General features: G+C 43.8%; 3 protein-coding genes across 11 annotated transcripts; 2 read left to right on the forward strand and 1 right to left on the reverse strand.

Annotated features, from left to right (window-relative positions):
• The first annotated feature begins 3,311 nt into the window (after window positions 1–3,311).
• On the forward strand, window positions 3,312–13,078 carry znf207b (zinc finger protein 207, b). Of its 2 annotated transcripts, XM_018761863.2 has the most exons (12): window positions 3,312–3,470; window positions 4,094–4,220; window positions 4,321–4,459; window positions 4,625–4,810; window positions 4,938–5,013; window positions 5,114–5,184; window positions 5,378–5,538; window positions 5,978–6,070; window positions 6,560–6,799; window positions 7,029–7,185; window positions 7,769–7,953; window positions 8,164–13,078. In XM_018761863.2, exons 1-11 carry the CDS (start codon window positions 3,430–3,432, stop codon window positions 7,927–7,929), a joined length of 1,452 nt encoding a protein of 483 aa, XP_018617379.1. In that variant the 5' UTR covers window positions 3,312–3,429; the 3' UTR covers window positions 7,930–7,953; window positions 8,164–13,078. The 2 variants fall into 2 exon arrangements, with proteins under 2 accessions (XP_018617379.1, XP_018617380.1); XM_018761864.2 differs by lacking the exon at window positions 5,978–6,070.
• Window positions 9,713–20,541, forward strand: cd7al (cd7 antigen-like). 3 transcript variants are annotated; one of them, XM_018761865.1, is made up of 5 exons: window positions 9,713–9,766; window positions 13,977–14,079; window positions 16,208–16,561; window positions 18,818–18,921; window positions 19,182–20,541. In XM_018761865.1, the coding sequence occupies exons 2-5, from the start codon at window positions 14,016–14,018 to the stop codon at window positions 19,407–19,409; spliced, it is 750 nt and encodes a 249-aa protein (XP_018617381.1). In that variant the 5' UTR covers window positions 9,713–9,766; window positions 13,977–14,015; the 3' UTR covers window positions 19,410–20,541. The 3 variants fall into 3 exon arrangements, with proteins under 3 accessions (XP_018617381.1, XP_018617384.1, XP_018617383.1); XM_018761868.1 differs by lacking the exon at window positions 9,713–9,766 and adding an exon at window positions 15,090–15,273 and having other exon boundaries at window positions 14,004–14,079; XM_018761867.1 differs by lacking the exons at window positions 9,713–9,766; window positions 13,977–14,079 and adding an exon at window positions 14,984–15,273.
• A 6,893-nt stretch (window positions 20,542–27,434) lies between these two features.
• tnrc6c2 (trinucleotide repeat containing adaptor 6C2) lies at window positions 27,435–78,442 on the reverse strand. 6 transcript variants are annotated; one of them, XM_018762114.2, is made up of 23 exons: window positions 77,612–78,442; window positions 67,486–67,585; window positions 66,603–66,624; window positions 57,160–57,453; window positions 42,888–45,320; window positions 41,078–41,281; window positions 40,473–40,639; window positions 40,250–40,327; window positions 40,018–40,075; window positions 39,765–39,913; window positions 39,072–39,218; window positions 37,764–37,919; window positions 37,341–37,460; window positions 37,151–37,234; window positions 36,548–36,776; window positions 36,283–36,447; window positions 34,735–34,920; window positions 33,669–33,818; window positions 33,120–33,230; window positions 30,679–30,894; window positions 30,106–30,179; window positions 29,875–30,014; window positions 27,435–27,958 (listed from the first exon to the last, which is right to left on the reverse strand). In XM_018762114.2, exons 2-23 carry the CDS (start codon window positions 67,546–67,548, stop codon window positions 27,610–27,612), a joined length of 5,595 nt encoding a protein of 1,864 aa, XP_018617630.2. In that variant the 5' UTR covers window positions 67,549–67,585; window positions 77,612–78,442; the 3' UTR covers window positions 27,435–27,609. The 6 variants fall into 6 exon arrangements, with proteins under 6 accessions (XP_018617630.2, XP_018617634.2, XP_018617632.2 ...); XM_018762118.2 differs by lacking the exon at window positions 57,160–57,453; XM_018762116.2 differs by lacking the exon at window positions 39,072–39,218.
• Window positions 78,443–108,164: the final 29,722 nt, after the last annotated feature.

Genomic DNA, 108,164 nt, shown 5'->3' on the forward strand with positions numbered 1-108,164 from the left:
GTAGATGCTCAGATCCCATATTGTACGTATAATTTTAAGAATCAGATCTGCATTTGTTTTTTATGACAACAACCACAGTTGTGTTACACCCACATAAACATTCCATGGCAACACAATTTTTACACCCACTGCTGATGGATTTGTGTGGGATGGATCCCTGACGGACGATCCCTGGGCGCAGTCACTGTTTATTCTTTATTCAGCGTCACTTCTAACCTCCTGTCACATCCACCTGAACCAAGAGAGTGCATCAACAAGAAGACTGAAGGGCTCAGTGTCACTGATTTTTAAAAGGTGTGTGAAATGATTTTCATTATAGCGATGTTATAAAATTTCTTAGGAATTCTCCATGTTCAAGAAGCAGTTGCAGGTAGCAGTCAAAAAAACTCTCTCATCTCACTTTAAATGTATTCTTATTTCCTCTAACGTTTTATTTTGTTCGTCACAGTGGGAGGACCTACCTAATGCACACCGTGAATACGTCATTAAGACCTTTATTATGTGTTTTCAGAACTCAGCAGTACTGACAGAAGCCTGGTCTTGGAAATGTTGGATAATTATAGAATAAATGCACAATGTCTAAGAAAGAATAACAGGGATAACAGTTACATTGACTGATCGGGGTGTCAGAACAGTGATCAGACGCACTGGATGGATAGACAAGCTGTCAATTGAAGGGTTATAACTCACAATTTTCTGATATTGTTCATCTGAATCACAGCGTGCATTATAAAGCTGCATTAATACCATTATGTGGTTGGAGCGAAATACTTGAAAGAAATTTTTCCTAAATCTTAGTGAGCAATTAAATTATTTTAACTTGGATCACATTAAAGTAGCAAGCTATGTAATCTTCTTGACTAAGCTGTTGGTGTCCGTGTAAATTTTGCATTTGCAATACATTAGTCTATATGAAATGTGAGTATATAAACCCTAACTGGTCAGTTAAAAACAAAATCAACCTCAACATGCTTGCCAAATTTAAAACTAAAACTTGGTTGTAGGCAGAGGTTTGTAGTAACAAGTTGTGCTTACTTCATTACTTCTTTGTAAGAAATTTTTTGTAGAAGTGGTACTTTTCAAAATGTTCTTTTTACATTGACAATTTGACTTTTTCGAGTATATTTGTAAATAAAACAACTTTTACTCTGTTTGCTCCAATTGTGTCACCTCCTTTCATTTGCATTTGAATTTTTCAGATTTAATGTTATAACTTTCTCTCCTTAGAACTAATTAAGTCAGTATTACTGCAGTTCACCATGTCTTCTGTGGATTTCACAAGATATTGTGAGCACAACCATTTTTAACGTGAACTATTAAAAATGTCTCAGCACAGTCAACTGACTTATTTTGTTGATTTCACTGGGTTAAGTTCATTAGCAGCGAGACCAGTCATGGTTTATGGTTGAATTTCATCCTGCCTTCATTGACACTCTCATTCATTATCATCCAAGGAACTGAACTCATTAAAAAAACATAATTTTAAATATTTTTAATGCGTTAATATAATACGTAAGAATATGGTTTGTATTGTGAGAACTGAATTGTATGAAATTAACAGCTCTTCATTTTTTAAATAAGTTATTCAGTATTTTGTCGATGTATGGATTACTTGTGTTAATGCTGGTAAATATTAACCAACTAAGGACTGTAAAATATATATAGCTAAAAAATTAAATGATTAATTATTAATGTTACAGATAATAATCAGTGATTCATATTGACAATTTTGTTTTTAGTATTTTAGTTATAACAAGCGACAAGTGAACTGAACAAGTGTAATGAGTTAAATTACGCAAATGAATATCTAATGTTAGAACTATGCCCTACAGAGTTGGGAAATATTTGCTAATGTTAATTTTCATGTTCACTATTATGTTAATTACATGATCTTCCTAAAATACAGAATGCAGTTCACCTGCTATTTTTGGAGGTTAATTTTATCTCATTTTGATGAATTATTGGTCTCAATTTTCTAAAAAGGTAGCATCAAGGGTAATGTTATGCCAAAGGTTTGAGTCTGAGTGCTAATTCTGTGAATTTATTTGACATTTATGGTAATTTAGTGTTGAAAGTTTCTTTTGAATAGTCTGAACACATTTTCAGATTATTCACACACAGATTATGGTTAATAATGTCTATCAGATGGAGGTCTTTTATTTGATTTGTTTTTATTTATTTAATCTAATTGACAGTATATAATTTTATTTTTATGGGAATTACATTTATTCACTTAGCAGACACTTTTCTCCAAAGTGACTTACAATGGATACTATGTAGTGTTTTCAGCCCATACACTTTATTCACCCAGGTGACTTACACTGCTAGACACACTACTTATAATGGGTCACTCATCCATACATCAGTGGAACACACTCTCTCTGTCACTCACACACTATGGGGAAACCTGAACAGCATTTCTTTGGACTGTGGGAGGAAACCAGAGCACCTAAAGGAAACCCACACAGACACAGGGAGAACATACAAACTCCACACAGGCTGAGTAGGGAATTGAACCTATGTCCTCTCATATTGCTACTAGCTGTGCTACCATGCCACCCTTTTGTGCAAGTAAATTTTTAGGCTAGTACCTTTACGTTCGCTAACCACTTGTCCTGATAAGGGTCGCGGTGGTCCGGAGCCTATCCTGGAATCCCTAGGCCTAAAGCTCGGGGGTACAGTCTGGACAGGACGTGAGTCCATTGCAGACTGGTACTTTCACCCGAGCAATTATTTTAAGAAAGGAGCAATACTTTTACTCAAGCATCGTGTTTGGCTGCAGCAGGCACCTCTGGCTGTAACACACATCACTTCCGATCACAGGTCTCTGCCCTCTGACCCCAACAGTGAATCCCAGGCCTGTTCCCTGCTCGAACACCCACAGTTAAAATGTGAAGCAGTGTGGCAACATTGCCCCTCTGTGGTCTTTCTTCAGCGTACCGCTCAGCTAAACAGAATTTACAAGGCAGTAGGTATGTGTCATTGCATGCTTCAAAATAAACCAGAGTACTAAGTTTTTATTACGGAATGAATTCAGGTTAGTCACCGCAAGGGTACTACTAGTGATCTTTAAACTTGCAAGTGATGGTTCTAATCAAGTCACCTTGCTGTGCTTTTTGCAAAACCATCTATAATGTACAGCTAGCCAGGATGCCCTAGTGCCTAAACAGCTCCTTATTTTTAAAGGAATGCATGTCATTCACTCGGGCCGATTTTCTTTTCTTTTATACCGAACCGTAGCGCGACCGTTTAACACTTTTCCCTAGTGCGCATGCTCCAAGCGACACGTTGGCCGTGATGCATCATGGGTAGGCAGACTTCTGTACAGAAGCGCCATTTTCTGTTGTAGACGCCGTAACGGTTTTCTCAAGTCTTTTAGCTGTACGCTCTTTGAGGAGGATCCCGCGTTAATTGGTTTTTCCAGGAAAGATGGGACGTAAGAAGAAGAAGCAGATGAAGCCTTGGTGCTGGTATCCTTTGTCGTACAAATTGTCCTTTTTCATAGTTTGACACACTGTGACTGCCCGCTGAAAAAACAGTATGTTCCCGTCGGCTAGGCCGCGCGGCCTGTGCGTGCGTGCGCGCGCCGACGTCCTAAAACTAATAGTTTGAAACACCTACTTTCCATTCCTCTCTTAACCAAATATTCGAATATTTGGTTATCTCGATAATGTTCTGTTTTAACTACTGAACTGAAGCATATCATTTGGTGTTTGTGTTTTCCATTATTCAGTTGAGTTGTTATGCGCGCGGGTGTCTTAGCTACTAGGCTGATAACTGCACGCGGTAACGTGAACTTTGTTGTTCGGGATTTTTCCGTGACGGCCTGTTTTGGATACGGTTAAACGGCTATTAAAATGTGTGGTTTTCAGTGTCTGCCGATCTGTCAAATCCACTCCTGAAACTCAGCGACTGGTTCGTTACGAAACATCTGTGTGCGGTTACACATTAATTAAATTATCTGTTCTAGTCTGCATCGTAGAGGAAGTTGGACGGCGATACTTAGCTTCACTTTTAGTTTTGTTCAGTCAGTGTAGTTACTTGATCATGTCTGACTGAGTTTGGTTCCACTCCTTAACAGAAAACTCTTTAGGTACTGCAACAGGGACTTTGACGATGAAAAGATTCTCATCCAGCACCAGAAGGCAAAGCATTTCAAATGCCATATATGCCACAAGAAATTATATACGGGCCCAGGTTTAGCCATCCACTGTATGCAAGTAAGATTTTGCTAGAAAACAACTATTTATTGTTATTTTTTGCAGTCTACTTTTGGGTGTCCATTAATTTAGTAGTAATAAATGGTAATTTTTTTTACAGGTGCATAAAGAGACTATTGATGGGGTACCCAATGCTATACCTGGAAGAACAGACATAGAATTGGAAATCTATGGTATGGAGGGCATTCCTGAAAAAGATATGGAGGAGAGGAGGCGGGTCCTTGAACAAAAAACACAAGGTAGATAATTTAATACTTTCACAACTCAGGATGTACAGTAATTTTGTTGCTCTTTATTTACTTATTTGGTTATGGTAGCCTTATAGCCCATATATCTCAGCCTCTTGAGCCTCTGTCACAGAAGGGTCTTTACTGAAAAATCATTTGTTTTATTTGTTGCTGAAGCTGAGAGTCAGAAAAAGAAACAGAACAACCAGGATGATTCAGATGAGTATGAGGAGGATGAAGAGGCAGGTCCCTCATTTCAGCAGCCAGCTGTGCAGCCCCAGACCAGCTACATCACCCCCATGACCCAGCCAGGGATGCCACCTGTGCATGGGGCTCCAGCTGTGCCCCCAGGGAACTTTGCAGGTGTGGTACAATTAATAAAGACAACCTCTGGAATAATTAATGAAACTTTTGTTAATCCCAGAGGAAAATTCTGTGCGTAATACAGTTCCACTTTGAGAGGTGTGTGAAATTACTGTTCCCTACACAGGAATGCCTCCCATGATGCCTGGTGTTCCACACATGATGCCTGGGATGCCACCTGTAATGCCAGGGATGCCTCCAGGGTGGGCATTGACACCTCTGTGCAAAATGTTGTTCTAGAACATGGTAACCCACTCAGTGTTTTGCATATTGTGACCCATAAATTGTTTTTCTTCCTTGCAGAATGATGCCAATGGGTGGGATGATGCCTCCTGGTCCTGGAATGCCCCCAATGATGCCAGGCATGCCCCCAGGTCAGTTTTTTTTTTTTTCTTTTCTTTTCAGCAAGACTCTTTATGTTAAACTTGTACAAATGCATTTAATTTTTTTTTCAACACAGAAAACATTTCACCAACAGTCCAGTTAACTTTTATACTTAAGTTCATATTTATCTGAATGATGTTAAACTTCTGAAATTATGAATTTATTCTGAACTCTACCTGTTAGGCATGCCACCTCCGGTGGGGCATCGCCCTGGTATGTCTCACATGACCCAGGTGCCGCCTGTAACAACACCAGGTATACTCAGCCAGCCAGCCATGACTGCAGCCACGACCCCTGCTCCTCAGCCAGCTGTTACCAAACCTCTGTTTCCAAGTGCAGGACAGGTTAGTGCCCCTAGGATTGCACTGTACCTCATCTGTGCTCAGTTGTCCATCTGTCTCCATCAGGTACCACTTACAGCAGGAGAATGCTGACCCGTAATATGTGCACATAATTGATATGATGTAGAGGCTACACTTGATCACTTAATGTGCCGTCAGTTTCAGGTTGTTTCAGTGGCAACACTAACACACTTTACCACGCTTTCAGAATTAAAACAAGTACTGAAGATCAAATAATTATATATAGTTGCTAAAACTAATTGTATTTAATAACAAGAAATGGATTCAGAGGTGTGATTTTCTTCGCTCCTTGTTTCTCCTGCATATCGTACACAAAGGCAAAATTCTGACAAGAATCTCATACAGGTGCTAATAGCATCCCCCTCAGCACCACGCCAGTTTGAAAGGGGCTCTTACTCTGTGCTCTTTCTTTGCGCTGCAGATGGGGACTCGTGTTCCAACCACAAGTACAAGCTCTCCGAGTGTCGACACTCTGTCAGCATCTTCTAAACCACTGTTTCCTAGCACGGCACAAGTACGCGGGAGTTTGCGAAAACAGAACTTCATAAAAAGCACTATGTGGCATGTAGCAGTTAGACATTACGCTTCTGTGGAAATGAAGTGCCTTAAGTGTTTTGTATCTGTCATGGTTTTTTTGTTTTTTCTTTTTTAAATAAAAACCATTTTATTTTTTAGTGTTTTCACACTTTCCTTATAAGGACTCTGTAGCCGTTAGGTGATGCCCTCCATCTGGCTTGCTGCATGTTAGTGTTTGTGAGGTACCATAGGATAAGACTGAGTTCTGTGTCCTGTTTAGTTCTAGTTTGTGCCTGATATTACATCAGTTGTCAGTAGCGCAGTTATGCTCATTCTACATCTTTGAGCCTCGCCAGGCATGATCTTGGAGTTGGTTTGCTTTGTTTGCCCCTTAGTGCTATAGTGTAGCATTGACACTATTTACTGTGTGTGTTTGGTGCTGCAGGGGGTTTTCTCCATTGTCTCATTATGACTCCTCATTTCTCAGGCACAGCAGGCAGTGACAGGGCCAGTGGGTGCAGATTTCAAACCTCTAAACACGCCTGCCACCACCTCAGACCCTCCCAAGGCGACATTCCCAGCTTACACACAATCCACTGCCTCAACGACTAATCCCTCCAGTAGCACGGTGTCCAAACCCCCTGCTACTGTGACAAGTAAGCCAGCCACCCTTACCACAACGAGTGCAACCAGTAAGTTGATCCACCCTGATGAGGATATTTCTCTGGTGAGTTTTTTACGTTTTTAATTTTTGTCCTATTGACAGTAAGTAATGAATGTGATATAATTAGAGCCTGTAGCTTACTTTTTGTGTGAGTAACTTTAAATGTGCTTAAAATGTCTTATGTTTTTTTTTATTTTATTTTTTTAATTTTTTTAATGGTTTGGTCTGTGAATGAACTTATGGCAAGTCCTTAAACCATTGTTTTTGGTTTTTCCTTCTTTTGATATGATAGGAGGAAAGGCGGGCTCAACTCCCTAGATATCAGCGGAATATTCCGCGCCCGGGCCAAGCCCATATGGCTGTCCCGCCTGTCGGACCAATGGGCGGCATGATGCCCCCACAGCAGGCTATGCCTCCACAGCAACCAGGAATGAGGCATCCTATGCATGGTAGGCATACCCTGTGTGGCACTTTTTTCAACATTATGTACCCATTTAGTTGCTTAATGTAGTCTTCTAAGTGAGTTTGTAAACTCTGTATAACAAATGTTTATAACGTGATATTTTCTGTATATCAGAAGCTATTGATAAAATTATAAGGTGATTGATTGAAAAAGAATTGAACACATTCAAAAAATGTTATCCAGTATTGTCTGAATGTGTAGTGTGCTCCAAAGTGTAGAGTTACCCTTAATTTTTTTTCCAGAACTGTGAGTTACAAATTGGTTTAGATAACATGTTCATGTGATAATTGCAGAATAATACATTTTTCAAAGTGTTAAGTTCTATTTGAATCACCTTTTAGTTAAATAACAGTTTCTTCAATGACAGGTTGTAAGGCTTTAATGTTCTGTTGAAGGCACAAAAGAAGTGGGACATCCTGATTTAAGATGAAGAGAACATGGCATGGCATTTCACTGTGTGATCTGATTAGAAAAGTTTTTTTTGTTTGTGATGGGACTCACTTGAACTAGTTTCTTGGTGTGAAAGACAAACTCCTTCAGGATAAATGTGATTTTGTGTCATCTTCCAGGGCAATATGGTGCTCCTCCCCAGGGAATGCCTGGTTACATGCCAGGGGGAATGCCTCCCTATGGCCAGGCACCCCCTATGGTCCCCCCATTTCAAGGAGGACCACCAAGACCACCCATGGGGATGAGACCACCTGTAATGTCTCAGGGAGGTCGATATTGAAGCTGAACCACCGTCCCTCACTAGGTTTGGAGATTAAACCTTTTCTCACCTTGTGCTTGTAGCGAAGCCTGTAACAGTAAGTCCAGTGATGGGGATGGAGAAAATATATCTATATATAATTTAAAAGAAAAATGCATCGCATGGGACATTCAATTTTATGTAACATGTAAAGGAACAGAACTGTTTTTGCCATTGATACCTTGTGGCTTTTTTTTTTTCTCATGTTTCGTTTAGGTTTTTAGAAGGGAAGTTTAGTAAATGTGGTTCGTAATGTTTTGAAGGCGCTGGAGTAACATGAACATACCACCTTTAATCAAGGCAAGTTTCTGTACATGCGTTATTCTACTGAACAATGAGGCCTTCACAGCACCCTAGGTGCTGTTGGACATTATGTCCCCAACTTTGCTTGGTGAGGGCTTCAAGTAACTTTTTCTCATTTCTTGTGTGTTGTGTCCACGACACCTTCGATAGCTTTGCTCTTGTTGCAGGTTTAATCTTTAGGCCACAAGAATAACTTATGTGAATGGTTCATGTAATGTTGTGAAACATTTATTGTAATAATAAACTGTGATTAAAAACTTGAGGCTGTTTTTTCATGACCGAAGGAGGGATCACTTCAGGGAAGGTTTGTACATTTGTTCTGTCTCCAAATATAGATTAAACTGTTAAGGCTGAATGTAATGGACTTCACCTGAGTCCGGAGGTTTCTCTGTTATCGTTTGTTCTAGTGCCTGGAGGACAGGTGTGATAAGAAGCCTGCTCATTTTAAAGTATTCTTTTTGTACATCATTGCTACTAAGAATGCAAGTGTCCACTGTTAGCACTTGTTACATTTTAACATGGATTAAAAAGAGCATAGATAATGTAGAATAAAGTTGTTTTTGACATGGAATACTACACTGGTGGGTCTCAGATTACAGTAGCTGCACAGTGGGTCTTGTCCTTAGTCACCAAGTATTTGCCCATGCGCAGCTATACACCAAGTCCAGTGCTCCTTGGCCTTCAGGCACTCCCATAATGCGCTTCTGTACCATGTGGGATATAACGGGAAACCTCTTTAACAGAATACTTTTTGACATCTGAATGTATACTTGTTTTAGACCTGACAGTTGATCTTCTGTAAAAGCGTTGTTACATGTAAGCGGTTTCAGAATCACATTCCTTGTAATGTGTATGAAATTGCTTACATCTGTCTGAAGTATAAGCGGTGATGCAGACCAAAGTTGGTCATCCTCAGTGAGACCTAGTAACTCTGATTTTTATTGACAGTAGATTGCCAGTTCCTGGCAAGTGTGCATTATATTGAATGTTTCTCAATGTCAAAACTTCATAACTGCTGAAAATTAGTTGCTGCACATTAATAAGTCTCTAATTGAATGGTTTCATTGTATAAATTTCAACTTTATTGTAACATTTTAAGTAATCATTCAGCTATCTGAAATGCAACTCAAATTTATTTTCTTGGCATTGTGCTGTTTTATAAGAAATCCAAAAAAGCTTTTGCAGAACTAATTTCTGCTGCAAGCTAAAAAGAATAACATGAGTTTCTGTTCAATTATAAATGTTGTCAAATATGCCTTTTCTCCTGAACTCTTCTGCTTGTACTTCAACTTCTTAGAATGACCACCTACTTCTGGATTTGCACCATCACAGGTGGCCAGTGAAGTAGCTTTAAGGGCCACCATTGGGACATTGAATGCATGAGTAACATTTTTTTATTTTGTACCTTTGAAGATGGATTTGGCTGCTATGCTAAAATGAGGATTTCTCTTCTCCCTGTAGCCATGCGATGGGACTGGCTGAGGCAGTCTCTCAGTGTTGCCCTGTACAGTCTGAGGCAAGTCTGACCTTCCCTTTCTCATTGTATTCATGTCAAGGGCTTTCACAGCCTCCTGGCTGTTGGATTGCGGTGTCCCCAAACTTGTAGCAAGTTTGGTGAAGGCCCTTGTTTGTCTTGGGTTGTTTTTTGGTAGGGTCTCCCATAAGCTCCCAGGGTTTTACACAGGTTAAATACATTGGCCGCACTTCTTATCATGTGACTTGTAACTTCCGAAAGCCTACAACAAAATGTGGCCTGCCTGTAAAAGCAGTGTTTCTCTGCACTTGAGATATTACCCTGAAGAACTTCTCAGCACACATGCATGTGTATAAATAAGGGGACATGTTACAAGTAGAGCTTGAAACAGTTGTACTGAAGCGACTCTAAATCTGGATAATTACATGGTAAACAATGCCAGATGAGCAATGATCTCTTGGCAACTTTGACTGGTAACATTTCCTCAGTCACCATTACTTGATATTTAAGTTTTTAAAAGGAACAGTGTCCTCCACTGTGGCATTTATATGGTTCTTGTAAACAACGGAATGCTTTCAACTTTTTTGGTGTTTATTTGCTTTGAATCAACCTCATTAGTTAAATTTTCTGTTAACCTTTTAATTTTAAATCGGCATTATTATCGGCACATTTCTTGTGCAGTTGTGGAACAGGAAACCGATTGCAGGACTTGTTAGAAACGATTATTGGTTTTTTCTGTGGTAAGTGAATGTGCACTAAAAGTCCCACACAAGGATGGTTGAGGCAGGCTCTGTCCTTTGTTTGATGTAATTTGTCTGTCAACTATTGCAGCAACATTTCTTCAGTTTTATTTTCTTTTAACTGGTTTTGATGGGGGACAAACCCTGAAACCTGACGTGTAACAGGTTGGTGTGCGCTGTAAGTACCTGTTTCTTAGTATAGTGTTTCTGTGTTGCACAGAGTTTGTGATGTCAGCAGTTCATTCCTGTATGAAGCTGTTTCATTGCGCTTTTTAAATGGCAATAAAGTGCTATGCAGTCTTATGGGGAGAATTGCTTTTTTCCTGTTACATTTGGAAATTGACATAACTGATTTTTGCAGTGTAGCACCAATGTATGTTCAGAATACTCTGCATTCCGTTTCATAAATGCAGCGGCATTCAGGAGAATCAGAAGATGTGTGTATTTTACATTTTTCAATGTAGACGAAGTGCGTGCGAAGTTGCATCACTGTACGCAAGCTGTTTGTCCAGTTTTCAACAATACTACAATGATTTAGGAACAGGGTAAGTAGCTCACATTTGGGGTAAGTACTGTTTAATGTGATATGAAGGTATTGACAAAAATTTTTCAGGTCAATATCAGAAGTTCCCCTTTTTCCCTCATAGTCAGTGTTTTATAGCATTTTAAGGTGGGACATTGCAAGATTCTCCCTGCCATCTGAATTTGTTCCTGGAAATCCATAAGACATGAGTTATACTGATAAAGCTGTTCCCGTTATTGTTTCTGGGAAAAAATTTAATCCTTTCCCAGACTGACACAAGTTTACCCAAAAGATACACATCTATTAACATCTTCTAGCACTATAATTTTACATTCTATTTTAAAAAAGGTACTCCTAAGCAAGCTGGTTGGCCCTATTGCCATATCCTATAATGTGCTACTTGGTGTAGTTTAATGTGACTGAACTGCTTGTTACAGATTTTCTACCAGTAGTGTGCCTTTTTTGACAGTTGTCATTATATAATAATTGTAGTAAAAGATCAGATCTAACAAAATTTTAACACCTTGATTGTAGACAGTTTGAGGATTGTGCGCATGTAATATTCATTTCAGTGGAATGTGCACTTGGAAAATGGTAATGCAATCATGGATGTAGTTTAATGGCTGGAGTGAAGACATTTGAAACATGTTAGAAAATAAGTAGGAAAATGGGTTCTGCAGTACTTGGGTAGATTATGGTTTCTGATACAGTTTTGTCTCCATATGCTTCTATCCTGAAAAAAGAATGTGCTTAAGCTAGTATTATACACACTGAGAGGGTACCTCTTACCAGCATCCTCCATGCTACCCACAACTTTGTCTGTTTAATCTGAAGAGTATACATTTGTTTGTCTGGGACTACTTTCCAATTTGACAGTCTGAAATTGAAAAAAAAATCTGGCTAACTAGGGACAGAATCCTTGTCCTGGAGTGAGTGGTTCAAATTCTTGAAGTCCTGATAAGTATCAATGTAATGAGTGTCCATGTAAAGGATTTTGTCAAATCCTGGATTTGAATATCAGAAGTGGTAATCGTTAAACACTTGCTTTGATGTTTGTAAAGATTACAACACACCCGAGTCCACAATGCCACCATGGGCTTGTGGTCTTGTTTCATGAGATCTGAAGTTCATAAACCAGTAAAGGAGGTGCTACCTGTGTAATCTCACACAGATGTTATTAATGCACCAGGTCATGTTGCTGTTATATAATTAGATTATTTTTGCAGTTTAATTGGTTCCATCTGTTATCACTGCTTTCTTGTCCTAATGCAGGGTTAAAAGAGTAAGTAGGGCACTAAGCTTGACAGGATACACCCCAAACCAGAAACCAGTCCGTTGCAGAGCATTTGCCTATATTAACACTCTAAAGGCAGTTGTCACCAGTTCACCTGAAACATTCCTATGGCTTGTGGGAGGAAACCAGAGCGCCCAGAGGAAACCCATGCAAACACTAAAAACACTTGACTCCACCTAACCCACAGTGCGGGGACAGAAAAAGTTTTAAAAGAACACAGTAAGTTGAATGTGAGAAAAAGGAGCACACGTGTTTTGTATATGATTATGAACATGTCTGTCTTAAGCCTGGATTTAAAGATGTCCAAAGCAGTTCTGATATTTTAAACTTGGTTTTGAATGAGATTTGCTAACATATTTAACAATTTTTCATGTTTGGTATAAAAAAGTCAAAACATTTCTCACTCATGAGCTCATTTTACTCTTTTCATTGTAATTATTTTTTGAGAATTTGCCTTATTAGCAGATGTTTGGGGACAAATTGTTTTGTGAGGGGAAGTATGTTACTGTGGGTTAGCACTCTTCAGCATTAAACAGTTTATCTAAATAAAAGATAACATTTGTAGGTATATTGTTATCCAGTTGAAGATTCCTTGAAGATTAATTTTTCTTAACTTAGTTCTCAGCATTAAATGGGTGCAGTCTTAACATTTTGCTTTTCATTTAAATAAGTTCTTTAAACAAAGCTGACTTGTTAAAGTATGTGACCTGTATTTTACCAAGAACACTGCCGTTAACACTGTTACAGTGCACTTCAGATCTAGTGTATTCATGTGCTCAATACTAGAACTTCTGTAATGGTCAAGAGTATGAAGAGCATGATCTGTGAACCACGTGCACTTCTGCAAGTGGAATCATTGTCTTGTGATGTGTGTTGCCTAAATGTAAATAAAGTTATGGACGTTATTGCATTAATTTGGTTCACTGCCTTGTCTTATTTTGGTTTAGTGAGCAATTGTTAGACCAATGTTTAACTTTAATTCAGCTTTTTCCCACTGGTATTACATTTTTTATTTTATAAATCAGAATGTTAAAACAAATTGATTTCAAATAAAATACTACTTCGGTCCAAGTGGCCATGGTGAGCTAAAGCTTAAACTGAAATCTTTGGAAAGATGAGCAGTAACTTCCAAAAGCTTGTGGATCTTTCTCTTTCTGTAGATCCATCTAACATGTAAAGAATAACTTGGATATGATTTTGCCCAGAACACAGTATGGGGCCAATGAGATAAACCCGAAGTGTTTTTAAAAAAAAAAAAAAAAAAAAAAGTCTGACCTCATTTCTGCCCATGGCATCTAGAATGAGTACATATGATATGATATATAAATGGTAGCAAGAAGCAATATAGTTTATACCTTAAGTGTCTTGGGACAAAGACCTTTCCAATTGTCTTTAAATAAATTCTCTGGACAAGAGCCCGGTGTCCAAGTAACACGAATTAAACCTCTAGTCTGTCTGGAAACTTGTTCACGTCTTTTCGTTAGATTCGGTTACATTCTAGAAATAACAGTTCAAGTGTCTTTCGCAACTTCTGAGAGAGGACGAGTTTAACCCCTCCCTCCACATTTCAGTGTCATGAGGTGCGGTGGTGTCCTTAGTCACAGCCGGTGTTCTCATCGCTGAGCATCTCCAGGCTGCTCTTTCTCATCGGGCCATCTTCACCCTCCAAGCCTGGCGTCTTTCTGCTTTCTACAGATGGAAGTTCTCTTTGCTCGGTGAGGAGCATCGCAGCGCATGATGACGCTCATGATCACTCATTGTGGCCTCCGGCTCTTGCTCGTCACACCACTGCTCTTCGGTAAGTTTTCTTCGTTAACTTTTTCTTCAGTGCGCTGCTGCTTCTTCTTCTTCTGTTTCCCATTTCTGAGGGCATCAAGTCCCGTAAAAGCGTGGGCCGGGTGCAAGCGCTGCGCGTTTATTCCCACCGTGAAATGAAAGTGATACTTTTAGCGCTCAGAATTTCTGAAAGCAGGCAGAAAAGAATATATTTTATAAAATATCCACAGAAGGACATTCCAGCAAGGGCACATTGACGCAAACCTGAGACACAGATTCAGGAGCATCTTTTTTTCCTACTTTCGAACAGACATGAGAGGAAATCTGGGCAAGAAACACCTAGAAGTATATAGAGCTACTTCAAATGGAAAAAGTAAAATGTCACATTTCGTTCATGTGTCACAAAGGGAGAAGAGCGAAAGTACTTGTAACGGTATTGTGTAGTTATGCGCAAAAGGGGAGACATATCGGGGTTTTCTGAAAACACGTTTTGATCACATTTACACCTTCTCGTTTTTCGACCAGTGCAGAAATTAATCAGTTCATTAAATTCCTGATGTAAATATTTCGAGTGCTTTGTTGGAAAAAAAAGAAAAAAGTGCACATTTCGAGATCATGTCTTTACAACGCTGTCACTGGTTATTTTAAAAAAATAAATTTAGCCCCGGGCGGATTTTTGTAAAACTGACTCATTTTGAGGTGAAACGATTTTAAACGTTCGTAGATTTAAAAGTTGTAGTCTTATTCAGTCGGATGTTTCCCTTTTACATCGTTACTTTGTGAAAAAGCCAGCAGTAATAATTTTTTCTTATTATTGCAGTCCAGTGATATGCCGAATTACAGCAGCAGATGGCGTAGTGGTTAGAGCTGCTGCCCTTGGATCCGAAGGTTGCAGGTTCAAACCCCCCCCCTCAAAATTGCTCCAGTAAAAATGACCTAGCTGTGTTAATGGGGAAGTCGCTTCGGAGAAAAGTGTGAGCTACACGAAACCAAGAAACGTGTCATATTAGATTCGTTTCCCTCTCCTGTAAGGCTGGAAGCTGCAGCTCTCCGTTGCCCGGCGCTGCTTCCCCTGCGGTTCTGCGTCGGACTGCGTACGTGACGAAGCGGCACGAGCTGCACGTTCCCAGAGCGGCGCGGCGGGAACACGGGGGCGCGCACGTCGCGCCAAGACCCCTCATGTTGTGCTACTGTCTCTGCTCTATACGTAAATACGGTATACATTAAATTAATTAAAGTATTTCTTGTTTAACTTGTGCCAATTTTATAAGACCCACCTCATGTGTACCCAGTACTGTCATTTATGTACTTGCTTACTCCTTAAATGCTATTGTTCAACTCTTACCTGCAGCTCTTATGTGCATTTATACAACTGCACGTTTTTATCAGTAGTAAAGTGTGTTTCCAAGTGAAAAAAAAAAATTAAATTGTAAAATACTAAAGCGACGACATCGTTATTATTACGACAAACTAGACACAGAATCCCCAGAGAGAAACACTTCTCCTGGATCATTGGAGCACGTTACTAAGCAGCCCTGTCCAGTGTACGTGTACGGGTACGTGTACACACACACACACCATCATCTTCAGAGATGTTTTAAACCTACAACCTAAAACATAGAGCACTGCTTGAAGGCATGTGAACCCTATAGGGACGACCGTTATTTTTGTATTAAATATTAAAGCAAACTTGTAAAATCTAAATATTAAACTTGTAAAATGAATACAGTAAATGATTATGATTTACACACCTGATCCTACTTGTTTTTTAACCAGTGCAATCTGGTCTTCACCCCTTTTTACACCTGCACTGCTACACACGATTTCCTTAAACTAAAGCAACACGTGGAAAACGGTCATTATACACCTGTTATGTCACATGAGACAGACCGATCCTCACGAAACGAACATTTGTGGTAAAACCTAAAAGTCACAAGGGGTTCACGTCCTCTGAGGCAGCGCTGGGTTAACTGCGTTCATGGAAACCTGCTTTCATGTGACGGAAAACTTTTTAGAGTGGGACTCAATGCGAAAGTTTTTCTTCCTTTTTTGTAAATTTGTTTTTTTTTCTCTTTTTAAAAAAAGAGAGCGAACAGTTCGTGAAGGAAAAACTTTCTGTGGTGACGATTGTTGATTCCTCCGATCTCCAGCCTCTGCCCGTGTCGAGTACCTCAAGAGGTACAAGGGGGAAGCGGTGCATTTCTTTTGCGAATCTGAGCACAGAACCGAAGCTCCCATCGGCTTCTACCTGAAGCTCAAATCCCCCGAGCCGGAGAAGGAGCTCATGTTCGTGTCGCCGCTGAACCCCGCTGTGCACAACCCTGCGTTCGAGGGCCGAATCGAGACGCGCGGCGACTTGCGCGAGCAGCGGCTCAACGTGACCCTCAAGGCTCTGCGCGAGGACGACAGCGGCTTCTACGCATGCGAGTTCATATACGGCGCCAGTCCTCGAGACAGGAGCGTGGCGGGGCGGCCCACGTACTTCCTGTTCGTGGAAGGAACAGGTGAGCGATCTTTTACTTGCAGTTGTCTTCGCTGTGCGGGGTTCGCATCGGAATGGAATCCTTGATGAAAACGGACCGAGTGTATCCTGTTTTTAAATGTATATACATATTGTGGCGCGCAGCACCCTGGGTTCGGATGGGGCGAAGAAGGACGCACACAGGTCACAGGCAGATTTACTAGTTCATTTTGAACGTTTATTAGAACACGGGGCGGCACACAGGGAAATTAATATGCTCTCCCTCCGAGGACCCCGTTTCCTCATCCACCTGCGCCTCAAACCAGCTTTCCCAGCCTGCTTTGCGCCCCCCAAGTTCCCCCCCATTGGTTTCACACTTTAATTTTTTTTTTTTTTTTTAAATTTAAAACTATATTCAATACCACAAAACAACTTCCAACATCACAAATCACAAACATAAAACATCGTCACATTTCACACTTAATTACATTTTACCCACAATTAAACTAGTATGTACAATAGACCCGTTTTCCCGCCCAAACTCTCGGTAACGCGGGTCGTTACAATATATTAATTAAGATGGGTAGCTTTTAAATAAATGTGTAGCAATACATAAATAGCACAATGCGTTTGCTGACATGTATAAGTATGTTACTGATGTTTATCCCGAATTACATAATTTCTAAAGAAATTTCAGGGCATAAATTTCTTTCCAATGGCAATCAATGGGTGTAATTTTAATGTTAGAGTCTCCTGTCATTAGTTCCCGGGGACTCATTTACCTTGTTTACTACAATAGGGAAATGAGGCAGTGTTGGCAAACTGTTCAAAGTTTTGTACATTTTTTTTTAGTAAAAAGCAATGAGAATGGTCCCCATTTCTTCAGATCATATTAATAAAAATGACTATAAATATCCTACGATTATGCTTGTGAAGTGATAATGTTATGGTTCCTCATATAATAAAATTAGCTGGACAAAATGGGATGGGGAAAAAAATTCTGTAGGGTTTTCCAACAAATACGGGGTAAAACTATGGAAGTGAGAAAGATGCAGTAAAAAAGAGAATTACGCATGTTGTAGGAGTGTTTTTGAACGTGGCCACGTCCCTCGTACATGTGGATCGTCATTTACATGTAAATGTTTTTATCCCCCATTAATCGGTCCTAATTTATTCATGAAAACCAGTCGCATATGGAGAAACCTAACCTGAAATAACTCATTCACTTATTAAGTACAATTCATTGTAAACCCACCCCAAGGTCACCATAAAGTGACCATAAATGATGCCTGATCTACGGAAAGTTGTGTAACATACATTACATTTTGTAGGATAACAGTTAATAACTAAGCAACGTCAACAACCCCTTGTTCCCAGTGGGGGTCGCGGTGAGCCGGACCCTATCCTGGCAATGCAGGGCTGGAGGAGGGAACACTCCCAGGATGGGATGCCAGTCCACCACAAGGCACCCCAAGCAGGGCTCAAACCCCAGACCCGCCACACAGCGGGCACCGGCCAAACCCGCCGCACCACCACACCCCCTCACAGTTAATAACATTATATATAAATTTAAAAAACGGTTTAATTTAGTGACTTTATTATGATAGTGTTTGGATTGGGTTTAAAAAGGTGAGGACACTGGAGTTAGGGTTAGGAGTGGGAGGCTGGTGCTGGAAGAGACGATGGTGGAGAGCATGAGATTTTCACCTGTTTTTTTTTTTTTTTTATTTTAAATTTGATCTCTGAGAAACTAAATAGTTTTCACTGTGGTTTTAGAAAAACCTAATGCAAGAGAAATATCTTCCACTCCTTCACCACGCTTGAAATGAGCAGCACCGCACCTGACCCTCCTTAGCCTGGTGCACCGACGATGCCGGGGGTGGGGGTGGGGCTGGGAGTGGCCGAGTACCTGCGATGCCGGAGCACAACCGAGAGCATGGGTGCCCTTTTCCCACAATGCAATGGGCCCAACAGTCTCGGAAAGATACAGTACTTGGCACAACTTTCAAATGGGGTCTCGGTTTGTTGCGCCAGAACAAATGTCGTCCTGGACTGGATGTGGCAGAAAATCTTGACCGATTAATGTTAAGTGATGATGATGATGATGATAATAGCGCATGACCAGACATGCAAAAAAAAAAAAAAAAAAAAATGGTATGGGGGATACATGTATAAAAGTTGGAGGAAAAAAAAAATGTTGTGTTGGTTCAGTGACAGATTGTTGGGAAAAAAAACTTTTTAGCGCAACACTGTTGATCCCCGACAAACACAGCTGTTGGTGTATCTTGTCTCGCCACAGAAGTGAACTGCAACTGTTCCCGCTACTCTTTTCTGTTGTACGCCATATCTGCCGCCACAGGCCTCTTCTTCATCATCATCATCGGTTTGGGGTTTGCACTGTGTGTGAGTACAGCGCATTGTCCACGCCTCTGAAGACTAGTTTTAATTTTCTGTACAATTAAAATGTGACTCTTCTTGGTCAAGGAGCTTTACCTCAAAATACCACCAGTAAACACAGCACTCTTTAAATGATCAAGATAATTAAAAATGCCATTTTTGTTTTGTTTAAAAAAAAAAAAAAAAAAAAACATACTTTTTATTGTTTGGTATCTTTTAGAAATTCAGAGTTACCAGTATTTCCTCATTTCATTTCTTGTTTTCAGTGTAAGGCGTGTCATCATGAGCGACCGCAGAACCCACATCCTATATATGAAGAAATGTCAGGCCTGAAACCAAACAAGGAGAAGGGACCCCAGGGACACCTGGACCTCTTGCATCTGGAGGAAATGCACAGCTCTGTGATTGACAAGCCCCGCTGTCGGCTCTCGCAGGAAAACTACTACGTGAGCCCTAAGAGGGTAACCCACACCACTGAGGAGAGCTGTCCTTAAGGGCTAGTTGAGTGACTGTGTGAGCACATTGGTCACTGGACGTGTCCAGCTTTCTGTCACATTGGGCTCCATCCTTCTCAGCCTGGACTCATTCCAGATTGAATGGTTGGTTGTCTATGTTCAATAAGGTGCATTAAGGTTGGATGGTCAGCCTTCTAGATGTGGATGAATACTAAACCGAAGCTTTGGTCAAGATGTTCACCTTTTGTGAGCACAATAACCACCTTCTGTGTTCAGTCTCTTGCCTGTTATGTTCCTTGTTTTATTGGCACAAGCAGCTTGCAGGTACTTATGCAAGGCACCATGTCTTAGTAGTACCATGAAGCACTCAAGGATCAGCGTATCATCAGTTTCATAGAACTGGAGGGATTTGTATTCTTGCAGCTATGCCCAAAAAGCGCTTATATTCCACTTGTAAAAGGACACTGCTAACATACTCCTTGTTTTACTGGTAGTGCATAGCTGCGGTCACCTTTAACAAACTACTTTAAATAAAAGTCAAAACTTTTGATAGGTGGAGTTGATTCTTCAACAGCTCTTGGCAGCAATGGAAAAAGTTTCAAATATTATGGTGCCAGGTACTGTACTGAAAATGTAATTGTGTAAAAGTTGTGTAAACCACACCAGTTACTGCAGTAACTCAAAATTAAGCAATTTTTACCCAGACCAAAAATATTTTACAATACTTCCTTTAGACTTCACATTTAGTCAGCACCTTTTGAGGTGCTGCGATGCAGTCAACCAAGAGTTGGTAGCTAAAGTACATGCATGTAGCCAAACTGAATCCATACAATTTTTGATGACCTGGGTCAATCCCTGGGATTCATTAATTCTAAGTTCATGTATGTGTGCAATTTTTTTTCCCCTCTGTAGTTTTGAGGGGGGGGGGAGGTATGATTGAGACTTAATGCTGGAGAACAGTATTTTTCTTGCAGCTTGTTTTATGGATATGTCAGTGGGGATCTGCAACTTCCAATTATCTCAGCTGTTAAGCTATATCCTTTAATAATTTTCAGTAATTTACAGCAAGCAAAGACTCAGCTTTATGGTAAGGGGAAGGACAGCTATATGGACAGCTGGTAATGTAGTGGTTAAAGCTACTGCCTTTGGACCCAAAGGTTGCAGGTTCGATTGCCACCTCTGGCTGTAGTACTGTTGAGGAAGGTACTTACCCTGAATTGCTCCAGTAAAGTTACCCAGCTGTGTAAATGATTGTAAGCATGTAATAACATTGTAAGTTACTTGGGAGAAAAGCATCATGTAAATGCATCTACATTTTAGTAAAAGCTTGTGATTGCTGGATAGTTTGTGGTTGTTTAAATTTCTTTTTCTCTTTTTTTGTGATCTGTATGGGATTGCTTTCATATGGAAGTGACCACTTTCCTCACTAGGACCCATAACATTTAAATATGATGTGGTGCAAAACAAATCCCAAAGAGGACCGGGACCCTTGATCTATACATGGGTCTTGGTGAAACAAAAACAATTAGCTGAAAAAGGAAAAATGTCAAGAATCAAGAACTTCAGACTGGAACACAGAAATAACAATGTATCATTAACAGCCAAGAAAAGAACTGCAAATTTATTAATAGTTCAAAAGAAGCTCCATAGTTAATGATTTTTTTTTTTTTTCCCCCGGTGCATGTCATTAACAATCACATTCTATGAGGAGTAAGAGAAAGCCACCTTTTTTTTTTTTTTTTTTTTTTTTTAAATTTCAATACAGACTTACCTAAATATTTCAAAATAAAAGGCAAAAGCACAATTCTACCCTTCTTCCCACAAAAAATGAGCTAAGAAACCCTTGAAAATCGGGGCTGTCCTGAAAAGCCACAGTGCTTAGCAGAATGAGAGACTCATTGGTTTAGGAACACACAGCATGGCAACATAATGCAAGACTTTCTGGAAGCAGGGAAGAGAAAGGGGCCACAGTAAGGACAACGTAGCATCGAAGCACAACAGAAACACACCCCTACAACGAACCCCAGAGATAAGCCCCCCACCGCCCGCCCCCCCCACTTGTGCATAGATCATGATCCTTTCAAACCAGCTTCTCATCTAATTTGTCGCAGAAAAACCAACTATTCATAAAATCTTTTAATACCTGCCACAACAGAGAAAATGACAAAACAGGAGGAAAGAGTAATGCACAATGCTCCTGCAGTTTACAGGAAGGGACCTCATTAAGAAAATACAATAGTTAAAACATACAGGAACTGCATGTTATTCCACTGTCTAACAATCAAAAATCATTGATCATTTTGTTTAAAATGTAAAGCAATTTTCATATATAGATCTATATATAAAGCACTCCATTTTTAGAGTTCATTTTGAGTCCTTTATTTGGTAAATATGTAACTGCTACGGATTTAGAAACAAAGGTATATTTCTTCTTAAATCCATAACCTTCAGTGCTTGGAGTCTTTTTTACGTTACTATCCTTTTCTCATAAAAATGTACATTAAAATGGCGTGGAGTAGGTACTCTGGAACCTGGGCTTTCCTGAGACGTCCACTTTGTGTATATGTGTGCAAGATAGTGAAGAAATGTCTTCTTTTAATAACAAAGTAAAACAAAACACACAGGCTTACATAGTCCATAAGTCAACAATTATGAAAGGAAAAATAAAATGAAAAAACAAAAACACTGATCGATCCCAGAGTTCTGAAAGTAGCACAAGTCTTCATTCTGTAAAGTTTTTTTTTTTTTTTTTTTTTTTCCTTTGATGGAAGAGAATTAGTCCTTTGTTTTCTTCCCCCCCACATTCCCATAGTAAATTCCTTTTTTACTTGAACTTCAGAATAACAAAATGTTTGTAAACGACAAGTGGCCTTGCAACATGAAAAACAAAACAAAAACATGACAAACAAAAATGGTAGGCACCTCTGAAATTAGTCACAATAAATTCACCTCCCGACAGTTTTAGTTCAGTTGCTCTATGAGCAAATAGAGATTTTTAGTACTTCCACATCAACCTATGGCCACAATTGTGATTTTTTTTTTCCATTTTTAATTTTTTCATGCTTTTAACATTTGTTTATAATCTGAAAAAAAGGTGCAATACTCAGCTGTAATCCTTTGTTGGATTATTCCACAAAAAGACACTAGAAAGGTAGATAAATGTTTTACATATAAACAAAAGTTATTTTTCATCAAGTCCTTGAGTAAACATTTACACATGAACTGCCATTTACCCCCTCAGTACTTTGTGTCATTTTGTACGATTAGCTGATTGAGGGGGGGGTGGACACTCAGTGCAACGTTAGAAGCTAATGATATCCATCACGATATACTTGAAAAGCAAAAGAGGAAAGAAAAAAAAGCCATAATGAAGAGTACATAGAGATATGTGCCTGCTTTCCCACAAGCACACCACTGTCTAGTCACACACAAACCTGTGCAAACACATACATAACACATATCCTTTTGCGTTTTTCCCCATTTTCCATCAATCCTTTTGACTTTGAACTGGTATCATCAAAAGCTTGGAAGTGTGAGAGTCAAAATAACTACAAAATGTGTTCACATTACATTATTGGCGCTTATTCATTCAAGTATTTGTTTTTTCTATATTGTTTTGATATGTTTATGATCTTTTCTCCTCTGGGAAATGTATGTACTGTTTCTTTAAAGGGGTCTCTGACTTGGGCAGGGTTAAAACAAAAATATATATATATTTATAACTATACACAGACATTTATTACACGTATACAAACCAGCATATGCATATTCAACCTAGGCCCTTAAAAAGGTGAAGATTTTTCACTTGATCCATCAAGTTTGCACACATTCTCCATCCCATTCCGTCCAACCCAGCTAGTCATGATTGAGGGAAGTACACATTGCTAAACTCCAGCTGCATCAACATGTAGGACTTTAAAAAGGGAAACTTTCACGAGAGAAGCTGCAATCTGTGAGGTCGGCAAGGTGCCGTGGGCACCTGACAGTCCAGCACTGCAGCAGGGGGTCTCCCTCTGGGACAGGTGCTTGGGGGACCCCCCCCGAGCGCAGCATTAGCTTGGAACAAGGCAGTTGCAGGAAACCGGTCGTGGGGAAGGTCTGCTAGAGTCCCACAGCTGGCAAGACTCTGGACGTTTGCTTTCGTCTCTCAAACTTTTGTTCTTTAAAAAAGTGACCCTCACCTCCTCCTCTCCCAGCAGAGGAGGGCCCATCGATAGTGAGCCCACACTGACCTGGACCCCTGGAAATGTACAGTTCTAAGAAATGGTGCTTTGAGCAGGCAGGGGATTAATACGATCAATACAGCATCCCCAAAAGGCATGCAGGTCTGCGCTCTCCTACCTGGAGGAAACACACCAAGCCACTTTGGGATGAAAAGGCCTGCAGACCAGAAACATCTCAGTCTGGAGCAAAAACATTACCTTTATAGATTTTACTTTTCTGTAAAACCCCATAAAAATTACAATGTTTTTTTGGTATAAAAAATATGTACCCGGGATAACCCATCTACAGTGCACCTAAACGTACTGGAACATACACACATAGTGAATGCCTTCTCTCCACAGAGCCCCTTCTTGCCAAATGCGACAATAGCTCAGGCAATTATGAGGTGCTGCTGCCAGTCTGCCTCACGTCCTATGTTCTCCGAACCAACTGCCCACAGCGTCAAAGTGCGATAGAGTTGGAAAGCAGAAAGAAAAAAAAACTTGGGTACAGGCATTCCTGGCAACAGCCTCACTGAGCAAGTTAGTTTACGAAACAGGATGAGAGCCCTCTAAAGGGGAAGGGGGCTGATCATTTTATAGCATTGGCACATGGGATTTGATGGAATGAGAGGATGACCTTTGTGGACCCGCTCAGAAGCACAAAGCTCTACATGACCTTTCCTCCTCGTCGTGCAAAGAAACATTCTACCGAAAGACAATCAAGCATCTCTCTTCGAAGGTAGATTGAAAGGGCCCCACTGCTTTCACTTGATGGGATGCCCTAGTGGGGTGAGGGAGAGTGGTATTAGGACCCTAAAAGGTTGGCCTCCTGCCCCTATGGGACACCAGCTTTTGCCAAAGCCGCTGCATCGAAGGCTAAGTGTTCGTGTATATCAACGCTGGACTAGCATGCTCTGACATCAGACACACACAAGAGGAGATAAACAACCAAAACAGGAAGCTGCCATGACATAAAAATTAAATACACACGCACAAGACGGAAAGACTGTCTCCAACTGTGCCCTGAGATTAAGCTAAAGAGAATTTTGTTCCGACAAGCAAACAACAATGACCCTGCTTGCACAACACTGGGTTGTGGACGACGTGTTTGTGCGACAGTTTTGTGGTCAACTCCACCTTCAGACAGGGTGGGGGCGAGTGTGGCAGACGGTTACAGAGAGAGGAAGCAACCACCTTCGGTGAGACTGCTCTCGCTTGCATAGACACAGGATCTCTGTGTCGCGTCTCATGTGTGCACGTCGTCGTTTATGACAAAAGGTCGTTAGCCAGCTCTACCCTACTTCTGCGGCTCTTCCCATAGTGTTCTCAGAATCCGTGTCAAACACCAGTCACCCAGGGGGGTGAGGCGGGGAGGGCAGCAAGAGTTTCCAGGGGACAGGTGAGGTCTGAGGGGCAGGAGGCACAACCTATTAAGCAAGCAGAGCAGCTAGCAGGGAGGTCACACCTGCCGATCTGAGTCCCTACACCCCCCCCCCCCCCACCCACTTACATACTTCAAAATACCACCAGGATCTTTAAAAACACTGCTCAACACAAAGCAAAAACCATAAAAAGATCCCCAAAAAATAAAATTAAAAAAAGGACACCAAGTGATAAAAACGTAGTAATAACCCTTGTTCACACCAATCACGCAGACCACACTTACTGAGGTGCCCCTTACCAAAGTGTTTCTGCATACAAGCAGCGAAGGGCTGGTAAGAAGCTATCTTGAAGACCTTTGCATGGAAACAAAATGCCAAAAAACAAAAAGGACATCAACTCTAACAACAAGAATACCTACAAAGAAAAAGTAAAGGAAAAACACTGGTGATTCCAGAAAACTGACCATGTCAACTTCCAGCTAAAGTGATCTCTGCGAGAGGAAGGGGAGGAGAGAAGATGAGTCGAGGTTGAGTGCTGGCGCAGTAGTACTGGGCGGCCAGTTCCAGTCCATGGGCCGGCCAGGCGGCGCTGCTGCAGAATCGCACAAGGTGCCACAGACTCCACAGCAGATAGGCACTCAGTGGCCAAAACTAATCACACAAGTTTGGTAGGGCATCTACGCTGAGCGCCCCCCATTGGATCCATTGCATGTCTAGCATCTCCAGGCTAAAAGGCTAAACATTTTGTAACAGTGATATTTACTTTGACATACTCAAAAACTGATTTCAGCTAATAGCAGATTCAGTCTTTCCTGCCACCTTTTCATCCAGCTACCATTTTAAGTCCTTTCTGGTCCCTGGACCAAGAAGGGACAAAGCAAAACAAAAATGAACCACAAAAAAAAAAAAAAAAAAAAAAGTATTTTCAAATACAGTACAAAAAAAAGAGCAAGGAGATGCCATGAAAGAGTTCTGTTATCGTTGCTCCACTCCGATTTATTGGCCTTGCACTTTGACCTTCTTGCTCTTAAATGCTATGATATACTACCCCGTTCAAAGAAACTTGCTTCGTACGTTTGCACCAGACACCATGATCCCCCCTTTGTCTACTGCATTATAAGAAACACCTCTTCTTATTTGGTATGATGGCAGACCCCCCCGCTCCCCTCCAGTGAATGCTGCTCTGGGGCACAAAGGAGGAGCAGCACTCTAGTCATCACAAGGAGATGGGCTGGGGGTCCATGTGGCTCTGGACCGAAAGGGGGTGGGGGGCATCAGTGCCTCACTCCTCACAAGTGCGAGATTTAAGCGAAGGCCCTGGAGGGGCATGTGCAGCGAAGGCAGGGTTTTAGCAGTCCCAAAATCCTCTTGCTCTACCATGAGAGCAAAAGGAAAAAAAAAAAAAAAAAAAAAAAAAAAAGGGGAGAAGGGGAGAGAAAGGGGGAGAGGGAAAAAAAAAAAAAAAAAAAGAGAAAAATCTCAAAAGTAAAAACAAAAACTAACCAGTCTGTGGAGTGCACTGGCGGACGGAAGAGTCTGTGGCAGATATTGCACAACACATTGCTTGAAGGTAGGTGAAGGGACCAAATGAGTGAGGTCACCAATGGAATTGAGTTTATAATGATAAATGAAAGAAAAAAAACTAGCAAGTTATCCTTCAACTTGTGGCGGTACGGTTCAAGAAGTGTTTCTTACAGTTTTGTAGAGCAGTGGCTTGTCGATTCACAGACAAACAAGCACACAAATATGTTCACATCTACACACACTCGATCCCAGACACACTATCACATCTTCATACACACTCATACTTAGCCAGATCAAATTTTTGAATATTATTCTCTCAGCTTATGTTGCGTAGATACAAAACAGCCTGAATATACTTCAATTTTTTATATATCCAAACATATATATATTTTTTATATATATACATGTTTATATATATATATGCGTTGATATAAAACAGCAGTGTAAATCCCTTTAAGAGAATAATGTGAATGTGAAACAAAGGTATGATGTGGGCAGGGCCTGGGAACAGACCGACCGCTGTGGAAGGAGCGGCTCACAGCTTCCTCTGTTCCATCTGCTGGCTCAGAAACGGGACTGTGCAATTCTCAACTCATCTCTTCAGTGAGTAAAACGCAAGTGAAGGACCTCTTAAGGCTAACATTAGTGCCAAAAACAAACAAAATCTAAAGAAAAACCAGTAAAAGTTCTGTAACCATTCCATTGGCATGCTGCGAATGGTGTCTGCAAGGGTACATGCGTGTCTGTGTGTATTATTGTACGGAGGAGTTCTGGGTCATAGGATGGCAATGGCAGCTTTGAGACATTACTTCTAAAAAAACACCTCACGCAACGTCCTGGAAAAAAAATCCTTCTGTGTTTTCTTTTCTCCAGAACAGGCTTCAATACTTGAAAATGATTTTTCAGGAAAGCCAAAAAATAAATAAATAAAAAAGGATGCGCGCGCGCACACACACACACACACACACACACACACACACACACACACACAGAAAGGGTCAGCAGCCAGTAATGTTTTCCCAGGCTTCTGGTTCACAGCTCCATCAACTCTTGATTATCGCCACATGATTTGCTTGGTTTTTGCTCTAGTTTCAGTCTCTGGTTATCACCTCTGGGAAATTCATGATCCTACATGGACTCTCCACTCAACAGGTCCCCAGGAAGCAGTGTGTTGATTGGGGTGGGGCTCCCAATGACCCTGGCATCCTCTCCACTGGGGGGACCCCACAGACTAGAGTACTGCTGGACTCCACCCCACAGCAGGTCGCTGCTGGCCTTGGCTCCGCTTCCGAGGCCACCGCTGTTCCAGTGGCCTATGGCATGTGAGGTCCCTGCCCCCCCCAGCCGTGTTTGATTGGTGCCCTGGTTGGCCTGCCAGCTGGTGGTGGGCGTAAGGGACTGACCTTGTGCAAAGAAACGGTTCACATCCTCCTCCCCGGCAAACTCTGCCAGAATGGTGGTGTTTCCCAGCACACACCTGGAGAGATACATAAGAGCCAAAGCTGAGAAAAGTTGTCTTTACAATTTTCTCCATTTTCTGGGGGGTGGGTAATGAAATCACTCCATTATTTGTCATTTACAGTCCTGGAGAAGCTACTTCTCAGAGCAATCTTGGTACAAGTAGCTTTTTGTGACTAGATCTATGAATTTATAAATAAATAAACTTTTATCCCATTACACTTGCTACTTTCTTCTTGTTAGGTTTGACTTTTTGCATTCCGTTTTAACTTTAGCTCTTAGACACAATTTAGCAAAAGCTACTCATATATATATATATATATATATATATATATATATATATATATATATATATATATATGCGCACAATTTTAATGTAGTAATTGAACCCTAACAAGACAACCTTTCAGCACTTGCCACTGCTGTACTGCCTATGAACAAAGTTTATTCTGAGCAGCTCGAGAAAAATGTGGTATATGAAATGAACAGTTATAAATCGTTATTTCAGAATAAGTATTTCATGTGTAACCTAAATCAACTGCATTGTTTTTGGAAGATGCACATTTATTCTGAAACTGATGCCTGCAACACGTTCCAAAAAAGTTGGGACAATCGAGTTTACCACTGTGCAACACCACCATGTCTTCTAATAACACTTAAGGATCTGGGTACGGAAGACACCAGTTGGTTAAGTTTAGTGAGCGGAATTTTCCGCCATTCATCCATCGTACAGGTCTTCGGCTGCGCAACTGTACGGGGCCTTCGCTTCATAATGCGCCACACATTCTTAGTCGGAGACAGGTCAGGACTGTAGGCAGGCCAATCTAGCACCTGCACTCTCTGCTTACCAGAATCCTTGAATCTTTTCACTATATTGTGCACTGTAGAGGGTGAAATGCCCAAAATCCTACCGATTTGCTTTTGGGGAAAGTTGTACTCAAAGTGCTGGATTATTTGCTGATGCATCTGCTGGCAAATTGGCAAATCTCCAGCCATCCTTGCTCTTGAAGAACTAGGCCTTTCTTGAAGACTCCTTACATATACAGTAACATCACTTTGTTATTTCAACTTGTCACATTGTTATTACTCCTTAACTACCCCTGTTCAAACTTTTTTGGAACGTGTTACAAGCATCAATTTCAGAATAAACATATCTTAAAAAAACACAATGCAGCTGATTAGGGTAAACATAAAAAACTGTGTAAAGACAAGTATTTTGTTTGAATACATGTCAAAGTAAATGTACAAATCACTCCTTTTTGTTTTTATTAGCATTTTCCATACCATCCAAACTTTTTTGGAATTGGGGTTGTACAATCAGGACTCGATGTATACATATATATATACATACATACATACACACACACACACACACACACACACACACACTTTTCCCCATGAGTTAACAGTTTTAACACAGCTAGTATTGTAGCACATTAAAATGCCTAATTTGAATTAAAGCAACAATACTTCAGAAGATTTTAAGTTTTACTGAAGTCCATTTTTTGGATGGGTGCTTTTGAGTATATACATATAAATGTATAACATGTAAATACATACATTTTATATATACACATATTTTTTTTAAGGAACAGCACATTAAAGTGTTGTTTTTGACTACCCACCTCTACTCCACCCACAAATTCAAATAGCAGCATGTTGGTCTACAACTGCAAAGCTACTAGCTAGAAGTTGATTTTAAAGTTAGATTAACTGACTTACAAGCTGAAAAGTGTTTGCCCTTGTACTCCCATTTAAACACTCTGTCTACCCACAGAAAATGAAAGACAGCATTTGCGGCACAAAAAACTATTAATATGGTTCTGTGTAAGAAAATCTAGAAAGAGCAACAAGGCATAACGTGAGGTGTTTTGAAGCGTGAGGTGGGGAAACCAAATGCCCACCGATGACAAACATGACAGGACATCCACCTACATGTGCAGGGACTTCTGGGCTTTGGCGGCCTCCTCCTTGGAGCTGTAACGGACGACAGCATTGCCCTGCGTCAGATTGAGGTGGAATGTGATGAGTGGTCCGTGCTGCATGCACAGGGTCCGCAGAGTGGAGCCATCAATCTGTAGCAGAATTGGAACAGTCCCAAACCAAGATCATGCATGTAAGCAAGAACTGTCAGTGAGTGCATGGTGAAATGGTACATATAAATACCTGGGGGGTAAGATTTCGCAGAACCAGCCAGCTGCTAGTCCTGGTGGAGCTGTCAGTGCTCCAGGTGGTCCCCCCTGACATTAAAGACAAAGTGGGGGTGGGGAAAGAAGTCAGAAAGAGGAAGAGAGTCAGAAAGAAGATGACATACAAAACTGAAGAAGGAAAATTCTGAAGGCTGGAAAGAGAAGTGGGTGAAAAGTCACCCCAAGGCCACCATCCTGCTGCGGCAGCTGAGTTCTAGAGAGATTAACTGGAGAGTGTTGTGGCACACCACTACTCCACACTGCACTCTATTTTTTTGTTAAAAAGCAAAGTGTTCAGCAGCTTAGAGGCCCTTGTTAACAGAAACCTCAAAATTTCAGTTGGCGTAATAGGAGGCTGCCTCAACCACAGCTGGGAGTGCTCACCCACAGCTACAACTGTCAAGCATTACTGGGCCAGGCTATGGTATGACACCTGAACAAACGCTTGAGTCAGTAGTGCAGAAACATTATAACATCCCCACCCTCATCCCTGAGCTGTAAGATCCTACCCAGTCCTGCAGAAAGTTCAGCGCTAGTAAGGGGTGCTTACCTGAGGAGTAGGAGCTGCCCCAGCCTGGCGCCAGGCCCAGTGAGCTGCTGCCCCAGGTGGAGGAGGGCTTGGTGTTGGTCAGGCCTGGAGGGGGGCGGGAGGGAGCTGTGGTGCTGCGGGGACCTTGAGGTACCTTCCATAGATCGTGGGACAGGGAGGCCTGGGTGTGGGCATTAGGACCAGGGGACCAGGTGGACTTCCTGTCAGACAGTTTACCTGCAGAGCATGTGTGGGGGCACGTGCAAGAAAAAGAGAAGTGAAAAGCTGCTCATTTGTAGCTCTACACTGTTTCCTCAAATGTTCTTGCAGCAACAACTCATCTGCGAAATGTTAGGCTCATTAGTAGAAGCTTTTATTAGGAGCTTCATGACACTTAGGTAAGATATTCTGCAAAATGTTTGCCAGCCTGAAATGAGGACTACAGCTGGGAAAGACAAGTAAGACAGAGCAAATGACCATGACATCATTAAATCCATGTCAGACACCAGGTTCACTTTGCAGGACTTCACAAAGAATACCTTTTTTCTTTAGGTGGAAACAAACTACAGGAAAATCATTTCTGGCCTCCATATTATCCTAACATATAGATCATCAATATTTACATTATTTTGCAGATGCTTTTCCCCAAAGCAACTTCCAATGAACTCTATATAGTGTCATCAGCCCACACACCTTATTCACCAAAGTGACTTACACTGCTAGACACACTACTTACACTGGGTCACTCATCCATACATCAGTGGAACACACTGTCACTCACACACTATGGGCGAACCTGAACAGCATGTCGTACTGTGGGAGGAAACCGGAGCACCTGGAGGAAACCAATGCGGACACGGGGAGAACATGCAAACTCCACGCAGACTGAGCGGGGATTGAACCCACGTCCTTTTGCAGCACCCAGGCGCTGAGAGACGGCAGCGCTACTCGCTGTGCCACCATGCTGCCCCGATAGAAAAATATTGATCAAATAATATTCTGCTCTTTTCCTTGAACTCCATAATGTTGACTGCAGGAAATAAAACACTTTTCAATTCAAACTGCCCATTGTAACACAAATAGAGCAGTCAGTTTCTAAAGAATTTTCCCCTGAAACCAATACAAACTGGCACACAGTGAAAGCGCACAAATACAATCAACAGCTGAGGAACACTATAACATTCAAGGTGCAGAGTGAGTTTCATATCACTGGATTTATCAGCTACCTTACATACCATGAACTCTGTTAACCTGGTTTAAAAGTGTACTTTATTTCTCTTCATCTCAAGCACTGTCCACATAATGTAAAGTTTATGTACAAATACAACATGAGACAGAGAGGAAGACAGGCATACTACATGGTTCTGTACAAGGGTCTGAGGTCCTTGAAAAAGCACAAATCGCAGATCTTTGCACACAATCTGTAAATGTGTGCACCAAACCATTACTCTTATCAAGCTAGAATATAAGTGATCCCCTGCCAGATGTATACTCAATTTAAAGTTTTCTGTAGGCCAAGCAGATATGCGCCTGTGTTAACTTCACAGTATTTGATAACAGCCATCAACTATCTTTGAGATACTTAATCTGAATATTTAGTTTTGGCTGAGAAAAGGTGGAAAGCGGTTTTGTGAGAAAGGACGAAAACTTGCAATAGACAAGAAAAACATTTTCAAATGCCTGAGAATTGCTGAGGAGGAACTACAATGAGACATTGAAACAACTGATAAAGTCTCAATGGACAGAACAACATACAAAAAGGAAGTTCTCTATCTAAATTGCTGAGCAGTCTTCCAGACATGTGAGATATGCATAAACCAAAAGAATCAAATGCTTTGCATGGGAAAGGTGTTTTTTTTAAAATAAAAAAAAAAAAAAAACATAAATGGAAATGGACAAACAATGAAATGTATACAGGCAGCAAAGCTGATTTTAGCACATAGCACAGGAGTGTTATGACATCATAAAAAAGGTCACATCCCAAAGTTTCAGTGTAACCCTGTCGAAGAATCTAAAACAAACATTTAAAAGTTATAAACCTTTTACATTATCCAAAAGCGTAGCATACATTAAGGGTCAAATGGTGACGTTAAATGCGTTGCACATTTTACAGAAAGGGGCAAAAGTAAAGGACTCATCTACTGACACATGTGAACAGTGCAGTTTTAAAGTTAGACCTTTACACTAACAAGCAGAGAACATGAAGTGCAGGATGGCCCTGCTTAGCAACAGCACAGACACCACAATCAAGCTGTGTCTGGTGGTTACACAGAAATACACATCACTACAGAGGACATGTATATCAGAGAAAGTACACACGGTTAAAGTGGGATAACGCAATGTTCCTGCAGTTACATGTTGTACCCAGTATACGGGACAGAGCCGGGGGGGGGGGGGGGGGGGTGCTGAAGTAGTTGGGGCATGGGTCAGCGAATTGGGTGAAGGAGCCAAGGGAGCTGTACCTGCAGCTTCATCGTCCGGGGAGGACAAATTGAACGAACTACTGTAGACACTGACTGGCCAGTCACCGGTGGGAGGCGGAGCCTCGTTCTGAGATGACGTTGGGGAGGAGCCTATGGTGTTCCCAGAACAGAAGATGAGGGATTGGGGGAGAAAAGAAAAAAGAAAATAATAAAAGCGATTCTGTAATAAAGGGGCGGGGGGTTATGCTTCTGGTGCTGGGTATTGTCTAGTGAATTGACCTGAAAACTACCGGTGGGTTTTTGTTCAATAGCAGCCAAACTCTACGTCATGGGACAACTGGTGTGGTCATGTGGCGAAGAGCAGAAGCAACAGCAGTGTACTGAGGCCTGCAACCAAGCCCCATTTTAAGTACCATTATTCACTGTGAAAGTGAACGGACACCCCTTTCTTTGTTTCTGTTAATGTCAGTCACTTTGGTCTTCAGCACTGAAAGTGATATGGCATTCATCTGACATTACTTTGCAGCTGCTGATCCTGAATGCTCATCTTCAGCTTCTAAAGAAAGCTTTTCCTTCCACCATCCTTACCTCCATTTCGGTCTCTGAGCAAGAAACGGTTCACATCCTGGATATTTGTGTTTATGGTGGGACCACTGATAACGCTTCCTGGGGTCATGTTGGGGTCTGTCTCTGGGTCAATATTTTGTAACCCTTTCCAGGGCACTCCTGGGCAGAACTCTGTACACAGAGAATAGTTGTACTGTAAGTTTAATCAAGGCATTACAATCAACAACAAGAGTTCATTGAAAGAGTTTGTCCAAGAAAAGAAGGAAAAAAAAAAATTTACCATCTTCCATCTAGTTATTAGTCAGGATCAGAGTGATCCAGAGACATTTCCAAATTAATATTTAAGAAAAGGGGTACACCCTTATGTACACGTTTTCAAATTTGCTGGATTAATTCTGGTTAGATCACTTTTGAAAAGTTATATATATATATATATATATATATATATATATATATATATATATATATATATAAAAAAAAAAAAAAAACCCACCACAGTTCTTTAAGTACATTTTGAAGCAGAAACCTTTCACAGGTCCAGTCATAGCCACTTGGATATCTCACTAGAAACAGCTAGATATTCTGGTAGACATTTTACAAGTGGACTTGAGTCAAGTGGTCAGGGGTTTTCAATTTCAGTTATGAGATCTTGGTACATTAAATATAGCGGGCAAATTTAGACTGTATGAAAATGGGAAATGCTGCACTCGAGTGGGCAAAAAGAAAAAACCACACCTTAGAACAAACCCAAAGAGAATTACAAAGTTGGGGAAACATCAACCCTGAAGCCTTAATTTTATTCAAGACCAGTAATTCAAACAGACTACGGCCTGTTCAGAGGTTAATAGTGGATTTAGAATAGTGGTGGGGGTACAACAAAGGCCCTTTGATTAATTCATCATATAATTTCAGCAATACTAAATTAATAATTGAATAAGTACAAAAACAAATGAGGTGGACTGAAAATCTTCCACAAATTGATCATATTTCTAATGTATCACTCACTGTTCAATGGATACGTGAGTAAACAGTTTGGAATTGTAATTGAGATTGACATTCCCTATGGTGTGGTGTATTTTTCTCTTACCTGGTGGCCAGTTGATATTGGTGCCATTGGAGATCTTGTCACTGCTATTTTTTCCCTGCCCCCAACTGTCTGGGGGGACCAGAGGGCTGGCAGGTGATTCAGAGCTGGGCATCAAATTGTACGGGCTGTAGGCATCATCCATTGGAGGCTTCCCAGGGTGGCCCAGGTTGGGTCCAGGGATGGGTCCTGGGGGTAAGAAAAGAAGACGCAAGCTTTCGTGACTACAGCCCTACCAGTCGATGACGTGCAAATGCAAGCGGCAGTGAGAATGACTGGCTACAGCGGGAAAGGTTCTTGTGACCACAGGCTGTCACACTGCTCAAAAGCCTGAGAGCAGCAGAAGTGTAGGGACATTGTCTTAAAGCTTTGACTTCTTTGATATCATTGCATTTTTTTTTCAGTTCCAGTTTGGATACAAAATACAGTAATACCTTGCCCTACGTCATTAATTGGTTCCATAGGGCGCGACTTAAGTCGAAAAATGATGGAAAGTGAAATAACCCCTAAAAAAAATGATTTAGACCAAACCCCTAATAAGCATTCCCCTTAAGTGTATACACTTCAATTAATGTTAAAGTAAAGAGAAAACAAAAAAAAATTAAAAAAAAAAAGGCAGGTAAATTTAAGCTTTTAATTGATTTTACAGATTACAATATATTTTATAATGTTTATTTTTATTTGTTTTTACACTTTTTTTTTTTTTTTTAGTTTACGTGATTAAGTTAACAATTTTTAATATTTTCGGCTGACCGACAGTTGCGTCAGCCGACTGAAGACAAATTGTATTTTTCCCATATGTATTTACCAAAAAATAACGTAAAGTCAAAATCGACGCAACACGAAACAACGTAGGGCGAGGTATTACTGTAAATGTTTTTGCGTGTATACTTGGCAACCAAAACACAATGGGCATACAGTTCCGGTCAAAAGAAGAGTAAATCTGACAGCAGTATGAGGCCACTTACCTTAGGGGTCATTTCAAAAGAAAAGCCTCAGATTTGATCAACTTCAAATCAGCCCATTAATACTTCATACATTTTTAAAAGGTACTGTTTCAGAGTTGGCACTTTTAAAGAAATTGCAGCAATATTCTCACATTTGTGTGTATAGCATTTTAGAGATTGAGATATGAGATCAAGCTAATGATAAGAAAGAGGAAATACTAGTTTGAGGTATTATTTTTGACACAAAATATGCAGTGCTAAAGTTGTTGGTGCCTCTAAGCCACATGGAACTGAAACAACTCCATATCATATGATTTGCAAGTAAACTGAAAAAACAGCACAAACCCTTTTGTTGTGCTGCGCACTTGTCAAAACAACATTAAGAGTATACATACAAAAGACCAGGAGTGAATGAGTGACTGCAATCATGCCACTGCTAAGACTGCATGCTAGTTTGTAGCTAAGGCTCCTGTTGTGGGACATACTTTCCTTTATTCAGACTTGTATACTGCTTTGGAGAAAAGCATCTGCCAAATGCACGAACATAACTGTGTGCACATATGACCAAGTGCTGGTGCATACACTTATGCAAGTGTTGCAGTACCGTGCTTGTTGAGGTTGGTCTCCAGGTGAGCGGGGCTTCCCGCGAGATTCTCCATGGAGTTGGCGTGTGTCCACTGGGACAGGCGGGACTGAGGCTGAGCTGAGTCCTTCAAAGTCGTGCCGCCCACCTCCATGCAGTTTACATTCATATTGGTATTCAGTCCAGCTAAGTGGTGAGATTGCAGCAAAACAAGTAAAAGTCAGTAGATGCTCAATGAGAACTATTACCAAGACAGGAGGGAGAGAAGGACTTTGCCTGCACTCACAGAGTTGGTAGGGCGCGTAGGAGTTGGGAGAAGACTGCGGCTCTTTGGTCTGCAGGTCGGAGAGGCCTGTCGCCTGGGGGTGGGGTGGAAAAGAGTCCAGGGTTGATTTACCGGTGCCAGGGTGCAGGCCAGAGTGAGGAGTCGGCTGCTGTTTCATGAGCAGGGCCTGAGCCAGCTGACGCTGATGTTGTTGGATTTGCTGCTGCATGTTATTGATTGTACGTGCAACCTGCAGTGGGATAAAATGAATTGCTATTACACCCAGAAATATGGAAAAAAATGCACAAAGCTAAAAGCATAAACACAGCAGAAGGTATTTTATGACCAAAAAAAATTTTTAAAACCACATCCTAACTTAAATTACTAAGGCTTTCCTTTTGATGTTTATCTGCTAGATGTTAAACAACCAAACATCAAGAACTAATCAGAAGCATCACCTAACCCCAACCTTCAGGCTTTTTAAGCTGAGGCTAAGCAGATAAGCAGCATTCTGAATTTTCTCTAACACTAGCTTTTAACAAGTCTGTGTCATATGGTTTGAGAGTACATTGGGAAAAAACAGCAGACCACATCTTATCAGTGATAAGACAATGAAACACTTACTTGCTGCTCTTGTTGTCTGAGGGAACTGGAGACATTGCGCTGCGCCTGCATCATCTGCTGCTGGATTTGTAAACGCTGGTAGGCCTGTGGTGAGAGGGGCCAAGCCTCATCAACTCAGTATTACCGAGAACAAAAGTCAAGGCAAGGATTCATAGGAGTCGTCCCCAAAAAAACAGGATGAAGAACTCACCATTTGCAGTTGCTGTAGTTGGTACAACAGAGTCATTTGTTGAGGGTTTATTGGTGAGGTTAAAAGTGCAGGATTCAGACCAATGTTTTTTGCTGCAAACTGCAAGAGTTGTGCTTGAACCTTGAAAACAACCACAACAAAACAATCAACTACAAGTTCACCATTTCAGTTGCTAGAGTATTACACAAACCTGCACGAAGGCAGAACAACTATTTGCAATCAACCATATGTATATCTACAAACAGAAAAAGATTTATATACATACTACACAAACTTATCACACAGCATGTTCACATCTACCCAACTGTGAAACCACTGATGATTAATGAGTTTAAACCGCAACAATGTGTTCTAGCTGCATTTCTTTAAGCGTGTACGTGACAGAGGGTGAGGCTGCGGGTGTGTCTGAAGGATGGGGCTAACCTGAGGGGAGAGAAACTGAGGCACTTGAGCACGGAGATTAGGCTGGGAGGAGTTGAGAGGCGGCACTGATGGCTGAGTGGGCGGAGGCTGTGGTGGCGGTGGCTGCATGGCCCGGGTTTGTGCTGCTCCGCTACTGACAAACATTCCGCTCTGCATCTGCGGGAGCACAAGGCAAAGGAATTGATGGAGGAAAAGGTGTGAAGAGGTGGTATGCAAGGCACAGCAAGTGTGACTGTCACCATGCGCTTGCTCTTCGCCTGTGCAGAGAATGACAATACAGGGGTGAGACCGTTTGCAGTCACTACAGCTAACACCATAAGGTGACTGAAATTGGTGTTACAGGAAATCTGAGCGCTGGCCTGGTGCATCTCACAAAGTCAGTTGCATCTAGCCATTTAATTGAAATCTTTACAAGGTAAGGGTTCCCACAAAGAGAAGCCTGTGAAAGGCATGCCACAGCTTCTCTTCTCTATAGAGGCTCCTCATCTTGCACAATACAACTGAGACCAGAGAGCTAGTGTCACAATCAAACAAACATTGATGCATACATCCATCAATGTGTTTAGATTCTTCAAAAGATTTCATATACAGCTACAATAAACTACTTTGTAAAAGTTCAATATTCTTACCAAGCTCAGTTTACCTTATGATTAAAATCAATTTAAAATGACTGGGGGGGGAAAAAGAGATCTTAAAAGCTTCAAATGCAAAGTGCTCACTCATTCATTTCATACACATATGCACCAATTATCTTACACTAAGCACATCAGTTAAGGTAGTTTCACCCTGTTTGGGTGCATTTCACTCATGCATATTGGCTGTGGGCAGAATTGCAGGTTGCATTCGCTCCACAAGACACCGAAATGTTAGAAAAGGGATCGTAACACAAATTAAAATAAAAATTTTAATCTGAAAGTGTTGCAACCACTCACACAGAGACAGTGTACCTGCACTGGGTAAAATCAACAGCAATCACTTAAGAACCCGACACAAAAACACTGCAAGTTCCAAAGAAGCCAGCTATGTTTAACATTTACACTTTAAATTACAAAACATGCCAGCATTAAATTGTCCTCAACACATCCACTTTAAGGAAACACATGTATGCTGTGCCTTAAAGAGGGTCATTGCATCTGCTGAATTGGAAAACGCTCTAAATCATGGAGTAAGATCTATCCAAATCACAGCAGCCCCATCTCTTTAGACTACCAATTGCCTTGATCCATGGTGCCATCTGCAACATTGCCCATGAATTATGTCCTCCGCAGAACCCTGGGCAAACACTTAAATGTAAACTACAAAACCAACCTGTCTGTTGTTCAAGTTTTGCATGGCCAGCCCCGAGGAGACCCCCCCCAGGACATGGCTGGGGAGGGCGTTGCTGGACAGTGCGAGCTTCAGGCTGGGAGAAGGCATAAATGGTGAGGTTGGGGCATCTTCTGCCAGGCCACCGTCCTGCAGTAGGCACCGGAGCAGGGGAGGAGTTAAAAACCCTGCTGCTTTATACTGAACTCATTGGTGTCAGTGCAAGGATTTATTTTTTAATGATTTGTTGTGAACTGGCGCCCCCTGTTTTCCATATATATTAGGAAAGAAATGCACATTCGACAATGGAGAAACGCAGTATTTCTAAGTACAACGGTGAGGTCACGTTAAGGGGCTGCCCTTGGTCAAGGACATTTTTATCTAGCGTCAGCTAACAACGAGATAACAGCTAAGACCAGAAATGAGTTACGATTTCAGAAACAATACACAACTGGTAAGACACTTCAGCATTATCTTCGGTTACCATTCAACTTGTTTCATCTACAGGAAAACACCGCAGCTGTTTATGTGACTTAAAATGACATACAAACGAAACACATTCATTCCCTGGTTCCCCATGTAAAAGCGATTAAGGATGTGAGCAACCACAATGACGTGTAGATGATATTGTTCAGTGGAGATGTGGTTTCGTCAGCCACTGGTGGATTTCTCTCATTGGAAACAGGTGGAACCTACCTTTTCGAGGAAGGGGGCACGATCTGATGAGGACTCTTTGGAGATGGCTGAGGGTCGGCAACCCAGTGTTTTGTTGATCAGGCCGTTGTTGTAGTCAGAGGCTCCCATCCCCCGCTTGTCGAGTTCTGTTTTCTTTTCCAACAATGCACCTGCAAACAGCAGTTGCGTCAGGGTCAGTGCATAAAGACAACATGACAGTAAACAGCCACTTGGAGAGGAAGAACGAGTGCTTCAGTTACGTGGAGATACTAACTCATTGCCTGATCCAGGTTCATATTGTTGCTCTTCAGAGCCTCCTCCGCCGGGTCTCTCTGTATACAAAGAAACTTGGTCAAGACTATAAGGCAGTTAATAACACAGCCCCCTGCTCATTCAGTCAAAACAATTAAATATATCTAATTAGTCCCTAATATGTTCAAAAGGCTGGACTAGGACTGGAGTTGTAGTATACTGTGTATACAGAGGGGCTGCAATTTGCCACTCACCGGGAAGCCCATGTCTGTGAGCTGTTTGATCAGGCGGTTCATCATCCAGGCATCATCCTGCTTGCTGGGCACCTTTCCCTTCGATGGGAGAGAGGACATGATTCAATGGCTGTGACAAACACAGTCATGCTGCATTAGCCATGCTAACAGTAATTTCTGTAACGTGGAACAGTTTATGATCATATTCTCTTTACTCCTCCCAATTCCACTGAACATTGCTCACCTTCTGTGGCCCCTTCTTGGGAGGATTACTCCAGGAATTGCAGGAAGAGTTGCTCTCCTGGGAGGCTGTACTGTTCCACATCTCACCATCATCATGCTCCCACTGTCCAGCAGAAAGGTTCAGGTCCTCCCCACCCCCTCCCCAGCTGTCTTGCATAGATTTAGGGGCTGTGGCAGGGGGGAATAACATTTACTAGCACAATATTAAGGAATACATATCTGCCTTGCAAACTGAAGGTTCCCAATTCTTGTACGCTTCATCAAGGCACTTCCAATGAACTAATAAATTAATACCACCCTGGTGTACGAATGGTTAAACCATTGTAAAGATTTTTTTTTTTTTTTTAAATAAATCACTGCCTTTAACTTCAGTGACACAGTTTAGCTACCAGATGCCAGTCTTGCAAAACAAATGACATGCATCATCTTGATGCCAGAGTATCCCTTATGAACTAGTAATTGAACTGAAAATGAGTGCATAAAATCCTGTGGCCCCTAGTTGAGAACTCACAGGTCAAGGAATCTGCTGTGACCATGTGATTGAGACATTTTTTGCTTTGTATAATTCAATATTTAAGATATTTATTTTTCAGGACAGATTGTTACCTGACTTGCAGGGGAGTGATCCTTGGGGTGCACCTCCCCTGTTGTAGGGCCCTGGGGCTTCGTGCCCACTCTCTCCCCAACTCCCGCAACCACTAGGAGGCTTGCCCCAAGCTGCGGTGCCGTTGTCCACTGTGGTGGCAGGGGGGGTGGGCTCTGCCCACGAGGATTCGGACTTGGACTGGACATTGGGAAGCTCTCCCCAGCCTGACAAAAGACAGAAATCCTGTATCCCTTGACAACTTAAAAAACACCAGCAGAAATTCAACACGAGAATAGCATTCTTTGCCACTGTATGCTTTATTTATAACTGTTCTTTCGTGGTCAACATGACACTGATGAGGAAATTCATGAAGTTCACACTCCTGGCTGCAGAGCACCCTCACATTACATTAACGTATTTAGCAGACGCTTTCTCCAAAGCAACTTCCAATGGATACTATGTAGTGTTATCAGCCCACACACCTTATTCACCAAGGTGACTTACACTGCTAGATACACTACTTACAATGGGCCACTCATTCATACATCAGTGAAACACATACACTCTGTTACACTCATACACTATGGGTGAACTTGAACAGCATGTCTTTGGACTGTGGGAGCAAACCTGACCACCTGGAGGAAACTCACGCAGACACAGGGAGAACATGCAAACTCCACAAAAACTGAGTGGTGATCGAACCCACGTCCTCTTGCACCATCCAGGCACTGTGAGACAGCAGCACTACTCCCTGTGCCACCATGCCGACCCGATACAAAAATATCGATCATCAAATAATATTCTGCTCTTTTCCTTGAACTCCATAATGTTGACTGCAGGAAATAAAACACTTTTCAATTCAAAGGTGATAAGGGACACCAGCTGAAAGTGCTCCGTCTGGCTAAGGGAATAGTGGCCATGCCTATTTAACTTTTGGCCAGTATTGCCTTGAGCCGACTGTGCACACAGTACCACGCCTGCCTGCTGGCTCCAGTGCGTCTTTGACTTCGACTGTGCGCCAGGGTGGACAGCAGGTGGCGCCTGATCCATCCAATTATGGCAGCCTGCAATTGTTTGCATATGGTTTCCTCCGACAATGGCACATTTCCTACAGCTCGGACACCAGTACCAGCTGGCCACTTTCATCTCTCCCTTTAACCATCCAGTGACATTTGCATATATTTACAGGGAATTTCAAGAGGTAAAACACTGCATTGCTTATCACTGCAGCAGCAGCTGTGTTTTGCAGGATGATTCCCATGAGATACTAGTAACTTTTACATTACTGTGTGCTTTCAAAGCACAGTGTGTTAACTGCCAGCATTTCCAGGTTCCCTAATCAATGCCCTGAGGGTCAGCTGCTTTCCTCTGTACATCCAGCCTGCTAAAAATCAAGCGCCACTCCAGGTACAAAAAAAGAAAAAAGCTCCTTTCTAGAATTACTGCAAGAATGACAATTCTACTGATTTCTACTTAATGACCTGCAAAACATCATGAAACTGTGTGCTGGGGTACTTAAATTTATTTATATTTTAATTAACATATGTATTTATGCCACGTTTGTCAGTCTGCATTTTCATTTTTGTCATGTTCTTTGTATTATTTTGGTCTATCGCCAGTTCTGTACAGCTTTAAACATCTAGCAAGTCACGAATGACGAGAATAGTTCGAGTTGAGACAGACTGCGACTAAGGGGGGGGGGGAAGACTGAGGCGCCTGGCCGGTCACTGTCCTGCTGTTAGCCTAGTCCTTCCCTCCAGGTACCACATGAACAGATAAGATGTTTAACGAGTTCTTGAGCCTGTGGAGGCAGAACAACACAGCTCTTACCTTGTGCCACAAGCGGGGGTCGGTTCTGGGGTGCTCCGGGCTGGTGAGGTGCTGCTTTGGGCGAGCCGTTGTTGTTACCACCGTTGCTGGGGGCACTGTGGGCATGGCTCGGGATACTGGGCTGGTGGTGGTGTGGGTGATGGTGGTGCTGGTGGTTGGTGTTGCTAGGAGCTGAGGGGTGGCCCCCGCTGCCGCCGCCACCACCAGCAGCCGAGTTACTCTGGATCACAGGGTTGTTCCTGTCCCACATGTTGACAGTCTTGTTGTAGGCGCTCGGGTCTCCCCAAGTTGAGGTACCGTCGTCAATCTCCATTTTGCGGCGGACAGATGGTGGCGAGGGCTCTTCCCAGCCGGTAGGCTCCCCAGTTGGCTCCTGCTTCCCGCCTGGTCCAGCCACAAGACCCCCCCAACTGGAGCCACTCTGTTTCACCGAGTTTGGACCCCCCCACGAGCCCATGGTGCTGGTGCCATTGGTGCCTTCCTGGGGCTTCCCACCCCAGCCAGCTGGGGGCACAGTAGGACGCTGTGGTTCACCCCAGCCTCCAACACCTGGCGCTGGCTTTCCCCAGCCACGGGGGGTCTCCTTCCAACCGGGGCCATCCCCTTCCCAGGACGTGCTTGTGCCATTCTTTTTCTCGTCACTAGGCTCTCCCCAGTCTCCTGCAGTGTTGCTGCCCCCTCCACCTCCATTACTCCAGCCCTGGGAGGATTTAGGGACCTCGCCCCAGCTGTGCGCTTTAGCCTTGATAGGTGGGTCATCCCAGCCAGGGGACTTATCCTCGGAAGCCCAGGTTTGTCCATTTTTGGCGCTGTTGCCATTGGGACCTCCAGTACTAGCTTCACCCCAACCACCAGAGCCATTAGAGGCCTTTTTGCTGACAGGTTGCTCTCCCCATCCAGATGTAGGCTGGGTGGTGGGTGGGGCAGACACACCCCAGCCAGAAACAGCTGCAGTACCCGTTCCTGACCCCTCGCTCTTCCCACCCGAGTCAGGCCTCTGAGAGGTGCTGGTGGTCTGGTTAATACCTTCGAGAGTCACTGGGGGCACAGCTGAGGTGGTGCTGGAGGATGAGCACCAGGCCTCTGTCCCCATGTCACTCTTGTGTTCAGTGCGAGACGCCTCCTCCATCTCCCAAACGGTATGTTGGCGGACTGGGGTCTGGCCCCAGCCTGTGTTGCACAGCACACGGGGGTCAAGGTCCTGGCGTGGCAATGGGGGTGCAACTTCCATGCTAGAGGACCTTTCCCTCCGGCGTGAACGCCCATCCAGGCTGTCACTGCTACCCTCACTGGCTGGGGCATTGGTGGCCCGTGTCCAGGAGTTGAGCTGGTCCTGGGGAGGGCTGCCTGCAGACTCCCATCCTTTGGCCTCACCAGAATGTTTGGCCCAGTCTGTGGATTGCCCCCAGGCTCCGGCAGCCCCGCTCCCATTCCCATTCCCTCCACGACCCCAGGCAGTGAGGAGACCTGAGGCATTGGCCTGCACTGAATCCCAGGAGGAATCTTTACAGCTGGACAACTTGGCTTCCCCGTTTCCCCAAACAGAACCCCCTTCCCCATTGACCTGTGAGGCTCCTTGAGGAGACTGGGCGAGGGAGCCCATCCCCACAGACATCCCTCCCCAGCTGGGCAGGCTATGGATGGGGCTCAGAGGCTCCCGTTTAGTGTGATTTGGTCCATCAGTGTTAAGGTTCTGAGGTTCAATGCTGAAAGACACATTCGTGGACGGGGAGGGGTGCGGATCTGAGGCATCGGGAGACGGCATGCCCACCCACGTGCTGCCGTTACTGCTGCCCCCTGCAAGGTTGCCATTGGCGATGCCCATATTGCCGTTCCCACTGCTACCCTGAGCTGGCGCGGCATCTGCTGGGCCACAGAGGTTGGGGGAAGGAGGGTTATTACCCCCCGAACCGCTGGCCCCCATGCCAGCCCCTTCATGTCCAAGCACAGGCCAGGCAGCAGGGTTGGCGTTAGGATTCAGGTTCAAGTTAAAGTTGGAGGAGCCCCAGCAGGGCTGGCCCCGGCCTCCCACTTGTAAGCCGTCTGTTTTGCCATCCCCAGTGGCAGAGGGAATGTGGGGAGACCCAGAGCTCCAGCCCCGGCTGGCTCCACCCTGGCTGGAAGCCATATTTCCCGAGTGGTTGGCGCTGGTTTTGCTGCTGGAGTGGTGAGCCGGGAAGTGGCCCTGCTGGCCGGCCCCTGTGGCCATTCTCACGCTGCTACTGCTGACTTCGGCAGAGCCGTCAGTGTCTGCAATGCATTCTGAGACTACGTGGCTGTCACTGCGTGAAATGGAAGGCCACGCCTCCGTGTCGTTTTCGTCAATGATCACTTGATCCCAGCTGGTGCTGCTGGCATCACTCCGACTGGTATTCGGGAGTCCCCAGTGGGGATTCTCATACTGGGCTCCTGAGCTACTTTGATGGGGTAACTCTGCAAAAGACAGAAGAGACAAGAATTGGCACCTGCTGCGCATCAAGAAAAACACTTAATAAAGCTCAATTTGCACAAATATGATGAATTAGCTGCTGAGCACTCAAGCAAAACCTAAAAACAAGAAAATTTCAGCTTTGGAGCAAAGCTAGATGTACCATTAAAATGGTGACAAATCTAAAATCTGACTTTGGACTAATAAAAGTTAATAAGAGATAATCTGCTGTCTTCATATTAGAATGCACGTTCTCCGTCACTTGACTCGTGCACTGTGGCAACAAGGGTCAGGGTTGAAAAGCCCTTGCGTGCCTGGAGAAAAACCAACACAGCTCATTGTATACCACTACTCATTCCCTGCTTTATAAATGCTTCTCTGCGGGAACCTGGTCAGCAATACACACGCCTGTATACAAAATAAACCCACAAAGACTAGCCCACCCGAGCCAGAACATTGCACAGCTCAGATATGAATAAGTTTGGACTTGGAACAACTTGCATAAAATAAACTGGTATCCTCCCACTAAAGGAGGGAGTATGAATGGGTTGGAGCACTTGAGAGTCAGAATTTGCCAGCTGTGGGGATTGTTTCACTTCTTGAAGAACTTTAGGTAGTACCATGTGACTTTTAATATGTAAAGAAAGCAGATGCCAATCCATAAAAATGTGATTGTAGCACAGCTCCTAGAATTAAGAAACTGATGGTGCCAGAGTGCCGAACCAGGAACTGCTAAAATGAGTTAAAGTTTTAGATCACACCATACAACCATTCAAGGCAAACAAGCAATTTGATCAAGCTACTTGCTCTCAACTGATACAGTCAACATTATCCAGCTGTATAAATGGGTAAATAATTTTAAGTAGCTTAACATAAGTCGCTTTGGAGAAAAGTGCCAGCTAAACGAATAAAAGTAAATGTAACGTAAACTGAATACTAACTTTCATCACAAAGCAGGGAAACATTAATGAGGCAATAAAACGTACTCAACTGGCACTCAGTGGCCTGTCATACAAATTTTTATCTTACGTTCTTGAGTTCTACCAAGTGAAGCAAGCACGCTGACAGCTTGGCTCAGCTTTTATAAGTCACAGAGAGGAAGCAAACATGGTGAACAGTAACAGAGAGAAGAAAAGGAAAACAAGAATTGATCTGTTGAGTCAGTACTCTACATGTAATCATGTGAGAGATTTCCTGTCTCAAGGCATCCTGGCAGCATCATCTCTCCAAAAGGTACATAGAATCCCAAAGTGAAAAGTTTGTCTCATTGCATGATTACCATTTACCAACACCTACCAGCATCATGTCATCGACGTGCAGCAACCGCTTATTCATACTTCTGAAATGAGATTTATTAAGCCACTTCTCAATTAATTCCACTCATACAGGTGAGCATGTATACAAAAAAGAAAGGTGGAAAAACAACTAAGACTTAACAGTTTAAGAATTCTTACCCCTCAAGTTAAAGTTCAGTTCCATCAGCTCACATGGCAATTTGCGCAATTAATGTTATAATCAGGCATGGATGAAACAATATACAGAAGTCACTATCACTTGGTCACATACCGTGCAAACCATTTCCAGATAATATTAGATGCAACGCAACAAGCTTCTGTTCCTCGCTGTCCTTTATAGTTCAATTTTTTCCCCCATCACCATGCTTATCTCTCTGGAACAGAGCGCCTTATCGCAGAAGGCTGTCTATTTAGTCGCCGACTTCGCTTGTGGCCCCACGGACAGCACCCACACCTCTTTTCACACTGTCCAGCCCACTCGCCGATGGCTGCCGAGAGCAGGTCACAAATCACAAGCACTGCTGGCCAGGACTTACAAAGAGATATGCACTGACCCTTAGTCAAAGCACAATATGCCTCAAATGAACCTCTCCCCAAACAGACCACAGCTCATTGGTACACATTTACAATTGTTTATTCATTTAGTTACACTTTTACAAAATGAGGTTTACACAATAAGGATTTACAAATATGCAGAGCTAGTTAATTTTTCACTCCATCAGCTCAGGATATTACAGAAGGACATGGGATTTTAATCCAAGTCCTTTTGATTGCAAGGCAACAGCTCCAATCAGCATGGCACCTGCTGGCCCAATACTGCGTATTCATAAGCTACATGCACGTACTACTACTGACACAGATTTGTCACACTTAAAGATATTTGTCATTGCCAACAACCACTTGTCCTGAGCCGGAGCCTAACCCGGCACGAGGCTAAAAGGGGGGGGGGGGACACACACCCAAGACGGGACACCAGTCCGCTGCAAGGCACCCCAAGCAGGGCTCGAACCCCAGATCCGCCACACATCAGGCACTGGCTGAACCCACTGCACCCCCCCCCCCCCCCCACCCTTAAATATATTGTAACTTGGTAAAGATAACTCAATGTGTACTCATGAGACAGTGTAACACTCCTCAGCTTTATCCAGTAAACGATGCCACTCACACACACCTGCATTTTAATACTCCTCATGGTAAGGTGCATTCTAACAGGAACCGGACAGAAAGGCAACATGCATTAACAGCCCTCATGTGACACTGTGCTTCTGGTGCGGACAACAGTAAACTGTTCTATCCAGAAACTGCAAGAAACAACACAGGTGCAGCAACAGCTCAGGTGCAGCATACGCTCGGGAATCCAACGCACACACACTCACCCTCTCTCTCTCGGGGGAGACCAGGGTTTCATCTACTACTAAAGATCCCGTTACTGCAACCTGCTGTGACCCAGAAACCCCACAGCCTTCCCTACAGACGCTGCCCCGCGACACCAGTGCATGGGGCTCTGAGCCACGTTTAACTGCAAGCTGTGAAGACAAACCAGGGCAGAGACAGTGGCATCGCGCCTGTCCATATTCACAGAGCATCAGCATGGGACAGCAAATTTGTGCTGGTGCCACGAAGAACACTTGGCCGACACCGCAGCGTCATCTCAGCACCCGAGTGACTGTCGCTGGGGAAATATTTGTTTATTTCTGCCTGATCTGCTCCAGCATGACTTGAGCAACCCAGAAGATAAGGAGAAGAAGAAGGGGGGGAAAGAAAAAAAAAAAAAAAAAAAAAAATCCCAACAGTTGAAAGCCATGCTCTTGTATGGCACTTTTTTTTTTTTTTTTTTTTTTTTTTTAAAAAACCAAGAGGAAAGGCAGCGAGAGAGGAAGAGAAGGGAACTGTGGCGCTGTGGTGTCTCTCACTCCTGGAGCTGCTGCAGCTAAGGGCGCCATTTTATCAAACCTGAACTGCAGCCAAGGGCTTAGAGCTGCTGTCTACGTCTCACTCGTGTTCCCGTTTGCTTGCTTGCTCTCTCCCGCCCTCTACGTCGCTTGCTTGCTCGCTCTTTTGTTTTCAATGCGCTTTTACAAGAGACGAGGAATAGAATGCACATTAAATTAATGACTGAGCTGCAGACAGCAGGCAGATCGTCTCTGTTTTCTCCCCACGCGTCTACTTTTCTGTTCCTGCCATGCTGAGGGCTACAAGCAAAATAGCAACAACCAAACAGGGATTCTGAAAAGGGAAAGCAAGAAGAGCAACTAAAATTTGAGAGAGGGGGGGTGGGGATTGAGGGCAAGGCAGTGCGGCAGTGACGGGGGGGAGGTACCTGAAGAGAGGTGCCGCCCGACCATCCTGAGAGACGCTACGTTTTCAGCGGAGCTGTGGCCATCCCTGATTCAATATGTCTGCTCTGAGGCATTTGAGCCTCATTTTGAAAAGCTGCCAAGAAACTGCAGCTCTGCGTGTGAGCAGCCGCCCCTCGGCTGTGCTTCACATCTGTTCAGTCCAACCTCCGCCCCTACACTACCGCCTTATTTATAAACCCCTTCTTACCCTGTCTGCACTCTAAGAAGGGGTCTCCCCCGTTTTATCTGGGGAAAGTTGCCATGGCCAAGGGGACGCGCTTCGGAACAGTTCACGCCACAAATATTTCCTTGCACAATTATGCTGTGTGACAGCAGGCAGGGAGTACAAAACAACTGGCACAATGTTTCTCCCCTTCGCTCACGCTTTCAAATCTGTTGCAGACTCTACTCGGGACAGAATTAGCAACATGGTTTACATCGGTGCAATCTGAACCGCTGCCAAAAGGCATAATACGGCTTCTTGCGTCGGCCGCTGAGGGATGAGCGCGCGTCACTCGCTGCTCCAGCAACACACACGCAAGCATGTAAAAAACACAGCCTCCCATGCTACGTCTGTTTGAACGAGCGCCATCTATTGTCACACCAACATGAGTTTGTGCAAAGCAGCACAGCAAAAGTGTGATCCCCAAATCAGCAACATGACATAAAAACAAACAAATACATCTCTCCATCTTTCTGACACACACAGAAATGCTTGAGAAATAAAAAAAACCGATTAAGGAAGAATGGATATGGAAGGCTCACACATGGGCATGTGGCCAAGAGCTAAATGCCTTTCCACCATATGCCTCAATCAAAGTTGAAGTGAGGTTGAGAAAGATGGGGGGGAGCGGGAGGTCATGGGAGAGGGAGCAGAGGATCCAGACTGCAAGGAAGAGGAGTGCCAACTCCCCAAATGAAGTCCAGCATTGTTTATAAATGATCCCAGTGCTGTCCAAAGACGCAACAAGTCAAAGTGTATGCAGAAAAGAGCGTTATTGTGTCACAATGCAGCACCAGCTTTTTTCCCCAGCAAAACATGCCATGACGTAAAGCAACTTTGATTATTCCTTTGTCTAAGCATAACCCCTTATGCAAAACTCAGGCTCACCAGATCAATAAGGCTGCTTTGTTTTCCGAAACTGATATGCTACAGTGGTTTAAAGCTCACTCTCTAGGCCCTCGCTCGCTCAGCAGCCAATCTACCTCCGTCCCCACGTTTCTGGAGACCGTTGTTTCCCAGCTGGGTAAGCGTAGGCTGATGAAGCCATGTGGGAGACTATTCGTCAAGATGGGGAAACCTGGGACAGCCCTCGACGCACACAAACACCCCTGTCCTTCCACCTCAAGAGCAATGCGTAGCACAGCAGTTAATGATCACAACTCGAAAAAAAAGTCACAGGTTCCAGTCACAGTGGGGCCTAGGAGATGGGGCACTTTTTCTGAGCTACTTCACTGGAATTGCTTTGTTCAATAACTGCCTCTCTGAACCTATGCATTTTGTTCTTTGGCTGTGCACTCAAGACTTCTGGCTGACTAAAACTGCTCCCATTTTGTGTTTTACAGTTGCAAACATCCTTTCAAGCAGGAAACCAACAACAAGCAGTGTGGCAACAGCCCTGATGATGATTGTGAAAACCCAGGGAAACAGCTGTCTGCCTGTCTTTCCCTGTATGCATTAGTGTGGCCTGCTTTATGGCCAACACCTAACCACCTGCTAGGCCGGGGGGTTGGGGAGGCTGGGCAGGCTGGACTGGCGCTCATAGGAGCCCTGCCTGTCAGCCCAATGCAGCTTCTCGCACGTGACACAAATGGGAGAGGACATATTGAGGTCAAGCCGATAGGACTCCGGGCTCCCATGCTCTCGCAGCTGCGACCAGCTGATCTAATTGGGTGGGGGCGGGGCAAGGAGGCTGGTACTGTCACACCACGCTTTCCTCGCATTGCGGTGCAGTAGCTAAGCAGCAGTGGTTGGATGATTTACTGCAGTGCTATCACAGGGCAGGTGGAAGATGACAGGCTGCGCTGTCCAATCTCTGTTGGATTGACTGTGGCACTGCTGCAGAGTGAAAGCTCCCACAGTGGACCCTGCACCCCCACTGGGCAGACTTCTCTTAATTTACTCAGTGCCCAGCAACCTTGTGCTTAAATGACTGACCGAGTGAGGCTGTGTGCAAAATGTTCCCCTTTCACCGAGTCAGGTATGAACACGAGCAGATTATCATGGTCAAATTACACAAATGGATTAACAGTCAGTCAGCATTTCAGCGGTTAGAGCTTCCAACTTGCCATCAAAGGCCTCGGGTTTGAATCCCTTCTCAGAGACTAATGCCTCTGAGCAAAGTGCTCACTACAAATTTCTTCAGTAAAAATTCACCTGCTCTATAAATGGGCAAACAGCTGAGTAGCATAGTACACAAACCGATGTGAATTGTACAACGCCTTGTGGAAGAGCTTAAAATTTATATACTCATAGACAAAATAAAAACAGATCTACTATATCATAAAATTCCATTAACATTTTATCATGAAAAGAAGAAAGGCTGTCAATTGAGAAAGGGACTTTGCGTCACTTTTGCAGGTGTTCAAAAATGGGTCTTCCGGCTGTTGCATGGAGAAAGCGACCGTCATCCGCTGTGTTGTAATTTTGCTGCTGTAGCCACTGTGTGAAGCCACCACTAGAATGAAAGATCCAACAAAAAAGCTTTGGCTCTCCTTCCGTCTGAGCACAGTTGAAAGCGAGTCACAATACAGCTCAGCCTGCATGAAAGTGTGTGTAGTGGGGGGAAAAATGTTTACAATTTACTGTTGAGCAAGGCTTATCTCATTCATCTACGTATTAAGTGCTGAAACCTTCCAGCGAAAAAAGAAAAAGGTTTGTTTCCATTCATTTAACCAACATATCCCCAACAGAAATAAACATCAGCAGCTAAAGACACAGTTAAATACACATGTTTGATTGCTACAGCACTGTAGAAACATGTTCTGTAACAGACAGGAAAGAGAGGCCTTACGTATTGATAGGGGAGGGGCACGTGTGCTTAAACTTCTTAAAAACCCCAGTGGGAGGGTGGGCAAAGGCACAAGAGAAATATTGCCCAGTTTTGACAGACATGCAGATACACGCATTGAATACAACTGTAGCTGGATAAAGGCCAAATCAATACACATCCAGAAAACTAATGAACTAATCAGTTCATCACTGGGCAAATGGGCGGCACGGTGGCACAGTGAGTAGCATTGCGGTCCCACAGCGCCTGGGTGGTGCGAGAGGACATGGGTTCAATGCCTGCTCAGTCTGTGTGGAGTTTGCATATTCTCCCTGTGTCTGTGTGGGTTTCCTCTGGGTGCCTTTTCCTCCCCCAGTAAAAACATGGTGTTCCAGGTTCACCCATAGTGTGAGAGTGACAGAGTGTGTTGCACTGATAAGTAACCCAATGTAAGTAGTGTAGGTAGCAGTGTGAATAAGGTATAGGCTAATAATGCTACATAGTGTTAGTACTGGAAGTCACTTTGAGGGGGGGAAGCATGAAATAAATGTAATCATGACCATCCACCTCTAGGAATTCACAGCCTATACAGACACACTCCCCCTTCCACACTGGGGGGTCAGCAATGGTTTGCCCATTCAAGTACAGAACAGGGGTTGTTGCTCTGTATCCCATTTCTGTGGTACAGAAATGATCAAGGAATTTTACTAGCTGCTGACATGTTTTCTCATACAGGTGGTCCCCAATTTATGATGATTCAACTTAGTTTTTTGACTTTATGATGGTGAGCTGGTGATAGACATTCAGTACAAACTGTACTTTGAACTTTTTCCTGGACAAGCGATACGGCAGAACGATATGCTCTCGTGATACTGGGATCCGCATCTCCCAGTCTGTTCTGCAGTGGTGTGTATTAGATGTATTAAATGCATTTTCAACTTCCAATATTTGAGTTCCAATGGGTTTTGCACAACGTAACCCCATCATAAATCGGGGACCACTAGTATGTGTCTGTGGGGGTAGAAGGTAGCACACCCTTCACTCTGCTACTGAAGAGCCCAGGTTCAAATCCCCACTCCAGTAGTATGACTTTGTGGTAAACTGACAGAATAAGCATACACTACTGTATAAACAGGTAACTCATTGTAAATTGGATTATATAACAAGGCAGCACAGTGGCACCTCAGTGCCTGGGGGGTCAGCAAGAACATAGGTTCCATCCCCGCTTAGCCTGTATGGAGTTTACATGTTCTCCCCATGTCTGTGCGAGCTTCCTGCAGATGCTCCAGTTTCATTCAACAGTCCACAGACATGCAGTTCAGGTGAACTAGTGACTAAATTGCATTTGTGTGTGTGGCTACCCTAAAATGGACTGGCATATTGTAAAGGGTGTACCCCCTAGTTTTGCAGCTAATTCTTCCAGGATAGGTTCCAGTTCACCATCACCCTGCTCAGGACAAGTGGTTATTGAAATTAGATGGACACCTTGGGGAAAGGTGCCAGCTAAATTACATTTTTTTTGGGCAAAAAAAGGGGCAAAAAAAAAAAAGACAGGCTTTTCATTAGACATCCTCATATCATTAATAGAAAAATGTAAAATGGCTTCACTCCGGTAAAGACATAATATTTTTGCTTATTTGTTGATAAATGGGATTGGAAACAACCTCAACACAGTTAGCGGAGAAAGAAAATAAAGCACAGACAGCTGCTTTATGCATTTTTAGTACCTTTATAAGAGATAAACATTTATTTATTACAACAGGGAAAGTGAAAGCATGGCAGAGGTTATGAGCTCAGAGAATAAAACCCATCACAGCTCATGGCCAGCGTGGCCTGAATTTGAGTGCTCCCATATTATTGCTTGGCAGCTGGGAGTTAAGCAGACCTGGTGAAAGTGATCTGCCCCACGGCAGCCGTTAATGCACATTCCAGAAGTCCAGCCACCTGCCAGGACAGCCTGTCCATCTGAGACCAATACCCAGTGAGCTTGAGCCCAGCAACGTTCGACAGTGTCTCCGCCTACTCACCCGATGACAGCATGCTGCCAGAGACCCCCCACTGCCAACCACATCTTTGGATGTTACCATACTTTGCCATTAGCTTACCAAAGTGTCCAAGGCAATACCTGTACCCGCACACACTATAGTAGCCTTGCACGGAAAAGACTGGGCATGAGGGCTGACAATGATCAGGAGCCACTGAAGCAGCTCCCTTGCAACACTGGAAAAGCAGTACAGAGGAGTGTGTGGAGTGAACTCAAGCAGATGTTGGGTTAAATGTGAAAATGTAACCAAACAGCTAGGCTACAGAGTCTGCTCAAGCGGAGCAGGGCGGGAGGGCTGAACAAACAGAAGCACCTTTGTATAATGTTCTTCCGTTGTGTGGCCCAAGCTAATCCGGTGGTCAGTGAGAAAACTGAATGGGGGAGGGGGTTTACAGGAACTTGCAGGAAATCTGTGGATCTGCTTTATCAGTGTCCTTGTAACTCCCCACCCACCTGCCTATGAGGGCTCAACAGATAATCTGGGTAAATCACATTCAGTTACTGCAATCCAGTCAGCTGGACCTTGCCTCTCTCCCCCCAAGTGGTGCAAACCTCTGATGCACAAGGAACGCTTGTCTGTGTAGGAAAAGATGCTTGGAGCTAACACAGACACACAGCAGAATGCTGAGCTGGCTACCACAGCACCCTCATTGCACTTAGGACAGCTACACCATAGTTATGTTTGTTAAGCTATTTGCAAATACATAACATGTATAGTTTGCTTATTCTACCATAGTAAAAAGGTATTATTTGTGTTTAAAACAGCTCTGCTGCTATAAGCAAGTGGCATAGCAACTGGAATTCTCACTTTGAAACCTGAAGGTACTTGGCTTCCCATGCTGGGTGTACCCCTCAATCTTGCACCCAATGATTCTGGGTTAGGGCCTGAGCCCCTACAACCCAGATCAGGACAAGCAGTTAATGAAAATGGATGAATGTTCACTCTACGTTCTGGTAGGTGTTGGGCAGGTTTTGTGCAACTGGCAAACGTTCTGTTGGTACAAGCTCTTCCGGTAACTTCCTCAAAGAATGAGAACAAACAGAAATGCACTGATGTACAATCACCTCTCTACCTCCAGGACAGCGGCTACTGTAGGCTTCATGAAGAAAGACGAAAATTCTTTGGTACGAAATTCATTAACTAATTCATCAACTGAACTGTGAAGTATAGTGGTAGGTGTCAAATGTCATGGTTATTTTTACTATTACACCTCAGATTCGAAAGGTCTGGCTGAACACACTGTGTCAAATGTCTGCAGACATGTCTCTTTCTCTTGATGTAATGCACAAATTGTACTTCTGCTAAGATGTACATTGTTTTGGCCAAAAGCATCTGCTAAATGAATAAATGTAAATGTGTTTACTGTTTAGAAAGGAGATCAAGAGCACCAAATTCCTTGGTGTTTACCTGGTGGAGAACCTCACCTGGTCCCTCAACACCAGCTCCATAGCCAAAAAAAGCCAAGCAGCATCTCTACTTTCCGCAAAAATTGAGAAAGGCCCATCTCCCACCCCCTATCCTCACCACATTCTACAGAGGGACTATTGAAAGCATCCTGTGCAGCTGCATCAAAGCTTGGTTTAGTAATTGCACCGTTTTCGATCGCAAGACGTTGCAGCAGATAGTGAGGACAGTCGAGAAGATCATCAGGGTCTCTCTTCCCTCCATCTTGGACATTTACACCACACGCTGCATCCGCAAAGTCACCAGCATTGCAGATGACCCCACGCACACCTCATACAAACTCTTCATCCTCCCGCAGTCTGGCAAAAGGTACCAAAGCATTCAAGCCCTCATGACCAGACTGCATAACAGTTTCTGCGCCCAAGCCCTCAGACTCCTTAATACTCAGGGACTGGACTGACACAAACTATTGTCCTGTTTTAGTAATTGTTGAAATGTCTAGCACTGTTTGCACACGTCTTGTACACGTGCACTTTAGATAGTCTGTGTCGGTAACTGTGTTTTACGTAGCACCATGGTCCTGGAGAAACACTGTTTTGTGTCACTGTATACTATACCAGCTGTATATGGTTGAAATGACAATAAGGCCTCTCCTGACTCATGCTGGGCTACAAAACCACATGGCCACATAAGGGAATACACATCCCATCTAATCAGACTCTCAGTGCCCAAAAGGTCAGCAAAGTGCTTAACCACTAACCCGCACACATCTGAATTTCCGTGTATGGAGAAACTCAAACCAAAGTGCAACTGAAATATCTTGTGCTCTATTTACTTTTATGGTTAGTACTCATTTAATGTACTGAGTGTTAGAAAGAAAAAGCCTGTTTAGTTTAAGCATGTGTAAAGTATTTGCTCAGCCTGACACCTCTTTTGTTGTTCACACCACTAAAAGAACATATTTCCAGCGTGTATCGGAATGTGCTGTGTCAGTTCAGTTTTGTAAGCTTTGTATTGCCCAGGTTAAATGCAAAGTAATTATGAATAATTTAACATTAATTTTACAAAAAAAAATTTTCAAGCTAAGGAATAATATTAAAAATGCAAGTTTTGGCAATGTTAGCTATACTATAACTTCTTAATGATTTACCAATTTATACAGTGGGGTAACTGGACTCTGTTTTTGGGATATTAACAGGTTTTACCAAAACAGAATGCATCTGACCTGTAAAGACCGTTTACTTGCTGAAGAAACGTGTAGCGATGGGGTGGAAAAGAGAGACCGTGCTCTTGCATTACATTATCAAAAAAGAAAGACACACATATCCCTGCACTCCAGCCTGGGGAGGGGGGGCTGTGTTTTGAGTCCAAGTGCTCTTAGATTTAAAAAGCCTAACAGCAAAAAAGTGTCAAGTGTCGCTGCCTTGCAAAGAGCTCGACCCTTCTTCCCTGTGGCTCCAATGTGCACGTGGTGGTCAGAACGCCCCCAAGTTCATTAAAAAGCTGACTCCAAACGCTCGAGCTTCGAGTGTCCCTCTGAGAGCCATTAAGCGCTTCAAAACGCAATGTTAATTTCCTGAACGTTCTCAAATGGGCCTATAAGGACACTTTACAAACAATGCAATCCTACAGCCTTCTGTGCAGGATGTCTACACACCTCTTGTTTGTCTGAGCACTGACACTGCCAACTATCTGGCTTCCTGAACTGTGCCTGAAGGCCAAGCTCAAACACTGGTACATGTAGGATGAGAGGTGAGCTGGGGGTTCTGACCTGGTTGCCACTTGCTCAAGGAGGTCTGTAGGAGGCCAGGTGGGGAATGTGCCCCTGAGGAAAGAGACAGGGTCCCTGTGGGAAGTGGCTGGCCCCTCTTCAGTAGCTGCTTGTGCTCGTGCTGGCGGAAACGAGGGGGCACCTCGCGGGGAGGGTAGCGCTGGCCGGCCGGCTGCTGCTGCGGCTGGACACTGGGGGGAGCGCGCTTGCCATTGCCATTGTTAACTGTTGGCACGGACGGAGTCACGCTGGGGTCAGCAGGGTGGGGAGGGCTGGGCTTGGCAGATTCTGGCACTGCAGAGGCAAACAGCAAAGCAACTGTTACGGGCAGGCAGACACACACGTACGCACGCGCACACACAAAGCAGAACTACTGTCATCAATGCTGTGGTGGGTGAACTGATACAGGGAAGCTTCCCTTAGCTACGCCATGTGCTGTGCTTGATTATGGGATTCTCCTACAAAAACCCTTTTACATGTCTCCTGCTCAGATGTACGCAGAGATCAACCCCTGCAAACACAGCCTGCGCACATGGTAACCACAGCTTCTCTTGCACAGAAGTTAGAAACCTTGTTTAAAGAGGAACTAAACCTCTTCTACCAACACTGCCCTGTACAGTTAAGGGAGCCAAACAGGCATAGCTCCACTGGACGCTAATGACAACGTGGAAGAAAGCTGGGGAACAAAAAGCTCTGCTACCAGAGACTGCTTTCCCAGTTCACTCCAGGACCAGTGCTTGTTCACGAGGGGGGCATGTTATGCTTAATCCTACGAAATAGAGTAACAGCAGCAAAGAGTACAAGAAGTTGTGCTTCCTCTCAACTCTTGACCGCTCTCGCCGACTTATGACTTCACCCTCTGTGACTTTCATGAAGCGAGGCCATCTTTGCAATGGTGTCATAGATCAGAATTTGAGCAGAAGAGAAGGGAGGGTAAAGAAAACCACATAGTACAACCTTGTCACTCTGCACTGACATCAATGAATGGAAATCAATGAAGAATTCAGATAGATGAACACTTGACACACTGTAAACCCAGCACACATGGAGTCCATCACAGCTCTAGTCATCAGAGTGCAGGGGAACCAGCAGCACCTCTTGGCAGTCAATAACCTGCTCTTCTACTCTCACCGATTCCTTTTACTATTAAAGGCCTGTTTTTGCCTTATCAAAATCTTTTTCAGAGGAGTGTGGATTTCTGAGTGCTTTCTGGAGCAGGGGCAATTGTGCACAAAATGTTGTACAATGTACTCAGGAAGGACGCAGACCTGCAACCAGGCAACAAGGGCCTCCTGAGCTGGGGCATGGAGTGACACGGAACAGGCTAGAGGAGCTGTGGGCTGTCTGATGGGAGCAAGTGACACAGAAAGGACTGCACACCCTTAGCCATCCTTAATGAAGCATTCATCAACAGTCCACTGTTATTATATTTCAATTTTTAATTCAGGATTTGGAAAGGAAGGGGGCGCAGTAGCAAACCGGGTTTGACCGGGTCCTGCTCTCTGGTGGGTCTGGGGTTCAAGTCCCGCTTGGGGTGCCTTATAACGGACTGGTGTCCCATCCTGGGTGTCTCCTCCTCCTCTAGCCTTACACATTGTGTTGCTGGGTTAGGCTGCGGTTCGCCGCGAACCCGCCTGGGACAAGCAGTTTCAGTCAATGTGTATGTGGGTTTGGAAAGGTCTGGGTCACAACTCCAGATATTTTAGACACCTCATGCACTGCCCTAACAAATACACAGTGTTCAGCAGTTTCCCAGCTTTTGTTTTCCTTTACATTTATTCATTCATCCGACACCCTTGTTGACTTATGTCAGGTTTGTTCACCGGGTCATTCACAACGATTTACCCCTTTATACAACTTGGCAACTTTTACTAGAGCAATTAAGGGTAACTACTATACCACCTGCTACCCTTTATGAGCAAAGAATGATCTAACCAGGAAGTGTGTAAAAGGCTTCCTTCACCCTCCCACCAGGAAATGGCCCATTTCCCTCAGTGGGTCTGGTCTGAGCTTGAGCCTTCTGTGATACGCCCACTTTCACTCTGCCATGCAGAACATGCAGAAAAACAGGATACTAGGTCAAAATAACTCATTCTGAAATGTACAGATGGCCAGTTCAGCCTCATCCCTGACCCTTGAATGCTCACCAGGCAGGATGAAGAGCTGTCATCTGTGGTATGTCTCCAGCAGAAGCTAGCAAACATTACTGACATCACTGAGACCAGCTCATGTGAATGCTTTCCACACTGCATGTGTGACAGGGACCCCTGTCAAAGACGCAAACCCAGAGTGTTTGACGTCACACTGCTGTGACCACGATGGATGGGTGTCTGGAGTGTCTGACCTGCTCACATAACAGAAGACTCCTACATCGAGGTCTGTGCCTGTGACCTGCTGGTAATACTGGTACACTTCAATAATGTCTGTTCCCACAGGGATGGCCAATTTGTAGCTCTCCTCTTTAAAACAATGTACAAATGAGTACGCATGTGCACGCACACACACCTACACACACTTTTTTGCACAAAACATTGTGTGTTGTTTCTACTGAGGCTAAATAGAGCCTTAAAAGCCATCTGTGCAACTGGCCAGAACCAAAGCAAGCACTAGAACTCAAACTATAAGCAAGTGGCATAGCAACTGGAATTCTCACTTTGAAACCTGAAGGTACCTAATCTGAATCCTCCTGCTGTAAGTACCTTGCTCAAGGGTATTACAGCAGGAGACTACTCAACTGTATAAATTGCAGTAAGTAGCTTTGTGGGAAAAAAACATAGCTTCATAAGTCATTTTGGAGAAAAGTATCCGGTAAATACACAGATGTAAACATACATGATGTTGGTAAATTCGTGCTCAGACGCACTTAGTACGGTGCACGTGCAATACCCACCACTCCCATTCAGCTGCACTGTGTGCAGCTCCCACCTAATGGAAATGTTTCCGTTCTCCTTGGCCTGGTCTTCTAGCGCAGCCTCTCTGTAAGCTGCAGCCGGTGACGCCAGCGGCTGATTAATTCCAGCTCAGCCCGCCTGATGCACGAGGAGCCAACCAGCACAGGGATGGCCATGTCCTCACTCTCCCTGTTCCCCTCCCCCACAGCCTCCCCAACCCTGCCCTCCCCCACGTACAGCTATTTCAGTCACTTCATTGTTCGCTGCCGATATGAATATATTACAGGAAGCAGATGGACCCTATAATTCTGTGCTATTCTCTTAGGCAAACTGAGACATTCCCCCCCCAGCAAACCTCTGCCCTAACCCTGATTGCCTTCTGGAGCCCTGCTGATCAATCTTTCTGGAAGCTTGCAAACGAGCTGCCTGGCCCTCCTCCAATCAAGAGATGGTAAGCTGGGGGAGGGGCTCAGGCAGTCCCACCCTCTGTGTTTTGTTCTTTCTGCTCTTCGACAGTGCCAGGAGATGCGACATATGCAACCATTATTTTATCTGTCTTTCCAAGCCCCCCCCCCCCCAAAACACTAAAAATGCAGCTGGGGGAACAGGTCTAGTCAGCATTTTGATGAGTTCAAGCACAAGCTATCGCTGAGATTTTCATTGGTCCTCAGATGATGTGTCTAACTAATCAGTAGATTTGTGCGATAGTGCCATTCTAGGGAGTCGAGGCAACAAGCACAGGTGGCAGCATACGCTCTGACGTAGCTAGAAAGGAGAGACACGGAGACAAACCAGAAGTGATGAAAGACGAGGGGGTTGTCCACCAACTGAGCACACTGTTTGCGATCCCATCGGGGAAGAAAACACGTTAAGATTCACAGATTCCTCATGAAAGACGCGTCCCCCAATAAAACAATCCCAGCCTCTCCCTCACTCCATGGGTGCTAGCGCCATTGTTAAATGGCTTTATTTCCCTAATTGAACACATACAACCTAATTGCCTGCTGTCAAGACTTGATGATAAACTCAAAACACAAAGTGAAAGGGGTGAGAAGTCAGAACACTCCCTTTCAGGTAAGCCAAAGGAGTATAACTGAAGCTGAAAGGTGGCAATTAAATAAATTATTGTAACAAGTGTACTGTAAATTCCATTAAACCATCAGACTAAAGCCCTCTCAGCAAAATTGCTACTCAACTTGTAATTACACACTTCCAAAAAAAACTAAGTTAGTCAAAACGTAGAGCAAATTAACACCAAAGCAGCAGCACACAAGGAGCTTCTGTGGAGTTTGTGTGCCGGCCACGGAGCGTCTCTCCTCTGCGTGCAATGGTGGGTCCTAGGCGCTGCCCTTCCACCCAGCCCATTCAAGGCAAAAACTGGAGCATGCAACTTCGTTCTGTAACCTTCAGGTTCAAAACTAACCAAATGAGCCCAACTCAAAGCTAAGACATTATAGGAACATATAAAAAAAAAAAAAGCCAGAGTAACATCAGACACTTGTTTACAGCCTGTCATCTGGAGAAAGCTCTACTTAAGAATTTGTCACCACACCAGAGGTAACAGGGGTAGTCTGCCTTAATAACAAGGCTAAACCTGTCAAATGCTGTATTCTCAGATGCTGTATTCTTACCCCAGCAGCTTGGTTAAAAGCAGGGAGGTGGTTATCATCCCATGGTTCTCCTACAGTAGACTGCTGTGGCAATACCAGCAGACCACCATACAACACAACACCCACCACTATATATCCTGTTTCACTGTACACCCGTTACCTTTTATGCAAGAGCATGTCGTCGATGAAACCGTTGATGAAAGGCTATATGACCAGTTCAAGCACAACCCCCGTCCACCATGCACACGAGCTACAAAGGCAACTTTGCATCACATTTCTGCTCTCTGCCATACAGTGAGTCACTCACACCCACTCACTGATGTGAACCCCCAGGTAGCACACCACTGTACATCCAGTGTGGCATTGCAAAAGCCTCCACTGAGCACACAGCCAGCATTCTGTAGTTCATTACAAACACATTCTGCTACTTCCCACAGGGGATCAATGTCAGTGGAGCTTTGGAAAACTAGTCTCTCCTGCATCTTGAGCAGGTTTCCACGCTGCAGTAGGCCTGCGGCACAGACACGGACTAGCTTTAATCACTGTTGGACAGCTCTGCTTATTCCGACAGGGCCAAGGACTGGAGCAGGCAGCACCCCAACAGCACCTCTGACTCGACTGGCTGCATTTCAACACTCAAAAGAGATCCGTATGACAGCACGCAAATTGTCAATTAATTAGAAATACATAATTACACACGATACAACATTTAAAACCTATGGCTCTCAGGAGCCTGATTCCTGATGCTTGCACGAGTGAAATTTTACATCCACATGTGTATGCACGCGCACACACCAAAAAAAAATTCAGCAATGCCCCTGGCTCTTAGCTGCAGATCAGCACATCAGACATGTCGGTCTGTAACACCCACACAATTCATAGTCCATTTGACGTTCAAACAGATGAGGCCACCTCATTGATGCCTCTAACTGCACTAATCCGTTCACAATGTACCGAAAGGTAATTTATGTCTGTCAGCAGCACTGCTCCATCTTTGTTTTGAAATTTTGTGTTAAAAAGGCATATGAAAAACAAAGGCTCCAACACAAAGTGGGGAAAACCAGAATCAAGCTGGAAATCAGGGGCATATAGCACTGATGGAAACACAGTATATCCTACCACTGTACAACGAGAGGTCTCACTAAGGAGGTCCATAGCCATTTACCAATCCGTCAGTTAGTCTAGACATGACCTTTATGACAATGCTTAAATTGAAGGGAGGGTTCAGTCTTCCTTTTGAGGATACTACTGAGGAAATGAGAACTATAAAAGAGGCATACACACACGGGATGGGGGGGAAGGGGAGGGTAAATGAATTGCCTCTTCACCACAAAATTCTGCAGAGCACAATTTGTCCTTTAATGACTCATTTACAGTGTACGTATAAACTTTGCTGTTACCGAGACAGCGCAAAAGCAAATTAGTTTCTAATTAAACTGCAATTCATGGAATCTGACACAAAGTGTTGATGTAATTAATTGAATGTGAAATTGCAAATTAATCTAATATGAAATTCCAATGTTCCTGCCTTCAGATAATGCAGTTATCTTTTATGACACTATGTAAATATGTTGCACTGTGTGAATGCTGAACAGGGTCTCCTGGGAAAAGCATGAGGAGGAAGAAATGAAACATGGATGTGTATTACATTTATTCTTCTAACCGTTAAAGTAGCCTCGGTGGCACAAATTAAATGTGTACAAGGGCATTTTAAGAGGTGGTGGAGCAAGACTGTAGTATCACACCTTGGGTGGTATACTAGCAGTTTGGCAATGAGTCGTAGTTGCTCCTCGAGGTACAGTGCATCACTGGAGCTGGGGCCACCCTGAGAACAACTGTTCACGGCAAACCACCTTCTTTAGGCACACACTTTTGCACGTGCCTTATGTGCTAAAAACAGTCCTGTGATTAAAAACATACTCCTCTCTCCCAAAACCTAGCTTTCTGGGCTCTGGAACACATAGGAGACCATAAGCTCTGCTTTTCTCCAAAACAACTTACAATTTCAAGCATTTATACACCTGGGTCATTTTTACTGGAGAAGCTTAGCACAAGTACCTAGCTCAAGAGCACCTCAGCAAGAGATGGGATTCAAAAGTGTACTGGGGTAACTACCAAACTGCACCCCACCCTGGACCACCTCAATCAAAACAAAAATGCAGAAATGTGCCATAAGCAGATGTAAAGTCAGATGAGTGAAGGGTATGGTTAGTGGGTCAGAAGCAGTTAGAAGAGTCACCCTCCACTCAGAAGACCTTGGTTAAAATCCCTGCTCCTGCTGCTGTGTTCTTGAATAAGGTATTTTCCCTGAAGTCACTGTGGAAAAAAACTGAAAACTAAAAGAACAGGTAAGAATAATAGAGTGTTGGGGAATCAGTGCATGAAGACCTTGTGTTTTAATAACAGGATCAACACACATCCCAGAAACACCTTCCCAAATCTGACCCAAGGGAGGGAACGGGGCAGTAGGAGCATATTACGTTAATCCACAGCGGCTGATGTTAACACATCACCTGCAATCCAATAAAGAGGAGGAGAAAGGTTCCTGGCATCATTAATTCTGCTATCTTCTACTATTGCAGCCATCAGCTCATCATCTAATAAAACATCAGCACTTTGAGGTCTGATTTAGTGCTCTGAGCAGTTATGTAAAAACAACTGTCACTGGACCAAGCTCATGAGCACAGGCCTGAAAAATCTCTGCTGCAGGCTGTCGGAATGCACTAAAAAAGACTTGCTGTTCATTTTTCCATCGCCGCAGACAAATGGTCATGTCCCCATGTATTTTAGTCCTGCTGGCCCTGGCATTTGAGTGTTTTGCTCTGAAACTCTTATCCTGAGGTGCAGAGACCTGTGTGCGCGTGCATGCACATCGCATATGCGCAAGTGCGCTTGCGCACAAAAGCAGAGAAGGCTGGACCAGTTTTGTTTTGGCATTCAATGGGGGAGGGAAGAAAGCCCTGCTCCCCCCCCAGAGCTGCCGTCAGTGCTCAGCACTTCAGCAGATAGGAAACCCTAGTGTGTTCTCACTCCCGCTTTCAAACCTCTCTCTCGCCCCCACTGCTCTCGGCCTCGTCAGTACCACACTTCTGTGATGCCTTTCTGCTGTCTCCCTGCCTTAACCCATTCCACTCAGTTGGTTTAGCACAGATGGGCCTCCGTACACTGCCATTTTACACTCATTTCTTTCCACAGCTCTCCTGCTAGCTGTACCCTGACAGGGCCCCACTCAGTGTCTCATACCTCTGTCTACTCTCAAACCCACAGCCCTCCTCTTTCCACAGCAGTCCTTTTCTCAACCAATAAAACATCTTTTCCATAACGGGCACCACAGAACTGAAAACCATACATATAACCAGCCATCATATTCCAAAACCTCAAATCTAACACCAAAAATGGAGTCTAGAAGATACATATCACAATAAAGTCAACAGAAGCAGCGTTTCCCACAATGCATTATGGCAGCAGTTGCGTGCAGCTTAATAACTCGCATCGCCTGAGGACACAAAGCAAAGCACAACTGGATTAAAGTAACGTAATACAATTCAGGCAGATGCATGGCAGCTCCAGTCCCTAAGAGCATCTGTGCTCTTTAGAGGCTCCCACCAGGAAGCTTGTGACATTTCTCAACCTCTAATTAAAACGCCTTGAGGAGGAAGATGGTTGGCCTTCACTCAGGCCAATGAATGGCCCTTCTACTTATTGGAGCAAAGCTGCCCAATGACTCAATGCAGAACTGAGGAAGGGGCTTGTTTCCACTGCTGAAATGCCAACGAGTCCTAGGAAAGCCCACCACTTTCCAAAACAGACTCGTATCTACTCCAGCCCTAATGACAGCCAGGGTGCCCGTAATGCCAGTGGGATAGACACTCTGATGAAACTTTGCAACCATCAGTCCCTGAGGATACAAAAGCTCCTATTCCTATCTGTGGTCCAACCCTAGTCTAACAAGGTTCTGCCAGCTCGTACAGCAACAGAGGGGTTGACAAATTGTACTCTTGGGTCCTGCCCACTTGCCACCCTCTCCACACATGAGGAATCAAAGGCAGTATGTCTCTGTGTAGAAAAGCTTGAAAATCCTGAATGTCAACAAGACCAGGAGGAAGAAAAAACACACACTGCAGTCTCCTCATGGAGACCACACACTGCAATGCATGTGATCATCATACAGAGGTGCAGCCTGCCAGGAAGCATGTCCACAGCCATATTCAGAAAGGCATTCTCCATGCAGCCTTTCAAGGTCATCTGAGCTGCGCTGGGTTCTGCTCACTGCAGCACCGATGCACATGTCAGACACTGCTGACTTCATTTCATTTGCACAGGGAAGATAACATGAGCTATATCACAGCACAAAGTAAGACAAAGTTAAAATATTTAGCTAGAACAATGCTACCATCTTTCTCATATCTTAATATTTCAACCCTTACTACACTTATGCACAAACAGCAGTGTTTCTGCTACCATTTACTCTAAGGACTCAGGGCTCCAACAAAAATTGAATTGAAGACTGTCATTGTACTGCTGTGCAAAAGAACGAAATTACAGAAAAAGGAAAAACCTTAAAATGGAAAAGGGTAAAAAGGTGAAGAGGCTCCTTCTGTAACTCTCCTTGAAATAAAATAAGGTCATAAAATGATTTACAAATGTCAAATGCTTCTCTTAACTGTGTTCACACTCCCCCACAGAACTACGTATACAAACGCTTTAGAAAAGAGCATCTGCTGAATGAATAAATGTGTGTGTGTGTGTATGTGTGTATATATATATATATATATATATGTGTGTGTGTGTGTATATAAGGCACCACTATATATGAAGAGTCCCACACCAAACAGAAGAGATGAGTGAACTATGACCATTTACTGCCATTATGGCAAAAATTCAGGGAATCACCATCTAAATTATTTCTCGCTAACACATAACTGTAAATGCTTTCACTCACCTTTGGTTTTCTGTTCAGCAGCCTGTAAATAAAACACAAAACTAGCTTTAAGATTGAAAAGGGTAAAAATATTAAATACAAAAATATTTTAACACCAGAGAGCAGCTTTTAAACACAAAAGTTAAACAAGTACAAATGAAAAGCCACATCACCTCCCCCAAGTGTGCAGAACTATGGCTACACTAAAGAAATTAATAGAATTCTTTAATTTTAAAAATATATCATATTAAGCTGCATAAAGACACGCTAGTACAAAAATTCAGATCAGAGCTTCCAGACCACACAATCCACGGTTTGACCTCCTGAAGGAGGCCCCGAGCCATCACCGAAACACAAGGAGCTCATTGTGGAGTGAGCTGGGCTCTGGCCCAAAGACTGTGGCTCCACAGGGAGAACAGCACCCTGGGGGTCTCACACACACAGCTTTGCTCAGGGCCCGCAAAGAGGAGGAGGAGTAGTCTGTTCCAAATGCAACAGGAGTGCAGCAGATTGCTCCAGCTCCATGTCACAGACTGCTCCCCCAGCCTTCCGACACATGGTCCCTTCCACTCTACCCACATGTAGTTTACGCACTTGGCAGGACAGTGGAGAAAAGCTTGTTTTGGGGGTAAGTTCATGATTTATGAGCCTACCATCCAATCAGATGCACAGGTCCACACAAGAATGATCGCTATTGGAGGGAAGCTTTTGAACATATTGCGCATTACACTCTTAGAAGGTGACATATGTTTACCGTTAACATACATATAACCAGTTGTAAAGTTGGGTATCAAACATATATTGTCAAGTGATGATCACTGTGAAAACTACTCTGGTCTGGGTGCACCTCTAGCTGCCATGCTGGTCTTCTGCCCCTTGGAGAGGTAGCACTGGACACACTCACCTTTTTCTGAGCAGCGTCCTTCTTTTTCTTTTCGTCTTGCTTTTTCTTTTTCTTTTCTTCCATCAAATGGTTCTCTACTTGTGCTGCTTGCTCCTCTTGACTGGAAATAAAACAGTAGCCAGGTGAGATGAGAAACTGAAGTCACACCAAGTTCAAGCAGACTTTTAAATTGCAACATTCATGGTGAAATGACACATCCAACCCCTCCGCGACAAATACTGAATCAACGCAATGTACTGGTTTGAACGCAGTAGGACCAGCTTGAACAGAGACATCCAATCACACGCTTTTTTCCCTCCAGTAGCTAGTCTAAGGAAAATGACCCAGAGAGAGATCAGATGGCTTGACCGACTCAGACGTACCCCCCTCTCCTCCCTCCCAACTTTTGTTTCTCTTGGCGTATGCGGGTGGCTGTTCCTGGAAACCATTAAAGGAACGAGGATGGAGGAACCCAAAAGTCATTGTGCTGTGAGAGCCACGTGACCAGTGCCAGTCACATGTGCTGAGCCCTGCCAGAACTCCAGCACCACATGTATGTCCAACAGCAGATAGGTGGACAATGTCAAGTGTCCACCCAATTAATGCATGCATCCAGTACCATAAAGGACTGTGATTGTATCCAATTAAAGCTGTTGGCACAATGTTATTTTTATCCTGTTACCCCCATTTAAAAAAAAAAAAAAAAAAAACCTGTCATCAAAAACTCATTCAGCACACAGGTAATTACTTCAGAAATGTATCAGCAGGACATTAGTCAGGAAATGGATACCACTGTGTATTAACCAATATTTATTTGTGGTGGGTGTAGGTTGAGGACAGTAGTAAAATCCACAAGAAACACAAGAATGTCTAGCAACAAACAGCTGTTCAGTGGTGTGACATCATGGGGTAAATATCTACCAGAGTTAAATATCCAGCCCCCTGTTGTAACCAGACCACCTAAAAAGTCAAATGGAGATAAAAAGCTGTCTATGAGCCAAAGACTCCTCTCTTAGGTCCTCTTTCTAGGGAGGACACAGGTCCCTTGCAAAAACAACCTGTATTCAACACTTACGTGGACACGGGCTACATTAGTCACTGCACTTCTGATTTGCATGCCTTCTTTTCTTACAAAACAAAAGCATACACACAGATCTGGCTTAGCCTCTCTTGAAATTTGGTAGGAAGTGATGCAGGTAGCCAGCAACTCATGTATAAAGCACAGTAAAAAGGGGGAAGATGACCACAAGCAACAAATACACTGTAGTCAAGGGGCCACCTTCAGGCAGTTAAGACTTCATACTTCGTGAGGAAATTTAAGCAGTCGAAAGGGACAAGATGGCAGAGAAATACATCGAGGTTTAGCCACTGAGCTGCTCAAATAGCACAACTAAGCTATTTAGTGTGGGGACACCTCCTGCCTGTGGAAGGAAATCCAGGCCTGACATGGACACCACTTGACATTCGGGCAACATGCAAAAGCTAAAACCATGGCTGTTCCCCTGGCTGTGCCCCTGACCTAACCCCTGAACGGTGCAGAGAAGCCCAACCCCCTGAGGTGTCCAACCACAAGGCTAACACTAGAAACCACTGTACAATTTGATATCCTGCTATATTAAATCAGCAGATCCACAAATGCTGAGTCGATGAAGAAGCATTAACAGTCTGCAAAAGAAAAAAAAGCAAAGTCCAAAATGTAACCCTGTCATGTTCTTTTTCACTAAAACAATATGCTTTCCTACTTCCCTTTAAAAACTTAGTTTGTGGAAGAAAAATGCAGGTTATGACTAGTTAATACAGGCTATAAGCCCAGTTATGGTGCCTTTTGTAGCCCAGTCTCAGGCTCACTGGTGCCCGGATGTCCAGAATTCCACTCTGCCGTTGTTCTCCATTGTTAGGAGCCTGCATGTAGCCCCTGCTGGCACAATAACCCATTGTGCTCTGGCTATGGCCAAGGGAAGGAGTGCCTCTCTCTTAGTTCTCTTTAACCCCCTCCCAGCTTGTCCCCATCTACTGGGACCAGCTGACCAAGCAGAGAACAACATTCCCAGTCTCAGACACAAAACAACCCCAGATTCTGCTGTGACTTTAAAAAGCTAACAGCAGCAGCAATGAAAACGAAAAATAAAACAAGTAGTACTTCTCAATAACTGCTTAGTCAGAAGGTTCCAGCTGGCAGCATCCACAGCGTCTGGACCCAAGGCGGACTACCACGTTCTCACTAAGGGAAGAATGCATCTGTCCATTATTCCCTCTCTTTTTCCCTTTAAGTCACCATGGACACTGTTTTATCTCCTCCCATAGGCTGGCCCAAAACCAGCTAGCCAATTGCGTTGCTCGGTGGGGCTCACAGACGCTCTCCACCCACTCCGGTATCCCTGGAGTGCTGGCCAAAAAGAGGGCGGGAGGCCTGGCACACAACAACAACAGAAACTGCCCCCATGTGTTCTGTGAAAAGGACACCGTATTACTTTTAAAATGTCTTGGACCCTTTGAGTGCCAGAATTTTCCAGAGTGCTATGCTACAGCAGGCAACAAAGCTATTAATAGGCACACTGCTCTGGAGGTTGCATTTTCAAATGCACAGCAAGCAAGCACTGCACCCGCCTGTTCATCTTTTACCTGCTGTACCCAAAACAGACTAAACTGGATTGCATGTCTTCAGTACTGTATACACAGACGAGAACGAGAGCTACATTACTGCGGGGGGACAGCATGGAGATTTTCATCTCTCTCACAACTTGTTTGCATTCATATTAAGAAGCAAACCGCACTGAAGAGAACGGGGCACTACTAGACCGACGTCTCTTCTGCCAGTGTTGACTCAATGGAAAAGCAGACCATCAGCTGATGAAACAAGTGATGTCCTATTCCTTAGGAAGTAAATCACAGAGAGCTGTCAGTGAAAGAAGGGCCGTTGCATCACCTGACTCATAAGTGACATAAACCAGGAATGAGATTAGCCCTGACCCTGGAGGAATGAATCTTCTTTTTCTTCATTTCAGGAAACGACCTATTCTGTGGTAATAACTTTACACAAACCACTTTTAGACAAAGTTCCAGTAAGGTGAATCCAACACCAAAAAATGTGGTCTGAAATTAACAAAAGCACAGACAGCTGTTTTCTGAAATCTTGTGCCTGAAGTTGTAACCAAATATCCACCGCAAGGCAAGGGTCACAGACACAGGGATGTAATCCCTTACATTTTACACAATAGCAGGTGGCACACTGGTTAAGGACAAAGACTTCTAACCTGAAAGATGTCAATTCAAGTCCGTGTGGCATTGATCAAGGTGCTTAATTTCATAGGTGCTATGTAGATTATGAAGGCTGTACAAATGGGTAGAAAGTGTATGTTATTGGATGACAACATCAGCCTCTCAATTTAATTTCCTTGGTTGATCTCTAACAAGTACCCACATGACTGCTGCAACAAGGACAAGTAACATAAATAAAAATAACCCTGTGAGAAGTACGCTGGTCAGGTCCGGTAAAAATTAGATGACCGCAAGGGGCAAGGCTGTGGTGTAGCTAGTCCCCTCCCAGTGCCATACTATTCCTTGAGGAAGCAGAAAGAAAGCAGTGTGTACAGAGATAGTAGCCCAAAACTACAGGGACAAGAAAAAAATGGAGTTTATCCAGGCTTTTTATTATGATCTCCATATTTCTTTTGGTCATATTTTGACCTGTAAGGCAGATAAACATGTAGTTTAAAAATATACTGCATTTCAGTAAAACTTTTCATTTGATGATTGTCAACATGTAGTGCATTTTTCAGTTGAGCAATATATTTATTTCAACTTCCTTTGGATAAATTAACCTTCATTTTGCAAATGCTTTTGTCCAAAATGAATTACAACATTAAACTTCACATGATTTACCCATTTATACAGCTGGGTATTCCTACTGGGTCAATTCAGGGTACATAACTGATAAAATATTGAGATCACAAGGCAAAAGGACTAACTACTATGCCACCTGCCCCAGCACCAGACAAAACTATTTGAATTTAGATTCCAAAAGAATGAATCAACCATTAAAGTTCAATATGGGTAGCAACAGAAGTACCTTGAGTACTAAAAACTGCAAGGGTTACCAACTTTGTAAAAAAAAAAAAAAAAAAAAAAGGAATGCTGGGATTCAGCTATAGCCATCCAAGGATGCAAGTCCCCTAATCCTGAGGTGGCAATAAAAACAAATAGCAACACAAAAACAATACAGACAAAACACAAAGATTAATCAGAAAGCCAGATGGCATTTCAACACAGTAAAGCTGGGAAGTGCCTTGTGACCTCACAGGCACTGCTTGGTTAATTGTCTAGTGTAATTATTTGTAATTGTCCATTATTTTATTTTATTTTTTTACTGGTGGTTTGGTCTGAATAAAACTGTGCACCTTGATATGTGACATGATTTAAGTTGCATGTAACTCTCTATTCAGAGATTAGTCAAACACCTATTTTACCTTAGCCTATTACAAGACACCAACAAACACAAGGACAAAGTAAGTGAGCAGAAAGAATATCAACACACGGCTGTAAATAAAACCGTCAGACCAAACGAAGGAGCATTACAGGAACAGGAAGGAGGCGGGGTCATCTTTGACATCCTTTCGGAGTTGGGGAAGGGATGGAATCAAAGTGACGGGTTGTGTGCAGACCTAGACACTCTGGGCACAGAGCCAGAGACGCCAGCATCGCAAGACAAACCGCACACAGCATGCCCCATGAGGCTTCTGGCAGGCAACCATACTCAAAGGAGGGAGGTACACAGACCTTGCACGAGGATGCCACGGCTGTCCAAGTAGCCCAAGCACGTCTTACATCTGGTGTGGTGGTGACTTGGCAAGCAATAAGAAATCCCTATGGAGGGCTGCAATGTCTCAGAATTACAAGTGGAATATAAGTTTTTCCTTTTGGCAAAACTGGTTTTTACTCCCTGCAAAAAACCAGTGGCTCATGCAGGTATAACCTGCCTGATTCCCCATGCTTCGACGGATAGGCTCTGGACCCATGACACATCATTGAATAAGCAGTTACTGATAATTGGATAGTTTTTATTGTATTGTACAGTCTAACGAAATTTATTCAAACTTGAAGAACAAGAATAAAATCAACATATTTAAAGTATTCAAACTATTTGTGTATGCTTACTGAAACACAAAGTAGAGATGAATTCCCTGATTTTTTTTTTTTTTTTTTTAAAAACTTCAGGTACCTGTTGTACTAGAGACACAGGTAACATTACAGGTATGATTTCTGTCACACAACATTTAATGAGACTTACTGCCCTGAGAAGGATATCAAGAGAGAAACACCTCCATCAAGAACACAACTAAAACATTCTCCAAAAAGATTTGTGACAATTTAAGAAGCTTACAGTGTAGGCCTTCAATTCACTGTATTTACTTTCTCCAGACAAGTCTGTCAGAAAAGCCACACACAATGTGTACATCTCAGGGTTGAAGAAAAAGTTGTCAAGAATAAATTACCTTAAGAGGTAATTTTCCCCCATTTTTCTTGTAAATATTTTTTGTTAAGGTAGTCAAACATACTTATCAGAGCAAGGGATAGACAGAACAACCACTGTTAAGGCAAATGCTTACAAAGATACAGGTCCCATCGCCAGCTTATTCCAAGAAATGTGCCAGAGAATTTCAGTGGGTGGTTACTGCAGCACCACTAACCCCTCACTCAGACCAAAGACATCTCCTTTATAGTATGCTAAGCCATAAGCACAGGATCGTCATCCACACACTTAGATGGAGAGACATCACACGTTGTATATAGAATATGCTTCAGTTTAGTGATATTGTACATGTCCTTAGCTTCAGATCTCATGACTATATACTGGACAAGAACAACATATGCAGGGTGAGAGCCCAGATCAAGCTGACAATAAGCACTGGAAGTAAAGACAAAGATAAGCCAATCTTATCAATCTTGTATTTTTGCTGTTGTGGTTATGTGCTCCAAGCTTTGCCACAAGATTTATACAAGCATAGTGCATTCATTAAATACATGGTTTGACACAAATGCATTATAACATTGTAATTCAGCTCATTTTGGTCATGTGTTTATTGTAGACTCAAATATCGATGAACAACAAGTCTTGATGGCGACAACAAAGGCCACATGCAAAATGGCTGTCAAATTAAACAGTGTCAAAGAGAGAAGCTTTCAAAACGCATTGAACAAGTGAGAAAGGCACAGAATGTCTCATTTTGAGAATGGCTATAGCTTAAGCGTAAAAAAAAAAAAAAAAAAAGCTATTTTTTTTCTGTAATTCTTAACTTCCAATGACTGAATTACACAGACTGTCAAAATGGAATTTCAGAAAGCTTAAATACTGCATGTACCATGATAATGACAGTTCATTTCAAATCACTATACCTCATGGCTAATAGTAATTAAATAAGTTCTACATTAGTTGCATGAAATGGGAGATCATGTTTGACATCTGCCTGGCCACTTAAGTGGAATAACTGACCAAACATTCCAAAAAAGCCTTGTTATGAATCTAGACAAAGGGACAAATATATGGCATTTCACCCATTATTAAACAATGATTTACCATCTCCTTGAGAAGTCAAGGGGGGGAGTAAAAATTATCGAAGCACAGTGGATGGGGAATAAAGGCAAAAAATGCCCACCATTCAATGCTGTTTGAACACTAACCCTGAAGGAAAATTAAAGCCTTGAGTATGTTCGATCTAAAACTCTCCAACAGTGGCTGTCTGGGAAGCGTTTCTCTGCATCTCTGAGTCACCGGCTGAGGCTCCTGGGACCCCAGCTCAATGTTGGATATTCCCCTGGACCTCCTCCAGAACATATGCTGCCTGTGTTCTCTCTCCCTGACTCTCAACCACACCCATGCCCACCACTCTGCCAAAATGTTGCCACCTTCCAGATTTCAGCCCTTTACTTCACGGAAGCCTGCAGTGCTCTGTGCAGGTGGCAAACCCCAAAAACTTTAAGGTGCACCCTTCAAGTACGTCCACTACTCCATACAGCTCGTTCACTGAAAGTGCACCTCTGCCCCCTCTGTGGAAACAGCAAGCTGCTTGTGCTACCCTACAGTGAAACGAGCGCTCCATTAAACAGTTCAGTTCCTTTCACAAATATCTGTTCATCAGTCCTCACTATAGAAATACAGTATTTGTGGAAAAAAAATAATAAAGCGTAAAGGTTTTACCCTTGACACCATGCAGTCTAGACAATGAATGGCAAGCGGCCTCCAATCCTCTGTCCCATTAAATGTGATATCTGTCATGGCCTTTTCCTCTCTATTTAAGGAGTACGATAACTAGCTTTTTTCCCCAGACTAAAAAAGACTAAGTCATATTTCTCCCACACTCTCTCTCATTTTGTTTTGTCTGCTGAGTTGAGGTTAATCCCTCAGTCACAACAAATATTACACACTCCAAACCTTGAATGTTTTCTTGTGTACAAATACATCTCTAGTAAGCTGACATAAGGCTACACCAAATGCATTTTAAAAAAAAAAAAAAAAAAAAAAACACTGCATTTACGGACAAAATTACTTTCTGAATGTACCCAGCTTTGAATGAAATGGAAATCGCAATTCAATTTGAAAAGTACACAAATAGCTCCAATTCATTTCTTACATTTTCATGAAAAATAAGTATTAATAGTAATGTCAAATATTTTAAAACCAATATTAAACAACCCATAAACAAAACATTTTCTGACCGTTCTGACCATACCAAACTGACTTGCATACAACATTTATCATACTGGACACCTGTTTAAAAAAAAAAAAAAAAAAAAAACAAAAACTTGTTTCGCTCTTCTCATTTTACCATCAAAATAAAATCTTTCAACCTAAAACAGACAGCCAACAACCTTAAAAACAGCTAACACCGATGTCAAGGAATGATTCAGAAGTTCAAACAACTAAGGAGAATATCTAAAAAACCTCAGTCCCCAGACAAGAATTCAACTAGACCAAACACTGCGACAAAAGACCACCTCAGTCTGGTGTGGGGGCTGGGGGCCCCAGTCGGTGTCTGGATCAACACCGTATGGTAATAAGAGGCCCCCGAATTGTCGTTTCCACCCATACTAAACACAAAATCCCTTTTTCCCAGGCCTGCATCCTGACAGAGAACCCTTGACCCTCTGGGGAAAGCAAGGGGCCCGACAGCTGGGCTTCAATAGTGGGAAGCCCACCCTGGCACTTTAACCAACAGCGGAGCTCGGAGCCTGACATTAATGTCACACTCCCTGCTAAGCACGTTAGCATTTTCAGCCGTATCTTGATACATCTCAGTTCCCCACTGGTGTGTGACAAATGGAGATAAGGCTTCAGTGACAGAGATGTCAAAGAGGGGAGCAAAATTAACAGTGAAAATTATGTACTTCAATTAAACAGCCCGCAAGACACTAGAGCAACACCTATAAGCCTCTTCCTGGGGGGGATGCACAGGAACCCAGCAGTTCAATCAAAGCCTTCATATCACTTTGACAGGAAGAAGGGACAACAGTGCTTCCACAGGAGTAATAGAGCCTTTGAGAAACTTCACACTAGGATACATTTCTACCACAAAAATACAACTTGGGACAAAAAACAAATGAGCTGAAATAACTATAATATTATGAAAAAAATTAATAACCCAATTCAGATCTGCATCACGTCTGTCACTTACAGAATTATGCTCTTTAGTGCGCTATAGATTAAACCCTTGCGTCTAAGATCAGCCAGGGTCGGACTGATCTTAGACGCAAGAGCTTAATCTATATAGCACTCTTCTGAAGAGACCCTGCTGTCTCACGCCTTTGGCTATCGTTCTCACTAACACTGCAGGAGCTCCTTTAATACAGACCTGGACAGTAAGGATGCGTCTGGAGGTTACTGGTGAATGAGCCCGTATGGATTGGGCATTTCCAAGAGACCCCTTCCAATCAGTCCAAAGCACAACTAGAACTAGCAGTTTATCAAGAGAAATAAAGAATACAGTGCAACCACACACTTCACGTACATGTATTTATTTAGCAGATGCTTTTCTCCAAAGTGACTTCCAACAAACTCTATATAGTGTTATCAGCCCACACACCTTATTCACCAAGGTGACTTACACTGCTAGATACACTACTTACAATGGGTCACATTATACCACAGAACGCTGAGGAAGCGCATCCTCAGTATTGTGCATTTTTAATCTCCCCGACAGACCAGTATTTGTCCAAATATATTCATTTTGCAACGGAAAAAAAAGTGTGATGCATGTCAAGTTAGGTTTTAAAAAAAGTGGTATTTTTTTCCGTAGGTATTCAGTCATAACTGACTGCAAGCACTGAAGGCAAAAATCAATATATCTGACCTCCACATAAAAGGTTGAAAAAAAGCATGCAGATCAAATATTCAATATACTGCTGAATGTGGCCCTTCTCATGGTTTTTCTCTCTCCTCTAGCCCTACATCATCATTGCATATCCATACAGTGAAGATCTAAGAAAGATTAAATATTTCTGATCAAGTTAAAAAAAAAAAAAAAAGAAAAGGCAGGATCCATTCTTAGCAGTAGCAATAACAGTAATAAACATGTGCTATTAGAAAAGGTGCTTACATTAAAGAAAGTGTGAGAAATGTTAATGAACACAGACACAACATGATGAAAACACTCCTGCCTTAAAATACGTCACATCTTGGGGGCCAAACGCATAACCCTGGGAGAGCGGTGAAACATGGTAATAATAAAAATGCACTTACACAAGCGACACATTAATGATTAAAAGCACTGAAGCATTTCTATTCAGAAAAACAACATGCACATGATGATGTGCTTTTAAATTAATGTGTCGCTTGTATGTAAGTGCACATGCATGCATTTTACATGCATGATGAGAAAGACGCACAAATTTAAATTTAATTTAACTGGGTATTGACTCGGCATAAAAATATTAACCTAAAAACATTTCGAAACGCCCATGGCTTTTGGAATTTCGTCTTAGCCCTTGTCCTCCCCCCCCGGGGACAGGTCCTTTTCTGTGGACATACCGAAATAAGCGAGCACACACTGAATTACTGTGAAAAGACTTACATCGAATGACAAGAGAATTCACACAAACCCTGATTGATCAGATGCCCAAACAACACAAATGAACAAGACCGTATGAATCTTACCTTAATAATCACACGCTGCTGGGCTTTGGCTCACAGCAGTTTTGCATGAATGCGGCGAGGGGGGGGGAGGGAAAAAAAAAAAAACAGGCTTTTCTCCGCTTTTTTTGCAGTCGACGACGCACGAATATGTGATCAGTTGAAAAAAACAACAACAACACGTTCGGTGATGAGCAGTCACTCAGCGGCGCATCCTGTCAGCGCGGTACCGTCTCTGACACACGGAGTGCGGAGCGCTGCAGCAGCAGTGATGTCGTGGAGGATCCTCCGGGAAACCTGAGGGTCACCGACGCAGGACACCGACGCCCCCGCCCCCAAAAAAACACCCTCAATCTGTTTGTTAACCAGCTAGGTTAACTAGCCGCGTAGTAAGGGACGCACGTCGTCATTGCCGAAAATTACTACTAGCCTACACAGCGAGCTAGATGAGCAGCAGCAGCCGGTTGAGTACAGAATGCGCACAGGCAGTTTGTTTGTTTAGTTTTGTTTTGTTTTTTTTCTAAACTGTTGCGCTCACAGGGGAGACACACACACACAGAGCGCCTCAGTTTTAAAGTGCAAAGCGACGCGTTAGTCCGGCTCGCGCACCGACTGAGACACACGGCGCTCCCGCTGACGTGCGAGCCTCCGACACGACACACACCACCGCGATTTAAATCCGAGAAATTAACATCTTCAGCCGTCCAAAGCTCGGAGAGGGAAGTCTGCGCGGGACCTCCATGAAAACGAAGCAAAAAGTCTCATTTGCAGCTGCAGCAATCGTTGCGGCGAAGCGTTCGGCGGGTCTTCGCTGACGGCGCTCACGCAGCCATTTTGTGGAAACTGACAACAGGCGCTCGCCTCTGCGCCGAAATAAAACAGGAAGTGGCCCGCGCGCCCCGGCCGCCGCGTCACGTGACGCAAGCCAGCGAACAGGCGAGTGCCTCTAAAAAAAGACTGCCGCGGCCCGCCCCCCTTCCCCCTGGCCCCGCCCAGTCGTTTCCCTGGCAACGCCGACCTGCCGCCCAATGGTTTTTCTGCTTTCCACTCCACAAACAAGCTGTGAACCGCTTTGCGTGGAAGAGCGCAGCCTGGGCTGGGAGACCTCCTGTGATGAACGTTTATCGCCCAGACACCTGTGTGCTCTGCCAGGCTTCCTCAGGTTGGAACCTCTCGACTGGTTCCACAGTTCCTGTAATCGTACACTAATACACTGCACCCAAATCATTGTCCATAGAAACTCAAAAGTAGTATTTTTGTCCGGTGTTTTCTTTGTGCTATTCTTCTTCATCGGACTCCTAACCTGAGTGACTTCAGTCCACGTAGTGACCTGTATGAAGAGGACGTCTGGTCTCCTGAGCAAACAGCTATTTTTAATGCATTTTTCAGTATAGTCCAAAGGTTTTCTATCTGTTCAGGGACTGTAGACATTGTTTGTAAGGCAGTGTGTGGAAATGAACAACTGTACAGAGCACATGACCATAAAGCGCTCACTGCTTTGCAGCTGCAATGCTGGTCGCGTGCAACGGGGGGCACAGTTTTATTTGCGCTCTCTGACTGTCCAGGGAATCCATACAGTTTGCAGAAAAAATCTCACTTAAACAACCATTTGCACTGTAGCATCTGTCGAAGTCAAAACAACTGCTCTTCTTTGCCAAAGGACACCTGTTTATGAAATGAGGCCTGCGGGTTTGTGTTAAATGAAAATATTTCGTCAAATAATTGTACGTAATTTGTCGTATTTCTTTTTCAGAGGCGTGTTGGAGAGCTGAGCAAATGAGCAAAGTGTGTTGGTTGTAAGAGGGGAGAACGTAACGAATATGAGACCTGTGAGAGCTCTGTTCCCGAATACTAGCAAAACAAATGCAAAGAAATATGAAATATGCCACACAAAGAGCAACCGTGGGTACTGGAAGTTTCTGCTTGAGCTCATAGCCCAAGTTTTACTAGACAGAGGAAGTTGAGCTCCTTAACCAGCAGCAAAGAAACCCTAACCCTAATGACCACTACATTCAACTCATTCTTTCTCTATCTCCACAAACCACTGTAAAACCAAGAGCTACAGCTCATTGTTATTGACCAGCCACTTATTTATAGGTTTAACAATTAATTATTTCAAATTTGAATAAAAAAGTTTTTTTTTTTTCTTTCCAGGTTTTAGCTTGTTATATGTTTAATACTTGTTTTATGTCTTCATATTTAAAACAGATCTTGGTTGGTTTTACAGGCTCTGGATTCTTTCTTATTATTATTCTTCAGCATTATTAATTCGTTATTATTGCTTATTGTAATGCATGGTTGTGGGGATCTATAGTTTATCCTGGATGCACATGGTATGAGGGCAGGGTACAACTTGGACTTCAGTACACTGCAGGGTAGAGACACACACACACACTCATTCACTCACATATTGTGATAATCCATTCATTTTACTACATTACCATGAGAAAGGGAATCCCCAAGAAAGGAGACCCTTAGACCAGTGAAGGATTGTGAGGGTTATGATACAAAATAATGGGGTGACTGTAAGGGAACATGGTGATTAGTTATTACCAACAAATTAACCCACTAAGTGCAAAACAGAGTCACCAGTACACATGAAACACATGACTCTGGACCGTGGGAAGAAACCAGAACACCTGGAGGAAACTAGAGCCAACACAGGGAAAACATACAAACACCACCACAAAGACTAAAACCACATCCAAACCCACTGCACCACTGTACCACCCATTTTTATCTTTATAAACCATTATCTGACACCTCTGTCCAAGGTGAGTTATGAATGTATAGAAAATAATATACCCGTTTATACAGCTTGGCAGTTTCTATTGGGCCAATTCAGAGTAACCTGCTGAATGGAATTAAATTACAGTAGGAGCAGGAGTTCAAACATTAATGTTTTCATTCATGGCTACATTTCCCATATATAGACCTCTTTTAAATAGACAAATTTACTGATATTTGCAGCAGGATATTTTACTGGAGCAACTCAGAATTGCAGCCCCTCTCAGAATGACAAGCTGGATGTTACATGGCCATGTCCTTAACAACCTACACTTCTGTCAATAAGAGAAGAGCATTTGTTGGCCATAACTGATCACCATGTTCCCTTACTGTCACCCCATTATTTTGTATCATAACCCTCACAATCCTTCACTGGTCTAAGGGTCTCCTTCCTTGGGGATTCCCTTTCTTGTGGTAATGCAGTAAAATGAATGGATTTTCATAGACATCTATAGAAGAAAATGATACTGTTGGGGCAGCCTTTGGGTGGTTCGTTATAAGGTTGCTTCCAGGGTAGTGGCCAAACCTAGAAGAGGTCATATCAGAAACAAAGCCATTTCTCATTTTCTCAGCATGCTAGCCAGTGCAGTCAGAGAACACACATGAGAAGACAAGACAGTGTGACAAAAATTATTCTGAGAAACACAAATAACTTGCTAGAAGTGACTTGAGCAAATTATTATATCTGAGTCTTTCTTGAGATGGTTCTGAATATGAAGCAGCAACGTGGACCAACAAGGGACATTCAGTCAACTTTCTTTGTAAAGTTATTTGGAGATGGAAGGGCAAGGCTCTTGATATGGGAAAAGAAGAGTGCATATCAGTGGAGGTGTAATAAGGTCTATACCAACTGGAATCAAGTAACATATAGGTAAAAAGAAAAGGACCTGGTGAATTAAGGTTGTGAGAAGATTAAAATCTTCTAATGTGATAAAAGACCGAAGAGGAAAAAGTATGAGGCATTGCTCTAATTACAAATTATTATGTCACAGCCATAAATCTCATATTTCACTTTATCTGGCAGTTTGCTTGGCTGTTCAGCGTGCACAAGTGCTGCTACAGCAGAGGTACACGCATAAATGTTTGTGTGACAGAACAGGGGCACAGACCACACGTCGCAGCACTGCGTGCAGCGGCGTCAGTTTGTCACGGCTAACAAAGGCATGGAAAAGGTGTGGGTTCTCCGGAGCGGGTGCGGACTGTCCTTTCGGAGCACGGTCGTGCCATGCTGCACGTGGTGTGCTCTGAGAACAAAGGGGAGCACGAAGATGCCGTGCAGACATCTCCTGCTCCACGTGCCCCGCCAAATGCACTCTCTTGTCTTTCCAAGGCGTCTCAGATGTGTCTTTGACTTGGCCAATTCCATTAATTGGTTTCACATTAAAGCCAGCGGTGGTGGAACGGAGGCGCTGAAAAGGTCCGCCTGACATTCTGATAAAAGAGAACCCGGACACGGGCAAATAACGGTGTAGGCAATTGTTCACTCGTTCTTGCTGGCTGGTCTCCATGCATGTCTGTCTTATGTTTTACTTCCCATTTAATCATGCCCAGCTCCACATATGGTTTTGATTTTAAGCCTCCCTCAGGATCTTGCTGAAGCATTCATATGCTTGCTGGCTCCTCGTTCTCTCTTTCTCTCTACCTTATGCACACAGGTGCAATACTTAAAATCTACACTGAATGTCTGCTGATCCTTTGAATAAGCTATTAGGACATCAAAATTTTGTGGTAGCAGAGTGAAAACATTCTAAGAACAACACAACTTATGCTCGAAGTCAATGTACTGTATATATCCCCGAATCCTGTGTGGAAATTCACAAATAGTAGAGAAAATATCAGTTAATAGTCCTGTTTCCTTTTGTTTGATGCCAGCAGGGAAGCAGTCAAAATGTCCCTAATAGTAAATATTTCAGAGCTTCTAAAAAGTGGAACAGCAGCTCACTGTGTTAGCATTTTCTGTTGGCAAAATAAATAGTGGTGGTGCACACTTTTTGTAAACCCTTTTTTATCAGTAGATTGCAATCTCAGACAATCTCAATGAATACGAGAATGGTTTGTGTCAGTTGTGAATGAGTGCTGCAGTGTCTCAAAGATAAACTACTTAGGAAGGCAATTATACAGCCTCGTGACCTGATATAAGGGGCACATCAAAAGGCATTATTTGGTATGTTCGATGGTCCAATAATAGTAGAACTGAAACAATGGCACAACTGAACATGCCGCCATAAAGTCCTGTACACTAATTATAGTGCTTTCTTCTCTGTTTCAATCACTGCCAGTAATTACATTACGAATCAGAAGGTATAATGGTTTGCAAGGGTTAAATATAGCTATGAGTACGAAGCGGTTAAATATAGTCAATCCCCACCACCCTCTGCTCCCTCCCAAAAAAAAGGGATGACTGCTATTGTGATAAGTTTAGACATCCATATTTATTAGGGTCAGCAAAGGTCAATGTACTACTCTTCACAGACTGATAGAGATTCAGTTATACACTGGCAAAGTCTTGTGAAATCAGCTGAAATGTACAGGGTCAGAGGGTCTTACTGGGGGTCACAGCTGTCCTTGGCAATCTGGCTTTGCTAGAGAAAAACATTGATGACATCTATTGGTTGCTTAGACCATATAGTGCAGCACTAGGTGGACAGAGATTTCCAAGTAGGGTTTGTAGTGTTACAATCAGCATTTTAAATGGACCACTAAGACACAAGGTATTTAAAAGCTGTTAATGGAAACTACAAAATTAATAGTGAAGGAAATTAAAGTGCAGGTAGGGTGGCAACAAGGAATCGTGGAGAGGTGTTTTACATTTTGAAATTTAAGGCGTAATAATAGGGATCAATGGAAATGTGAATCCAACAGTATCCCCATGTAGAGGTGAACATTAGCTTTCAGGGATAGGAACATCAACGTGAGACGTTTCCCTTCGTTCTGTCATACGTGCATTACAATGATGATTACAGAAACTGCTCCAGCTACACATGTTACAGTGCTGCAGACTTCCATTTATTTTCTCCCTGTTCGCCTTTTACATACAGCTTATTTTGATGGTTTATTTGTGCAGATTGCAATACATTTTTACCAAGGGCACTTTAAGTCGAGAAGCAGATAAATGCATCAGCACTGCATTCCTATAATAAACTGGTCCATTTTGCTGTTTGTTCTCCCCCTGAGAATGAAGGCATTTGCATTTTTAAAATATCATTGTCAGTACCTAATTATTAGACTATTTCCCAAATATCACACATCTAGTTTATGAACAAAACTGAACATTTGATACCCCACAGACACATGAAACGTGCTAATAAATGCAGCATTAAAACTGTATGGATTTTATTGTGTTCCGGGGACAGACTGATTAATCATATTTACTACATACACTTAAGCTTAATTTGTGGCTCCAAAATGCAGAAGTAAGCACTTAACAAGCCTTGTCTCTAGCTCAGCAGCCTGCTAGAGAGCTAGTGAGAAAGTGACTGCTCTAGGCAAACTGAGTGACTTGATTACCAAGAAAGTTAAATTCTAGCAAGATTCTCATGATACTCTTGTGGCCTTGGTTTGTGCTTTGGTATTTTCTCAAATAAACCTGGAACTCTTGCTCCTTTTCAAAGTCAATTCAAAATACAATATATGAGGATTTTGTTCAGGAACTGCCACATGAACGTCAAAATACCTTTGCTCTTTGAACCAGTAAAAAGTTCATCAGGTGACACCTGTTAGCTAGACACATTTTGCGTAGGCAGAGTCACACAGCTCCGATCGCAGCTCGTATGTGAGCTCTGCCATTTGAAGACTGTGACCGGGAGGCCGAACAGTGGACAAATTGGCTTTGTTCCGCTGGGACAGGGTGGGGAAGATCAGCATGATCTTCCTCTTGGCTTCTCATTGCATATAGCCTTGATAAATCTGCCAGGTGCCCGTGCTTTACCGGTTTCCATTAGCGAGGGTGGTGTGTCTCAGTGTGAAAAGAAGTCTGAGCTGGCAGGGATATGGAGTGGAGCAGCATGCATCAGCTGCCTTCAGCCTCCTAGTTGACTCTGGGCCATTGTGTATGAAAGGAAAAAAAATTTTTTCTTTGGTAGACCGGAAAAGGGAGCTTCGCTGCTGAACCTAAATGATTCAAATCTTATCTTAAATTAAGAATCTTGTATGCATTTGTACGGGATGTTGCGATGAATAGGTGGTGGACCACGGGTTCGATTATAGATAGCGAATCCCGACCTTCACTTGATCTTCCCTTGATCAATACTCTCATTTGCAGCATGATGTTTCCAAAGATTAACCCAGACAAATCAACTATCAGCCAGCATCTTCTGGTGGCGCATAATCAATATGGTGGTGCCGATAAAGTCAGCACACGTTCAATGTAGAGGTGTGGGTTAATAATTTATTTATACGTGCTCCTGCCCGGTAGATGCTTTTAACCGAAACATCTCACACAGCTTTCCATTCGCAATGAAATTAACCAGTGACAGAGCCGGACATTTTAATGATACCACTGAGGTTTCTTTCTGAACAAGTACCTATTTAGTACCTAATGGGCTAAAACTGACACCTAAGTAATGGTCTTCAACTGTGATACTAGTATTAGGTGTGTGTTGCAGGTTACCGCATTCCTCAAATGGAGCATAGATAGGCAGCAGAAAAGACCCAAGGTGGGCAGGTGGGGCAGACCATTACTGGAAAAAACATCAGTACAGCATCCAGGATATTGCTATTAATAAATATAAACACCTTCAGACAATCTGTGGCCTCAGGGTACAGGCACAGTAACAAACAGGCCAACACACACATACAGAGTGAGAGACTAATGAGAGTAATGTAAGCAAAGACAATCCAAAAACCAGCTGTTCATTATTTTTCTTTCCTTATGCCAAACCTTTTAATGAAAGTTACATTGCCGAGGGCGACAAGCGATATTTTGAGAATATTATCTGGTGCTGGATTCCAGTTAATGCAGTACTCATACTGGTGCCGAGGAAAGACAAAAGATAGGGCGCTCAAGCTCGGTCTGCTGTGTGTACCAGTCGCTCCCTTTCCCTCTGCCCACGCATCACCTTGATTAATGCTGCTTTCCTTAAGTGACCCCCCAAGGTCGCATGAACAGTAGGAATGAACCCCCCCCACCCACTCCCCACAACACTGGAGGGTGTAACGGAGACATAATTCACTCCCTGAAGCAGGCCGTATGCCCCAGGTTTAATCTGGAATGTAATCAAACCGGCTGTAATGTGTTTTTCAAGAGCAGAGAGAGGGACTATGGATGCGGATGGAGCGAGGGGCATGCTATATGCACATAAGCATGCTCACACACACACATTTGTACAGACATGTAGTTGAAGTTGTCAAGTGGCAAGGCAGGAGAGATCCTGGGCCCTATTATTCTATGCTATACTGCATCCGAACAACCAACACCCACAACACCACGGCTTGCATTTGTCGTCACGCTGCTGCGATTGTGCTGCCACAGCAAATTGAGACACCGATACAAATGTTTTTAACTGCATATTAGCTCTGCAAACTGTGCAAAATAGCACAGCAGTCTGGCGAATCATTGTTACTTGCTTGCTTAGAAGAAGATGTTTCCACTGAAAGCAGTAGGTTTTATTTCAGGTAATGATGTGGAGTTTTAACCTGAAGGTCACTGGTTCAGGTGCCAAGATAAGCCCTGCTTCGGTACCCTTGAGCAAGGTTTTAAAAAGCAAACCTTTAGATTTTTAGCCTGAATTTACATTCCAGATGTAGACGTTTACAAGTGAGAAAATAAACATGCATGTGAGCACATGATAATGCTTGATGTATTTTTAAGTTAGAGCGTAATGGCTTATTTAACTGCAATCATGAGAACCTGCCTTTTGGTTGATGTGTTTACTCAAGTTTTTAAGGACCACAATTTCTTACCATTTATTCTGGACAAAAATTTGAGCGTACCCTTCGGTATACGTTAAAAGGCCAGATGCTGCAGGAAAGCACAGATTGCTGATTTTCAAATTATAACTCATATTTAATTGTAATGGGAATTTTTCTATATACAGATTACACCTATTGATCACATGAACCAAAGGCGGTTTCATGGCCTCGAACAGGTTAAAATATCCACATTATTCTGGATAAAAGTGTTGGCTAAACAATTAAATGTAACATTACATTCAATTACATAGCTGAATAAATCAAGCAATGAGAGATAAGTACTTTACCCAGCAGTATAACAGCAAGGGTCCTTCTGGGATTTGAACCTTGGAAATCTTGGATTCAGTTCTCAGTCCTTCCTAATTAGATCACCTTCTGCCATATGAGATTTTTGGAGGCTGAGCAGAGATCTTCATTTCTGGAACAATCTCTATGGAAAGAGACGCAGACAAACACAAAGTGCTGTAATGTCAGAGGAACGTACTGGAGGGGATTCTGCGGCACAGAAAGGAACAGATGAGGCTGATTCACTTCTACCTGACAGCCATGGCTGATGCCCTCAGAACCCTTCCTCATGGTTTCAACGGGTAAGGGTTTAGGACTCAGCTGCAGGGCTCTGCATGAGGTTCAGGGTAACGCGATAGATTTTGAATCTCCGGAGCGTTTGGAGCCTCAGGCATACACCATCTCCTCCCACATTCTAGTGTGTCATGTCTTGCCATTCCACTTGTGCCCTTCCACTAGCCAATGCACTCACTTGCGCCAAGAAACGGCTGACCCACCTTGTTCTGATGTTTCCCTTAAACCTTATCCAGAGACCGTCAGATTCATTCAATTTCGTGATGGGCTAAACAGGAAAAATGTTCTCGTTATATCTCTAGACCCAACCCCTGTCACCACAGCAGCAGTGAATCAGAGAAGGATGGGTGTTGTTGGGGGATTTTTTTTTAAAAAGGAAATGGTACAGCCAGCCAAGCTTGAAGCAAAGCTGTTAAGGAGAGCACAGAGCTTGACAAGGAACAGAATTACTGAGTTGAGCTGACGTAGACTGCTGCGGCATGACCGACTGCACCCGCGAAACGACGAGGAGGACGGAGACACGCGCCTTGCTTACTATCTCAGCTGTCAGAGATTCATTGAAAAATATCAAGATACAGATTAGATTTCTTCACATGAGTTATTATTTCTCTGCATTGTTTCACATTATAGATAAGACCCGTTCTGCGAGATGTTTCACAGTTATCTTCATACGGTGCTCTATAACTCAGAACAAATGCCTACCTGCTCGCTATGTTGGTGTGCTCTATCATAGATTTTCCTCCTTGTGTTTCTGTGTTTTTGTGTGTTCCTCGGTCAACAGACGAGTCGCCTGGCAGAAATGTTTTCAAAGGCAGGTGGTGGGTGCGCTATCAGCCATAAAGCAGAATGTCACAGAACTTGGGATGTCCGTGGCCAACGGGTGAGCTGTGCTGCTGAGCTTAACACGGGGGTTCGGTTTTGTGCGAAAGCGCGAGGGTGCAGAGGACCCAATGCTTCGCTGTGCGGGTTGAAGGAGGGCCTGTAACTCCAGCTGTGAATCCGAATGTTACCATGCTCCTTCGGTTTGCCCCTTTCTGCGTATCTGCGTCTCTCCCACTCACTCTAATTCTTACTGGCTGTGCTCAGACAGCAGATCCAGTCTCTAGCCCCCCTCTTTCTCTTTTTCTCCTGCTCCCTATTTCCCAGTCAGGGCACACACTCGCCTGACCGTCATGAATCTTTCATGCCGCCGCTCCGTATAATCCCTGAGGCGTGCTCCCCTGGGAGCTACACACCCGCCTCCATCACCTTTGCGCCGACTTGGAAAGAGAGAGATAGAGAAAGAGAGGGAGGCAGAGGGAAGGAGAGAAAATAAAATAGGAGAGAGCCAGGGAAGACAAAGCTGCTTCTCTCCTTTTTTCATAGCTAAGCACTTCAGAACAAAGCAGCCGTACCGGTGGTGATTCAATCACCATTTAAATGGGTACCGTTTGAGGAAGATGCCTTCGACAGCGACGACGCCAGTATGTTTACATTTACATTTAATCATTCCACCAACACTCTTATCCAAAGGTGCATTACATACAAGGACAGTTTGTGTAAAACAAGAAAAGACATCAGCCTCCTGAATTGAAACTCGTACAGTGCAAACAGTAATTTTACTGCAGTATTAACGCGCCACATGGGTCCCTACTGTAATGGTCATATGGACCTGAAAAGCTGCTGCATATACCAAAAGAACATATTTTTCCCATTAAAAACAGTGGAAAAAAATGTGGACCCATCTACCATAATTAAAAGAACGAAAGCATGCAAACTTATTTCTCTTTTCATCTTTTTGCTGGGAACACATTAGGTTCTGATTGGCAAGCTTTTAAAAATACTTGTGAATCAAAGACAGGAATAATAGTAGGAAGCAACAACTAACATCTTCAAATTGATGTATAAAATATACTGTATTGTAAAAGATATACCTGTAACTGCCATCAGATATTCCTGTTATTGGCAACTGATGGCTGTAAATTTTTAGGAGTTCTTGTTTTTTTCTCTTTTACATTAAGCATACTGCCACTTTGAACAAGTTGCTCTTTCTCACTCAGTGGGCATGAATCACATCTGCTGGTTTGTTTCGCTGCATATATTTTTTTGAAACAGTAGTAAACAAATATAAAAACACACTTTTGTTTTCAGAAACTTTCACTTCTGAGTTTTAAAGCATACCTCTCCTTTTTTAGCTACGTATCTCTAGGAATAAAATGCTACCGCTCAACATGGCTACAAATGAAGAGCAACATAGCTGCAAAAAATGTATACTAGGGTGCCATACAGTAGAGACAGTAGATCTTTATCAAATAGGACTAAAAATATGCATCATTTTCTGATCCTGACATAAACTCTCCTCCTACTGTTCATGAACAGAGAGCTACTATACACAGGATTCTATAGGATTCAGGATTATAGCCCGTGTCCTTCGTAGATGGATGGGCTTCTGTTCAAAAACAGACTCTCCAGAAAAAAAGTGGATCTGATAAAGGGTAGTTTAAGAGCTACTTTAGACTTTTCTATAGTAGCCTTTGAACAACCTACTTAGCCTGATTTTTGGAACTAAAACTTAAGGTGATGTGAAGAAAAGTGTCAAAATAATAACAAGGCGTTTAAATAATATGCAGGCCTACGGTATAGAAAACCCAGCAGGGAAACAAAGGCTTGCTGAGAAGTATCTGCCCTTCCCGCACTCTCCACAGTGATCCTGGAGGACATTTCAGCTCTGGAGCTGTACATGTTCTCTGTGCCATACACTACCCTGAGACAATTTGGGGGTGGGGGCATGTGGTGGTGCACCCAGGGAAGACAGACCTTAATTAATGAAGCATGAGCAGGAGGCAGGGGCAGGGGCACTGAGATTCTCCTGGCAGCTAGTATTAGCTTATTACTCCTCTGTTTCTGATTTATGGTGACGCTGATTAAGAAGGGTGTCTGGGAGGAGCAAAAAAAAAAAAAAAAAAAAAAAACAGATGTCGTTACCCAACTAAGGTGATGAGATTTTCTGAGTTTGCGAAATGACACGTAGAAGAAAGAAGAATGAAGACATTCACACACAACAAGCAGCGAATATCAATATGGTGCTGCATAATATTTTACATAGATAGCGATGTATAGTGCTTTATTCTACCCAGACAAGGATGCATGATAAGCATTAGGTAGGAGGGCTCTTTCTCTTAAGGAAGGAAGTGAGGAGTCAGAGGTGAGCTTCTGGGGTCTTGAACAACCTCTAGTTTCTGATTCTAGCAATTCTGCAGCACCCCCAGCATACTGCATGGCTTCAGAATGCTTGCTGCTTGTGAGCATCTTCCATAGAGTGCGATTAGGGAGAGTTATGGTGAGCCCCCCCACGGGTAGGGAGTGCACATGCAGGCGCATCACCTCCGCACCAACGGGGAAGCACGACAGACGGAGGGTGAACAGAGGGGGCCGGCACCAATTTCACGCCTCCATTCCTGTCTTTTCAAGCTACGCCAGCTCCCTACTCCCCCTTTGACCCCATTCTCAAACTTCACCCTCCCATGTGGAAAAAGACAGCATGTTGGCATGAGGATCTATCCTGAAGATAACAACCCAGCACACATAATCAGTTCCCTCCTCCCAACAACCATGAGAAGAGCAGTGTTTCCCCCTCTCTGCTTCTCTGTTGGGCTTCATATGTAAAGTAAAATCATTTCAGGGATTCAGCTGTTTACACGGGAGAGAATATAACAGCATTTAAAAAACATTCTTCCACTATGATTGAGTCATTACAGAATCCAACATAGTTTAATTTTCATTAGTGCATATTCTGATGTATACATTGTCATACTGTATCTCTACCTATCGTGGTGACTATATTTGAATAAATGAAATATTTATCTTTACACTAACTACCCATATCATTATCAATGTCAGACCAGCATGACTGATCTTCCCCCCCGAACACAGACACACAAATGCACATCCGTGTTTTTGTGTGACAACAATTACTTTTAATTGCTGCCAGCGGTGTGGCTTTCACAGGAAACAGCAGATCCCTTTATAGTGTCACCATGTTCATAGCACTGCTACAGCATGTGGTTGCCTGGCTGTCTGCGTAGCTCCCTGCAGGGGCACACAGCATTCAAGCGGCCCAACTGGCTAAATTCACGAGCTGGGTTTGGGAACGGTAAATTTGGGGAGATTGGTTTTGATGGGGGGGTTTGCTAGGGTACCATGACTCACGGTGCCGGTCTTATACGGAGGCAGGTATGCACAGGTCATCACAGTGCCCCACTCCTCTGTCATAGCGTTGCATGATAATTGCATGGCAAGGAACCTCTACACTTTTACCCAGTGGTTGAAGTATCAGCGAAGAAGAAAGTGAGCACAAAATCTGTCTTGAGGAAGAGGCTCCTGTGTCCATCTGAGTCAACGGAATATCGCTCCAGCAGCCCAGAGGTAAGTGTTGACATGGCCATAGTGTCAAACCTCAGCTGAAAAATGTGAAATCACTTTGTAGATACCCTAGGAGTGGTCCAATTCAGAATCAGACATTGTGCAATAAGCATTTGATCAGTGATCAGCAGTCATTTACCAGAGTGGTAAAAGACACACTGAAACAAAGCCACATTCTTCCATAGACCGGATAAGCAATGAACTCTAGAAGTATCTCCAGCAACCTGATTCCCTGCATGATTGCTGCCTATGAAGCAAACCCTTCTTGTATGCAGATGAAGGTGCATATGTAACTCCTAAACCCGAAGGAGCATTCTGGGAAAACACAGTCCCATAATGCGTAGAGCAGCTATGGTTGTCTAGCAACAAGGTGATAAGGGTGAGCAAGGTGAAAGAGTGCGGCAGCGAAAATGATAAGAGGAGATGGGGAGAAGAGGCCGTGGCGCTGATGAAACAACGTTGCAATCGCAATGCTCCTGATTACCCCGATTTAGATATAATTGTCTGGAAGGAAGTAGCAGCGCTGTTTCTGCTGCATTTTGTTCTCTCTCTTTTACTGTCTCTTTTTGCAGCACCAGTCACATGTAACTGGAAACCAGTTGGCATGAAGATCTGATGGCAGCGTGATCTCAGCAAATCAAGAGCTATGTGTAATGTCCACAGCACCGCGCAACAAAAACTGTGGAAGGCACTTCCACTATAATCACAGCATTCGCTGAGTCTCCAACTTAAAGCAACAAGGAAATGGGTCCAGCTCTCTAGAAAGGGGAGGGTGGTAATGCTCACTCCTGCTGTTCAACCAGTAGCTGTGTGAAAACACACTAGCAACTGGTTCCCCTGACTACTGCCAGCAGGAGAGGAGAGGGAGGCCGATGACTCACTAGCAGCCCGCTGATTCAAACAACACTCTCATCACAAAACAAGAAGTAGGAAAGGTGTCTTCTTGCCTCCTTCCATTCCTCCTCTTTCCACCTTCTGACTGATCTCTTTGAGCTTTTGATCAGTTCTTGTATGGGGCGGCACTGCGAACCAGTGCCTGCCAAAGCGAAGGAACTGAAGAGCGTGCAACTAGGTCTGCGTGCGTGGGGTGCAATATGGTGCGTGTGGCTAAGCCAGGACCATCATGGCGGTCTACACGGCAGCGCCCAGATGGGAGTAGGAAACAGTAGGTGTTGGGGACAGAACCTCGCATTTGGATTCCCGCACATTCGGACACATTCGCCTGCTGTTGTCTCTGCTTCTTCTCCACTTCTGGTAGAGTGACATTGGGCTATTTGTGGGCTGCTGGGACAGTGAGCAATATAGTTATTAGAGGCATAGACCTGTAAATAAGAATGTTTCTTGTCTGAGTCCTAAAAGACTCTCTACTTCTGGAGCTGTTATCTAATCTCTTCAAAGAAGAGACTGTCCAGCTGTATACTGTTAATAGTTTAAACTGTTAAGGTACTTTGGATAGAAGTAGTGGCCAAACCACCAAATAATTACATTCCCATCCTGCTCTAATGTGACTGAAATTCTTCATGATGAAGTGTTCAGTTCTTTACCAGCATTTTCTAAAAATTGTGTCTCTTCCATTTCTTGGGGTACCTTACTGGTAATTGATACCAACTTTGCTCCATGATTTTAGATATGGTCTATAGAAAGACAGATGAATGATGATTAGCTAGCCATTGAATTAATAAGCAATAATCCAGCAATGTACATTGTGGCAAACAACGCTTCACTCAGATAGAGAAAAAAGCTGCAACTAAGTTATTACGGTCTTATTAATGGCATAAACCTGGCTGATTGAAGAACTGCTGCTTCTGTTTGCATTGCTTTTCATTTCTGACAAGGCGTCTCAGGTGGCTCACCTCTCAACTGGCTGAAGCGATGTCTCTCAACACACACACACATTTTCAGAACCGCTCATCCCATACAGGGTCACGGGGGAACCGGAGCCTACCCGGTAACAGAGGGCGTAAGGCCGGAGGGGCAGGGGACACACCCAGGACGGGACGCCAGTCTGTCGCAAGGCACCCCAAGCGGGACTCGAACCCCAGACCCACCGGAGAGCAGGACTGCGGTCCAACCCACTGCGCCACCGCACCCCCCACTGTCTCTCAACAGATTCTCTAAATACATGGAGAGAGGTGACAGTGCAGCGATCTCCTCCCTTCAAAAACAGAGTAATTAGATGCTCACAATACATAAATTAACACATGCACGGCCGTTGATTCATTCTGTAGCTAATTAGCGTGGGATAAGAGGGAGGTGTAGAAGGGGTGCTGGGGTGAGGAAGGATGCAAAATTTTTCTGAATGGAAGTGAAAATTCTTATCTTGAAAATGTCATATGATTCTTCTCCCTGGCTTTCACTACAATCATACAATGGATTTCATTTTTCAATGCACAGATTATTCTTTAAACCAAAACGGAATCAAAATATGTTGACGAAACTGAAAATGGTCCTAAAAATCAGTGACATATATTCTTCCATATATTGAAAAAAACTGGCATTTTTCCATATCAGTTGCAATTGTTGATATATGCTTCATGCATTTTCGGGCCTATTTTCAAATATGTACAGAGACTGTAAAAATGCATTTAAAAGTATATTTCTCTTCTGTATAAACTGCAAAGAAACAGGGACAAACCATTAAGTACAGGACTGAATAGGCCACATCAAGCTTAATCAGTCTTTTCTTGGAAGCGGCTGCTATTGGAAGTACCAATTGCACACTTTTTTCAGATGTTACATGAGGGGGGATGCTTTGACAGCACTCTTTTGTTTTTCAGCTTTCTCCCCTCACATAAAACCCCCATGCAAAAATGCAGGAACAATCTCTGTGGTCAATCAAGGCATTCTCTCTCTCACTATGCCCAGTTTACCACAGGGACGCCTATTCCATCTGCACTCTCGAGGGGAAAGCGAACTCCTTCTTTCTTCAAAGCAATTTATTCAGCATGGCTCTGAGCTTTTCGCCAATTACCCGACACGTTAGCCAATTACGTGCCAGCAGCGGCATCTCAAGGAGTTCTGATCAAACCTGCCCTCCTGTCTTCATTCGGAACCCACACCAGCCGTTGCCGAGCGCCTGCTGGTCGCAGTCTACGGGTCGCTCCATTTTCGTGCTCTGGCTGAACAGGGTCCAGTCTATTGTTTGGGGAGATTTGTCTGTTTCACAGAATGCTAGCTTTTATATTTGAGGGCCAGAGGGAGGCGGGTGGGAAGCGATGCACCACAGCTCAGATGGATGGTGACGGTAAGAACAGGATACAGAATCATGCGCAATACTGTAATCCACATTTTCCCAGTTCTCTCTGTGAGCAGACAACCCAGCATGAAACAATTTGTCCTCACTGAGCTCTCTACCAACCTGCAGTCTTGGATGGAACTCAAATTCATTTATTAGACATGCTTGCCCGTGAAGCTCTGGCTCACAGGAGCTGCTTTCCTCAGGTTATAAGTTTTATCTGTTCTTGTGGCACTAACCAGCTCAGACTAAGACGCTAACCAACTCCATCCCCAACGAGAACACATATATGCACCATGCACACACACTGTGCTACACATTACAATACACACTGCACCCAGGCTGAACAGATGGGGCTACGTATGGCCACAGCCATGTCCAGACGGTACGTGACACCTCCAGCATGGTGTAGTCTGAATGCAAGCGATCCAAAGACTGCACAACAGGTCTCCTGTGGGTGGAATGGGTGGCATGAGGGCTCTGCAAGTAGTACTACTGCCTTATAGTGCCTGGGTGAGGTAAGAGAATGTGGGTTCAATCCCCACTCAGTCTGTGGGGAGTTCGCATGTTCTCCCCATGTCTGTGTGGGTTTCCTCTCACAGTCCAAAGACATGCTGTTCAGGTTCTCCTGTAGTGTGTGAGTGACATATAGAGTGTGTTCCCCTGATTTATGGATGAGTGACCCATTGTAAGTAGTGCGTGAGCTAGTAACACTATATAGTATCTATTGTAAGTCGCTTTGACGAAAAGTGTCTGCTAAGTGAATAAATGTAAAAATAACAATTCATTTTTCCTAGGGATAGGGATCCACTCTGATCCTCTGAGGCACCTTAATTATTGCAATACACACCCACACAGTGATACAGAGACACACAAACAAATGCACACCGCATACTTTGTTTTGTTCCCGGGATGAATAAAATACAGGAATCCACCACTATTTTGTGGCGGTGCCATGAAAATGGAGCTGATCTTAGGTAATGAAAATAAGAAAGTAAGATTGTATTTGGAAGGTCAGATTCAGATCGTCTTGTACATCCTGAGCTGTCGCTTTCTGTAGGAATGAATTACTAACGCAAATTAAGACAATGACTTCTAAGGAAAACAATGATACAGGGCCCACTGACTCACAGACATACTGACTTAACTTCTTGACATTACCTGCAATATATCAAGCTCTTAAAATGTCCTCAAAAAAATGCACTGGCTATCTTTCTCGGTCTGAATTGAATCTCATTTGTTTCCTCAAGGAAAAATGACATTAGAGTCAAGAGCTAATTCCATGGTAATTGAGAAATTAGTTCGAAAACTACTTAGACCACATGGAACATGATAGATTCCCCTGATTGCCCTCATTACCAGTATCTGTACGACTGAAAGCGAGCTGTGTCTAACTTTCAGTGTTTAAAGCCGCCGGTTCTCGTTCCATCTCAGGCTGAGGGCATTAATCATCATCAGTACCTACATTAAATATAGATTGGGGACCTGGCCCGTTTGCTTAGGAAGCAGAGCTACTCCATTGTATTTAATTGCCTTTCATTGGCGTTAGTGGAATCAAACATTGCTCAGAGACCCCACTGATTTTTTTGCAGACGGCAAACTGGAAGCTGTTTAGCAATCGAATAAATACCGGTACACACCTTTGCAGGATCCACAAAGCAGCTGATGCCTTTAGAAGGTTGCCAGTTTGAATTTCACCTACAGCTGTACTACCCAAGAGGAATGTCTGAACCGCTTGTCCCATATAGGGTCGCGGGGGAGCCGGAGCCTAACCCGGCAACACAGGGCGTAAGGCTTGAGGGGGAGGGGACACACCCAGGATGGGACGCCAGTCCATCACAAGGCACCCCAAGCGGGACTCAAACCCCAGACCCACCGGAGAGTAGGACCTGGTCCAACCCACCGCACCACCGTGCCCCCTCCTTGAGGAATGTACTTACCCTAAATTACTGTAGAGGGGGAAAAAAATCCAGCTGCATAAAGGGGTAAATAATTGTAGGTAGCTTAATATTGTAAGTTGCTTTGGAGAAAAGAATCAGCTAAATGAAAAGTGAGTGCAAACTTGCAGTGAAGAAAGTGTGGTAAAAGCTTCGTTGGTCTCACGAGATCCGGTTGAATATCATTATGAAAACAAAGATTGTTTGACGGGTTTTTTGAACGCAAACATTTTTTCTACGAAAGCCTTTTCTTTTTTTCTGAAAAATATTTTGTATATATGTATCAAAGATTAGATTGACATCTGCAGCTTCTCCACTGAGCAAAAAATGTCTCTTAATTTTTATTAATATCTATTTATCTACTCAGCCTACTTTATATGTACAAAATGCCTTGCCCTGCCCCATACAATGAACCCCTGGCATCACAAATCCCTGATTAATTTATGAAATTGAATTTGTTGTTATTACTTGATATTTGTGATATTACTACTTGGCTTATTAAATGCTGGTTAGAAGATGTAGTGCTTCTCCTGTCAGGTTAGGGATGGCTAGCGAGGGAGACAGGCAGCCCAAGGGGCAGTACTAGCCAGCCAGCAAAGGCAATCGTTTCCTAGGCGACAACAGCAAGAGATATAGAGTCTGCCAAATGGAAAATGTCAATTACAGCAGATATGTAGATATAGCGCAGAGGAGCATGTGAAGCAGAGAGAGGGGGAGGGTGGTGGACTGGGGTGGGAGTGGCAGCAGGGCCGGGGGTGGAGAACGTGGTCATACTGTCGACGTTCACAGCTGCAAAGATGCGATGCTAAATTCTGTCCATGTTGTTCATCGAGAGCCAGCTGTCATAATAATACTGTTTGGGAGTTCTCTGGACTCCCCTTTACCGTCTCCCGTCTCCGCGCCTCACCTCACAGCGCAGCCGTGCCCGGCGATCAGATTGCAGCTGGTGGACAAGGTTGTGAGACATGGTTTGGGCGGAGGGGGAAGGACTAGTGGGCGAGCAACAGAAATACTCAGGTCTAATTCACATATCGATTCCTTTCCATGTGCAGACTACAGATCAATGCGGACAATAAAAATAAAGTACCCCCACCACTGTGCAGGGCAGTTGTGGGAGGTTCAAGTTACAGCAATCGGAGGATCCCAAGCAGGGTGAAGTGAAACAAGATTTTTACCTGGAAAGACAAAAAAATCTTTAGGCTGTGCGCACCACCTAAGAGGGGAACATATGCAAATGAATGTGGATCAAATGGCTTACGGCAAACAGAGGAGCTGGGACACGACTGGTCTCAAGGAGTCGTTCAAGGACAGGGCAGCGCACCGCTCTGCAATCTCCAGGGAGCTCGGCATAACCGAACATTCACATGTGTTTACAATCTCTGCGTTGATGTCAAGAGCGGAGGCCAGCGAGGACTCATTACCCATCTCTCCGGGTAGAGGTGGGGCGGCCTTGTCAGTCAAGGGTCCGCACAGCGTTCCGCTGGGCCAGCTGATGGAGAAAGGGGCTTGGATTTGTATTCCTCCATCTGTTTACGGGTGTGTGATGTGCGGAAAGTGTTTAATGTTGCACGAGGGAGAAGCCTTGCGCGCGGCCGATTTCGGTTCTGCGGGTGGGTTCAGCAGACGGAGCGTTGCCCCCGGGCACATCCGCGCTCGATTCCGAGATGGCCGAGTCCTCGGAGCTGCCCCGCAGACGGCGTAGAGACACCCTGCCTTTGATCTCAAAGACAGAGAACGCAAACGCAAATGATCGCGTGTAACTCGGTGCGATCAAGCGCAGACAAAACAAATATGTCTTCTGGCTGTCGGGGATTTTGCAGGGGTGTGTAAACATGCCTGCGTGATCCCGCTTGCAGCACGGCAGCCGTTCCTCGCAAGCCCAGCCGACAGCGGACTCCAGATGTCTCATCGCCGAGCCTGTGGCACGTACTTGTGCCGGATGCGCTTTTGGCCCTCACGGCAAACACACTGTGGTCATAGCCAAAACAGCAGAAGAAAATAGCTGCCCAGCAGAAAGTCTGAACCAAAGAACTTCACGTAATGTAAGATTTTACAGTTTAATATTGTACTGAAGTCAAGTGCTGTGAGTTAAGTGTCTTGCTCAGAAACGCAGCAGCAGGGCTACTTTGCGGGTTTTGAATCGGCCTCCTTTCGATCACGAGCACAGCCCCTATGCCACTTCACCAAATGCTCAGCAAAAACGAAAAAACAAATTATAGTGATGCAGACTTGAAGGTGGGAAGTTTGTCTGGATATTTTAGCATATAATGCTACAAGATGATGTGGATCGCACCGAAAATGATCTTGATTTCATTAATTAATGGTACGATGGAATGAAGGGTGGCATGGTGGTGCAGTAGGTAGTGCTGTTTCCGCACTGCTCCTGGGCTGTCAGCCTGGATGTGGATTCACATCTGGCTCAGCCTGTGCAGCATTTGCGTGTTCACCCTGTGTTTACGTGGGTTTCCTCCAGGTACTCCTGTTTACACTTATTCATTAAACGTGAGCCGCTCCAGAGCGACGCACAACTCGGGATAAAAAAGTGCATTTCATAAAAGAGCAAGAGCTTTACATTGAGACACACAATTATCGAAGCAGTTTGTTTGTCTAATACCACTGAACTGGAGTCAGTTGCGAAGTGTGAAGATGGTCATGACAGGTGGTATGACACAATTTACAGCATGTAGCTTTTGGGAAATCAGAAGGGGTGTGGCTCTGAAACAGATGTGTTTTGAGATTCATGAATGCTCTTTCTTCCAACAGTGCATAGACGTGAGTTTCAGATCTACTGGTGACTCTAATTTGCCATTAGTGTGTGTGATTGCTGTGCATTGGACTGATGTCCCATTGAGGGTGGATGGTTCCGGCTGTGGACCATCGCAGCCATGTACTGGCTCTGTGGTCACTCATGATGGATGGATGGATGGATGGATGGATGGATGGTTTCACTGGTAAAATGAGTTTGGTGTAGAAAATTCAGTTTTCAGTGGGGGTTTAATGAGAGAAACCTCTTTGCCCGCAGATGTCTCTAGGAGCGAAAGGGCATTTAGCTGTGCCACAAAGTACTGTACCTTTCATATAATTACCTCATGTCCCAACCAAAGCTGGGACAGCAGTACAGAAGAGAGTAAATTATTCTTTCATTAGCTGCTCTCAAAGTCGAAGCTCTCTGTTCACCCAGCTTAAATTTCTGCTTCAGAAATATTCCATGTAGAGTCTTTCTATCCAGCATTCAACATTTAAAACATAGGGAATCACAGAGAAGGAATTTGTTTTTCCTCGTAGGGAATGAACACAGAAAACGTTTCAGCCGACATATTTCAGCTCATGCACTCAGTATTCAGTATAAAACCTCACATTTGATATTATGCATTACGTTCCTTTCACTCGACACACGACTTCCAGTGGCATCAGCAGCCACGATTCGGCATGTGCGAAATGATGTTTGATAATAGCATTAGCGCAGTTCACGAACACCGAGACCTGGGGTTTCTGCGTCGTGTTTGCTGTTCTCTGGAGATGGTATATCAGGTGACAAAAGCATACCCTGGAAAGGGGTCCTTTGTGTGCCTGAATGACCCTGAGCCTTTTCAAGGCGTTTAACTAATATTGCCTCTGATAACCCCTTTCTTTCTCCTTTTCAGTCTCTCCCTTTCCTAGTGTTTCTGCTCATTTGAAACAACCGAGCCTACGAGTTCTAACAAAGTAACGCACTCCTTCAGACAAGGAAGCGAATTTTCATTACTTTCCCATTTTGATTGACTCTAACAGATGAAATCAGACGTAATCTCGGACGGTTAAGAGAGCCGTTTGAGTTCGATGCTTTTGTCCAGAGCGCTGCGGCAGGAATAATGTGGGGATAATTAAAAAAGAGCCGTTTTTGTCCTTCAATGCAGCTGCTTGACTTCTGGTTGTGCAACAGCACACAGTCGCTCCATTAGTGATTTTTGAAAAGAAAAAAATTCCTAGCGCATCAGCAACAGTAGACTTAGTTCAGGCAGTAAATTGAATGTAACTTATATAACTAGCGAAGCAACGGTTTGATAGCTGTAAATCGCAGCCATCGTGTTTTTGTCTTCAATGTATCGTGCTATTATTTTTGCCATGTACTTCCTCGTGATGCGAGCGCCAGCGATGAAAGCAGGTGAACTTCGCACACCTTTTCACCGTACGGTAAGACTGAAATGTGGCTAGCGCTAACAGCCGAGACATAGGAAAAGACACCGACCGCGTAACGAAGGGTGCTACGACGATATCGCTCGGCGAACAGCTACAGCGTGTTATCGTCTTTAACGAACGAAGCAGAACACACACCCGCTTCGAGAGGTGCTGCCACCTACAGATAATTTGCTGTGTCTGCGCCAATTAGAAGCCGTCGCTTTCAAAGTCGACGCTTCACGGGCACCGGGCCTTATTCCACCTCTTTCATCCATACCTCCTTCAGAAGCAGACAGTCCAATTCTGTGAAGGAAGCTGCTTAAAAAAAAATGAATGTGGGCATCATCTGAAGGCAATTAAGAAAAAAAAAAAAAAATCCATCTCTCATGACGTTGAGGATTAGCTGCTCTATTGTTGTGTTTTCTAGGTGTCCCTTCTGTACTTCCAGCATCCCGAGTCAGTGCGAGGCATCTGTTCTCCTGTCATCGCAGTGTCGCACGTCACTGTCACATGGTGCCCGTCTATGCTCCTCGTCGACAAACTCATCTCACTAATTATACCGACGGTCCTGGAAACAAGCAGGGGAGCTTGCGTCCCGTGCTGAAGGACCGCGTGCGGCGAACGAGGAGCGCCGTGGAGCAATGGTAAGCACCGGAGAGTCGGGGTGGGGGCTGGGGGAGAGTCGTGCTAAATAAATCACCGAGACGGCATGTTAAGACGTTGCCTCGGGGCGAAATGAAAGGACAAAGCAGCTAAAGGAACTGGAAAAGGTCAAGAAGAGCAAAGACGGAAATGCACCGGAAAAGGTCAGCCATAAAGTGTAAAAAAGGTTAAGTCTGAATGTAGAGGATGATATTATCGGGAAAGAGAGAGCGAAATAAAACGAAAGCGAGAGAGAGAGCGAGAGGGGAAGACAGAAATTAGTGTCCTGTTGGAGAATCTTGTCAAGAGCTGTTTTGACGCTTCAGGTGTTGAGTTCAAATCCCGTTTGAAGCCGTGCCTTCTGAAGCCGAGGCCGCCTGGTGCACGGGCCTGCGTACCAGGGGGAATCTCACACAGGCCCAGTGTGGTGAGGCAGACATGGGGAGATCTTTGAGCTCATTGATATGCAGGCTGCAGGCTTTCTCCAAGGACACGCTCCGCCCCCCCCCCAACCGCAGGCCACCAGAATGTCTCGCGCGCTGATTCGCGTGCCTCGGCCCTCGAACGGCACAAAGGCACTAACGTGACCATAAAATCGATCTCCGCTGAGGAAAACGATGTGTTTGGATGGCTGTGGCGAGTGTGCGCGGTGCTGATACAACACTTCACTGACGGGGGAGGGCAGCGACAGGTTGGATTCAGCTGACCCCTGGGTTGCACGTGCACTGAGACCTTATTGACTGCTGTACAAACAAAAGCAGCACCGGACTGCTGTAACGTAGACCGTAACCATCCCAAAGGACCAAAAACTGCACAACTGCAGATCCACACACACAAACACATCCAACTCCTTAATTACCACGACGACTCATAATGAATCCCTGTGTAAGCAAAGCACTTCAGTCTGAGAATTCAGCTCTAGAACATTTTCAAGTCTCTTGAGTGCCTTCTTTCAAAATCGGAGTCTGAACTACTTTCAAAGCGTACGTGTTCCAGAAGGGAAGCATCCCACCGCCCGCGCTCACTGGGGTTCAGTTCTCTGCCGGGAGAGGCCATGGGAGGGATTGATAATGGATGCTGGGAAGTCCATCATCCAGGACCGAACTGCCGCTCCCCAGCCGAGGAGCCGTCATGATGGACGGCCGCACATAATCAGCACGGTGCCCAATTTTAATTCAACTGTAATAAAGTTTCTACACAAAATGCCAGCCAAAATAAATACGTTTGACAAGTTAATGACCTCAAAGCATGCGTCTTAGACACATTCAACTCCCACAACCGCCCCCCGCCAAACGGCATCGTGCTGGAAGGTAAATAAATTGCCTTCGAATAACAAATCACAAATAAATGATGTAATTATGGTGTTGAATATGAGCATAAATTTAGGTCATTGTGGTAATTATGATGATCATCACAGGAAGCATCATTGTCACAGTCATTATTTTTAATGGCAATCATTTCATTATTGCTGGTGTTTCCAATTTCTCCTTACGAGTCACTGTCCTTAACAGTGAAGACACTGCCTTCTGACACGGCATACTACGCAAAAGAATCTACATGGAAAAAAGGTAAAAATCCTTTATTAAGATCAAGGGGGCTGCATTTACTTAATTCTAATATAATCTCTTTTAATCTACCCCCACAGCTGACAAGCCTAATTCCTGCGTGCAATTTATTAGTAAGTCTGTGCAAAGCCCAGTAGTGCATTACTGCTGGGCAAATCCAATTAGCAGGATGTATTGCTGGGACTCCTGGAGAGCGAGAATAAACAGAGCCCGTGTGAAACGCAACACTTTGCTCCCTGCTGGGGATAAGGGCGTTGGAACAGGGTCTCCGAGTGCTCCGTGTTATGATATACAATAAATGTATAATGCGTTTAGGGCAGTCGAAGGGCTCCTTCTTCTCCTCAAGCCCCGCCATACACACGCAAAGGAGACCGCTGGTCCTCATCTTCAGGTCCGCATATCAATCTCACTCCTGTCTTCTGTCACGTTCTCCTGTTCGCCGACACCTGTTTCCACCTTCACCTCTTTTCGATATTGTACAGCCTACATTTGTTCCAGCCACACTTGAAAAGTCTTACAAGCTTCACCCACACTTGATCCGGACTTACGCCAGTCATACAGGCTCCTCCCACACAACTGTCACGCAAAACAGAAGCTTACGACTGAAATAACTATTTAAAGTAAACAATAACCATTTTAACACATAATGAAGTACACCTATAATCTCCACTCCTGCTTGTCCACATAGATATTTATTCACAGAGCTCACACTTTCCTCCAAAGGTACTTACTGCTATCTACCCATTTACACAGCAGGGCAATTTTAGAGTAAGCACATCTTGCTTGAGGGTAGCACACCTGGAAGGGGAACTGAACTTATAACCTTTGGGTTCAAAGGCAGCAGCACTAACCACTACACTACCAGGTATCTCATAGATGTAGTACTCCACCTACAACCTCCAGCCACTGTTTTTCACAAGCACCACCCATTCAATTCCACAGGTTCCACCTACACACTTACCATACAGAGTGGAAACACAAGACTATAATAACTAGTTTAAAGTAAAAAATGTAAATATTGCTCCACAGAGTGGAATGCGGTGGCATGGTGGGCTTGGCTGGGTCCTGCTCTCGGGGGGGTGGGGTTCGAGTCCTGCTTGGGGTGCCTTGCAATGGACTGGTGTCCTGTCCTGGGTGTGTCCCCTCCCCCTCCAGCCCTGCACCCTGTGTTGTCGGGTTAGGCTCCGGCTTTACTGCGATGTGGTTTCAGACAATGTGTGTGTAAGCTCCATAGACATAGTGTAACTGCATATTTTATTTAGCGAAGATAGATACTTTATCCCCTTTCAGTCCTCTTGTGCATACAGTTCTGCTGAGATGACTTTTTAAAAAAAAGTCACTTATTCGTAGTATACTGTATGTATAGCCTCAACATCCAAAGTTTTTCATGTATTGCCGTTAGAATTTATTCAGATCTCCCCTGACTCCCATACTTTTCACATTTTGCTCTGTCACACCTTATACAATATAAAAAAATACTTTTAGTTCAAAAAATTTTTCTTGTGACAGCTTCAACTTAAACACTTTCATTACAAATTTCAAGCAACTCCTTGGTTTTCAAACTAGTGCATCCGATCTGATTACCTAATTTGAGACTGCTTAAAATCAAAATATAACTGTATTCGTTCTCTACTCATGAGACTGGAAACACGTTGGTTCAAGCTCAAAAGAGATTTACAGTTGGTGATTTATTGCAAAATTGAAATACATGTGACCTTTTATTACAGTGAGCAAATGCATATCAGTTATGTATTTTGCTGGGTTTTATTTTTAATGTATTTCTGAAAACATCTAAAGGTTCAGTTTCTTTTTTTCTTCTTTTTTATAGAGTTCCATGCATATGAGTAGAAAACATTTCCCATACATTTTCATTTGACCATACAACACAGGAAAACAAGAAACAATAAAGAGACGAATTCATTCACCACATTTCACACTTTTCTAGTATGTTGTATGATAATAATGTTTTTTGCTGTATGAGTGCATGCTCAGGTCTCCTTCTGCTGCAAAAGAGCTCTGCGCTGTTATGTCCCTGATCAGCTGTCTCATCAGTTCCAGTTCAACGATCTCACAGCACTGACACCAAACAAAGCAGCAGAGGAGCCTGGGATGATGAGGGTTGGGAGGTGGAGGATAGAGCGGTGGTCCTTGTGAACTTCAGTAGCATCTAGCCTTAAACATGCTATATAAAGTGTATGAGTGCAAACTTCATTGATATCTTAATTAAATAATAGAGTAAAATGGAAGCCCTGACATCAGTTGCATCTACAGAAGAATAGATCACATAATCAGTACCTTCTAATGGTTGTTAGTAGAAGAGAAGCGGGAAGCAAATCCTGGATTTGTACGGTATGTTTTGGAGTTTGTGTAAGGAGAAGCTGACGGAGATTGGAGGAGTCTCCTCCTACTCCACCCTGTCTGGGAGACCATGTATCCATGGATTGACCCTCCCTGGTTGGTAACAGACAGGCAACAAGACAAAAATACAGAATGATTGCTTCCCCCAAAGGGGGTGCGGTAGTTCAGTGGGTTTGGCTAGGGTCTGCTCTCTGGTGGGTCTGGGGTTCGAGTCCTGCTTGGGGTGGTCCCCATCCTGGGTGTGTCCCCTCCCCCTCCGACCCTGTGCCCTGTGTTGCCGGGTTCGGCTCCGGCTTGCTGCGACCCCACTTGGGACAAGTGGTTTCGGACAGTGCGTGTGTTTTCTCATACAGAGCAAACAAAGGGATAAGATAGTTGACTATGTACTAGAGTAATACATTATCAATGCTTTTATAAAGCTATAAGTATGCCTACTGGCCACAGAGGAAAGAAACAAAAAACTCTCAACTGAAAGTCAAGGAAGAAAAAATAATCTCTGGGGTCCAAGTGTCACTGGGTGCCCACCCCTCCCAAGCATTCTAGATTAAAAAAAAAATTTTTAAGCCAATTTACAACTCATAACAACATTTGTTACTGAGTGTTATCTTGATGTCCCAGTTCACATACGTTTGTCTTGTCCATCATGGCAAGCAGCCATCAGCTTCAGTCAGTTTGGAGTACTGGTATGATGGCCGGCCAGCCTCCTCAGATCTTGTTGTAGGGAAAGAATGCTCAACAAGAAATAAATTGCTGTAAAATGATGACTTAAAGAGATTGGGTGTGTCGCCTCCAGTGCCGCACCCTGTGTTGCTGGGTCAGGCTCTGATTCGTTGGAGCCCTGGTTGGGACAAGCAGCTCCAGCCCGTGTGTGTGTTTTTTCCAACACACCCACACAGTGAAAAGGTTGCAGAAGGTCATGATAGGACACCGGTTGAAAAAATTTGCTCCTGAGACATAACAAGTGATCACAAGTTGCAATTCCATGCTCTCTGGAGATCTCGGCATTACAGATGGCCTTACCTATAGATATGCTTAAATTACCACCTGTGCTGCGGTCACTGCTGTGCCGATGGAGCTTGTTTCCACAGTTTTTCTGCGCGGTCCTCTCCAGCTCAATCGTCTACTACACCTGAGACTCCTGGAGCTCTGCTTGCAGCGTGTGGCAACTTGGTGATGCCAGCGGAAACAAAGACGCCCTAATCTTTCCTTGGAAGTGGTGGCGGTCGTAGGTGTTTTCTCACCGACAAGGTGGGAGGAGTGGGAGAATATAGAAGTTGCAGAGACATCAAAGAATACAAAGCGGCGTACATGTGTGCACATTGTGCATAATGTTGCATGCTGACTCATGATAAAAATGCAATATATTACTCCTTTGCCGCGGCATCATTACCATGCAGCATCAGGCTCAACAGAATGCAAATGTGCTTCTATTAGACCTTTTCACTTCGCACAACGTGTTGACTGTTACACTTGCTACGAGAACAGAGAGCTAAAATGGAAAAGATACCAGGCTGTCATCCAGGAAAGAAAATATCAGCTTCCTGCTACAGAGAGACTTCAGCGAGTACGCGGGAGAGACTGAGAGCGTATGGTCGTGCGTCTTGTCGCTTGCTCAGGATGCGCACTAGTAATCCCTGCTCTTCATCTTTTTCCGGGAATTTTGAATGGGAGCACTTCCCCGAAAATGTGACACAGCTTGCTTCCGCTCCGCCCAGATACGTCCGGATATCCCAGATACGGCCATTAATTTTCATTGGTTCGTTCGGATTACAGGAAAGCCGAAGAGGTGTACCGGCAGAGTACTCAAATGTGCTTGATACGAATGAGGTGAAGCCCAGATTAGAAAGCAAATATCCAAAGCTGTGTTGCGGGCGAACGCTACCCTACCGGTACCCTCTTTGGGTCTGGGCAGATTGGCCGGGACCACCTGTGGTTTGGCCCTTCAACAGAGCCTCCCAGGCTGCGAAGGCACAAAGTCCCATTTCACTGAGGTGTGTTTAGCTGAGATCTATCATGCTAACAAGATTACCCAGCTGGACCAACTCAGGATAACTAGATACACAACATTCACGCTGGGGGGGAGCCCGGATGATGTGGGAAAGCGAGGGCAGGATGTGGGTTATCTGCTCGGCGTGCCGCGCACGCGCCGGGTACAGGCGCGGACGTCGTGTTCGTGCATGCATACGCACGCTCGCGAGTCCCCCCGCTTCCTCCAACCCACTCCCTCCTCCCCTGCCCTGCCGCAGCCCCGGGAAACGAGATTAATTTTTTCCTCGCCGCCATCAGCGGTGGGTGTCTCTGGAAATGTGCAAAGGAGCCGGGTAATCAAAGATTTTCAAATGGATGTCAGCAGTGGCCTAAGTGTCTATCCGTCACCGGTGCCGCGTACACAGGGGGTCTTTACAGAGGAACACACATCACAGGATCGCGCACCCCCGCCCCCCTCACCCCTCACCCCACCCCAACCAGCCATGAGTCCCGCAGCACTCCCTAGAGCCCAGACCTTTATTCCACACTGCAGTTCATTTATGTCAGTTTTAGAGAAATCCTGATGTTTCCCTCAAATTCACCTTCAAACGATAATGGGCGAGTTGCACCCGCTCCACACGGAAGAGGTCAGCCCTGTCGCCGGTGGCTATGGGTCGTGTTCGCTCCATCCGTCCGTTCTGCTGCGCTGGCATAATTTTACTTTTGGGATTAATAAAGGTACAATTAAGATGGTCTGTCACATTTGGGATAACCCCGAGAGGAAACAAAAGCTGGCGTTCGCTATGACTTGTGTTTCGGCTAAAACAGGAGTTACGAAAGAATTCATCGTCACCGGGTTTCATTCTCGAATCCCATAGCAGGACATGCTTACGTTCTAACGTTGCTCAAGGTAATGTACTTCAACGGTACTTTAAATTGGAGGACCTACTAGTGTGTGTGAGAGAGCCGCGCGGCCCGGAACACTAATCTGTGCTCAAACCCATTAGTGCTGCGCTCGCTTCAATAGGGCGGCGAGT

Source organism: Scleropages formosus, chromosome 20, assembly GCF_900964775.1.
Source record: "Scleropages formosus chromosome 20, fSclFor1.1, whole genome shotgun sequence".
In the NCBI taxonomy this organism is placed as follows: domain Eukaryota; kingdom Metazoa; phylum Chordata; class Actinopteri; order Osteoglossiformes; family Osteoglossidae; genus Scleropages; species Scleropages formosus.

Bases quoted from the DNA above. Each gene is read 5' to 3' on its own strand.
- znf207b (XM_018761863.2), top strand. From the start codon at position 3,430: ATGGGACGTAAGAAGAAGAAGCAGATGAAGCCTTGGTGCTG. The intron at 6,071-6,559 runs GTACGCGGGAGT...CTCATTTCTCAG, and splicing joins TGTTTCCTAGCACGGCACAA to GCACAGCAGGCAGTGACAGG. The intron at 6,800-7,028 runs GTGAGTTTTTTA...TTGATATGATAG, and splicing joins CTGATGAGGATATTTCTCTG to GAGGAAAGGCGGGCTCAACT.
- cd7al (XM_018761865.1), top strand. From the start codon at position 14,016: ATGATGACGCTCATGATCACTCATTGTGGCCTCCGGCTCTTGCTCGTC. The intron at 14,080-16,207 runs GTAAGTTTTCTT...TCCGATCTCCAG, and splicing joins CGTCACACCACTGCTCTTCG to CCTCTGCCCGTGTCGAGTAC. The intron at 18,922-19,181 runs GTGAGTACAGCG...TCTTGTTTTCAG, and splicing joins GTTTGGGGTTTGCACTGTGT to TGTAAGGCGTGTCATCATGA.
- tnrc6c2 (XM_018762114.2), bottom strand. From the start codon at position 67,548: ATGGAAGAAAAGAAAAAGAAAAAGCAAGACGAAAAGAAAAAGAAGGAC. The intron at 37,920-39,071 runs GTTGGTTTTGTA...GTGCTCCCGCAG, and splicing joins AAAACTTGAACAACAGACAG to ATGCAGAGCGGAATGTTTGT. The intron at 37,461-37,763 runs GTTAGCCCCATC...GTTGTTTTCAAG, and splicing joins CTCAGTTTCTCTCCCCTCAG to GTTCAAGCACAACTCTTGCA.